This window comes from Acomys minous (genome assembly GCF_964271855.1).
Source record: "Acomys minous genome assembly, chromosome: 3".
Lineage (NCBI taxonomy): Eukaryota > Metazoa > Chordata > Mammalia > Rodentia > Muridae > Acomys > Acomys minous.
In genome coordinates this window covers 116,284,840-116,428,651 of record NC_140485.1, presented here as the reverse complement: position 1 = coordinate 116,428,651, position 143,812 = coordinate 116,284,840, and the positions used below count along the sequence as shown (strand labels likewise).

Sequence of the window (143,812 nt, the reverse complement as noted above, 5' to 3'; positions counted from 1 at the left end):
TGACTAAATAAATCAATAGATCTCTGTCTCGATTACTGGGGAACTAGACAAGTCATAGAAAATTCTTACAGAATTTAATAAAGTTTCTCAACACAAGCCTTTAACATTCTCCATTATGTAAATATCAAAGATGTTCTCTAAAATCAAGCATAAATCTACCCGTACAGTAAATAATCTCTCATTTACACATTTGTGTATGTATGTATTGCATATGTACAATTGTGTGTATGTGTGTGTGTGTGTGTGTGTGTGTGTGTGTGTGTGTGTGTGTGTGTACGTGCACGTGCACATCTCCTTGGACAGCTATATTGACTACACTTAAGTTGTAATATTTTTCTTCATTTAGTGCCTTGTACTTGCCAGGGAAATTTGTGCTTCCTCCACTAATGAAATACTAGTTTTGTTTGTTTGTTTTCCACAAATGTGGACACATACACACGTGCACACATGCTCATACACATGCACACACACACACACACACACACACACACACAAGTTAGTTGTACTGAACTTAATGTGAAATTTTAGATAAGAGTCTCATTTATTGGCAATTCAGGGAAAGGGGTTTAGCTTAATCCCCAGTTAATGAAACCCCTGCTAGTGAGTTTCCTTTGTCAACACAGCATTTAGTGCACAGACCCTCGAGCCTTCTAGATCATCGAAAGCCACCATGATTACGCTCAACTGGAATGTAAAACTTGGAAGGCAGGATTTTTGTAACATGTTATAAAAAGATTATGCTCCGAAATCACATGGGCTGGCTCTGTTTAAAACTACTTTCCAGCTTCTGTATTTTTACTATTAAGAGCAGCCAGGAACCATGCTTCAAACGTAACAAACCGCGTCTTGGGAATCAAACATAACTGGCCTGGTTCCTTAAAACATCAGGCCAGATTCCACTCACCTTTCAAAGACTGAACACACATGTATAAGACTTCAAAAATTACAACACATGTGTATTCAGAGAGGCACAATACACGGGCAAGCACTGGCCTTTAAGAAAGCTATCAGTATGCCATACATTATTTTTTCCAGTATTTACAAAAGGATAAGCCACAGTAACATTCATTAACTACCAAACGTATGCCACAACTTCTCTTCAGAGGTACAAGAAGCACTTTAGATTTGGTACAGTCCTTCAGTGTGCTGCCTCAGGTATGCACAAGGGAAGGCTGCTCTTGTCGGGTGGCCAGAGTAAAAGCCCCCAGTCATGCGGTGACAGTCACAAGGCAGAAACCGGCATTGTGGAATTCGTCACATTAATTAATAGTGTAAAACCTCTCCTCCCATCACTACTGCGTTACTTTAGAGGAGAACCGAAGAGCCAGTCCCTAATTCCCACACAGAATCACTTGAAAGCCATGAAGTACAGATTGCTGGTAAAGCTAAAGCAAAAATATAGCTATAAGGCTCAAAGTTTTTTTAAAAAAAACTATTAAACAGTATTTTTAAGGCTGGTCTTCCAGATAGTACCCCTTTTTTGTATTTCTGTAAATTTTAAATGACACTAGTGATGAATGGACTTGTTTATGATAAATAAGTGGTTGGTCTGCTGTAAACTCTAAGCTATAGCCCATCCTTGAATGTTTCTCTTACGTAAAAGTCCTAAGGCGTTAAACTGGCGTGTAGATAAGCCAGGTGCTTTTCAAAACTGTTTAGGCTTGATAACCATTTTTGTTCAAAGAAGCTTTCTTTCTTTCTTTCCTTCTTTCTTTCTTTCTTTCTTTCTTTCTTTCTTTCTTGTTTTGTTCTGTTCTGTTTTGTTTCTTGAGACAGGACTTTTCTGCGTAGCTCACTCAGTAGACCAGGCTGGTCCCACACTCAGAGATCTGCCTGCCTCTGCCTCCCAAATGCTGGGATTAAATGCATGTACCACCTTCGCCTAGCTTAATAAGGGGCTATAACTTCATGTCTCTGCATAATGTCATTGATATGGCTATTTCCAGTGAACTTCTTTAAACTTAGCTATGCATACATAAAATTTAAAATACAAAGAACAGACATCCCAGTTAGAGGCCTAACCCTCAAGTGTAAAACAACAATGTCTCTTCACAGAGACTGAGATACTCTCTCGTGAAGGGCTGAGGAATCCTCTCGTGCCCCTCTGCCCTTTCACAAATGAAGCCAAACATCTGCCTCTAGGACACCAGCCCTGGCTTCAGCACTCTGCCACTTGCTTTCTCTTTGCTTACCTGTGCTACATTTCACCATTTTCAACTTGTTTCTCTTCTTTTCTGTTCTTTGTTGTTATTTGTCCCTTTGTTCTTTTGTTTATTTTTGAAACAAAAATCTCATAACTAGGGCCATCTTGGATCTCGCTGCCTGTCAGCTGCCCTCAAACTTCTGCGTCAACCTCCCACATGCTGGGGTTATAGTCCTGAGCCACCACACCCAGCTAACTTTCCACATCTCTACTTTTAGTTGGTATGTAAGAGTTGTGGAACACTTGAGGTACGCAAAGTGGTGGTGATTCAGTGTGCGTGGACACTGTGTAGGGAGGATGGCGCACAATAGCAATGGGTTCTTTCCAGAGCCTCCCTCTGCATGACATAATGCCGTGATGAATAGGGGCCTTGGAAGATGACTCAGCAGTTGAGACAAGGAAACCAGAGTTTGGATCCCCTGGACCCAGGTAAATGGCAGGTAGGTGTGGCAGCTTGCCTGCAGTTTCAGCCTTGGAGACAAGAGGCAGGGGATCCCATGAGCAAGCCAGCTAGTGAGGTTTGTCATACCAGTCAATTCTGGGCTTGATTGAAAGATCTTGCCTCAAATAATAAAGTAGACAGGTCAAGAAATAGTCTCAAGGCTAGAGAAACGGCTCCATGATTAAGAGGGCTTGCTGTGCTGGGTGGTGGCGGCGCATGCCTTTACTCCCACACTCGAGGGGCAGAGGCAGGTGGATCTCTATAAGCTCAAGGCCAACCTGGTCTATAAAGCAAGTTGCAGGACAGCCAAAGCTACACAAATAACACAGACATATAACTCAAAAAAATTTAAAACACAAGAAAGTGTTAACATTAACCTCACACTTCCACATGCCTGTGCACACAGAGGCATCTACGTCATGCACCTTCACATACATGCGCTCCCACACATGTGCCAAGAAAAAGAAACAAAAATCTGACCTGGCTTACCACTGAACACCGAGAGATAGGACAGCTGCATAAGTTTATGTTCACGCCCCTGGATCTTACAGAAACATGGGTAACAGTGAAAGCGCTGGGTTTTCAAGAAAACTACCTGTCAGAACAGAAAAGAGCCTTGCCCTGTGTTCTGGGTAGGTGTCCCCTGAGGACAGAATCATCTACAGTGTGTCCGCGGCTTCACCCAGCCGGTTCAGAATGTTCTTCTCTTACGTGCAGCCGTCTCAGTGGCGGGGAGCCCTCCTAATGCTCGGAGGGAGTGAATGTGCTTTACAAGAGATTTTAGAATATGTAGTAACGCACTGACTTAAGGTCGTGCCGTGGGTGCTGCGACATTAAGAGCCCCTGAAGAGCTCTGAGCTTTTGTGGAAGCGAAGTCTCTATAAATAGTAATGAGGTCAATTCTCTCATATTTGGAAGGGCAGAAGTGAAAGTTTATAGAATGAGATGGAGCAAAGGGAGCCTAGGCCTGGATGTGGTGATTTCCAAGTGTTTACAACACTCCCGCTCCAGGGACGGAACAAAGGCAAACTCGAAGTCCCTTTAAAATCTGAGAGCCCAGCTCATTACTACCAGAGTGGGCATTCCCTCCATCCTTTACAGCCCCCGAAACCATGCCTTCAGTTTATAGGTGTGTTTGCAATATTTACAAAGAAAAAAATCCTCAAGTGAGCCAGGTAAAGCAACAAGGCAAACAGATAGCACAAGTACCATCTGGCACAAGCAGAACACTATAGAACAAAGAAGGGTGACCTGGGACAGTTTGTAATGCTGACTGGAGACCCAGAAGAGCATACAAATGAATAGTGTTCTGTTTGTCTGTTACCTACAAGTTGCACATTTCACCCTCTGATTTATAGACATATAAATTCATACAACTCATTACAGTAGTCATAAGATTGAAATGCAACTACTTTGGAAAAATCCCCCATAGCAAGTCTGAAAATGCTATCTCCTCACAATCTTCTACCTGTGACATATCAAACATCCTCAGTGTAGACGGCATCAAATGTAATTGTGGTGTCTTTGATAAAAGGAAAACTAAAGTCCTTATGGCAAGATCCAATTGCATAAAAGTGATGGGAGTGGATTTAGAGAAAGAGAGAGACATGACAACTGTCATATAGAATTGTACCTTTTTGTGCCTTCCTCTTGGAACAGAATTTAGAGTACCTGTGAGTGAGTTGACAAAATGGATTTCAGCCAGTAATCTGTACTGATTCACCTCAGCGTTAGGTAACGGTTAGGTGAGGTTAGCATAGACAATAAAGTTCCTTCTAAGCACTGAGAATCATCTAGCAAGAGACCCGTGTAACAAAATGAAAGCATCGATGTTACACTGAGCTTGGGGAAGCTCAGGGATTGGTAGGATTTCCTGCTCAGTGATTGGTGGGTTTCTGTGGGAAACTTAGGGATTGTGGGTGGCTTTTTGTCTCGACTTTTCACCTAAAATTAGCATAATCTGGGAAGAGTCCTATTGATGGAGATGACCTTTGTGACAGTTACAGAGGCTAGAACCGCTGGGGCCTGCGTGCTGGAGCTCCTCAGGCAGGGGCCTGGCCACTTTCCTGCCTTGAGAGTTTACAAAGGGAGTCCACAGAAGGGAAAGGCTTTCCCTGCTGCTTGAGTTGGTGTGAATAGCCAACAGGCAGTGGACCCGAGGATAAAGATAATCAGACATGCCATATTAAAATCCATTTCAAATCTGAGATGATTAAATTTATATGGAACTATATACAATCAGAGGGATAAATCTTGAAACTGATCCTGATCCATATCAAAGCCCTTATAAATTGTTAGTAAGAAACAGTAAAAAGCTGTTAAAATATTTCTTTTGTTGAACAAAATGAACTAGGAATCAAAGCAAGCAGCTAATTTCAGTGATAAGTTACTTAGAGTAATAAGTGAAAACATTTAGTTTTGTGTTCAGGGGCATATACATGTGGGGGTATATGCATATGGGGTATATGCATGTGGGGGTATGTGCATGTGGGGGTATATGCATGTGGGGGTATATGCATGTGGGGGTATATGCATTGGGGGTATGTGCATGTGGGGGTATGTGCATGTGGGGTATATGCATGTGGGGTATATGCATGTGGGGTTATATGCATGTGGGGGTATGTGCATGTGGGGTATATGCATGTGGGGGTATGTGCATGTGGGGGTATGTGCATGTGGGGTATGTGCATGTGGGGTATGTGCATGTGGGGGTATATGCATATGGGGTATATGCATGTGGGGGTATGTGCATGTGGGGGTATGTGCATGTGGGGGTATATGCATGTGGGGGTATGTGCATGTGGGGGTATGTGCATGTGGGGTATATGCATGTGGGGGTATATGCATATGGGGTATATGCATGTGGGGATATATGCATGTGGGGGTATGTGCATGTGGGGTATATGCATGTGGGGGTATATGCATATGGGGTATATGCATGTGGGGGTATGTGCATATGGGGTATATGCATGTGGGGGTATGTGCATATGGGGTATATGCATGTGGGGGTATATGCATATGGGGTATATGCATGTGGGGGTATGTGCATGTGGGGGTATGTGCATGTGGGGTATATGCATGTGGGGGTATATGCATGTGGGGTATATGCATGTGGGGGTATGTGCATGTGGGGGTATATGCATGTGGGGGTATATGCATGTGGGGGTATGTGCATGTGGGGGTATGTGCATGTGGGGTATATGCATGTGGGGTATATGCATGTGGGGTTATATGCATGTGGAGGGTATATGCATGGGGGTATATATGCAGTATATGCATATATGTGTGGGAATCCACAGAGGCCTGAGGTGTTGGATCCCTCTGAAGCTGGAGTTTTAAGTGGTTGTGAGCCATCTGACACGGTGCTGATAACCAGTCGCAGTACCCACTCTCAGCCACTGAACCATCTGTCCTGTCCAAATGTGTTTCTTCTTGATAATGAGACACAGAATATATGCACAGAAACTTAAGTGAAACATTTGAGATGGAAGGTGTACCTCAGTAATCAAATTCACACACTTTGAAGTTTTTATGAACAAGCTCTCTTCTGTTTTTCTGAAGGTCTAATCCGTTTCACTTGATCTATGAACAAGTGAAGCGCTGGGAGCTGGACAAAGCCATACCGTAGATTACATCCTTGTGACGAAATTATCATTACAGCGCAAGCTCAGCTATCCTCAGGCCTTCGCGGAGAGTTACACAAATTGTCACTTATTTCACACAAAAATCGAAGTACTAAGGAAAGCAAAGAGACGCTTAGCACACATCTTCCCATGCTAATGTTTTAATGTCCAATGACTGAAGTACTCGAACTAGGCTTTGCGTGGAGATGCTGGCCACTGATGGCTGCTAGGAGACGGCGAGCCAGTTTTCTGCCGACCCAGTCCCTGGTGGGCTGACAACTCGGCCTCCAGAGTATGATCCTAACCCCAGGGCACACTGGCAGCACTAAGTGCACTCCGTGGGTTTTTAAAAAGAGAATACAGAGTTGCAAGGGAAAGTGGTGGGGCTTACAGAAGTCATTATGGGGGAGGGAGATGGGCAAGGATTTAATCAAAACACATTGTGTTCAAGTGTGAATTCTCAGACAATGAAATTGTAAAACAAAAGACCCGAACCATAAAAGTCAGTTCTTTCACTGGTCTCTTACTTCCCCTGGGCTAACTAACTCCTTAAGGACTCAACCCCCTCCTGCATTCTCAGAGCCACACTTCTCAAAGGAGCAGCTGAGTGAACAGCAAAGCAAGGAACCCAAATTTGGAAAGAAAGTAGACTGAGATCTACTAGAAATTTGCAGTTTAAAAACTGTGTCTCTTGTGGGGATCAAGAGATGGCTCAGCGGTTAAAAGCACTGTCTGTTCTTCCAGAGGTCCTGAGTTCAATTCCCAGAAACCACATGGTGGCTCATAACCATCTGTAATGTGATCTGATGCCCTTTTCTGACCTGTAGGTGTATGTGCAGACAGAGCACTGTATACATAATAAATAAATAAATATTTTTAAAAATATAAAATAAAAACTGAGTCTCCATTCATTTTCCAAGAGCCCTTCCCCTGCGATGTTACTGGACTGTCAGCTAACACTACCAACTAAAGACTCAGACCTAAACATATCAAATGTCTTTGCTGTCTTCTCAAAAAAAAAAAAAAAAAAAAAACCTTCTCCTTTTAGTCCAGCATGGTGGGCACACCTGTAATCCCAGCACTTGGGAGGCAAAGGCAGGTGGGTCTCTGTGATATCGAGGCCACCCTGGTCTACAAAGATAGTCCAGGCAGCCAAGGCTACATGGAGAACCCCTGTCTCAAAAAATCAAAAATCAAAAATCAATAAATAAATAAATAAACTTCCCCTTTTGCTTGCAACAAAATATCCATTTAGTCTACTTGAACTGCTATAACAAAGTAACGGAGTTGAGTAGCTAATTACAACAAGCATTTATTCTCGACAGTTACACAAGCTAGGAAGTACAAGATCAAGCTAGATTCAATATTTGATAAGAACTTATTTCTTGTTTCATAGGCAACAATCGTTTGTCTGTATCTTTGTGCTGCAGAACAGACAATGGAGAAGGAGCTATTTTGTTTCCCTTTTATAGAGGTGTTGATTCTTATTTACAGGAGCTCTGACTTCGTGCTGTAATAATCTCCTAAATGTTTCACCTTCTACTACCATCCTGCCAAAAGTAGGAATGTCAACAAGTCAAACTGAGAGGGATACAAGTATTCAAACTTTACAAATATCTCTAGGCAATATGAGTATGTTTCCTTGCTAGACTGCATTTTTAAATAGGAAAATGCATTTTAGAGGGTTTTTTTAAAAGATTCATATATTTGTCTCCATGTGTTGGTGTATATGTGTTTGGTGCCACAGTATGCATGTGATCAGAGGACAATCTGTAGGAGTTGGTTTTCTCCTAATACCATGTGGGTCCCGCAGATCAGGCAGGCTTGGCAGCCTTTACCTCCTAAGGTATCTTGCCAGGCCAAGGCATCCATTTTAAAACTCACTAATACTAGATCTGGAACTTAGTCAAATAATTAACTCTCCTGAATCACTGGGCCTAGAGTTTCAGTTTCTCTGCGGTTGAATCTTCTGTGTTCAGAGGTAAATGTGTGCGACACCATCGTCGTAGCCAGGGAACACATGCGCAGAGGCTGCCTGGGTGTCACCTCTGGGTTTTACCTTAATAGCACTGTACAAGGCAAACAGTTCAGCTTAAAGCATTAAGACTACTTACTTGTAATTCTACCATAGATTTGTAGGAAAGCCCAAAAAACCTTGTTTTGACATTAACTGTGAGCTGAAATTTATTACAATTTCTATTTTAGCTACAACTATAGTTTTGGGGTTGAATGGCTCTTTTCATCGAATGGAAAGCCAGTGAGAGCACTTTCTAATTCGAGTGTTAAAACATACACCTGCAATTTTATCCAGAGGAATAAACCCAAGTCAACTGTAATCCACTGGGTGTTCTTGAATCTCTGTGTGCTTTGTATAACTGAAGAAATGCAGGTAATTTATTAATAATAACACGACATTTACCACATATCAAGTGCCTGCGTTGTGCCAGGTACTGGTCCACGTGCTTCACACACACACACGACTCATTCTTTCTTTCCTTCTTCAAATATTTGTTTTACTTAGCATACTGTGTGACGCTCAATATTCACACTTGACACTTATGGGGATATAGCAATGAACAAGACAGGACCTGCTCTCTGTAAGTCTCGCAGATTTAGCCTAATTGTCACAATCAGCCCGCGGTGGTTACAACCTTTCAATGGAGGAAAAGACCATTGAGAGACTAAGTTGCCTACGGTCAATACAACCCATGGGCGCTGACTTAGCCTTTCTGGCTCTTTCCATTTGACTATATATTGCCTGTCGTTAAACTACTGACCATGAGAAATAGGACATATTTATGGCCAGAAGAACACGCTGAGAAGTTGATAATCACTGATAATCCGCATCAGGACCTTCTCGCATGTATTAGTTCCTTGATTCATTTACTATAAATGTAGGTTACTTCCCGTAAGGAATGTTCCAGCTGAAACCGGTATTTCCTAAAACACTTGAACAACATTACCACTGGCTTATCACTGGAGCAGAATCTAGAACACACTGTGGTCAATATAAACAAGCTCCCAGATGTTCTAACCAGGGCAAATGCTACAATTTTATTAAATCACCACAAGCTGATTTTGTTTTTATTTAGACTTTTTATATATAGAAAATGCCTACCACATAACAAAAAAAAAACCAGCTTTAGGCACTGGGATGCACTCCTGGGAGAAAGCTATCCCCTGAAGGCATTCACAAACAAGGTCTATTCATACAGTAGCAAACGCATAAAGGAAAAAGCATGGATGAGGGCAGGGAATATAAAGGGCCAGGATTTGTTATATTAAGTAGGCAGTTCAGAAAAGGGACCTATGATTCTATCGGAATTCTTATGTCGGGACTAACTCCCCACTGTGATGGGGCCTGAAGGCATATGATTAGTGCTCTTATAACAGAGCTTATTTGTCCCTTCTGCCTCATGAGGACTCAGCAAGAAGATGCCAGCTACGAGAGAGAGAGATGTGCCAGATCTGCTGGCATCTCAATCTTGAGCTTCTCAGACTCCATAATGTTAAGAAATACACCGCTGTAGCCAACCCTGAAAAGGGACCTGCTCTTTCATTATAATAAATACGGCTCTGTACAAATGTAAGGGTTGTGCAGAATACATTTAAGAGTACAGAAATCTAACATATTGTATTTTCAGATACATACTAATTGAGTCTCTAAGTTAATAATTGGGATCGTTTATCAGAGGCATTCTTTGTAAGATATATATTTTAGTTGTAAAGAAGTAGAAGGATCTAGGGCTGGAGAGGTGGCTCAGTGGTCCACATGGCAGATCCCAACTGTCCTAACTCCAGTGTTGGGACATCCAGTGACCTCCTCTTGCCTGTGTTTGCACCACAGCACCACCAAGCACACATGTGGTGCACAGATGTAACTCTCACCAAAACATCCACACACAAAACAGAAAATAAATTAATTTAAAAAAAAAAAAGAAAAATTGGATGGATCTAAATTAAAGAAACCAACTATTTAAGTCCTGTGGACAGATAGACATATATAAATAATATAAATAATGAGTGTGAAATAGAAATAAAAGAACTCAACACAGGATATAGGATGGGATGGAGTTTCCCTGACAAGAGGAAGGCAAACTTGAATAACAGGAGCACCTACAAGGTTCTGTGTGACCACACAGATGCATCTAGAAGTACCATGAGCTTTAAGACTACTCAAATTACAACTTTGTGTATTTCTTTCAGAACGATAATTTGTCTACATATTTTCAACTATTTTTTATTTATGTCAGATAATGTAGTCTATAACCTTTCACCTCACAGCACAGTCTACCGGGAAACAGTATCAACATTAGCTGGTAGAGCATAAAAAAGAAATGCTAAATGTCTGGCTATACCACACATCTACAGGATGCTCCCAGCTGATATGTGAGAAAGGTTATGACTAGGTTCCAGTGGTTATTTGTTTAGTTCTTTATCATGCAACTTTAGGCAAATGCTTTCATCACTAAACCTAAATTACTCATCAAAGAAACTTCTTCACACCGTTTTATATATGTAATAGTAAGATCAATTAAAACGGACTCCATGAAGGCACTTTGAAATCATAGCTAGACATCTGCCCTAAAATGAGTGTTTGTGTTCAGTGAAAATTCAGGGCGCACAAGCCAGGTTCAGGGGAGCTACAAGCCGTGCCCTCACTGCTGTCTGTGTGAGAACAGCTCAGAGCAGCACCTCCTTTGATGACGCAGATGACCAAGTTTGTGGAGTGTCGTGGGTGTGAGTGGTCTTAGGAGACATTAATGCTAACTCAAAGGCTAGCATCCACTAACGCTGTGGTGCGAACGCACCTGCCTGCACTCTGTGTTCTTCTGAGGTTGACATAATGGAAAGTGAATAAGAGGAAGGATGGGAAGGGTGGTTTGGTTTCTTGGGGCTTAACTGCTAAGTAAAAGGTTACAGCCTCACTACATGCCCGGTAGCCATGTCCTACAGCAGGTCTCTAAGCTCGGTGAAAACGGTCACCTTGGAACTTCCTAATGCGGTGGACCTCCTTTAAACAAAGCTACTTCAAACCCTTTAAAAAAAAGTGTCACTTTAAAAACACTGCATGTCCATACACATGCAATTATAAAATAAAACAAAACTAAAAGTATATTAAAAGGCCACCAGGATGACTTCGTAGGTAAAGACACTTCTGTGTAAACCTGAAGATCCAAGTTGGATCCCCAGGGGCTACATAAAGTTAGGAGGAGAGGTCTCCAAAAAGTTACCTTCTAACCTCCATATGCTCACTGTGGCCCAAGCGCACACACACACACACACATACACACACACACACACACACACACACACACACACACACACACACACCATACAATAGCAACAATAATTAACAAATAAAGTTTTAAAACAGTTAGTATCTCTTTAAAATAAAATTGTGTTCCATGGTAGTCTGGAAATATTTAAGAGGAGCATGCTGAGGTCAGGCAAGGTTGACAGACGCTGACCACAACCCTCTCCTGAAGGGTCATGGAGGAAATTCTGCTCAACTTTGCCTAGTAAAGCAATCCAACAGTACTTGACTGCAGGGCACCTTCTTGCATTGCAGCTTATTAATATACTACAGTTGACATAGCAGACCTAAGATTATACTTTGAAAATTATAATCTGCATTACAAGATCTAATATAATCTTAATAAATGCAGCAGGGAACAGGATTGCGTGTATTTGTGGAAGAATTTCTTTGCCACAGAAACTATGTGTTCCCTGTTAAGTCACCCTCAACTCCTAGCACAAGACAAGATACCTAGTCTGCTCAAACAAAAAGAAAGTTTGCTGAACATTTTAAGTTGTCTTCAGGCTAACATACAAGTTAATGAATTCCACCACAGCGTTGCTACATACCTGTTATTTTACTTAGTGCTAATTAGCACTCATTTTTCGTGGATGCAGAAAACCAACGACTTTGGATGCAGCTGGGTTTGCATGACAGATATCTATATCCAACACATTTATTTGCACTTGTCATGTGCTACCATGAGCGATACATGGGGAAAAGGAGTCTAAAATACATTTAGAAATAGGAATACTATCAACTTGGGATTCTCTTCCATCATAGCTTCTCAGTACTGGAAAATGCCATATTATGATATATTTAAAGAACCAAAACTCATTTCCCCCGTAAAATCCAAACCCAGTGTTGTTTTCTATAAAATTGTGTAGAAGCTGAACTGTGAACCAAAGACTCTCCGGGGAACTGGACTCAGTATTCCAAGTTTATAGACCTTAGTTATCAAACTGCTGATACAGTAAAGAAATACACCCAGGGGCCTCAATTACTCTTAATCACATTGGTTGTTTGGCATCGTGTGCCTGGCCTCTGCACTACATCCTGCAGGAGGCTTTTAGAATCAGCAAAGCTACCAGAAAAACAGGAAGGAGGGGTCAGTGCGGAGGAGAAATGCAGTTTCTGAACCAAAAATGAAACAAGGACGTCGATGCTCACAACCGTTCCTCCTGGAGCCCTGGGTAAACATGCACAACTTTGAAGTGACCCACAAACATTGCTCTCCAAAAGGCGTTCTCCATCCCAGCCAGACTGTATTTCCCATAACGGGAAATGAAATCCCTTGAGTTCTGCTGAGTGAGTGACATATTCCACAGCCACAACATCAAGGCTCTAAATGTTCCCAGCAAGTTCATGTACTTATTGAATCTTCCCCCACCCCACCCTCACCCCCACCCCCACACTCTGCCCCCTGAAAACTTTGGACTTTAGAAGGATGGAGAAAATATTACCTAGAAGCAAAAGCCGAGGCTTTCTGGAGCTCAGGAAATGATTTAGCATAAACTGATCTATTAACAAAACATCCTTTAGTACAGCCCTAAAGGGAAAAAGCTGCATGCACAAAACTATTTTCTAAAATATTGCCCAAGGTCCTGACTTCTGATGAGATGGTAAAGAAACCATCACTCCATTTTAATGCCTTTCCAAAATTTTAATCTATATTATATCATTTTAAGGTTATTTTTCTGATGCTAGTGATAGATGAGCAGTATTTTAAACGTCAAGTTCAGATTCAGTCACTCCGTGGTGTGTTTACTACACAATTGACATGCCATACTTGGACACTTGCCAGCATGAGTATACAGATGCATGCACATGTGTACGTATTTCCATAAAGTTATTCAAGCAATAATAGTTGTCGCTGGCTTTAGATTTATGTACATACACTTATCATTATGTCATCCATACATTACAAATTCCAAAATGTCAAGGGGGAACGCTGCAAAGGAGACTCATTAAGACTTATTAAAACCATGTCAGATCAATAGCAGATGTGAGTTTCCTGAAACTTCAGTTTCGTGGGCTATAAAGTAAAGATACAGAATAGTAGCAGGGCATAGAGCACAGACACACGTATAGGTTAGTAAAAGGGCGTGTCTGCAGTACTCGGTTTAGTGAATAGTGACAGCTCCGCACTGGCCTTGCTGTAGCTGTTTCTGACATCACTGGTACTGGTGACCTGTCTCCTTGCTGTGATAAGATACCTGGCAAAACAACTTAAAGAAAGAAAGGCTTATTTTGGATCCTTGTTTAAAGAGGGCAAATGGTCTTATCATGGCTGAGAAGACGCGGTGGCCAGAGCGTGACGTGGCTGGACACACTGTGACGTCACTCAGAGAGCAGAGGGAGGACAGCAGTCGGGGGTCTACACAGCCTACACAATCCTTGGTAGCAAAGAGTGTGTGAGTTGGTGTTAACATATGAATTAGATTATCCTGTCCATTCAGCTTGCACATCTACACTAAAGTATCTAGAAAGATACAAATTATTAATCGTGACTCAGAAGCAGGAAAAAGATAAAACCAAAAGGAAATGCATGTTTTCTCTCATAACAAATTGCTGCTTTGTTCTACAATGTTCTTGGGAAAAAACTAATAAAAGTATAGACAGCATTCTTAACATAACATTTCTCCTTGTGTTTTGTAGTTGATCCTCTATAAATTCTGGCTTATGAAAAATGTTTCTATGCTTATTTTGGTAAAATAGAGCTCAAACAACTCTCTGAAGCATTTTGCATTCAATGTGTCTTCTTTTATGTATGTATTATACCAATATAGTATGTTCTTGAGGCATTTTTTTCTGTTAAATAACAATTTATTGTTAAAGAGCCTACATCTGTGTATAGCTGGCTCTTTACAAAAGATGACTGGTAAATCTGAACGGTGTTAGTGTTTTACCAAACAGACAGAGTTGCAATGAAAGGCTGACTCAGTGGCTGGCCATCATGAAGTATAAGGGCAGATGTCGTTTACTCGCTGTTCCAAGTCCCTTTGGACAGGAATGTTTTTGAGAGAGCAAATGTAATGGGAGTAGTAACGCTAATGGTTCCTAAGTATAGTGTCCATCACAGTCATCAGATACCCAGAGCATTTCCAAAAGCATGGTGCTGGAGTAGATCTGAAGCTAACCAGACACTGAGCATTTAGTTGAAAATAAGACAGTACTGTAGGGAAATGAATGGCAGGAGTCAACAAAAAGCTGAAGAAAGTGTGGGTGAGAGACTCAAATACAATGGGAAAAAAAAATCAGAAAACTGAAACACATGACACAACCCAGAAGAAAGGAAGGTAAAGCTAAAGGGATATGCAACTACAGAATGTATCAGAAATCTTCCGTTGTTCCTTAACTCAGTAGTTACCTTTGCTCTCTGCAACCCATTCCTGTCTGCGTACAGCCAAAATTTCCAAATCAACAGTACAGTCAACCTTGATTGCATCAAAGCTCCTGATAAAGTCTTTCTGAATAAATTTTCAGTTAACGACCACAGGATACAATATTTCTCTAAGCCCTATCCAGTATCTATCATACAGAAGGCACTAAATAGAGGACTGGTTAGTTTTATATCAACTTGACATTAGAGTCATTGAAGAGGAGGGAACCTCAGTTGAGGAAAAAATAACGCTTCATAAGATTGGGCTGTAGATGAGTCCACAGGGCATTTTCTTAGCCAACTCATCATGAGTGGTGCCATCCTAAAGAAGGTGGCTCTGGGGAGGCGGAGGGGAAGACAGTTTCACAGAAGTGCCCCAAAATCAATTTTGAAAATAGTCATAGCTATTGGTGGATGACCAGATAAGATGTATTGAGTGAGCACCTGATTTTTTAAATATATTTTATTAATTCATTTAAATGCTCAAATATATTTTAAGTTTTGTCTATTATTATTATTTAATATATTTTATTAAGTTACTCATATTACATCTCAATTGTTATCCCTTTTATTCTCCCATTCCTCCCTCCCTCCCACATCCCGTTACCCCCCTCCCCTATGACTGTGACTGAGGGGGACCTCCTCCCCCTGTATATGCTCATAGAGTATCAAGTCTCTTCTTGGTAGCCTGCTATCCTTCCTCTGAGTGCCACCGGGCCTCCCCATCCAGGGGACATGGTCAAATATGGGGCACCAGAGTTCGTGTGAAAGGCAGACCCCACTCTCCATTCAACTGTGAAGAACGTGGACAAATGGATTGAACTAGAAATGATCATAATGAGTGAGTTAACCCAGAAGCAGAAAGAGTCAAATGGTATATACTCACTTAAATCTGGACACTAGCCCAAGGGGCATGTCCCATGAAAGTCTTTACTTACCAGGAAAGTGGGACAGAGGGGGAGGACATCCTATTGGGACTCTAGGTGAGAGAAGCATAGGAGAATGGGGAAATAGAAGGATCCAGAGGGTCCTAGAAACCTACAAGAAGAACATTATGATGCATAGATCTGGGCCCAGGGGTCCCGCTCAAACTATGGCACCAGCCAAGGACAATACGGGCAGTAAACTTGGAGCACCTGTTTTTTTAAAGTGCTTGTGCTCCAGTATCTCTGGAGAACCATATACAGGATCGGTCGGCTTGGAAATGGGCTTTTGGCTGAGCCCGTTGGCACGGCGTGGGGCACAGGCCCTCTGCAGTATGCTCGAGGACGGCACCTTAGTCCCAGCGGGAGTCCTACGTTCTCAGCAAGGGAAAAACTCTCAATCTACAAGGCTATGGGGACCAGAATGTGAAGGACCCATCATGCAACCGTTCAGCAAAGGATGCTCATTTCGTGTCAAAGGGAGGTCACCAAGAGGCAGATGGCTTTTGCTTCCCTTTCTTGGCTTAAGACATCTAAATTCTGACAATTCCCACAGAATAAAAAGACCTGGTCAGACATAAATTTCTATACTAGAAATGGAAATTTCTGACATGAGCAGAAACGTGCAGAGTTGGGTTTCTATGTAATTTTACTCCGATTTTGGGAAAAAAATAAGAATTTTCTTCTCCAAACTCATAATTTTTGTGGTATCTGGTTGTCTCGATGTGACAGTCACTTGAAGGAATAAAAAATTTCAGAGGAAGGAAATTAAAACATCATTATAAAGCAATAAGAATTGCCTGCCGTGGTACAATTCTGAGAAGTTTAGAAAAATAGTTCACTAACTAGCATTTTGCCAGTTCATTTGCCAAAATGTTGACATGAGTGTTCCCCGAAAACTGTCTTAAGTTTCCAAAAATCTCAGTGAGGAAATGGCAAAAAGAATAAACAATCCATCCAACTGCGCCCAGCGAAGAGCAAGGTCTACATCCCATGCGCTCTCTGTTTATAGCTCGGAAGAATCGAAACTGCCGCGCTAGCATTCCTTCTTTCTTTTTAAGTATAAACGCACTGGGGGGAAAATTAACTAGAAATTGATGATCTTGCAGTGTTTCCCGGGCTGCCATACAGTGTGGGCAGTGAGTTCTAGACTCCAATTTATTGGTTTGTCAGAAAGTTTGGTTATTTTCATCAATTTAGCTTTACATTTAACATTCCTCTGCTTAATTGAAACCATGCGGACACGTTTGGTTAGCATCCACGTTCTTACAAAAGAAAAAAGGGGTACTTTGTTTCAATTCCTTCAGCATTTGCCAGTAATTTGTATTTTTCTTACAGTAACAATTAAGTATATAGTCCCCGCTTATTAGCCAGCGCTCCCTAATCCCGCTTATCAGTGGGTACAGCCGTGTCCTGACAAATAGCCAGCTGGTGAGGGAAAGACCATTACTCAGGGCTTTCTCTTAATAACAAAAGAAATGATTTTCTGGGAACTAATCCTAGGATTTTTAAAACGAGACCTGGGGAAATTATGAACATTTTAGAAACTTGCTTCGTGCTCCTTCTCTATTTCTTGCCCTCCGACATCTTCAGAATGGTGGAGAGCAGAGAGCAAAGCGGGGCCTAGCTCAGGCCTGTGCCCAGCCTCACTGAGTAATGCAAGCTGTGGATGGCTTTACGATATGAGTTTTGTGACAAGAAGGATGTGTTCCATACCAAATAAACCAAGGACAGCATAGTAGCTTGTCTAGCTAATGTGTATTTGAGGATGACTGTGAAAAAAAAATAACTGTGCCCTATGTCCTTTCCCTGTTTTAAAATGTTCCCCCAAAAAAATGGAAACAAAAAAGGATAAAAAGATGAATAAAAATGACCCCTGACCAACAGAGATGGTTAGGGCGTCATCACAGCACCTTCCCAGGTCTTGGAAGAAGCCACATCACACAATACATACAAAGTGGTTTCGTGCTGGAGATAAACCACTCATTCCCAGGCAAGCACGTGGTCCACACTCTGGCCAACTCTACAGCTACGGAAAGATGAACAAGGCAGGTAAAGCCTTACCTTCGTTTACTTATGGCTCAGCTACGCCCCTGCTTCTTTCTATTTCTTGGAAACCTGGTCAGCCATTACTGCCCCCCGCCAGGTCACAGGCTGCATGAGGACGCCACAGCTGCCATGGAGGAAGACGGGACCTTGGCCAGATCGAGGTAGGGTTAGGAGGTCATGGCAAGGTCCCGAACATAGAAAAGAATCAGAAAGGAACCAAGGGCAAGACCAACGATAACTGATGGGCTGACAAACAGTTGTCACAAGAAGACTCATTGGCAGCCTCCTGCCTCAGGCTTGGTTGCCCTATTTTCTTAAAATACCAGAGATCTACTATTGTGCTGCTCTTACAATACTTTAAGTGGCTGTTTTTGTGGGGAGGGGGTTGTTTGTTGTTTTTGTTTGCTTTTTCTTTGTTTTGTTGGGTTTTGGTTGTTTTGTTTTGTTTTGTTTTTTGTCCTAATGATAGAATGAAAAAGCATGGCTTACAGTTCCTTTAGAACTGAGCCCTTTCCCACTTCTGGCTGCCTGTCTTCCACACTAGCTAGCCACACTGAAACACACACACACACACACACACACACACTCACACACACACACTCACACACACACATACACACACACACTTACACACACACACACATACACACACACATACACACACATACACACACACACACACACACACACACACTCACACACACACACACACACACACACTTCCGTGGCTTTATCCATGCTGTTACATCCTAGGTAAAAATAAATAAATAACAGTCTTTTGCTCCATCCTGCTCACTTCACGTCCCTACTTAAAGGTGCTAGAATTGGAGCTCTTGGCTTAAAAGTTACTTCTTCAAGAACATCTCGCAGATCTCCTGAATCAGCTTGTCTGAAGTAGACCTAAGGTGATTTTGAAAACCATTTTCAGGCTGCTCTATATTAACTGAACTATAATCTCTGAGTCTAGAAGCCCAAGAAACAACATTTTTAGCAGGCATTCAATATATTCTGGGGCACAAATATTTCAGGACTGATTTAGACTCTGAGATGATATAAACAATATTTGATAGACCATACAGCACAGTTACTAACCAATCAAAGGGGACACACTGATCAATCTGATCAGTTAGAACAGATGACATGCCCAGTCAAAATGGACCCGGGCTGTCAATCTCTGCACTGTAACAACAGTCAGCTGCCCCACACTGTGCTCCATGGCACCTTGACCTTCCTCTGGGCTGTAATCCTTTGTCTGGTATTTACTAAGTACCTTTTGTCTCAAGTAGTGCTCTAAATTCATTTCTTACATCACCTAATTAGCTTGCAAGACAAGCCTAATTGGTAGCACTATTTTCGTTTTATAGATAGAAAAGTACGGGTGGTGGCAGCACACACCTTTCATCCCCGCAGTCAGGAGGCAGAGAGGTGGAAGTCAGTCTTTGAAGCCAGCCTGGTCTATGGAGTGAGTTTCAGGACAGCCAGGGCTACACAGAGAACCCTGTATGGAAAAACAAAAGTGAACAAACAAAAAAACTACCAGAGATGTTGAATCATTTGTTCAGGTCAAACACCAGTGTGTGACCAGAGTCTAGCGCCCTACACTCCTACAGTAGGCTTGAGGTGCCAGCTATCAGCCTGGCAGTTTGGCTTTCCCTCTTCTTCACTATGATCCCTAAGGTGTCAATGACACTTAGAGTTTGAGCGAAGTCCCACTAACTCAGTTTAGGGCCAAGAAGAGGGTAGGAGACTGGTTGCCCTCACTGTGTCCTAGGGATACAAAGGTCTAATGCGGAACTTAACTGTACAGAGCCGGGCTGTTATAAGAAGCGAGCTGTAGGTCACAGCACTGTACACACCTAAAAAGCCCCCATTATGGAATTTGCTTTTAGGTTCCAAGTACTTTTAGCCAACGTGATGAAAATGAAACTGACATGTGCGCTCTTGGCCAGTAAAGTCGTGCCAGAAAGGTTAGAAACAACAGCGTGGTAATGGGCTCCATATTCTGTGGAGTTAATCTCTTAGAAAAACATTTCCAGAATGCTAGTTATAGTGAAGTCAGTTATTGCCCACAGCCTTAGTGGAATGAGTTATGTAGCACACAGGCCCACCACACAAGAACAAGACACTGAACCTCTCTCTCCACGTTATCAGGTAGGTTTTTCCTCTCAGGATGGATCTTATAACAGCAATGGCCGTTCACAGTCGCGGGCCAATCCTGAACTTTTCATGGCAGCTGCAGCATAGTGCTTCCCCACGTATCTGTCTCCCACTCGCTGTCAGCCCCACATACATCTTTGCTACTCTGGGCTAAAGTGTATCTGTAGTAGATCAGCAGTCTCTTGCTGCCTCAGAGTCAAGTTAGCATAAGGTACATTGACATCAAGTTAACGTGAGAAGAGCACATGTATTCTTCCATATATAAATGGGTGTCCCCTTGAGAAAATGGACATCTATGAAAATAGCAAAAACATAGATGATTATATGCAAGATTAAACAAAGAGACGTAGTTGAAATAAAGTAACTATAATGTCTGAGATAATTTGGGGAAAATAAGAGGGTTTGGTTTGGTTTGGTTTGGTTTGGTTTGGTTTTTTGATATAAGGTGTCTTTTCATACCCCTAGCTGTCCTGTATACCAAGCTGTCCTGAGTTCACAGAGATCCATCTGCCTCTGCCTCCTAAGTGATGGGATCGAAGGAATGAGCCCCCATACTGAGCTGCTAATGGACTTTTTAAGGGGAAGTCAGTGTTCCCTTCTTGAATCTAATGGTTTTCAAATCCCTGTAGCTAAATGAATGCTTATGCCATAGCCTGGTGCCTAGACCTTTAGCCCTAGCACATAGGAAGAAGAGAAGGTAGGCAAATCTCTGCAAGATCAAGGCCAGCCTGGTCTACATACTGAGTTAAAGGGCAGTCAAGCCTATATAAGAATCTCTCTTGGGGCTGGAGAGATGGCTTAGCAGTTAAGAGCACTGGCTGCTCTTCTAGAGGTCCTGAGTTCAATTCTCAGCAACCACATAGTGACTCACACCCGTCTATAACGGGATCTGATGCCCTATTCTGACATGCAGCATATACACACACAGAACATTTATGCATAAATAATTAAAATGTTTCTAAAAATAAATCTCTTACTCGCTGTCTATGTCTCATATATGTTTATATGGAGAGGTGCCAATGGCACATTTCTATGACATATGGGTCCAACATATCTGCTTACTTTTACCTCCTTTCTATTGATTCTGTGCTTCAGGGAGCTAAGGATGTAACTCAGTGGTAAAGTCTTTGCTTTCCTGGCATGTGCCAGTTCAATTCAAAGCACTGAAAACAAAAAGCTACCCTCAACATAAAGTTTATACTTCTCCAATTGACTTTCAAGGTTATACATAAAGCTTGTCTTCTGCCATACCTACCTATCCAAATCCACTTCCCAATATTTCCCAACGTCAGCTGAAGCTCTTCATCACCTCCCCTGATACAGCCTCCTTGCACCAGGACACACACCTGCTTCCCCCCCAAAAGCCAAGCTATTGATGCCTTCTCCGTGTAGGCTCCATGGCACCTCATGTTCATGCAGTGTTCTCCTTCCTCTGAATTCCCTCCCTTAGTACTCCTCCTTGGAGTCAATCATGCGGGTATTGATTGTTCTCCACAATGATTTGTAGGTGAGTTGCGCACATTGAATACCTTGGTGCTGCTGAAAGGCCATTATACTTGATGGATGGAATATAAGCTGTAATGAGTCTAAAGTCTACCTCTTGGCACACCTCCTCAGTGCCTTTTAAAAAAATAAATAAAACATTTGTGAAAACCTGAAAATATGCGTTTCTTTTCATGGGAATCATCATCTTGGAATTCATCTCAAAGAAAAGTCTAGAAATAGCTGGGCATGGTGGTGCATGCCTTTAATCCCAGCACTCAAGGAGGTAGGGTCAGATGGATCTCTGTGGGTTCGAGGCCAGCTTTGGTCTACAAGGGGAGTCCAGGACAGCCAGGGCTACACAGAGAAACCGTGTCTCAAAAAACACAAAAGAGAGAGAGACAGAGACAGAGACAGAGACAGAGACAGAAAACTCTACAAACTGGTTCACAGAATAATGCTCTGGTCAGGACAGTCTCTGAGGTTCTAGGATGGCATTATGCTCGCTGGAGACAAAAGTCAGGTCCACCCAACAGTGCCTATGTGGCTAAGTGAGTTGTAAAGCATCATGGTCATACCCCATCACAATTGTTGCCCATTTCCCAAAGGGATGTTTGAAGCATCCCACTCTGACCCCATCACTGGCTATGCTTCTCTAACCACGCCTATTTATTTCTATTATGGTCCAAGCCTACATTTATCTTATCTCTTACAATTGCCTGCCTTCCAGAATGAAGAAGCGATGAAGGGCAGGGGAGCTGGGGAAGTAAAAGTTAGGATGTCCTCCTCCACTTCACCCCTGGCTAGCCTTGTCTGAAATACCATGACCAGGTAGTGTCCACTTTCACATCTCACCATTTGCTCCTTCCAAACTTTGGTACATCTGCCTTCTAAAACAACAGTTCAACTCCTTCATTGCCGGTGGGAATGCAACCACTTTGGAAATCTATCTGGTGTTTTCTCAAAAAAATGGGAATAGGGCTTCCTCAAGACCCAGCTATCCCACTCCTTGGAATATACCCAGAAAATGCTCGAACACACAACAGGGACATATGCTCAACCATGTTCATAGCTGCTTTATACACAATAGCCAGAACATGGAAACAGCCTAAGTGTCCCTCAGTAGAAGAATGGACTAAGAAACTATGGTACATTTACACTATGGAGTATTACTCAGCTATTAAAAACGAGGAATTCCCGAAATTTGTGGACAAATGGATTGACCTAGAAATTATCATAATGAGTGAGTTCACCCAGAAGCAAAAAGAGACAAACGGTATATACTCACTTATATCAAAACACTAGTCCAAGGGATACGTCCCATGAAAAACCTTACTTACCAAGAAAGTGGGTCAGAGGAGAGGACATCCTATTGAGACTTTAGGCGAGAGTAGCATGGAAGAATGGGGAGATAACAGGACCCACAGGGTCCTGGAAACCTACAAGAAGAACTTTATGACAGGCAGATCTGGGTCCTGGGGTCCTCCTCAAACTAAGGCACCAGCCAAGGAGAATATAGGCAATAAACTTCGAACCCCTACCAAGACCTAGCCAACAAGCATGATATTCTCCACCATTGAGTGGAGAGTGAGATCTGATTCTCACAAGAAATCTGGTGCCCCTTTTCTGACCACGTCCCCTGGCTGGGGAGGCCTGGTGGCACTCAGAGGAAGGATAGCAAGTTACCAAGAAGAGACTCAATATTCTAAGAGCATATATAGGGGGAAGAGGTCTCCCTCAATCACAGACATAGGGGAGGGGAGAAGGGGGGAAGTGGGAGGGAAGGAAGAATGGGAGGAAACAGGGGAAGGGCTAACAATCAAGATGTAATATGAACAAATTAATAAAAAATATTTAAAAAAAATAATAAAACAACAGTTCAGTACTAGAAACAAGCACTGGTGATCTTAGTGGAAAACTAGAAGTAGAAATAAACTAAGTGAGTTTATTAATCAGAAAAGCAAATATAAAAATGGATTGCCTTGCTTTGAGAGCTAAGAAGAGCAGACTGCAAATATACAAGATGGTAACTCAATAGGACGAGGACTCATAGATGTGCTGAGGGGGAAAGACGAGGGCTGAAGTTTGGACCCTAAGAACCCACACAAGGCCGGATGGTGCTGCTGGTACATGCCTTTAATCCCAATACTAGGGAGGTAGAATCAGGGGGATCTCTGAGTTCAAGGACAGCCTGGTCTACAGACTGAGTTCCAGGACAGCCAGGGATATACAGAGAAACCCAGTCTCAAAAAACAAAAACAAACAAACAAATAGCTTCCAGGTCAGTAAAAGACCCTGTCTCAACAACTAGAGATGGAAAGCCATAGAGGAAGATAGCCAATAGCAACCTCAGGCTTCCCATGCATACATGCATACAACTACACCAACAAATACATACATTCCACACAACACACATGCCAAATCATTATCATCATCATCATCATCATCATCTTCTTCTTCTTCTTCTTCTTCTTCTTCTTCTTCTTCTTCTTCTTCATCATCATCATCATCCAATAGGATGAAACAATAGGGAAAGTCATGTAAATAGTACAATAATCAAAAGGGAAGGTTCACTGTGATGGCTACAAATTTCTCAGTTTGATTCCAAACATTTATTTCCATCACAAGCTGATTCACTATTTCAGTTAATATCTCTTTCATAAATTGAATAAAAATTAACTAAAATTCAACCATTTGAATTCTCATAAAATTTCTACTATCGATCTGAATTTTTAAAATTCATTCAACTACCCAGTAAATGAATTTTTAAAAAACTAAAACAGGTCCAAAAGATAGCCAATAAAATCACAAACAAGTCAGGTGTGATGGTGTATCACTAAAATCTCACCACTGAGGAGACCGGAGGCTGGGGGCCAGAAGTTCAAGACCTACCCAAGATACAGAGTAAAACCTTGTTTTAACCTCATACTCCCTAAAGTGAGAGAGACTCACAAATGCCACTTCAGTTCTCTGGGGATTGCCCTCTCCTTCTCTTGGCATCCAGAGTAGGCACCTAACTAGATCCCTACACTTTCTTATTTGGTGTTCTCTTTCCAGAAGACAATTCTATTGCATAAACACATTTATTACGGAGATGACTTTTTAAAAGCAAATTATTATAATGAAAAGCATATATACATTTAAAGCATGTGCAACTCAAGTTTCACTGAACCCTGTGGTTGTTGACATTGATAAACCACTCAACTCTTGCTCTGTTAATTCACAACATCATTAGGCAAGGTCAGTGCACTGCAGTCTATATGTGCAATGGGACCCAGCTGAAGAGTCCTGTAATCTATAAATAATTAGACTCTTCCAAACAAATAGTTCATATTTATTAAAGACTTGATTCCCCAGCAGCTTTCCGACTCAATTTCTCACTTCAAGTGTGAAATCTGGGCAGTTTATCACTGTCAATAGGTTTTCCTGAGAGAGAAATCTTTATAGAAAATAATACCACACATTTCTGTTGGTAACTTGGCTCTGTTATCAAGATCTCAAATGAATTGGAATTTCTGACTTATTCACATTAAAGATAGATGTAGTTACAAAAATTATTGTCAATATCAAAATACAAGATTGAGAGAATAAGCTGAAATAAAGGTCAGGCCATATGCCTGGTATAGTGGAACATGCTTTTTACCCCAGCACTTGGGAGACAGAGGCAGGCAGATCTCTGTGACTTCAAGGTCAGCCTTGTCTACAAAGCAAGTCCAGGCCAGCCAAGGCTACACAGAGAAACCCTGTCTCAAAAAAAAAAAGTCAGGCCATATGAAGTATAAAATAAATGTTGGCTATAAACAATTCTGTATAATTTATTGCCACAGCTAGTGATGAGTATAGGCACCGATTCCTCTGAGGAAGGGTTGTTAGTGATAGAATGATTTTCCTGTGGGTTTTTTCTCTTAATCCTAGGGTGCTGAAAGCACAGCCTCTCACGGACAGTCTGACCTCTGGCCAGCATTATAAATCACCCTCCTAACCTCCTAAGATGAAGGTCTGCAATGAAGATCTGTAATCAACCCTGTAGCCTGCCCCAAACACATCTATTTCAGGAGAAGAAACAGAACCACTCCAGCATCCTTCTGCGTTCCAAGCTGTGCTTCTCCTTCCCTCGGAAAACTTTTATATATACAAAATGCTACTTGAAGATGGTGTTGTTAACTGCGAAACATAAATCTCCACCGATAGGGTTTTAAGCCTGCTAACGTGGGGAGCAAAACAATGAAAATACCGATAACAAAAGAGGCGACATTTGACACCTCAGAATTTAAAGCAGTGAAAATTCTGCTTTTACATTTTGCATTAACTCAAGAGCTTTGCCGGGTATCTTTAATTATACCTAGAATAGCCTTTACATCATCCCGCCAGCTGTTGCCAAACAAGCCGCTCACACATTTCATCTGCAGAAGATGCAAAGTGGAGCTGTGAAAAGCGAGAGTCCAGAAGAGCTCAAACAGGTGCCAGGAAAGTGACAGAAAAGAGCAGCTCAGCAGAAGAGTAAGGGAGTAACATATATGACATATAACATATGCAAGGATGGCAGGACGGTTCCCAGCTTAGAAAACCTTTTTACTCTACATTGGCAAGAATATGGCTAGATTACTACCACGATCTGACTGTCATACTTTTTTAAATATAACTATAAAATAGCACAGTATGTAATGGCAGACTATTTGGGTCAGCAAACATGACCTATAAAAAAAAAATGCAAAAACTAATTCTTGAAACAACTGGAGAAAGAAAAAGGAGACAGGAGGGTGTGATGCTGTATGTGGGAGACTGAGTGGGTGGGAGCAGTTTGTGCCGTTTCAGGAAGCACAAACACACAGTTTTGGTAACTTATGTTACTCTCTGTAGAGAAAACTGGAGTAACACAAAGAAGTAGAGGGGGTCAGGTGTTACCTTACTCTCCAGGCAGTGCTGTGTGATCCTGGGCCAGAGGACAATAGCCCAACACCATGATGTTGTAGAAACACCACAAATCAGTACACAACTGTCAAATTAACTTTTTGTTTTCAATTTTAAGAAACTATCAAAAAATATTTAAAAATTCAAATTTAGCATACAACAAAGATGCATATCCACCCTTTAGCAGTCACTACTACATGTATTTTGAGTTTCTGAGAGTTGAGTGTATATTAAGTATTATTATAAGTAAGATATTTAAAATAGAGTTAGATATATGCTACCAAACATGTTTATAATTGCTTGATAATAGTATTTCCTAGAATAAAACAAGAAAATTTAGAAAAACAAATAGTGGCGCCAGAATTGAATTTCACAAGGCTTAGCATTTTTCACATTTACATATGCCATTTTTACATGTATGAACTGGCACATAGACCAGGCATGGTAGTGCATGCCTTTAATCCCAACACCAAGAAAGCAGAGGCATGTATTTCTCTGAGTGCAAGGCTAGCCTGATTTCCATAACAAAGTGAAGGCCAGCCAGGGCTACCCAGTGAAATCCAGTCTCAAATCTGAACCAGGCATGGTGACCCACTCCTCTGATCCCAGAACCCAGGTGGCAGAGGCCTCATAGCTCTGTGAGTGGGGGAGCCAGCCTGGTCTACGCAGCGAGGTCCAGGACAAGCAGGGTTATATAGAAATGGTATGTGCTGTTTGCACCACACCAAAGAGATAACTTTGATTCCTTTGCCTCTCAGAACTCTCTGGGGTATAAATTAATCCACTTAGTTATCACTTATTTAAATATATAGTTATGTCCTCAGAGGAGAGCACATACATACACACACATGCATGCATACATACATGTACACACACATATGCATATGTATACATACACACATGTACACACACATACAACACAAACATAGAGAGGGAGGGGGAGGGGAGAATTGGTTCATGTGATTATAGATGATGAGAAATCAGATCACCTGTAAGCGAGGATCTCAGAACCAAAGATGAATGGTTTAAGTTCTAGTACAAGAAGGAAGGCGTGAAAAACTGACAAGATCTCAGCAGTTAGGAGCGCTGTATCTTCCTGCAGAGGACCCAAGTTCAATTCCCAATGCCCGCATAGTGGCTCACATTAACCCATAACTGCAGTCCTAGGAAACCCAACACTCTATTTCAGCCTCTGCAGATACCAGGCATGCACATGGTGCATAAACATACATTGTACATAAAATAAACACTAAAATATTAAAAAGAATAAAGGCATATGAAGAGCAATGAGCTCTATTAGTGACTCTTCTGTCATTTGTGATAAATGCCATGACAGAAGCAGCTAAGGAAAGAGATAGTGTCTTTGCCTTATGGCTCCAGAGGAAGGCGCCCACTGTGGCAGGAGGACAGCAGCAGGCAGCAGATGGCAACAGGGGCGGAGAGCTGACCGCATCTTTAAGGGGAAACGTGAAGCAGAGAAAGAGCAAACCAGAAGCAGGGTGAAGTGGCAAGATCTCAAGTCCCACCCCAGTGACACACTCATTCCAGAAAAGCCACACTTCCTAAATACCCCCAAACAGCGCCACCAACAGCGCCGCCAAATGGGGACTGAGTGCTCAAGTAGCTGAGGCTATGGGGACATTTGTCATTCAACCCCCCACAGATAGTAAAGGTTCACAGGAATAAAGGCATGAGAAGACCAATGGCCCGAATCAGAAGCCATCAGGCAGCAAGAACAGCTTTGCCATTTGGTCTCCTAGCACACTGGAAGAGATCCACACTGAGAGAGCAAGCTGTAACAACAAGTCCGATTCACGCATCAGTTTCACCCAGTAATCCCCCACAGATGCAGCCAGAACAATGCTTAATCAAGAATGTGGCACACCATACTCCAGTCAACCTGACACAATGGCATTGTTGCTTCTGTGCCTGCAACAACTGGTCTCCTCCATAAACAGTATTCATTTACAAGGTAACTGTTGTAAGCCGTTTTCAAATTCTAGTGTCCACCTGTAAAGATATGGTAACAGAATAACAGTTTCCTACCATGACCCTGACAATCATAAAGCTAATGGTCTTTTCAATTAAATGAAACACACTTAATGTTTTCTCACAGACACTGAGGAAGGGCATCAGAGAGGAAAAATGTCAGCTTTCCTGTTTCCTTTGGACACACCGCAGCTACTTATTCTCTGGCAGGCAGAAATCCTTAACTCTGTATGACAGCGGAGAGCCAATCTAAGTCGCAGCAAATTTAAGTCTCCAACAAAACTTGCTCACTTCCCTGAAAGCAAATCTTTATACAATGAAAAGTTCACAGGGTAATTTTGATGCCTCTTGCAAATGCAAGATAGAAATGGCTTCCTTTTTAATGCTGAGATCAAAATTAGAGTTAGAAAAATGTTTCAAATATGATATATTTTAAAAGTGCAGTCTCACAAAACCTATAACCACCAAATAAACAGAATGACTTTTTTGATGAGTAATTACACTTCAAAGAAAGCTAAATGCTATTATTCACTGGCAAAAGACAAGAAAATAGGTGCAAAATGCTGCAAGTGCTTTGTAGTTCACTGGGAAACTTCTAAGAAAAACATCTTATTGCCAAATGACACCCGGGCAAAGCTACCCACCAATCTTTCCTGTGAGAGGAAAACTGTGTAGCTACAGATAGCCTGGAGTGGTGTTCGGGGCAATTAATCCATGGTGATTATTTATAACATAGCACATGTGGGTGTGACAAAGAATATGAAAGGTCCCCAAGGCACACATCTGGGTCACCTGATGCCCTTCTAGTAATGAACAATGGATCCCTGAAGACTGAGATAGTCAAAGTTGGGGGTGGCAGAGGGGGGCAGAAGATGGAAAGGAAAGATTAAAAGGTTGACAGCATTTTTTTTTTCTTCTCTTGAAGCAATTTATTTTTCTTTGAGGTAGAAGTATTCTGCCTTGAGGCTGGTGTAAAACAACCATGCCAGGAAGCCACATTCATCACACTGAGGAAATGTACCACATAAGAGAGACAGCTTGATAAATACCTTTTCTGGGACCCAGGGTAGAATGTTCAGAAACAACGATAAGAATTTATTTATCTCTTGGACGCCTGGGATCTAGCTTAGCAAAGTTTTCTTCCAAACACCCCATCCATCCATTGTTCACGACATTAACTCTATTAATTACATAGTTGCCTCATCACATTCTAACAAGGCTGATAGAGTTGTTCATGGGCCTAGGACACACTCAAGTTATCAGTGATGGTGACTCTTGCCTTGCAGAGTCTATGGCCTTGACCCAGCCCCATAGATCAATGCCGAGCCAATGGAGATCACCAGAAAGGAGCAGGGTTAACCCTCTCTTGCTTGGGTTAGGTCTAGAGGATGATGGCTGGCCCTGGACTCTAGAATCAGACTGAGCTGGCTTTGAATATTACCTCCAGAGATGAAGTGGTGTGACCTTGCGTGAGTTAACCTCTGGAAACCTCAATTTCCTCACATGTAAGATGAAGCTAATTTTAAACCATGCCTCAAAGGACATTTGTGAAGTGAGTGAGGGACACCATATTGAAGTAACTGTATGTGCCACATAGTAACTGTTCCGGGGATATGAGTTATGAATCCTCTATTTCTTTTTCTTGTAACCAAGCATTCCAAAGTGACTTTCAGTAAACTGATTTGGCAAATTAATTTCCTTTCTACCCATTCCTTGTGTTTAACATTTGGAATGACACCTATAGTCATCTAAATCAGAGGTTCTCAACCTGTGGGTTGTGACGTCTTTGGAGTCTAATGACCCTTTCACAGGGGCTGCATATCCAGACTGCCTGCATATCAGATATTTACGTTACAATTCATAATAGTAGCAAATTTACAGTTATGAAGTAGTAGCAAAATTTTATGGTTGATGGTCACCATATGAACAAACTTTATTAAAGGGCCTTAGCACTAGGAAGATGGAGATTCACTGTTCTAAATGCTCCCAACAAAAGACTGTAGTTAGGACGGCTCATTGAGCCTTTTTTTTTAGTCGTGGGGGGTGGGGGATGTTGTTTTGTTTTTGAAACAGAGTCTCACTATGTAGATTAGGCTTGCCTTGAACTCACAGAGAACTGCCTGTCTCTGCTTTCTGGGTAGTGGGATTAAAGTTGAGTTCTATGCTTACCTAATAACTTTACTCACTAAACTGTTAATGATGACTAATTACCATCAAATTCTAATGGTTTAAAATGATATTTAGTAGTAATATAATAAATAGCATACAGTGTTATAAGATGACAGCAAGGCCAAAGGGCTACCTCTGTGAAACCCGAATCAAATGCTTTGAAAAGACAAAGCAGATGCCAAGTCAGGGGGAAATTAACACTCCTCTAAGAATTACTGCAATTAGGATGCCTCTTGGGCACTTTCATCTTTCCCTATTGTGAATAGAAAGTATAAAGGGCGTGTCACGGACCTTTGCTTATGACAAAAGATCCTGTAGAACTCACCAGCAGCAGCACTGGCCTCACATCCAAAGGTTGATCACGCACTAGCTGTGCTCACTTTGAGGTTTAAAAGAAGAAACATCGCAGATGCAAGTGTAACTCCCCTGTGGCCTTCAAGTGAACCATTGCTTGTCCCTTATGAATCAGACAAAGTGTCCTCTTGACATCAGCAATGCCCTTAAGACATCAGGCCCCTCCTTTAGAGGGCTGAAGACTTAAAGAGGAGACTGTTGACCAATGGAAACACTTTAGTTAAGGAGAATAAATCCAAGAGATCTGTTGAACATTATGGTGAAAGTGAACAATACACTCTACACTACAAAATCTCTGAGAGTTGAGCTTCAGTTGCTCTCACAACAACAAAATAGGCATAAAAGCTACATATTAATTAGCTTTAACTGTGTGTTCTTGCACAAAAAAATAAGTATATGAGATAATAATACATATATAAATTATCTTTTCTAGCCATTCTGCAATGTATACTTATATTAAAACAATACTATATGTAATCCAAAGCTTTTTTACCCATTAAAAAAATAAAAGGTGTGAAAGTTTTTTAATGAATATAAATAGGTCAGTGGGTGACACAGCTCAGTAGCAGAGGGCTCAAGAAGCACACATATAAAACACGTATAACTAGAAAAAAGGAAATGTTTTATCCAGCAGAGAACAGGTCTCCTTTTTTGTGATTTGTCTGCTACAATCTCTAGCCACAAACAAACGTATAGCAAGTAGGATCTCAAATGGAAATTTTGCTGTGGGATAGCAAAACTGAAAAAAAAAATGGAAAGCAAGAGTAAACTGGAAATTCTCACGAGCTGCTTGGGTGAGCAACACCTAACCATCACAGCCTCACAGAAGCTAAGATTGCTAGGACTTCTGCTGAGCAGTCTGGCCTGGAAGGTTGGGGCAGGGCCCACAAAGTGATTACAGAAGGGTGTAGGGGGAGTGGGCGGCATCGAGAAAGACCTCCTAACCAGACAGTGGGCTGCAAATGCGAGCCATATTTTCAGTGGCTGGAACCTGCTCTGTAGACAAGGCTGGCCTCGATCTTAGAGATTTTTCCATACAATATATTCTGACTAGTTTCCCCTCCCCCATCGCCTACCAGATCCTCCTCTCGTCCGCTCCCACCCAAATCCAAAAAGATACAGTCCTTAATAATACATTTTATTCTTAGGATCTATTCCCCAAAGAGATTATGACTTAATCAGGAACTTTGTCCTATTTTTTTAAGTTTGGGGATAGCTTTTTTAAGATCTATTTATTTAGCCAGTCGGTGGTGGCTCAGGCCTTTAATCCCAGCATTTGGGACACAGGTAGGCGGATCTCCATGAGATTGAGGGCAGCCTGGTCTACACAGTGAGTGCAAGGCAGCCAGGGCTCTCCTACACAGAGAAACCCTGTCTCAAAAAAAAAACAAAATAAATAAATAAAATAAAAGATTTATTTATTATTATGTATGCCGTGCTCTGCCTGCATGTACATCTAAAGGCCAGAAAAGGGCATCAGATCACATTTTACATGGTTGTAAGCCACCTCATGGTTGCTGGGAATTGAACTCAGGACCTTTGGAAGAACAGCCAGTGCTCTTCACCTCTGAGCCATCTTTCCTGACCCCTTCCCACTTTTTAAAAGTATAGTTACTCACTTTATTTTGTATGTGAGTATTTTGGCTGCATATATGTGTGTATACAATATGCATGTTTGGTGCCCATGAAGGTCAAAAGAGGTGGATGTGAGCCACCATATGGGTACTGGGAGCAGAAAATTGGCCTTCTGCGAGAGCCAGATCTCTTAACTCCTAAGCTATAAGCCTAATTTCTTGGCACTTTATTTTTAACCAATAAGTTCAAAATACTATTCTTTTAATATACAGTCAAAATACAAATTATGCATTGTTCTCCATCCTTTAATCTTTTGTATATTTGCAACAATTCTCATTTTGTGTTTGCCCAACCACAAATACTCAGCCATCATGCATCACACTGTGAAAAACAGAGTGAGAATGAAAAGAGTTGGCTACCTTGGTGGCATAGGCTGACTTAGTGAGGTAGGCTGTTTTGGTGAGGTAGGCTGTTTTGGTGAGGTAGGCTGTTTTGGTGAGGTAGGCTGTCTTGGTAATATCAGGTGTCTTGGTGATGTTGGATACCTGGCTATGAAACTATCTTTGAAATTTCACCACGGAGTTATATACTGGAGTTAAGAAAATGCAAGTAAATATTCAAAGGAAAAGCAATGAAAATGATTTTCAGGCAAACAAAAGGAAATAAAGTTTGAGAAGTCTTGCTAGACGAGGGTAAGAAGTTGTCTGCAGTGTTTTTCCATTTTAACTCTAAAGTGAACCCCCCAGAGTGTTCATGCTCACCTTTCAGAAACCACAGGCAGAAAGGTCTTTACCTAGAAAGTGACCTGCCCAGATTAAAAGCGCATAGTAGGAGCTCTTCCAAGCATTTCACTCTAGTGTTGCTCTTCTGCATTCATCACACTATCATGTTAGTGAAAACACATTCAGAGACTGAAATAAGTCTGAACAAATAGCACAACAAAGAATTCATGCACTCTTTCCTTTGGGAATTCCAACTATGCTTTTTCGGGTTGTTTTGGGGGATTGTTTTTGGGTTTTTTTTGGGGGGGGGTTGGTATTTTAGATGTCAACAGTAAAGTAGTGTAAGCAAGAATGCCACCCTCCCAACTGCTGTAAATCAAACAAAGCATCTGTGAAGGAACGGCTCTTCATGCCTCTCCAAACACTTGCACCAATGAGAAAGCAGTAAGAGTAGAAAGTCAAAGATTAATGGGATGTGCAAAGTATCATTTGCCATGCCTTCCTTATACAGTGTGTAAAGCTTCTATAAGAGCTCAGGGTTTTTTTTCATCTCAAACCTAATGTTGTACCTGCTTACATATGAATCTATCATATTTCCTAACTGTTCTCAACTTCTCTCCGCCCTGAAGATCACAGATGGCACAACATTAGCTTCTCCAGTGCTTACAGAGACACAGAGAAAAGTCTAGTCATTCTACTTACAACTTAATTCCTTGGGCTGCAGAGTTGGCTCAGCAGTTAGGAGCATGGGCTGCTCTTGCACAGGACCTGAGCTCAGTTCCTAGCACTGAGTCAATATATTCTTAAAATGTCTTAAAATATATGTATATATATGTGTGTGTGTGTGTGTGTGTGTGTGTGTGTGTGTGTGTGTGTGTACTTCCTTTAGGGTTAGATCCAAAAGTTATTTGGAATTCTTAACAAAGTAAACAGATACTCAATTTGTCTTTGACAGATTTAATAAATCCTGTTGTTAATTAATATGGCCAATCAAAACAGTGGTCAGTTAAATAAAATATTACTCCAGAAAAAAAGCGCCAGCTTATTTACATACTAATAGCTACTGCAAAGTTTTTCAGTAGATTTGTATTCACTCTTTCACCTCATCATTTCAACCTTCACTATGCAAAACCCTCTGTTAGATGGTGCACTAAGACAAGTTAATACAATGATTTGTTTTTATAATCAAATTCCATATTTTTTTGCTTACTTTGCAAAAGCAACTGCAAGATCAGTACACAAACATTAAAAAGTAACATGTCACACAAGGGTTGGTAGCACATTCCTTTAATCCCAGCACTCAGGAGGCAAAAGAAGGCAAACCTCTGAATTCGAGGCCAGCCTGGTCTAAAGAGCAAGTTACAGAACAACCAGGGCTACACAGAGAAACTATCCCCTGAAAGAAAAAAGCAAAAACAAAGACCAAAAATGAGTAAATAAATAAATTAAATAAATACATAAATAAACCAAAAATCAAAATAAAACAAAACCCACGGCACACCTCACGCTCATGCCTGAGTGCCCAGCCTACTCCGTTGCCGGTCAGTCCAGCTGTGCTCCTAGCTCTTCCGTCATTGTAGGATTGTTATATGAATCACTCCTCAAATCCTGCGGCCTCTCAGGTTTATTTTCTCTTCCTTTGGTTTATTTTGGGTTTCTCTGGCTGCACAAGTACCCTTTCATTTCTTCTCCGCAGAGGCTTTCCTCCGCAGAGGTACCTCTTTAACACAGGTGAACCAGTGGTTGCTGGGCCGCTGATCCATCTTACAAATAAACAGCAGGCAGGAACTGCAGGACACGCAAAATGAGCGGGACAGTGAGGGAGCTCGCAGAGCTGGAAGGCAGTGATGCCAAAGGAATGGAAACCGTGGGTTACTGTCGTTACCTTTCCAGTCTTTGAGAATCGCTGTCCGGGTTAATATTACAGAAAGGCCATCGTCGGTCTGTAAACTTCCCCCAAATGTATCCTAATTCATACTGTCATCTTCAAGGTCAGCGTGGATTAGTCATGGCTGTAGACCATCTGACATCCAGTCTACTTTATTCTCTGACTGTTTGCAGATGTCCAGGTTCAATAAGCTCACGTATTGTCTGGTAGATATTTTGCATTAAAACCCAAGTCTCAGATTTCTCCCTGTGCTTCTGTGCAAACTCTATAAACCATCTCCAGTCTCTCCTGGCATTAGGTCCTTCAGACAATACCCAATTAGAAAGGCCGGCATCTTGATACCAGCCTGAGCTCTAGCAGCAGACAGCATATACTAGAATTTGCTTATGAAAGAAACTGCAAAATATGCCTCTGGATTCCAAGGACAAAGCAGCCCCATGGTGGTGTTATTACAGGAGAGCCTGGGATTAATCACCCTGCTTCACCTTCTCCCAGCCCTGCCAGGACTTCTCATGGGTAGAACACACAGACACACACACACACACACACACACACACACACACACACACACACCATGATCAGGAGCACGCTTCATTCATCCTGTCGATCTCTCACACAAATCTGGAGAGTGGTGAGAAGAGGTTTGATGGCGCAAATAAGGAAATACAAGGCTCACCTGAGCCAAGGTTGTTGGGAGTCTGAGGGTAATAAAGGTAACAACAGTTTGCTGGTGCTTGTTCGTTGCCTCCCCCCTCTAAAAGCACCTCCTCCAGTCAGGTCGATTTTACCTGTTCATACCAGGCTCCACTCGCACAATGCTTTTTAAAGATGTGTTTATTTTCACTTTATGTATACAGGTGTTTTGGCCATGTGGCTATGCACCATATGAGCGCTGGTGCCCACTGAGATGGGAAGAGGACATCAGATCTCCTGGAACTGGACTTACAGAGAGTTGGAAGCCACGTGTGGGCGCTAGAAAACAAATTCTGTTAGAGCAGCAGCGAGTGCTCTTAACCACTGAGCCTGCACTGCTTTTTTTTTTTTTTAATGCAAGAGACTTAGCATGAAATTGTATAGGGTATTTAGTATACTCCAAAGAGAAACTTCAGCCTGGAGTCACCTGCTTGTTTTCCTGAAGACTGTTTTTTTCTAATTTATTGATTCCTGGACTGGAAAACATGTCATTGTCAGTGGTTAGAGCGAGCTTCTAGTCAGGGGGCATCCTCATTGTCATTCGCAGAAATGGCCTTTCTGCCATTCTGGGGTGGAGTTTGAGTGAGCATCATCTTGTTTCTTTTTGTTACTCACTTACTTGTGGGTGGGCAGGGATGTGTACGCGCTATGGTGCATGTGGCCGTCAGAGGACAACTTGCGCAAGCTGGTTCTCTCCCTCCAGCATGTGAGTCCCAGGCATCGAACTCAGGTCATCAGTGCTGGTGGGGGCACTGAGCGTTCCTGCCAGCCATCATTTTGCTTTTTAAATAGTTCTTTAAAACTACAAAAACAGAAAGGGAAGCATGCTCTATGCCAGGATGTGTGTAGTGTTCTGTACAATGCTGTGCAGAACACCAGAGCTCACGATGGTCGCGACCAGCGCTCTTAACAAGCGTGTCAGCTCCAGGGCCACAAGGCCATTGTCGAGAGCTGAAGCCAAGAGCAGGAATCTGAACAGGCACAAGCCCTCATGAGGCAGAGCAGTTTTCCATAATCTTTCTAAATAATCTTTAGACCAGCGTCTATGGACCCCTCAGGACTGGGACCCTAATAAAGTCCATGCCTATGAAAGCTATTTATGAACCTTTCCTGAGAAGGTTACACAAATACATTGTCTCAAGCTCTGTGTAAATAAAAGTTGTAACTTATTCCTTTGGGGATATCTGAGTTTTAACAGATCTGAAAACTATCTTTATGTGGGTTGTGTTTTGTCAAATAAAATGTAACCCAATGATATTATTTTAAGATATCATATATACATACATATCTGCTACAATAACGCTGCACCATCATGATAACCAGCACCATTTATGCCCCAGAGCTGTACCTCACACTTGGCGCCATCATCCCTGCTCAACTCCCACAGAACATTGTGAGGCAACTACCATTCCCATCTTAGGTGAAGACATCGGATACCCAGAGCTAAATGACTTAACCTGTTGTCTCACAATGACCTAGTGATAAAGACCAGGACTCATATCTAAGCTTCCTTTGACCATAAAGCCAATGTGTACCAAAAAGCTGCTAGACAGACAGACAGCCAAGAAGGAGACAGACATAGAACACATACTTTTAATGCAATTTCCTTCCCCTCTCCAGTTACTTTTCACAGGTATAGGTGTAGACAATGTATCGATCTGGAGCCAGGGTGAGCCCTACTAACACACCAAGCCTCTCCTATGCGGCAGTCTCACTGCAGCCCATGAAAACTGTTACCAGTGCGCCTGTCACAGTGAGTGCTGAGGAGAGCGGCCCTATGTAAAGGCAGCAGGAAGGCTGTAGGTTTTAAGATCGTGTATGCCCCACACTGTTTATGGAGCTCAGAATAAGCCTCTGCCTACATTATTAAACAGCCATGCTTTCATTCACTCAGGCTCACATTCCACTCATTATAAGCCACCACGTAGCAGACTACACTTCAAGCACCTTTAGGACTCTAGTGAACCCACAGAAGCTGTGTTTATGTACGTGACGCCTTCTGCTTTTGATGGAGAATGAGTTAGCATATCAATAAAGCGTTCTGCTTAGTACGCACAGTCAAATGTACGTCATTAAAAGTGTTGGTTTCTCAAAATAGGATTTTACAGAGCAATCATTGCCCAGATCAAATTATAGTAGACATGGGGAAATTAAAGTTCAAATGTTAATTGAAATGAGTAATATAAATACATCTTTTAAAGGTAAAATCTGGAGACATACCATTGACACAAGACTAACTACTAACTATCTAACTGACTAATTAAAAAAGTCTTCTACCACTAAGCTATATCCCCAGGTCTTATGTCAATGGTATGCTGCATTCAGAGCCAGTGAACAATCTTACTTCATGTTTCTTCCCTCATACATGAGAACACGGAACGGGGGCGGGGGTTAGGTGCTCCTGTGCTCCCTGCACACAGTAGCACCTGCAGAAGTAACTGTCAGTCAGCCCGACACACACCACACACACACACACCCCTCCCTTTGCAGAAGGGAATTGAAGCTTTTTTTAACTACTGAAGCAATACTGCCACCTTCTGTTCACTCCATAGAATATAATAAAGTTATTCTCAAAAGAATTAAAAGCTTTAAAAATGTATGCTCAGTATGACAATCTTGTGATGATTTTGTTTTAAATTTGGTGTTTTTAAGCTGTAGTTATTCTAGAGAAGTTTTAGAATCTTTATCTAAACTCAGGACAGAAATCAGACTCTATAGGTCTGTGTCTAGCTAGCATCCAGGGCTTGTGGTGATGCCGTGTCAGGTTCCTAACAGGCCTTGGTAACCCCACCCGTACATCCCAGTCCCCTGCAGCCTGCGTGGCTGTTTGCTTGAGCCAGCTTTATTCAGTTTCTGCAGCTTTTCTCAGCAGACACTCCCTCGTTTCTGCCATTTCAAAAGTCCTGTAGTCTTCATCGAACTTTGAGTCTACTTTCCTAGCATTGTGCATAGCGCCTGTCTGAGCTCCACACAATATAATACACTAGGACCCTGTTCCGCATTGCCTGGTCTTGTTATTTTGTCTTTCTGAATACCTGAAAAAATGACACTGTTTCAGCAGAGTGTGATAGCACACGCCTGTAATCCCAGCACTCTGCGAGGCAGAGGCAGGAGGATCTCTGTGAGTTCTGTGAATTTGAGGCCAGCCTGGTCTACAAAGTGAATCCAGGACAATCAAGGCTACTCTGTCTCAAGAAAAACAAACAAACAAACAACATCACTGTTTTTTTTCCTGAATATTGTTCTGATTGATAATACAACTATTTCTGCTTTCTAACATGCTGACCTATAACAGTAATCTCACAAAGCCCCACAACCAAAAGTAAAACCTGTGCCACCAAGCCTTGACCACCATGATTAACTGTGTCCTTTAAAACTGTGAGTCAAAATTAACCCCTTTCCTTCAGCTATTTCTGTCAGAGTGACTGTTTCACTATCACAGCGAAGGTAGCTAATACAAAATTAGAAAATAATAATAATAATAATAATAATAAATGGGTACCAAAAAGTAGGGACATGACTGTGAGAAATACAGACATTTGTTCATCTTTTGCATGTTTTCAGGAGAAATGAGGGTGATTTTGGAGGTGTGGGCTACAGAAATCCTTAATGGTACCACCACAAGCCCTAGAGTTTAATATCTGCTTGCTGGGTGGTGGTCCTGGTGTTTCCTGGGCATCCTCCTGCTTCTTGCTTTTGTAACAGGGATGTTTGCAGTGTGTACTACTGCATGTCTTGAGTGAGTGGTGCATGGTGATACAACTTCTCATCCAAGCACTCTGAAGGCAGGGGCAGGCAGATTTCTATAAGCTGGAAGCCAGCCTGGTCTACATAATGAGTTTCAGGCCAGCCTGGTCTACACAGTGAGACACTACCTCAAAACAAGATAAAAACTGCCTTGAACCTTAGAAAAGAAAGGGCTTCAGCGTCTTTCTGCTTTGAAGCCAGGTCCCCTGTAGCTCATGCTGTCATGGCAAAGACGAACTGCTAATCCTCCTGCCTCCACTTTCTGGGAATCCAAGCCAGGGCTGGGCTGGGCACTCTACAAATTGAGATACAGTCCCAACATCAGCAGGCTTTGAACATTGGAACAGTAAGATGTATAGAAGCTGAGACTGAAGAGACAGCTCAGCACTTACTACACACCGCTCTTGCAGAGGACCCAAGCTCAATTCCCAGCAGCCATATCAGATAGTTCACAACAGCCGATAAGTGTGTTTTCACTTTTAAATCTTAGAATCTGAAGATATATTTACCAAAGAGACCTGAAATCCTCAGAAAGCAGCTGCTCCTCCTTTCACATGTGACATGTGAGTGTTGGTGTCTGTGCAAGAATCTCACCCTCCCAGAATGCTCATCTGTTAAATAGTCAAGGGGCACTGTTCTTCTGTTAGGGCAAATATTAGCAATATGTTAATGACAATGTCACAGAAGCCAATGGACACCTAAGTGAATAATATACTTTAAAACATCGGGCCCACTGCCAATCACCTGCAACACTGCACACTTAGAGGTATTTATAACTGGACATGCCTTTAATGCCAGCTCTGGTAGGCAGAGACAAGTGATCTCTGAGTTTAAAGCCACCCTAGTCTATAGGATGAGTTCCAGGACAGTCAGGGTTACACAGAGACCCATGACTTGACAAACAGACAAAAGGGGTATTTGTAATGCCTCATGAAAAGTGAGGCTGTTTTAGTTCAATGACAAAGCAAGTAAGACTTTACCACAGTCTTTGGTCACAATGATAACAACCACTTTATATGTCTTCCTTTCTCAACCTGTGTCAGAGACACCTACCCATCCTCCTTTCTGTCGCTGTCAACCTTAATAATTTGCCATGGCGCTTTCATCAACTGGACATATATAGAGACATCACAGCAAGATGAAAGAACACCTCATAGGTGGCTCTGGTCCTTGTGTAAATTATTGGCAACTCCTAAAATTCCACCTCCTCAGCTGCTATGGATGAGTGAGGTCTTCTGTGACACTTGTGTGTGGTGTGTGACTGTATGTGCATGTATGTGTGTGTGAGAGTGTGTGGGTGTAAGATGATGCACGGAGGCTAGAGGTCACCCTTAGTGATCATCCTTGGGTGCTGCCATGTTGTTTCTTGAGACAGGGTCTCTCATTTGGCCTGAACTCACTAGACTGTAGAGAGCTCAGAGATGCACCTGCTTCTGCCTCCCTAATGCTAGAATTATAGGGAGACCCTTCATTGTCCTTTTATATTCATTCACAAAGATCAAATTCAAGCTCCTTGTGCTAGCACAGCAAGCGTTACCAACTGAGCATCTTCCCCCACTCCTCAGCCTGTCAGCGCCTCTGGTACTGCTCACTAATCATCCACCAACCCTGCCACTGCCTCTGGGAAAGACCTGACAGGCTTCCTTCAAATTGTTTTCATTTTCTTGGTTTTTATTTTGTTGTGTGTGTGTGTTTTGTTGTTGTTGTTGTTGTTTGGGGTTTTTGGTGTGTACGTGTGTGCGTGTGTGTGTGCACGCGCGCGCATGTGTTTGGATTTTCAAGATAGGGTGTAGTAAATATAAACATATTTTTGTTTTGATCCCAAATGTGGGATGGGGAACAGACTTGTGAGAGAGCAGGTGATGTTTATCCACTTGGAGGTCAAACCACCTCATGTGGGGGCTTGGTTTTTGCCAGCTAAAAAAATCCTATTACAGACTCTGAGAGGAGATATATATATATATATGAGCCCAAGACAGGAGGCAGGGCTTTTTGGGTGTTGGTATTGTTTGGCTGTTCATCACTCCATTTCATGAGGCCCCAAGAAAGAACTGCTCCAGGAAAGGCTTTGAGGCTCCAGGCTCCAGCTGCTGTTCAGGTTCCAGCAGCAACTTTGGTTGAATTGCTGGTCTGCTGAACTCCTGCCGACTAGGCCAGGGGAATGGCTCCCAGGAACTGAGTACAAAAAGGTCTACTTCTCCTGTTCCCCTAAACCTTTCTCTCCTATCTAGGGTAGGTGGGCTGGAAGGGAGGTGTAAGCATTTAAATAACCCCAAATAAAGTAGGTTTGGAAAAGTTGGAGCCTATAACAGGGTATCTCTGTGTAGCCTTGGCTTTCCTGTCCTCGCTTTGTAGACCAGGCTAGTCTTGACCTCACAGAGATCTGACTGCCTCTGCCTCCTGAGTGCTGGGATTATAGGCGTGTGCCACCATGCATGCTCAAAGTACTCTTTTCAGAACAAGTAGATTCCCCTCTCCTTTTTCTTTAAGGTCCTAAATTCCCCATAATTCATGTTTGCTCCGCTACCGATGCCCAGCGAAGCTCTCTGTGATGGTCCTGAATTCTGAGGCTTCCCCATGCTCACCCACTATTATAGGCTGGAATAATATGTATTGAGTACAAGCTCAGGAGAATATTACCCAGTGCTTCAAACTAATGGCCTGCAGGTTTGTGTCTACACTTCATCTTTGCAAAAATGTTCTCCCAAACTTGTACCTGCCTTTTGGGCAAATCAAATAAGTCGGTACAGTAAGGTATTCTTACACATCTGTAAAAAAGGCTACAGTAAAAGGTGGCAATACAGCCAGGTGCAGTGGTGCATGCTTGTAATCTCAGTACTCAGGAGGCAGAGGCAGGCAGATCTCGGTAAGTTCGAGACCAACCTGGTCTGCAAGGAGTCTAGGACAGCCAAGACTACACAGAGAAATGCTATCTAGAAAATCAAAATTGAAAAACAAGCAAACAAAAACAAAAAGGGCAACACCTTATGACAGTGAGGATGCAAATAAACTGGATTACGCTTATGTCCTTGGTCTGAACACTGAATGACATAAAACCGTTCACTAAGTTCTTTAAAAACTAAATACAGGGGAACAAATGGTTCAGCTGATTAATGGTCTTTGCAGCTAAACCTGCTGTGGTCAATCCCAGCACCACATGAGAGAAGCAGAAAACCAATTCCTTAAATTGTCCTCTGTCCACCATACAAGGCACATTATACAACTCCCCCCCCCTACACATTACCTCAATGTAATTTAAATTTTTAATAAGAAAAAATGAAAAAGAACAATGATGATCAGATGTGGTACCATTCACCTGCAATCTATATTCAAGAGGTTCAGACAAGATGATTGTTAGCTCAAGGCCAGCTTGGGAAACCAGAGTCTGTCCCAGAAACAAAACAAAAAATAAGTAAGCATAATTGTGAATATGAAATAAAACATTTTCTTAATGTCAAGTTCTAGCTGCAGTCAGTCTACAACAAGAAGTTTTAAGCAAGAGTAAGCATCTTTTCCAGGGAGAAATGGGAGTCACAGTTTGATCAGGCCGCATAATGACTTGCAGAAAATAACCTGACCAATAATGATAGTAGAGGCGGCAGCTGAGGAGGTGACTGCCTACAGGTCCCACTTATTTTTACTGGGTTTGCTTTATGTGACAATATTAAAGGTCATCACATATAATTTTTTAAAATTACTGTAAGAGTTAGCTTTAATTGCTTAAATTTTGAGTCATTTTGCTTAAAGCTAACTTTGTGAGGCAATCACAATAGATATGTCTACTTCTTCTACCAAATGCTTAGTCATAGAAAAAGCCAGAATTACAAAAGCCTCTTCCTTGGGAGCTGGAGAGATGGAGAGATGGCTCAGCAGTTAAGAGTGCTGGCTGCTCTTCCAGAAGTCCCGAGTTCAATTCCCAGCAACAACATGGTGGCTCACAACAATCTATACTCTCTCATGCCCTCCTCTGGTCTGCAGGTGTACATGTAGATAGAGCTCTCATACATAAACTAAATTTTTGTTTGTTTACACACATTTTGCTCTTTCTAATCTGGCAACAGTGATGTGAAATACCACAGGCCTTTCACTCAGTATTTCTCTAACAAGCCAACTAGGAATAATCAGAATCTTCATATCCATTTGCAATTTCGGTGAGAGGTGGTTGAACTGAAACAAAAATAAGACAAACACTGCATTTGTGTGCTATTCAGTTCACATCACTTGTGCAATACTGTGCTGTTGGCAGATGTCTCAGTAAATAGGCTTCAAAAAGAAGTTATTGTGGTATAAAAATAGTTTCCCTGAATACACCATTTTTTACTATAGCCCAGGTCTCAAAATGGCTTTTAAAATTATTTTTTCAGACTCCTAGAGCCATGTACACCATTCTGTGATGATAGGATATGTTTCACTGCCCTGCTCCCTAGAGTGGAGTTGGGAAGAAGAGAAACTGAGACAGCTTGGCACCACATTAGCCTGAAACAGGCTCAACCCGAGACTGAATTTTGTTGCCAGAAAGAACATAAGAAAGTAAAAGGTAAAAAAAAAAAAAAAAAAAAAAAACTGAGCAATTCAGCCTTAGAATAAAGGTCTTGAAGTAACAAGCCAAAAGTATTCATCTAATTCACAACCCCACAACACCTGAGTACCTACCACCTTAAGTATTGTTCTAGGTGCCAGACTGTCTAAGAATAACTGATGCAGCACTCAGGAGGCAGAGGCAGAGGCAGGAGGATCAGAGTTGTAGGCCAGCCTGGTCTACAAAATGAGTCCAGACAGCCAAGGCTACAGAGAGAAACTATGTCTTGAAAAACCAAAATAGGGCTGGTGAGACGTCTCAGTGGTTAAGAGCACTAACTGCTCTTCCAAAGGTCCTGAGGTCAATTCCCAGCAACCACATGGTGGCTCATAACCATCTGTAATGTTTGATATGGTGTCCTTTTCTGGCCTGCAGAGGTACAAGCAGGCAGAGCACTGTCTACATAATAAATAAATCTTAAAAAAAGAAAAAAAAAGAAAACCCAAAAATGCAGGGAGGTCCATGTGGAGATGATGAACTCCAAGCATACTCCTTGACCTTTCCTACAACAGTTCTCTGCAACATTTTGTAAGTTATGTAACATACAAAACAGGGACATTATACATTAAAGGAAAGATCCCAATGAAAACACATCCCACTATCACACGCAGGAGGATGCACAAGTTTCCGTTTTCTAGCTGTAGGACTGGGGGTGCAGTTTGCTAACAGCGTTCCTGCTTCATGTCTTAGCTTCTTCTCCTGTCGCTGTGATAAAATACTCAGACAAAAGCAACTCAGGAGAAAACGGTTTATTCTGGCTCAGAGTTCAAAGGCAGGAGAGTCAAGACGCAGCAGGAGCTTGAAACAGCTGGTCACATCTCATTTATAGCTGGAAAGTAGACAGCAAAGAAATGTGTACTTCACTCTGCTCCTTTTGTTTATACAAACCAGAACCCGAGGCAAAGAATGTCACCACTCACGGTGGGCAGGTCTTCCCACCTCAATAAATGCCATCAAGATAATACCGCATGGACAGGCAGAGACCCATCTCACAAAGCTATCTGGATTCCGCAGCAAAGGCTAGAATGCTCAGACTGTCAGCCCTGAGTAAACCCTCCATACTCCAGCTGCCTTAGGCTGGGGAACTGGTAGAAATGCTTGATTGTCAAGCATGAAAACCTGAGTTCAAGTCCTCAGTCTCCACTTAAAAGGCCTGTGTGAGTATGTGGGAGTGGCTGAACACCTGTGGTGAGTCAGACACGATGATCACTGAGGACTACAGCCCACGAGCCTGGTTCCAAGTTCAGCAGACCATGTCTCAAAATAGGCAGAAAACAGCAGGGTAGGATGCTCAGCATCCTCCTCTGGCCTCCTAGTGTACACACCTATATACACACACGCCACGTGCTCTCTTGCTCTCTCTCACACACACACAGAGAAAATATGAGGAACTACACACTGGCATGTGAGAATGTCCCTAAGTGACAAAACCAAACCAAACCCCCAAGTTTACAGGTAGTACCTACGTTCCATTTTCTTTTCATTTTAAAACCTTGCTGCAATTTAATTTTCTTAAGACTTGTATGACTGTTTCGCCTTCATGTGTCTATGTATCGCCTGCATGCCTGGTGCCTGCAGGTGCCTGCAGAAGTCAGAGGGGGTATCAGATCCCCTAGAACAGGAGCCAAGGGCAGTTGTGGGATGCAAGGTGGGCGCTGGCAGTCACAGATCCTCCACAGTTAGCAAGCGCTCTTAACAAACTTGAACCATCTCTTCCGCATTGTTGTATCTATTTTAAACGATACTGAGAGTCAATCAGAAAACTAATCACCCAATCACCCAACTAATATTTGCTGATGCCTTAAAGCATGAATATTTATCTTTAAAGGACAAACTCTCAAAGGATTTAGGAAGATTAACTGGCAGAGGGCTCTGGTGAGAGGCACTTTCCTGCTGTAGTATAAGGCAGATCGCTTTCCACCTTTGGATAACCTTAACCCAGGCACTAAAACTCAAGTGGTGAGCTGGGGGCTGGTGGTGCCCAACTTTAACTGCAGCACTCAGGAGGCTGAGGCAACCAGGGCTCAGTCCAAGTTTCAGAACATGTACCTCAGCTCATTTCCAAAAAACCAAGTGTTTATAAATTTTTATTTGTAGATTACATTTTCTAAATGCTTTCATTTAAAGTATTCACCTTGACAGTTTTCCCTCATCCTCCCACTGGGATTCCTGAAGCTCTCTTGCATTGGTAGGTCTTAGATCTGGTACCAGCCTTAGTCCGCCCTCTGCTGGCTGACCTCAATCTGAACTTGTTCTCCCATCCTGGGGAAAAACAAATGGGGGCTGGGGCACTGAACTGGCTCTGTAGGTGCAGGTGCTTACTGCCAGGTCTGAGTCTGGTAACTGGGTCCTGAGACTCAGTCTTCCAACTTGTTCTGCCACACACAGCTGAGTGGCTCTCCCTTCTTTAAACACTACCTTTTCATAAAGTAGAAGGATCCAGAGGGTCCTAGAAGCCTACAAGTAGAACATTATGATAGGCAGATTTGGGCCCAGGGGTCCCGCTCAAAGTAAGGCACCAGCCAAGGACAATACAGGCGGTAAACCTTAAACCCCTACCCAGATCTAGACAATGGACAGAACACTCCCCACAGTAGAGTGGAGAGTGGGATATGACTTTCTCACATACTCTGGTGCCTCACCTTTGACCATGTCCCCTGGACGGGGAAACCTGGTGGCACTCAGAGGAAGGACAGCTTGTTACCAAGAACAGACTTGATACCTTATGAACATTTACAGGAGGAGGTAATCCTCCTCAGGACCGGTCATAGGGGAGGGGAATAAGGGGGAAATGGGAGGGAGGGAAGAATGGGAGGATACAAGGGATGGGATAACCATTGAGATGTAACAAGAATAAATTAATAAAGTTAAAAAAAAATAAACACTACCTTTTCAGTATGTGAGCACAAATTTGTAATCCAGTAGGGGTCACTCAGGAAGACTGACCTCTCAAAGGTTCTCAAGAATTCAACAGCCACACTCTCATTCTTGCCATGCAAGCAAGCAAGCCTCAACCTCAAGTGCTTAACTATTACTCTCTATTACTGGGACTGCTATTCTTATTTGTAGCTAGCTGGTCACATGTTCTAAAGGTCTCTAACTGCCATGGATACACAAGGCCACCCATCACTTGCATAGTACTCATAGGACTCGAATAAAGCAAGGTTTCTTTGATTCATTACCTAAAACCAAGAGAACTGTTAACGGAGCAATTACAGACCACCAAGGCCACACTTTTAATCCCAGCACTTGGGAGGCAGAGGCAGGCTGAATGAGGCCAGGCAAGGGGAAGAGTCCTTTAGGGCCTGATTTCTACCCAGGCCTTTCCAAGCAACTAGTCTTATTGGATACTAGAAAAAGGCAATTCTAACTACTGGGGTTTAGGGATTAAACTGTTTTTGCAACTTTGTCAAGTTGTCTTGGTTCTCAAGCTCCCCAACTTTTCACCCCATTTAACCCTTTCTCTTCTATTAATAAACACTCCATCAACCTAAGGGCAGTATAAATTCTAGATACAGACCTCTGCAGTCTGCTCACACTGGAATTTACCTCTCAAACTGTCACGTAGAACTTTTGAAGCACTTCCGCTAAGAGTTCAGGCTGCCAAATTCCTAACCCTTCATTCTCCAGCGAGGCCCTGTTGGGTTTGTCCTCCACTCAAAAGCATGGTTGTCCAGCTCACCAACCCTAGTCAGTCATGTACCAAGTATAATCAAAGAGGGAGGTTCATCAGTTTTAAAGCAAGCCTCCAGTTATCTGAACAGGACCCTATGTTATAGCAAACAAACAAAACAAGAGAAAAATGAGCAAAAAATTTATTTATTCATTTCTTGCACTTGAAGTACTCCTCGATGACATCCTTGGCCTGAGATTCTTTGCCATAGTCCTTTAAAAAAAATTAGATGATGCAAATTACCTTTTAGTAGTAAATTCTTGTAACTAATCCAGTCTTAACTGCTTCCCATCACTGTCAATACTGTAGCCATTTTCAGGGACCTTAAAGACTGCAGCTGTCCTTAAGGCTCGTAACATGGCATCACTATTGCCAACCGTTTCTAATTTCTGCGTAAACACATTGAGATAAGCAGACTAATTGGCTGGCTTTTAAACTATGGCTCATCTATAAATACAGAATACGTTTTCTCATCAAAGGGCTCCCAAACATCTCAAAAGATGAAAACCAGACTTACCTTAACCACTACACAACTGCAACCAACCACTTTCCGTGGCTTCCCCTCTCGATCGATCTTACAGAGGCCTACCCATTCCCCCAGTTTCTTGTTGTCATCAACCTACACGAAAGCAGACACACTATTAGCAGGGATTAAAACTAAAAATTGAAATTCTAATTCTAAAGGTGGCTGTGTCAGAAGGTGACAGGCAGTTTCTTCACAGGAGTTCAGTAGAGGGAGCCTATTGTCATCATGTACAGCCCATGCAGGTCTGGAAGTGTCCAAGCTTCAGACACCACTACCAAAGGCAGAGGGGGCTCCGCTCACCTTAATCAGGTTGATCTGGTGCTCAGCACACAGCGCTTCCACCAGCTTGACGTACATGGGCTCATCGCAGTTGGATGCCAGCACACAAAGGTGGGCCTGGCGCCTGAAACGCAAAACTCAAAGTGAAATCCCAACTTCAAGTCTGTCTGGTGAAGGCATCTTCACTGGCTCTAGTAGTAACGTCAACTACTCAGGGCACACCTACCTGCTTAGAGCTGCTAAATACTGGAGCTTAGTCTCAATTGTCTTGTATAGCACTGGCCTGTCTCTAGTTATGGTACCCCCTCAGATGTCATTATCTTAGGGAAAGTTATAACCATGACCTTGTAATGGTACACATCAGAAGGTTCCAATTTAAATGTTCATGCAAGGCAGCATTGTACAGCAAGCATTGTACAAGACTCACAGCAGGATGCGTGTGATGCTCAGCTGGATTCAAGTCCCAGCTTACCCCCAAAGTCAAATGTTAAAACTGACTCTCCTCACACAGGCTACAATATGCATGCACAAACGTAAAGGACACAATGCAAACCAACTCTGTTCCCCAGATGAATATATTTGCTGTAACGCTGCTACATAAACACACCATAGTCTTAAGACTAGCTAATGAGGCTCTCCTTTCTACTCTTTAGCAAAACTACCAACTATCCCCACGAGGGCTACAGGTTTGTCAGACTATTTGTGTCACCCATGGACGGGGTGAAGGGGGATCCGACAATTGAAGTCATCACTCAAACACTGCAGCCTTACAAGAGAAAAAGCCAACTCCTGCTCATGCCCGCACCACACAACAACCCACGCATCTCAACTGGGCTAAAAGAGATCTGAGTTGGATACCTTTTCCTACGTTTCCCGTTGGACGGAGGCCACTCAGAAACTTTTGTGCTAAACAGCATGAACGCCACGCTTCCTTCCCTTGGCTGCAGTCTTTTGTGCCGGCTGCAAGAACCCACAGTATTGAGACTGAGACACGTACTTGTCTAAGGCTTTGGCAGCTTCGCGTATGCCACGTGCGAGGCCATCGTGGATGAGGGCGGTCTTCAGCACCTCTTGAAGAGCAGTGTTGACGTCCATTACACCTCCAGCAGCAATGCTGAAATGCAGACAGCATAGTGTTAGGATGCTCGCCGGGAGCTGACAACTCCGCAAAAGCCGGGACCCGCGCCGCCCGCGGGAGGCCCACGCCCCAACCAGGGCCCGGCAGCTCACCCTTCCTCGGCCATGGCGGTGGATTACGGGTGAGGGCGAATCTTGAACACACTGAAAAGACAAAAGCACCAGTAAGAATCCCCAGTTAGAATCCAAGCACTTCTCCCGCACTTGAGACCAAAGCACACGGGACAAGCAGCCCACGACGTCCACACTCGGCTTGCACTCGGCATGCACTCACCCCGAGCCTCCGCCTCCGCGCAACTCGGCGGCGGCAGGGGAAAAGGCCGCGTGTGGCCGCATGACGGTATTTAAGCGCTCCGCTGGGCTGCTCTGCGCATGTGCAGCTCCCCCCACTAGCGGGGTGGCTCTCGCGGTGCCGGCCCTTAGAAGTTTCCACTTCCGGCTTTAGGAGCGCCCGTGGTAAGCACGCACGCGGCCTTCCTCGGGGCTTGGTTTCCGCACGCGTAGCAGGCACTACAGCGGGCAGCCTCCACCCTAGGGGCGTGGCCTACGGAGGCCCCCACGAGCTCTTCTACGGACCGCGAGGAGGACCAAACTATCTTCCGAGTTTGTTAAACTGCAGCTTCCTCTGCCGCGTTAGAAAATTAGCTTTTTTAAACGAAGCTTTTCTAGCTCTTGTCTTGTAGTTTCCTGTTGGCGACACTGTTCGATTAGGCTGAGCGTCACGGGAGGACACTTGTCCCTTTGTTTTAAGCCGCTGTGAGCGTCTGTGAATGTTAGGTATTATTCTGTGCCCTGTTTCGCAAATCCCACTTTGCTTGCAACGTGCTTAAAGGAGAACTTTCAGCCGGGTCAGATCCTTGTTCTGACTGCAGCCGGTTCTAAATGAACATTTAGGTTTTGACCCCAGATTGTTCCCCGAGTCGCAGCTTGGCAGAAACTGGGATCCCCAAGGTACATGTTAAATTTTCTCTTGGTCCAGCACGGGAGCCCCATACTGTAGGGGGAATCCTGGCATGAAAACTCCCACATTTCACCCGGGACTTGGCCACTAGGAATGGAATTACAGAACCCGAAAGCCGGTGCCCTCTCACTCCGGCTAACACATTTCAGTTTTTGAAAGACTCACCCATTCAACTTCCGAAGCAAATGGCACAAGACAACTTCTCTCCCTGACGACATCCCCAAGCCTGTCAGAGCTTCCCGTGACCAAGCCCGTGGATACAGTGACCATGGTCACGCTGAAGAGCATCATGAGAATTTCAGAAAATTGATAAAATCACTTCTCAGCTTTCCTAATAAACGTTTGAGTTTCACCCGTAAAGCCTTAACGCTTGCTTCCTTACCTCTAGAACTCAAAAAAGTATTTGCTAGCAGGTGGTTAGTTTCTCCGGGCATATTTTCTGTAAGTATTGTGCTTTAAAAAAAAAAAAAAAAGATTAAATGGCAGTGCCTGCATATTTTCAAAGATAAAGCTAATATTTTAGCCAAAGAGTAAAATAGCAAAATGCAGTGGTGTTGGGGAGCGGGGGAGATAGATGCTTATAGAGGCTTAAGGCAGCGTTTGAGAGGGCCTTGAGCTATATAGTTCCCGGCACTAAGTACTGGAGTGAAGGCACTTTCGGAAAAGATTTTGAAACATTATATAGTCGGAAAAGAATGTGGTTAAGTAGATTTTAAGTAATTTCCTTAGTAGAAGGTTATTAAGGGTTAATGTGTCACGCCTTTAATCCCAGCACTTGAAGGACAGAGGCAGGTGGATTTCTGTGAGTTCCAGGTCAGTCAGTACTAAATAGTGAGACCACCTCTAAAACAAAAAAAGGAAAAACGTTAGTAATTAAGCATAATAAATTTCTCTGCCCAGGAAAAAAAAAAAAGTCTCACAGAAGAGACTAATTGGTAAAGAACACAGAAAGGGAGAGACTCCCCAGTGAGGAGTGTGTTTACACTAAGAAAACGTGGCCAAGTGCTTTCAGCTTAGTGCCTACATTTTAAGGCTTTTTTCCCAACACAGTAGCAACCAACTCAGACATGATTTCTCTCCAGACCTTTGATGTCAGCTCTTTGTCCTAATAGTCCACCCTAATAAATGCCTTTCTGTCAGTAGTAAGCGTCCCATTTTTAACGACTGGAGCCCCCACCCTTTAAATCTTGGTTATGTAATCATTTTAACACCTAAAAGGAAGCGATGAAGAGTTTTGGTTTAGATACAGATTCTCCTAGCTCACACTCTTTAAAATTAGCCTCTCACTTTTAGGTATTGGCAAAGGTGGCAGAAAGTTTATTAGAGAGGTTAGTGTCTCTTGCCCAGCGCGCTTTAGCGTTTACACGATCTATACAAACACGGGCTGGAAAGTGCACATGCAAAACAGTGGGGGCGTATCCGCGCGCTTGCAGACGGCTGCACCTGAAGTGTGAGCAGCCACCTGGCAGCCCCAAGATGGTGACCAAGGGCAAATTATGAGAACACACGTCCAAGACTGTGTTTCACATAGCCGGGAAAATCAACTTCAAAGCAGAAAACAAAATAAAGCCAGTTCCCACTGATCCTGAGAAGATGAGCATTGTAAAAGATGGGGAAAGAAACAGTGAACAAAGCTTTTGTAAGCGTACAAATGGCGAGACGTCAAATACTCCCAAAATACGAAGTGTTTGTATTAAAAAAAAAAAAAAAAGGCTGGGCATAGTAGCCGGGCTGTTATACAGAGAAACCTTGTCTCAATCAACCAAGATAAGGAAATGCATAAATAAAATAAAACTAATTTTTAAAAGTAAGTGAGGCTGGGGCTGTTATACTAGGTAACTAGTTAACACTAGTTAGGCTAGTGTGTGCCTAGCCCTGTTCAGGCACAACCAGCGTACACGCAGGTGCACACTCTACTATAAGAACAGAAATGCATAATGATAATAAAAATTTTATTAGCATTTCCTAAATACCACCTAATATACTAGCTGCTTATTTTTATTCCTTGTCATAGAGACCTGTGCTGTTTAGTCTTAGATGTTAAGGTACCACAACGTAGAATCAGCCAAGAAGAAAGCATCAGTTAGGAGAGGCAGGCACCACCCAGCATGGGTGTGCTTATTTCTCTCTGTTTTTGCCTACAAACAATACTACATGGTGCTTGAGTTCCTGCCTTCACTCCCTCCAGGGATGGACTGAAACCTGGAATCCTAAGCCAAATGAGTCCCTGTCTCCCCTAAGTCACTTCTGGTCAGGTTATATGCCACAGCATATAAGTTGACTAAGACCCTCTGCGATGGTATCAGTATTAGCTCTCTTTATTAAGTAAAGCGAGAGCATTATGGTGCGGGCCTGTAATTCTAATCCACCAAAAGTCGAGGCAGGAGAATCATGAGTTAGAGGCCAGCTTTAGCCACACAAAATCTGAGGCCAGCAGAGGTCCCCACGAGGTCAAGGTTCACTCTTCTCGTCACAATTTGACTGTAATATGGCTGTGCCCATCTCAGGCTGCTCAACGTTTGCATAGATGGGAAAACGTTGCACTTGGGCAGGAAAAGAGCAGCAGAAACCTGGGTTTCTGAATCATCTAAATACAGACGTGGTTTGCTAGGGCAAGCACAACAACAACAACAAAAAACATACACTTGAAGTCTGGAAACACAGGAGGGCATTACCTCATAGGCTGGCTAGCAACTAAGGCTGTGAGAGTCAGCTTCATGCGCCCTTCCTAGCTCCGGGACTTTGTTGGCCTGGTTTCTTGACTGTCTTCACACACAGCCTCTTCACGTGACACTCTTCCTGTGTGAGTATGTCTATCTTTGTGTCTGATGTTTTTTTCATTTTCTAAGAATCACAGTGAGATTGGGGAAGCCACCTTGTGAGGCTCCAGGTGACCTCATGTTAACTAATTATAAAGCACTATTCCAACTAAAGCTTGCGTCGGAAAGGCTGAGGGTTAGGACTTGGGATTTTCTTGGGTTTTATTTTTTTTGGTGTGTGTGTGTGTTTTGTTGTTGTTGTTATTTGGTTTTTGTTTGTTTCTTTGTTTTCGGTTTGGCCTCAGCAAGTGCTGCACATCTCTGCTGTCGCTGGTACTAGCCTTCCTCCTGTGTGTCCAGGTTGCAGAACATCTCTGTATTTGCAAATGGCAGCCTTTGCCTTTTAAATGCTAGAGGAAAAAGAAAACAAAAACAAAAACAAAAAAAACGTGGTCATGTTAGGAAATATGAAAAGTACTGGGCGTGGTGCCACACACTCTTAATCCCAGCACTGGGGAAAGCTGGAGGATATTAATGAATTCTAGGCCAGCCTAGTTGACATAGTGAGTTCCAGGATAGCCAGGACTATAGAGAGAGATCCTGGTTTGAAATAAGAGAAAGAAATCTGGGCGGTGGTGGTACACATCTTTAATCCCAGCACCTGGGAGACAGAGGCAGGTGGATTTCTGTGAGTTCGAGGCCAACCTGGTCTACAGAGGGAGTTCTGGAACAGTCAGAGCTGTTACACAGAGCAACCCTCTCTCGAAAAACGAAACCAAAAAAAAAAAAAAAAAAGAAAGAAAGAAAGAAAGGAAGGAAGCAAATAAGGAAGAAATGTAAATATCACTGTATTGGTTATAATTCTTTTCACATGAGATAATAGTCCATGACCAGCAGGGGAAAATAAATAAATGCATAAATAAAATATTAAAAAGCTACTGGGTGGCTTAGAAAAGTCTTTCTTACCAGTCAGTTCTGAGGGGCAGTAGCATAGGATCATATAGGAATCTTGGGAAGTAATCAAACATCTCAAAATGATTATCTAGATGGGAACTTAGCACTCTATCCTTCACAAATGCTTAGGTTATTAAAACATGGTTAATTTTTATTACTAGAAAGTTCTGTGAGCCTACTTCCCTTGCAGATGACAAATATAACCCTGAAAAGTGTTCAAACGAAACAAAACAATTGCCTCATGATGCCAAGGAGGATGCCCAGAAGCTGACAGAGCTCAGGGAGGGAACGAGGTGCAGGCTGAGAGGGAGGACCAGCTCTGGCCACTTTCATTTTGGTGCATTAATGTGTAGGCTTAATATGTTGTGTATGTAGCTGAGGGTCCAGGGGCTGAAGGAATGAGGAGCAATATTTGATGACTAGTACCTATAAGCATAGCAACTTTGATGAAGACTCAGGTTTACAGATTAAAGGAGTGCAAATTCCCTCAGAATGATAAACACACACACTCTGTCCCCCAAGGCACATAAAGAAGCCACTGAGACCCAAAGAGAAAGAGGAGGTGGGGGGGGAATCATTACATGTAAGACAGTGATAATAGCAGCCAGGTGCGGTGGCGCACGCCTTTAATCCCAGCACTTGGGAGGCAGAGGCAGGTAGATCTCTGTGAGTTCGAGGACAGCCTGGTCTACAAATAGAGACCAGAATGGCCAGGACTACAAGAGAAACCCTGCCTCAAAAAACAAAAAAGCAACAAATAGAGGGATAATACAAACACAAAATGCCATTAACTTAATTGAAGAAATGAAAGGGGCCAAATGACAGTACACCCACGTTTTGCAAGGGCCAAAAGAGACAACTTTCTCCTCCTCTTCCTCCTGTGTAGCCTTGGCTGTCCTGGACTCACTTTCTAGACCAGGCTGGCTGGCCTCGAACTCACAGAGATCCATCTGCCTCTGCCTCCCGAGTGCTGGGATTAAAGGTGTGCGCCACCACATCTGGCACATGTATTTCTATACTTAATAAAGACCCTTCAAAAATGAAGTCACCAAGAAAGAAACGAAACAAAAGAATTCACCACCATATTGTTCACACTTGAAATGTTGCAGGAAAAGTTCACGTTGGAGAGATGCCACGGGGCAGCTCAGCTGTTCCTGAAAGAAGAGCACTCAAGACGGAACTACGAGAGCACATGTGAAAAGTTGTTTTTCCTCTTAGCTAAGACAATGCGTGTGTGTTGGGGGTGTGCACTGAAGAGATGGCTCAGGGGTTAAGAGCATCGATTGCTCTTCGAAAGGGCCTAGGTTCAATTCGCAGCACCCACATGGCAGCCCACAAATGTCCATAGCTCCAAGATCTGACACCCTCACACAGACACACATTCAGGCAAAACACCAATGCACATAAAATAAAAATAAATTCTTTTTTAAAAAGGAAAATAAAATGTGGGGGACTGGAGTTGACTCAGTGGTTAAGAGCACTGACTACTCACCAAGGAGACCCACGTTCAATTCCCAGAACCCACATGGCGGCTCGCAGCTGTCTGTAACTCCAGTTCCAAGGGATCTGACAGCATCACACAGACACACATGCAGGAAAAACACCAATGTACATAAAATAAAAATGAATAACCTTTAAAAAAAAGATGATGTTTAAAACAAACATTATAATATTGCATGATGAACTTTATGTGTTGGTAAATATAATGCAACAGAAACAAAGTACTGAAGATGGAGGAAGAGGAGGTGGCCTCTGGGTAAAATGACTCAGACATTTACAAGGTTCATGATGAAGGCAATGTGGAAAATCACAGGGTTCTTCATGAAGCGCTGCCCTGTCATTGCCAAGTGGACCAGATGAGTTAAGATGGGGCACTGAGATAGTCAGGCAACCCCCACTTCTGCCAAATAATGTTTCCGAAATTAGGGAGCTCACTTAGCCAAGAGCCTGTCAACAGAAGCAGGAGGACCTGAGTTCAGTCACACACACAAGAAGCTGAGTGCCATGGAGCACGCTTGCAATCCCAGCGCTGGGGGCAGAGACAACAGAGAAATAGTGAAATGGTACACTTATGCTCTGTCGTCTCAGTACTGACTTTAAATAGGAATAGATTATCTGATTTAATTAAAAGTCAGAGATTATCAGAATGAACTTTAAATCAATTTTATTCTCTCTATGAGATAATTCACCTTCTTTAAACTTTTTTTTTATTACACTTGTTTGTTTATTTATTGTGTGTGTTTATGCATGCGGCCCCAGGTTCCCTGGCTTTTGAGTAGAGGTAAGAGGATAAGCCTGAGGGAGCCAGTTTTCTCCTTCCATGGGTCAGTCTGGCTTAGAAGCAAGCACCTTTGTCTATGGAGCCAGCTAACCAGCCCCAGCACACCCTAAACATAAAGAGGTACCCTAAAAGTAATACCATATAGTCAATAATTTTTTTTAAAGATTTATTTATTTAACGCATATGAGTGCTTTATACCCGGAGGCCAGAAGAGGGCACCAAATCTCTTTATAGACGGTTGTGCTCCACCCTGTAGTTGCTGGGAATTGAACTCAAGACCTCTGGAAGAGCAGGTGGTGCTCTTAACCTCTGAGCCATCTCTCCGGCCCATAATCAATAATTTTAAGAGGCTGTCACGACTGCTGTTGTTAGATAAATATACGTCAGGAGCATTGGTAATGTGGCACAGACAAAAGTAATGTCATAGAACAGCCAGAAGAATTATTCATACATATGTATGTAAAAGGAACTTTTATTCTCCTGGCCCAACTGTTGTCTGGGAGGCTAACCACATCCTTCTGCTAGCCTAGTTCTAGCCTGGAAGCTTCTAGCCCCACACAATCTACCCTAGGCATAAACTGTTTTCAGCCTCTGAGACTTACTGCTTAATGAGCCCACCCTTCCTTTTTCTTTCTGAGCTCTGGGCTGGCTGGTTCCACTCAGATGTTCTGGCTCAACTCCTCTCCTAGCTGATTTATTTAATCTGATTTATTTAGTTACTCTGCTTGGCCTCAAACTAACTCAGAAATCTGGCTAATCTTGTGGATTCTTCTCATTTTCTGGCCTGTTCTGTCTTCACCTGCCTCCTCTCTTTGAAAAACTGTCTCTCTCTTTTTTTTAAAGTATTTATTTATTTATTTATTTATTTATTTATACAGTGTTCTACCTGCATGTGAGCTTGCATGCCAGAAGAGGGCACCAGACACCATGTGGTTGCTGGGAATTAAACTCAGGACGTTTGGAAGGGCAGACAGGGCTCTTAACCACTGAGCCATCTCTCCAGCCCCCTTCCCCCCCCCAAAAAAAACTGCCTCTTAAGTAGCTCCCCTTTCCACTCTCTTCTGGTAAGAGTTGGGCATAATATTCTATTCTGTCAAGTCTTCTTTGATTCATCATACTTTCTGTTTTTTGTTTTGTTTTGTTTTCCTTTTTTTTGAGACAGGATTTCTCTGTGTAGCCTTGGCTGTCCTGGACTCAGCTGCACCACCACGCCTAGTTTGATCACTTTTTCTGCCACTCAATTAGACATCACTTTCAAACATGGTGCTTCCGTCTATAAACTAACTTTACCTTCTTTTGGGATTAAAGGCATGTACCACCACACCTGGACCTAAGCTTTTCTTTACCTAATAGTTGCTCTATACTAGGCTGGCCTTGAACTCAGATCTGCTTGCCTCTGTGTGCTGGGTTAAAGGCATGTTTGTATTGCAGCTGATGTGATCTCTTGCCACTCAAATCACAAAGACCTAGAAGGTTGAGTTGGGTGTGGTGGCGCACACCTTTAATTCCAGCACTGGGAGAGGCAGAGGTAGGCAGATCGCTGTGAATTTGAGGCCAGCCTGGTCTACAAAGTGAGTCCAGGATGCTACACAGAGAACCCTGTCTCAAAAAAGCCAAAACAAAAACAAAAAAGAAAAAAGACCTAGAAGGTCTTTGGATGTGATTGCTCTCTTGCCAGAACAGCCATGTTCCAAAGGAAGTAACATTTTCCTATATATATGCATATGTATATATGTACATGTATATGATGTATATATGTACATATATAAGATCTTGAAAATCTGATAGAATTAAATGGCATAATAAACAAACATAAAAAGAATGCTTCCTAACTAAGTTGAATTTATCCCAAGCGTGCGACATCATGTTAATGCTAGAAGATTGACCACTGTCATTTGCTGTATTAACAAAATAAAAGCACTTTTAAAAAATGCAGAGATACCATCTAATAAAACTCAATACCAATTCACCTTAACAAGTTCAGCACATTGGAAACAGAAGGGGAGTATGGTGACATGATGACCCTGACTCCCCAGCACTGAGATCGGACTGCTGCCCTGTAAGGCAGTGAGTTCTATTTGCTTTGTTTTCTTTCTTTTTTTTTCATTGTTTTTTATTATTTAATTACTTTATTCAAATTACAACTCAATTGTTATCTGCTTTGTTTTCTTTTCACTAGAACATTTGTAGCAATTCCTTATAGCCGCCACAAACAATTAACACAATAAAATCGAGATGAGCCATGACTTAGGGTGACTCAGCTGATGTTTTAGCCTTAAGGCCTGTGAAAGGGCTGAAGGGTTGGCGAGACCGCTCAGGAGGTGCAGGCCTTCACAGCGGGAGGGCGATGATCTACTGTCTAGGAGGAGCGACCCACACAGTGAAGGAAACAAGCGACTCCGCACAGCTGTGCTCTGACCCCCACATGCACACCGTGGCACATGCATGCCTGCCCTTCCAGTAAATAACTTCTTTTATAAGATGGTATGGAGGCAGTATTCACTCTATAGAAAACGAACTTAGAATTTGGATCATTTAGGGGCTAGTAATTTGCCCCCTCGAGCCGGAATTCCCATGGGGACAGCAGTGGCCGGCACAGTGTACAGGATTGGGACGCTGCCATGTTCTGCTTCTTACTGCTGTTTGGGGGTGGCATATTTCCATATTCCTGGCCTCTTATTCCAGAATGAATCAAAAGCCCACACAGAGGGCAAAGCACTGAGGAATTTTGTTTAAAGCAAAGTGATAGGACAATCAGGCCGTGAGTAAAGATATTACTTGGGGCTTCCTTTTATGGGGTTCAAGAAGAGGACTTTGGCTACTTAGTTTTAGAGTGAGGGTGGGTTCTCTGTTTTGATTGATAGATATAGACATAAAATAAAATTTCTACTTTATATATCCCTCCCCAGAATTCATCTATTTATTTATCTATTTAAAATGAGTGTTTTGCCAGTGCGTATGTCTGCGCACCAAGTGTGTGTGGTGTCTGTAGAGAGCTGTCAGATCCCTGGGACTGGAGTTCCAGCTGGTAGTGAGTAAACAGCCAGTGCTCTTAACCGCTACGCCATCTCTCCAGCCCAGTGCATACAGTTTAGTCAGGTACACCCAATTACGCATAGGCATAAAGCGGACAACAGGGGATTTCCCCCTGAAAGTTCCCTTGAGAACACGTTTGCCTTACTGTGCGTGTGTCCCGAAGCTGTTCATCCTGGATCAGCCCCCTCCATAAACTGAGTACAGTAGAATAGAATCTGTCTAAGTCTGATGGTTGGGAAGGCAGGAAGAAACTTACCTCATTATTGAGAGAGAGACCTAACTTGGGTCGTGGTGCTGGGCAGTAAGTACCCTTACCTTCACAGCCATCTTGCAGGCCCAGGGATACCTTTTCTCACACACACACACACACACACACACACACACACACACACACACATGCATATATATGTATATGTATATGTATATGTGTGTATGCATATATGTGTGTATATATACATGTGTATATATATATGCATGTGCATGTATATATGTATGTATGTATATATGTGTGTGTGTGTGTGTGTTAAGTATGTAACAATTGCTGATGGGAGAGGGAAATATCTGTCAACATAAGTGGAAAAATTAGCTAAAAGGTTGCTAGGATAAAGTTAAAAACTGTTCTAAGACAGTTCAGAAAAAGAAAGAAAGAAAAAAATAGATGACAGGCCTTGTTTGGGTGACCTAACACCTGTAACTAATACCAATCCAGAAAATGAGTTTTAAAAGAAAAAGAAAAAAACAAAAAGGCGGGGGGGGGGCAGGTATGGTGGCACATGCCTTTAATCCCAGCACTTGGGAGGCAGATGCAGGCAGATCGTTGTGAGTTCGAGACCAGGCTGGTCAACAAAGTGAGTCTAGGGCAGCCAGGGCTAAACAGAGAAACCCTGTCTTGAAACACAGCAGCAACAACAACAACAACAAACAAGAAAGAAAGAAAGAAAGAAAAGAAAGGAAGGAAAAAGAGTGACTGTAAAGGAAATAAGTGGAGGAAAATCTTCTGTGGGTTGAGGTTAGGGTGGAATAAGAACACAGTGAGATGGTGGTGGGGACTGGCGAGGTGGCACGGTGGGTAAGAGCACGTACTGTTCCTCCAAAGGACTCAGGGTCAGTTCCTGGCACCCGTGTGCGGTGGCTCATGACCACCTTTAACTCCACTTCCAAGGAACCCAAAAGCCTTCTTCAGAGCCTGCATTAGACATACAGACAGACAGACAGACAGACAGACAGACATACGTACATACATTTTAATTCTTGTAAAAAGGTTGGAATGGGATTGAACTTGAAGAGGTAGAGCCTAGAGGCTCCATAAATAGCTCCAAAGAATCCTGAACAGCCTTGCCAGCCTTTCAGCCCTCTCATAGGCCTTAAGGCTAAATAAAACATCACCTGAAGTCATGGCTCATCTCGATTTTATTGTGTTAGTTGTTTGTGGTGGCTATAAGGAATTGCTACAAATGTTTTAGTGAAAAGAAAACAAAGCAGATAACAATTGAGTTGTAATCTGAATAAAGTAACTAACTAATAAAAAAATGAAAAGGAAAAAAAAAAAAAAGAAAAGAGAACAAAGCAAATAGAACTCAGTGCCTTACAGGGCAGCAGTCCGATCTCAGTGCTGGTGAGTGCCAAACTTGTTAAGGTGAATTGGTATTGAGTTTTATTAGATGGTATCTCTGCATTTTTTTTTGAAAGTGCTTTCATTTTGTTAATACAGCAAACGACAGTGGTCAATCTTTTTTTTAAAGATTTATTTATTTTTTATTATGTATATAATGCTAAGGCTGGCGTTTGGCGTTTGGAGTGTTTCCCACGACCCCAGTCCCTTCTAGTCCATCTGGAATTTCTATATGATCTTCAAGATCCACAGTAAGTAAGCCTTTCCCCAGTGACCATGCAAGACTCACTCTGCCGAAGCAGAGCCCTTTCCCAATGATTCTATTGTAGAACCCGACGCTTTGCAGTAAAATATTAATCAGGTCTGCCAAGTCGGCTAGTATACTGGTCTAGTAGGTCCGCGCGCTACCACCAGTGGGCAGCTGTTAAGAGTTTCGCATTGAAATCAAATCGACTGCAGGAGTGTGACTCGATCCTTAACCTTGGCCCAGATTTCTGAACCTAAGCTTTTCCCAAATAATAAGGAAAGGACAAAATGAAAGCTAGGCTCAGGCTTGTGCTGGGATACTTTGAGTGGAGAGGAAGGGGGCACTTGAACCAGACCAACTAGGTGTCACAAGCCTTACAGCCCCAGTGTGGATATGGGAAAAACTCGAACCTTGTCATCCAAAGAACAAGTGAACAAACAGTTCGCAGGTCAGACACCTGCGCCCACGGAAGGAGTCCACAGCTAGGCTTCCTGGCGCTGCTTATCTCTCTTGCAAGTATTTTTCTGCATGGGAGCCTCGTTTTCTGACCTACGGTCTTTAAAGAGCACTAGGTCTGAACTTTTTCTCTTGACTCGGAACCCGGGGTGGCGGGGTGGCGGGGTGGCGGGATGGCGGGGGGTGGGGGGTGGCGAGCCGGGGGGGGGGGGGTAGACGAGCCGGGATCGGCGTGGGCGGGGACCCCAGCTCCGCCCCTGCCGGCCCTCCCTGCTCCCTTGGGTCAGGGTGGCAGGGTTCTGAGAGGCTTCCCGCAGCCGGCTCCGGTTGGTGTCTGGAGGGGAATGCTGGGTCCGGGCCCCACGGACCGCCCGCTGCCTTCGCTTCTCGTCCACGGTGGCTGAAGCCAGTGTCGCCGGCAGGACCCGGAGCAGCGGGTCATGGACTCGGCGGGCTCGACTGCTCACGCAGGGACAGGAGGTGACCGTGATCCGCGTGCTCGCGCTGCTAGGGCCTGTCTCTTTAACTAGGATAGGGTAGGCTTAGCTTGGGATTTTGTTTTTGTTGGGTTGTTTTGTTTTTGTTTTTGTTTTTTGTGAGACCTTCAAGCGGGGTGGGGCCTGACCTGACTGTGGGGTCCAGGCCAACATTTCTTTTCTTCAGTTTGAGGGACTGAACACGGGTTCTCCTCAACTCTCTGCTTTTTAAATACGGGGTTTCAGAATGCTTTCAAATTAACAGCACAACATCATCAGGCCTAAAATATTCTTGCTGGTGTTCCCCTTGCTTTTAACTTTCTCTCATTTCCCTTCTTCAACTCTGGCATATTTTATTTCAACTCCGGCATAAATGAATGAATGAATGAATGAATGAATGAATGAATAGATGAATAAATAAATAAATTTACTTATTTATTTCCGACTGCGATTTCCCCTCTGCCTCTCCTTTCTCCCCCCTCTCCTCCTCTGCAGTCCTCCCATCCACTCGTCCTCTGTCCTATATTTTTATTCTGTTCCTCTGTTTCTGGTCTTTTCTTCTGTTTCTGTTCTATCCATAGGTCCTGATATCAAGCAAACATTGGGCATATCAAGTTGCAGTACGACTGGGCACCTCCCCTCATATTAGGCATGGACAGAGGAAACCCAGAATGTCAACTCGGCACTTTTAAAAGGATTCTTAAGACTTCCCTATCATGAATAGATTTTTCCTCCTGGCCTATAATGGCTATCTCTGAAAAAGCAGCAGATCAAATGCATTTTCTTCTTCTTCTTCTTCTTCTTCTTCTTCTTCTTCTTCTTCTTCTTCTTCTTCTTCTTCTTCTCCTTCTTCTTCTTCTTCTTCTTCTTCTTCTTCTTCTTCATCCTCCTCTTCCTTCTCCTCCTTTCCCCTCCTCCTCCTTCCTCTTCCCCCTCCTCCTCCTCCTCCTCTTTCCCCATCAGATTATTTAATTTAAAAATGGCTGAGGAATCTGTCTGGACATTTGAAACTGAGTGATTATTTGGTCCTTTGACAGTTTAAACCTGGAAAACAGTACTAAATGAGTTGGTTTAAAAGACCACTAATTAGCCGGGCATGTTGGCTCACAAAGTCAGATCTCTGTGAGTTCGAGGCCAGCCTGGTCTAGAAAAGTGAGTCTAGGACAGCCAGGACTGTTACACAGAGAGACAAACAAACACCTCCCCCACTAATTAGTGTTGACAATGACTTGATTTACATATCAGTGAGACTAGACTTTCCAGAATGCTGTAAGTTCACCAATCAAATGGCTGGTAAAGAGCTAGGCCTGCCCGTTTTGGAAGGAGGAGCTTACATTACCTGTTTAAACATTTAAGCCCTGATAGAGTCTGTGTGGCACATGAAGCTTGAGAAAATGAGATGTTTTTCTCTAGAGCCCAAGGCCCTTGGCAAACCACCCTGGTGCCCATCACTGAAGGATTCCTAAGGAGCAGCCACCACGCAGGCCTGCCTCGTTGTAAGGCAAGGGACATCAGATGGCTTAGCGTTTTCTGTGTTGAAATTCTAGTACAAGACTCTATGTATGGAAACCGGTTTCAAGTTTGCAGTGGTACTCTGTTTGGTCATAACTGCTATATTCAGAATAGACTTTCAGCTCAACAAGTGTTCTCGGAGCTAACTAACTACACATGAAATGGCCACGTATGTGCTTTACCCAGAAGCCCAGTTACACCCCTGTAATAGCAGTATGTTTGCTTTCAAGATGACAGCCCTGGAGGGGGCACAGGAGAGACATCCAGTCGACTTTCAAGGGAACAGGCTTTCGTACTGGTGTCCGCGGCTTCCATGAACTTAGGCTGCATGATGACATATTCCATCCTTGGACCGTTTTTCCCTAAGGAGGTAAAACCTTTTTATACCTGTATAAACTCTATAGTTTTTAGAAAGCCTTTCTGCTATGTCATTTTAGAGGATATAAAATATAAGAATATGAGGGTTGCGGGGAGATGGCTCAGCAGTTAGGAGTGGGTCCTGCTTTTCCAGATAACCTGAGCTCAGTTCCCAGCATCCGCATCAGGCAGCTCATACCATCTTTAGCTCTGGCTCCAGAGGGATTTGGTGCTTTTGGCCTCCATGGACACCTGTGCTTATGTGTAAATATTTCCGCACAGACACAGGTGCATTAACACATAAGTAAAAATTTTTTAAATCTTAAAAAATAAGTAAAATATAAACACGTGCCTACAATATAGATTGCGTGTGTGTGTGTGTTTGTGTGTGTGTATGTGTGTGTGTGTTATATGGCAGTTGTATTATGCTGGGGTGGGGGGGAGGGGTGGAAGGTGCTATTAGCCCATTATAAAGAGCCTAGAGGTAGTCAGCATCAGCCATCTTCACTATACCTGGAGCTCACCAGTTCAGCTAGACTGGCTGCTGGCAAAGCCCTGGGATCCTTCTGTCTCCACCTCCCAGTGCTTGAATCACAGCCATGTACCAGTAAGCTCAGCTTTGTATGTGGGTGATGCGGATCCAAGTCAGGTGGTCCTGCTTACATAACGAGTACATTACCTACTGAGTCATCCTTCCCCAACCCCAATTCTCCTAAAATATATTTGACTTTCTAAAAGTATTATTTATTCTACCAGGTAGTTTGGAGTCTATAGCTGAAAATAGGGAGCTTCAATAAATGATCAAGATACCAATGTTGTGTTCTGCTGTTGGGTATATATATATATATTAGAATTAGGTACTTGTAGCCAAGCATGATGGTGCATACCTTTAACCAGCGCAAGAAGGAGGCAGAGGCAGGCAGGCTGATCCTAGATGTTTTGAGGCCAGCCTGGTCCATAAGTTAATTCCCGACAGCCCGGGCCATTAAGTGAGACTTTGTCTCCAAAGTGGGGGTGGGGTGGGATAGTTGTGACTTAGGTAATTCAGTCTGAACTTCTTATGTACCCCAGAAGTGATGTTTGCTCAAAGGAAGGATTGTAATTAATGTTGCTTGGCTCTCTCTAACCTTTGCCCTTTGCATGGGAATATGGCCGAGAGGGAACTAGTTTGGGCAAGTTCAAACAATATGTCCACATGTTTATTTTGTGAGTCTTGCCAAAGTCTTAGGTCTGCAGGGCACTGACAACTTCTCAGTTCTCAAACCACTTCAAGAGCATGTAGTCCTCTGTTCTGTGCATCACCAGAGAAGCCTCTGTGCTAAAGGAACACTGCTTCCTCCCTGTACCCAGCCAGCACTCACTGGTTCACAGCACACACTGCCACCCGTTTATCCATTGGTGCCTACAGTGCCAAAAGGAGAGAGAGTGCTGAGGATCCCAGTATGTTAATTTTTTGTTTGGTTTGGTTTGCGGTGTTTTTTTTTTTTTTTTTGAGACAGGGTTTCTCTATGTAGCCTTGGCTATCCTGAACTCATTTTGGAGACCAGGCTGGTCTTGAACTCAGAGATCCACCTGCCTTTGCTTCACACCTGGCTGACTTGGATACTCTTTAAGGAAAAGGTGGCCAGGAGTGATGATACAAAGGAGAGAGAAAGGAGGGAGGGGTGGGGGGAGGGGGAGGGAGGGAGAGAGACAGAGACAGAAAGACAGAAAGAGACAGTCTGTGTGGGGGGGGCGGGGTCAGGGGATATGGTTAACACCTGGGTAGATCAGAGCCAAGAAGGAAGGTGTGGCACAGACTGACACGGTCCAGGTTAAGGCTAAGTGAGGTGTGGCTATGAGAACTGGTAGTTTCTCTGGGAAATAACAGATAGGAGCTGCGCCCTTGCTGATGTGGCCAGGGCAGGAGCGGAGGGAGTGGCGTCCTCTTAGGGAGCAGGAGGCAGCACACATGCGCTGAGGTTTAAATGGAGGGCAGAGGGCAAAACCTTGATAGCAGCCTGGCATCTGAGGGGCCAGCTGCTGCTGGAGTGCGGGAGCCCCGGAATGCACCACCAGGATCTGATGGTGAGTGGGAGAGCATCAGAGTGGTCGGTCAGATTCGAGTTTTGTGGAAAAAATAATAATGGGAGCCTCTAACTCAGCCTTCCTGATGCTGGTGCGAGCGCTTACCACAGCTCCTCATGCTGTGCTGACTCCCAGCCATCACATTATTTTTGTCGTTACTTCTTAACTGTAATTTTGCTATTGCTACGAATCGTAATATAAATAAATATCTGATATGTGACCCGTGTCAAAAGGTTGTTCGATCCCCAAATGGGTTGTGAGCCACAAATTGAGTGTAAATGCTGCTTTTATTTGCCGGATGTAATTGTGAACTTCCTGCTGAATAAGTTCACCCTTCTAGTTCTTTGTGAACTCTGGCTGGCTGGTTCATCTCAGCTGTGCTGGTTCAAACTCCACTCCCAGCTGAGTGATATTCACTCTGACAGCTCTCAGCTTCTCACTGTGTTGCTCTGCTTGGCCTCAAACTAACTCTGGCAATCTGTCCTAATCTTCTGGCTCCTTCTTATTCTCTGGCTTCAACTGCCTCTGATGACCTGCACTGAACTCATAAACAAACTCACCTCCACCGCCCTGCATTCAACTGTCTGAACAGCACTGACTGGAACTCAGAGACCTGCATGCCTCTGACTCCTGACTGCTGGAATTAAAGGTGTGTACCACCATGCCTGGACCTATGCTTTTCTTTACCTGATACTTGCTCTATACCAGTCTGGCCTTGAACTCAAAAATTTGCTTGCCTCTGTCACCTGGACTAAAGGCATGTCTGTATTCAGCCAGATCACACAGACCTAGAAGACCTTTAGGTGTGATCTCTTGCCAGAGCAGCCATGTTGCTGAATTTAAATCCCTCTATAGTTGAGATCCACTGCTTAACGTGTCTTACTTAGGGTATCTACTGCTGTGATGAAACACCATGACCAAAAAGCAAGTTGGAGAGGAAAGAGTTTATTTGACTTACACTTCCACATTGCTGTTTATCACTGAAGGAAGTCAGGATAGGAACTCAACTAGTCCAGGAACCTGGAGGCAGGAGCTGATGCAGAGGCCACGGAGGGGTGCTGCTTACTGGATTGCTCATCTTGCTTTTTTTTTTTTTTTACACAAAACTCAGCACCACCTTCCCAGGTGTGGTCCCACCCACCAAGGGCTGGGCCCCTCCCCCACCAATCATTAAGAAAATGCCCTGAAGGGCTTTTGAACAGCCTGATCTTGTTCTCAACTGAGGTTTCCTGCTCTCCAGTGACTCTGGCTTGTGTCAAATTGACCTAAACTAGCTGGCACAAAAGGGAAAACCCACCTGAAATGCAGTGTCTCCTGCTATGCGTTCACAACAAAGGTCACTTCTGTGGCTTCAAACGGCATGAGGATGTCTCCTTTATCTCTAGGAAGCAAGTAGATCTTCAGCAGCAGACACTGTGGAGTCCCCTAATCCAGGACAACGGATACTCTGTCGCCTGGAGATATCTCAGCCCCAGGACACACACACACACACACACACACACACACACACACACACACACACACACCCTTCAAATGCTAGCTGCAAGACCCCAGAGTCACAATCTCTCTCCAGGTCAATCTGCAGCTTGTGGCTAACTGGCTACAAGTTGGGGTTCATACATACCCCTCCTTGGATTCAATTAGAACTCAGGGAACCACTTAAGGGTATGGATTTATTAAACAGAGCACACATGAGGTAACGGACTAGGTGGCCCGTCGTCCATCAGGAGCACCTATACTGTCAGCCGTGTAGAATCTGTGAACTCTGTGCCGCTGGAGTTCATGGACACCTCATTGTATAGCATAGTAGTCTGCAGATCGGAGGGTAGAAAAGCAGCCAGGCCTGACAGCTTGGGTTTTTGTTGTTCTCTGTGTAACGTTCCTACACCTGGGTCAGAGGCAGGGCCCTTCCAGAATGAGAAGGATCTTATAACCTGTCAGCCAAGTGAGAGTTATAAGCCAGGAACACACACTCTCTCCCTCCCTCCCTCCCTCCATCTCTCTCTCTCTCTCTGTCTCTCTCTCTCTCTCTCCCTCCCTCCCTCCCTCCCTCCATCTCTCTCTCTCTCTCTCTCTCTCTCTCTCTCTCTCTCTCTCTCTCTCTTCTCAACCCTCCCAACAGGCACACACACACACACACACACACACACACACACACACACACACACACGTGCACAGGCTGGTAAGATAGCTCCATGTAAGGTACTACTTTGCTCCCCTGGATCTATATGGTAGAAGGAGAGAACTGACTCTGCAAGTTGTCCTCCGACTTCATATGTGTGCCATGGTACATGCATGTCCCACACATGTATAAACATACACACAATAAGTAAATGTAGTAACAGTATCTTTAAAAAAAGCAGATCATGTGCCAGGCATGGTGTCACTCACCTTTAATCCCAGCACTCAGGGAGGCAGAGGCAGGCGGATTATTGTGAGTTCAAGGCCAGCCTGGTCTACAAAGTGAGCCCAAGACAGTCAAGGCTACACAGAGAAACCCTGTCTTGAAAGAAAAAAACAACAATAGCCGGGTGTGGTGGCGCACGCCTTTAATCCCAGCACTCGGGAGGCAGAGGCAGGCGGATCGCTGTGAGTTCGAGGCCAGCCTGGTCTACAAAGTGAGTCCAGGATGGCCAAGGCTACATAGAGAAACCCTGTCTCGAAAAACCAAAAAAAAAAAAAAAAAAAAAAAAAAAAAAAGCAAGAAAGAAAAGAAAAAAACAACAATAGTCAAGACTTACTTGTTTTATTTTGAACATGTATATGTGTGTACCTCATACATGCAATACCCTAAGAGGACAGAAGAACGTAGGTCCCCTGGAACTGAAGTCTGGGTGGCTGTAAGCCATGCAAGAGCAACAATTGCTCTCAAGTGCTGACCCATCTCCCCGGGGCCCAAGAATGCATGCTGAAGGTTTTCAGGATTCTCGATGTAAAACTGTTTGATGCTCTGGTGACACAATGAACGGAGCCCAGTCTCCTGACCGTAAGTAGTCACAGGTAATGCACAGCCTGACACAGAGAAGGTGTGGGAAAGGTGACCGCTGACTCCCAAGGGCTGCCGTGTGGGGCTTCACACTCCATTTCATATCCAGTTGGAGTTTCAGAGTTTATCCTTAAAGATCATTCCTTTCCCTCCTTCCTTCTTTCCTTCCTTCCTTCCTTCTTTCCTCCTTTCCTTCCTTCCTCCCTCCATCCATCCTTCTCTCCCTCCCTCCCTTCTTCCTTTTTATTTTTAAATACAGGGTCTCACTATATAGCTCCAGATGGTTTAGTGATTGCTCTGTAGGCAAAGCTGGTCTTAAACTAATAGAGACCCCACTGCCTCAGCCTCCCAAGTGCTGGGATTAAAAGGCTGTACATTTTAACCTTTAAGTGGATATAGTGACAACCCAATATGAGGATCTGAGGAAGGATAGACAAGGACAAATATTTGTATGGCTGTTGTAAAGACACTGGGGTGCTCCTGTCTTGAGAAGCAAACACTCCATTTCGGTGTACTATCCCTCCGTAAGTTTCTCTCTCTCCAGAAGTAAAGCCACACACCTATGGACACTTGATTTTTGACAAAGAAGCCAAATCTATACAATGGAAAAAATGATAGCTGGTCTAACTGGATGTCTACATGTAGAAAAATGCAAGTAGACCCATATTTATCACCATGTACAAAACTCAAGTCCAAGTGGATTAAAGACCTCAACATAAAACCAGGTACACTAAATCTGTTAGAAGAAAAAGTAAAGAGCTTTGAATTCATTGGCAGAGGAGACAACTTCCTGAACAGAACACCAACAGCCCAGGCTCTAAAGTCAACAAATAATAAGTGGGACCTCATGAAACTGAAAAGCTTCTGTAAGGCAAAGGACACTGTCAACAGAACAAAGTGACAGCCTACAGACTGGGAAAAGATCTGCATCAACTCTACATCTGACAAAGGGCTAATATCCAAAATATATAAAGAGCTCAAGAAATTAAACACTACCAAACCAAATAACTCAATTAAGAAATGGGGTTCAGAGCTAAACAGAGAATTCTCAACAGAGGAGTATTTAATGGCTGAGAAACATTTAAAGAAATGCTCAACATCCTTAGTCACCAGAGAAATGCAAATGAAAAGGACTCTGAGATTATATCTTACACCCATCAGAATGGCCAAGATCAAAAACTCAAGTGACAGCACGTGCTGGCGAGGGTGTGTAGAAAGTAGAACAGTCCTTCATTGCTAGTGGGAGTGCAAACTTGTACAACCACTTTGGAAATCAATCTAGTGTTTTCTCAGAAAATTGGGAATAGTGCTACCGTAACACCCAGCTATTCCACTCCTTGGCACATACCCGAAAGATGCTCCACCACACAACAAGGACATTTGCTCAGCTATGTTCATAGCAGCTTTATTCATAATAGCCTAAATCTGGAAACAACCCAGATGTCCCTCAGTAGAAGAATGGATAAAGAAATGTTGGTACATTTATACTATGGAATACTACTCAGATATTAGAAACAAGGAAACCATGAAATTTGCAGACAAATGGATGAAACTAGAAATGATCATCCTGAGTGAGATAACCCAGACCAAGAAAGACACATATGGTATATACTCACTTATTAGCCCAACAGGGATGTCATCTGATAGTTTTCACTCAGTGGGGGATCGGGACAGATGCAAGGACTCCCTATTGGACTCCAGGTGAGAGTGGTATGGAAGAATGGGGGAGATAGAAGGACCCAGAGGGCCCAGGAACCCCACAAGGAGACCATAAAGGCTGGCAGATCTGGACCTAGCGTGGCCTGCACAAACTACTGTAGCAACCAAGGACAATGCATGCAGCAAACCTAGACCCCCTATTCAGATCTAGCTAATGGACAGCTCATTCTCCAGTGTTGTGAGGAGAGCAGGGACTGCCTCTGACGTGAACTCTGGTGCCCCCTATTTGACCATTTCCCCTTGGTGCGGAAGCCTGGTGGCACTCAGAGGAAGGGGAAGCAGGCTATCAGGATGAGACCTGATAGGTTGTGATCATATGGTGGGGGAGGAGGAGGTCTCCTTTTGTCACAAGTCTAGAGAAGGGGAATAGGGTGAAAGAGGGAGGGGGAGGGGAAACGGGAAGATACAAGTGAGGGGATAACACTCGTGATGTAATCTGGAAAATGTATTTAAGAAATGAAATTGGAAAAAAAGTTTCTCTCTTGCTCCCTAAGCCCCACACCCTCTCTCTCTCCAACATCTTTGCTCATATCTATTTAAAGTATAATAAACTCCATCTGTAACTCTTAATAAGTTCCAACGTTGCTTCATATTGATTTGCCTTGAAATTCTTTCTTTGCATCCAAGTGAAAAGCACTGGCTTGAGGCTGAGGGCGCATCCCAGTCGGTAGAGTTTGTCTAGCATAAAGCCCCATCTTTGATTATCACGTAAACAGGTGGGATGGCACATGCCTGCACATCACTCAGGATGTAGAGGCAGAGGAATCAGGAGGAATTCAAAGCCAGCCTCAGCTACATAACAGGTCTTAGGCCAGCCTGGGCTACATGAGACCCTGTCTTAAAAAGCCATAAAACAATAATAAAATAAAAAAGAATCCCAGCTTGGGCTGAATAGGGGCCTCTGAAAAGGACCCCAGGCTGCTAAAAGTGGTAGCATAGAGCTGTCTCTGGCCACCGCCTCACTGGGCTCACAGGTCAGCCATACTTGCACAGTTTGAAAGGGGTTTTAGGGGCTCAAGGCATGGCTCAGTGGTTAAGAACACACACTGCTGTTGCTGCACGGGACCTGAGTTCAGTTCCCAGCACCCACATGGTGACTTACAACTGCTTGTAAATCCAGACCCAGGGAATCAAAGCCTCCATAGACTGCTACACACTTGCGGTGCACATACAGACACACTCAGGCACACACACAAAGAAGACTCACAATAAGTGTTACTTCATCTACAGCAGAGTTCCAAGGTTCCCAGTGGAACAAGCTATGACTACTAATAATCCCACCATATGGAGGGTAAACGACCGCTTGGCTTTCAGAAGGATGTGGACCATGGGGAGTGCACTTCCCCCTGCACTGCTCAGAGGAAGGGAAGTCTTTTCAAAGTTGGATGGCAGAAGCCGCAGAGCCGACTGGCTGGGCCTTCATATGATCCTCTTGCCAGTTCCTGGCATTTCCTCTCTTTGAAGGGTTTTTGCTTTTGTTGATTTTTCCTTTAGAACTGGCAACTGGCACGTGCTGAGTGTTTTTGGTGGAGTGCAATTCTGTAACTAGAGGTGATGCTGCAGTCTGTCTACATCAGCGGTCTCCTCCACCCTGTGGCTGAGAGGCAGGGTCCCGATTTCCTCATCTGAAGTATTTGATGTGTGCGTGTGTGCGTGTGTGTGTGTGTGTGTGTGTGTGTGTGTGTGTGTGTGCATGTGCGTGTGTGTATGTGTGTGTGTCTTTCTTTCCTGGTTTGTTCGTTTGGTTGGGTTTTTTTGAGACAGGATTTCTCTGTGTAGCCTTGGCTGTCATGGAATTTGCTTTGTAGACCAGGCCGGCCTTGATCACAGAGACCTGCCTGCCTCTGGCTTCTGAGTGCTCGGATCAAAGGCGTGCACCACCTCCCCCCGCCCCCTCCCCGCCAGGGAATTCTTTATAGGCACATTAAATGAATCACTTTCACATTGGAGTCTAGATTTTACCATCTACATTCTTATCTTTCCTTATAAGGTGATGCTCTGACTATCTTCCTGTCTTCCCACCCAATACTGTTTTGTCTTCCAATTTTTATTCCTGTTTCTGTTTCTCCTAAGGCAGAAAAGAAGGGGGCCAGCAACACCATGATTGGGATGATATTTGGATGCTATGCTTTATTTGAATTGCTGGCATCTTTGGTGTTTGGGAAATATGTAAGTATCAGTACTCATATACATATGCATACATACATATTAGTTTTCAAATATCAAAGATCGTGTGGTGAGTTACTATAACTTACTAATGTACAATTTCTATAGATACAGAAGTAACCCAGTTGGAGCCCAGTATTTGATTAGTTTGTCTCTTCCATGCTTGCAAACACTGTATTTTACAGTTCTTTTAAATAATTATTTTAATATGATATTAACTATGCATGCTTCCCTGCAATTTTACATAGTGCTTTTGTTTATATAAATGTAGACTTGTTGAAGCAACCCATTTATCGTTCTTCTTTGACTTTTATTGTAGCTTGTTCACATTGGAGCCAAATTTATGTTTATAGCAGGAATGTTTATCTCAGGAGGAGTTACCATTCTTTTCGGGTAAGTAACTTTCTAATAGGTACGGGAACAAGGACAGATTTCATAGTCTGCCTGCCAACAATGCTAATGGCTTTAGAAGTTGTCCTGGATTTTTGTTGTTATATGTGTGTGATGGAGGGGGCTGTGCGCATGGAGGACGGAGGACAGCACTGTGGCATCACTTCTTTCTCTCCACCTTTACATGGATTGCAGGTCTTGAACTCGGGTTGCCAAGCACCTCACCCACTGGGCCATCTCATTGATCCATTAGGGGCTCTTTAACCCAACCAGTTACTGGATTGTCAGATGCTTGACATGCAAGTAATGGTGGCGGGAGGCGGGTGGGAAGCAAATAGAAACATTGTTGACCTTAAGGACAGAGTCTTCCAAGGTCTCCTACTGAACGGCTGAAGCGGACTCCGTGCTGAACACCTGTGACTCCAGCGCTTGGGAGACAGTGGAGGAGGACCTCGTGTTCTGGGCCAGCCTGGGCTGTATTGGAAGAGCCTGTCTCGAAACAACAATAGAGAAACAGAACTGTGCCTCCTGAATTCATCCCCAGGGACTCCTGTGACCACTCATAATGGGAACTTAATAGTCTTCTGAGCCGAGGAAACTTTTTGATTATACAGAAAGAGACTCTATTTCTTACAGAATCGCCCCAAAGGCCACCTGGCTGGAGGTGCTGAAACAGCATCATCAGAAATCTTTCTTAGCTTCTTTTCTCTCCTCTGCTTGTGGAATATTCCTAGAGGGGCTCCCTAACACCTTCTTTTGTTTTGTTATTGTTGTTGAGATAAGGCGTCACTATCTAGCCTTGAGTGGTCTGGAACTATGTAGACCTGGCTGGCCTCTACTGCCAAATGCTGAGATTAAAGGTGTGGCCTTGCTCTTTCATGTAACTACCCCCCCCCCCCCGCCCCCAATGACAAGTATGCCACCATTTATACAGCATTCACATTGTCCTGGCTGTCAAAAGCATTCAGGGAGCAGCTTAAGTGCTGTAAGCATAGCTCTGCAAAAGTACTTGCCTACCATGGGTGAGGCCTTGGATTCAACACAGCACCATAAAGAATAAGTAAATTAAAGTTAGAGATGCATTTGGTAAGGTGAGCATTGGTTATAGCAGACAATATGGTTTATGTCGGGGACTTCAGCATCCTCTGATTTTGGTACCCAAGTAGGTCCTGCCATCGTGTCTCCTATGGGTCCAGGAGCCACGGTATCACAAAGAAGCCTTGTTAGATTATAATCTCAGAGGCCAGCTATACCAACACAAGGGACAACTAAGTTTGCATGATGTGTCACAGAAATCCTCTACCGAAAGTGTGACTGACCAACTCTTTTCTCCCCCGAGGGTTTTTCTGTGTAGCCTTGGCTTTCCTGGAACTCACTCTGTAGTCCAGCCTGGCCTGAAACTCACAGAGAACTCTATCTGCCTCTGTTTCCCAAGTGCTGGAATTAAAAGAGAATGCCACCACTACCCAGCTGACAAAGCAACTCTTTAGAAGATTCCTTCAGAGATTTTTATCTAGTAACTTTGGAAAGTATGGTTCTCTTCAAGGAGTAGAATGGGTTTAAAAAAAAACCTTAAAGCCATTTTGACATTTGGTAATTGTCATTTCCTTTTTCAGTGTCTTGGATCAGCTTCCAGAAGGACCCATATTTATTACCATGTGCTTTCTGGTGAGAATAGTAGATGCCATAGGCTTTGGCGCAGCCATAACGGCATCGTCTTCCATCCTCGCAAAGGCTTTCCCAAATAATGTGGCTACAGTCATGGTATGTAATGTGAACTTCTTATTTTCCTTCTTACATAGCCAAAAACATTTGTTTGATCTGTTCTTACATGCTTCCCCCCTACTCTCTTGTGTCCCCCCTTCCCCCAACACCACCGCTGTTTAAAATGTGATATCTAGTTTCTACCTCAAGTGAAAAACTAGAAAAAGCATAGCCTTGCCAAGTGTAGTGACACACACCTGGAAGTGAAGGCTGGAGCATCCAAAGTCTGAGGCCAGCACGGTTGACCCAGCGAGTTACTGTCTAAGAAACAAAAGCAAAGAAACAAATGAAGATCATCGGTGACAACTCTGCCACAGGAGGGGAGGGTTTAAAAAGAAGGGCAAATCTGGAATGGTGGTGCGCGCCTTCAATCCCAGCACTGAGGAGGCACACAGACAGAGGGATGGATCTCTGTGAGTTCGAGGCCATCCTGGTCTACAGAGCGAGTCCAAGACAGCCAGGGCTACACAAAGAAACCTTGTCTCAACAGAACGAACAAAAGGAAAAAAAAAACCTATTTATTTGTTTTCTTTTTTATGTGTATGAGTGTTGTGCCTGCGTGTATGCATCTACACTGCATGTATGCCCAGGCGCCACAGAGGTCAGAAGCGGGGATGAGATTCCCTGGAACTCGAGTTACAATTGTCATGAGCCTCCTGGAACAATTGTCATGAGCCTCCTGGAACAATTGTCATGAGCCTCCAAATGGGTACCGGGAAAGGAGCCCAGGCCCTCTGCCGGAGCATGTGATCTTAACTGCTGAGCTGTCTCGCTAACCTCCCTCCCTGCTTTCTTTTCTTCTGCTTTTGTTTTTTAAAAACCTTCCGGGTAGCGTTTTGCTGTCTCCCTGTGCCCCTGTGAGTAGGTCCTGGCAGAGCTGCCTGTAGCTTTCCTCCACTCTAGCCCTTATCCCTCCGGACACGCTTCGCTTGTGAGAGTCTTTGCTCTCCTTTCCTCAGACTCCTGGAAGAGGTCTCCTGTCGGCTTGACGTGCTCAGAGCACTTGTGTCTTGTCTGAGGAGCGCTGTCTAATTTAGGCTTTTCTGAGCACTGCATGTGTCAGTTTGGCCACGGGCCAACTTCTTCCATATCAGACTTATTGACCTCTCAAAGAGCTGGTGTCCTGCAGAAACTCTGGGAAGTACTGTCCAAGAAAGTCCTGTGACAATGGCAGCCACCCACTGACATTTGAGATTGGCAGGGGAAACTAGACCTGCCCTCCCAGTCTTGCACATAAAGTTGCAGCCACGTGGCCTGGAGAGATGGCTCAGTGGTTAAGAGCACTGCCTGCTCTTCCAAAGGTCCTGAGTTCAATTCCCAGCAACCACATGGTGGGTCACAAACCATCTATAATGTAACCTGATGCCCTCTTCTGGCCTACAAGCAGACAACACTGTATACATAATAAATAAATCTTAAAAAAAAAAAAAGTTGCAGCCAGAGCCAATACATTCCACACACTAGTTAATCATCCGTTTTACTCCTTGGCTCTTGTCTGGAAGATTGTAAGCCATGGGTGTATTTAAAGCCCCTGAAAACTAGATTGATTTAGAATGGTACAGTTTCCTTACAGTGAGCTTCTTTTCCATAGGGTGTCCTTGTTTATTTCAGCTTTAGTTAATTTTGTGCAGACCAAAATTCAAAAGTTATAAAATGGAATACAGGATGTAGCAGATGTTTGACACACACCATTACTGTTCTGACTTCGCATTGCACATCTGCCGTCCAGTCATTCAGTGCCCTAGCTGCTCCAAGAGGGCAGCTGGTATTTCAGGATTCTTCCCAAGATTCCATGGTTATGCATGCACACAAGTACATATGCACATATGCACATAAGTACACATGCACATATGCACATAAGTACATAGGCACGTGTGTACATATGCACACACGTACATATGAACACACATACATATGCATACGTATATACATGTGCGCATGTACACATGCATGCCATACATATGCATGTGTGTACATACACACGCACATACAGATGCACACATGTACAATGCATGCACATACATGTGCACACGTACACATATGTGCACATGCACATACACATATGGAGTAGCAGAATGATTCTTTCCCCTTCTTTTTTTGGTTTTTTGAGACAGGGTTTCTCTGTGTAGCCTTGGCTATAGTTTTCTCACTTTGTAGACCACACTGACCTCTACCTGCCTCTGCGTCCCAGAGTCCTGGGATCACAGGTGTGCGCCACCATGCCCAGCTTCCCCTCCTTTTCTTTACACATGTAATGACATGCTCTTCACACTGTTTCACACCTTGCTGGTTATACTGACAAATTCACATGGGAGGTCTCCTATATCTAGTAATAAAATATCCTTAACTCTTTCTCTCCTGGCTGTGTGCACTTCCACTGTATAGATATCACCATGTTAACTAAAATGTTAGTATTTAAGCCATTTGCATCTTTATGTGCCTTTGTCTAGAACAGGGGCTCAGGGGCTCAGGCTGTCCAGCACTCTTAGACATTGGGTGTGAACTCCTGGCTTTGCTGCCTGCATCTCTTTCCCCTGGGCGCTGTGATCACAGGTGTCCTCCGCCACACCTCACTTGACATTGCAAACGATGCTACCACATCAGTGTGTAAACAATCAGTCAGGGTATAAACAAACATCTTTGTGAAATAGCATTTTTTTCCAAGTAATGCTCTCATAATTCTGTTTCTATTTATTTTTTTTGAAATTTTCATACATCAGTACTATAGTTGTATACTTTCTGTTTCTTTTTAATTACTGTGTGTGTGTGTGTGTGTGTGTGTGTGTGTGTGTGTGTGTGTAAATACAATCTCAGCCGAGTTCATCTAGTGTTGCTTACATGCACATGTGTTCAGCACTGACCACTTGGATTGGATAACCATCTGGGGTCTCCCCCTGAAGAAGACCGATTCTCCCTTTCTCTGGAGCCACTGGCTGCCTGTAGCTCTTCATCTGGGGATACAATGTTGTCCAATTTCTCCCATCCGTGTGGCATGTCAGACGGTGTAGCTGCTCTGGTTTAGGCAGCTGTTGTTGAGATTTCACGCATGCAGCTTTCCTGTCTGTGTAGAGGACACTCTCTGGCAGCAGACGTCGTGACTCCTCCCTCTTCTGCCCCCTATTTTTTTGTGTTCCCCGAGACTTGGGCACACAGATTGTGGTGCGTATGTATTAACTGGCGCTGGACACCCAGTGCCCAGTTGTGGCCACACATTCTGCTCTGTTGTACACGTCTGCAATGGTCTTGGTCAGCTGCAAAAAGACGCTCCATTGATGCAGGGCAGGAGCAACAACTATCTGTGGGTATAAGGATACATATTTCAGATGTGGTTGCAAATTATACTGGTCTAGGAAAATGGCATTTACTAGGGTCAATGCTGGTGTCCATGACCTCACTGGCCATAGGTAGGTTAGCTAGGTTTGCAATACCGGGCATTTTTAGGTAGGATCTTACCATGTCACCCTGCCTGGCCTGGAACTCTTAGAGGTCTGCCTGCCTCTACATCCCAAGTGCTGACATTAAAGGCATGTGTCAGTGTGCTGACACTCGTAATTCTTCGGCTGAAATGCATTAACTAGATTCCTTTTTGTTTTTCACTTTTAGGGAAGTCTTGAAGTTTTCTCTGGACTGGGGCTGGTGGCAGGCCCCCCACTAGGAGGTGTGCTGTACCAGTCCTTTGGCTATGAGGTGCCTTTTATTCTCCTGGGGTGCATGGTCCTGCTGCTGATACCACTCAACCTTTGTATTTTGCCAAGTTACGGTGAGCTCAAATGTAACACTTATTTTGAAATCTTTACTTCCCTTCTGTGTCTTTTTAAAGGATATGTTTATGATTTCTTAGCTTCTGTTTTGTGTAATCAATAATGCCTCTTTACAGTATCCTCCAAAACTGGTTTTCTTTCCTAAGACGTGGGTAGTCAGTTCATGGTACTTTTTGCTTACAAAGGACCAGGAATATAGCTCAGGTAGCAGAGTGCTTGCCTAGCATGGAGCCCTAGGTTTAATCGCCAGTGCCACACAAGCAGAACATGGAAAAATGCTCTCCTGTAAGGCAGCCTCAGCCACAGAGTGAGTTTGAGGTCAGCCTGGGATGTGTGAGGCCCTACCTTTAAAAAAAAATAAAAATCTTAAAACCCATATACCAATTTCCCCCAGGTTTTAGGAGAAACAAATATTTAATTTCTGTTCACAAGCCATTATCATGGGCTGAACTAAATTTTCACAGAGGTTGCTGTCATAAAAAACCAGGGGAGAAGCTGGGCGGTGGTGGCACACGCCTTTAATCCCAGCACTTGGGAGGCAGAGGCAAGCCGATCACTGGGAATTCGAGGCCAGCCTGGTCTACAAAGTGAGTCCAGCCCAGCCAAGGCTACATAGAGAAATCCTGTCTCGAAAAACAAACAAACAAACAAAAACAAACAAACAAACAAAAAAAGCCAGGGGAGGTCCCACAAAAGTTCTAGGCTAGCTTTTGTTTTGTTTTTGGTTGTATTTTAATGAAGTCCCACTGTGTAGCCCTTGCTGCCCTGGGACTCACTCTGTCGGCCAGGCTGGTCTTGAACTCACAGAGAACCTCCTGCCTCTGCCAGTCCCAACTCTAGGCCAACTGTATGGACACAGTGAGTTCCAGGCCAGCCTGGCCACCTAGTGAGGTGCTTGTCTCTCACTCTGTTTGTTTGAGACACATTCAATAGAGGAAGGCAAGGCCGAGTCTTCCTTCCCAGTGGGCCTTTCACCTGTCAATGCAGTAGTAACAGTTACAAGGATACAGGCCCAAAGCTTTCATGCCCATATGAATCAACCGTCTCTGTGACAAGTGCCTGTATGTTGCTGATAAGAGCTAACCAGTGGGAGGAGCACAGAACACCTTGCCCCCTTAGGTACTTACTTATGGCCCATTTGTTGTTCCTTTTTGTCCAAACGAAATTTACCAATCAGGTTATGTTCATTGTAAGTATTGTTTCTTAGTAGGATAATCAACGTTGCACCCTTACCAGGTTACTATATAACAAAGCTGCAGAGCTCAGCAGGAGAGCTGGGCAGCTGAGAACAGAGCCAGAGAGGCAATACCACAGTAAGCCACAAGGTGGTGCTCATGTTCTCTGCAAGTGTAAAGAATCAGTTAGCTTGTTTGGGTTTTGTTTTTGTTTCCCTTAGTTTAGCATCCTGGGCTGAGGTGCGAGTGTGATGGCTATTTGACTGAGAATTAGGGACAGTCAGCAACAGGCCTGGAGGGATGGGTCAGTGGCGAAGAGCCCTTGCGGAGGGCCTGGGTTTGATTCCCAGCATCTGTGGTTCGCATCTGACATCCTCTTCTGACGTCCTTGGGCATCAGTCGTGCCTGTAGTGTGCATGCATACAGGCAGGCAAAACACTCACACATAATAATTAAGTCTAATAAAAAAAAAGAAATAGCTGGTCATACTCTCATGCAGCAGAAGAAAAAAACTGTTAACTCTATTATACTAGGAAACGGGAAAAGACACCTAAAACAGACGAATGAAAACTGGAATTAAAAAAAAAAATCCCTTGGGTTAATATTCAGGCTATAATTCAGATTTGAATGTTTATATTTAAGAGTATTCTTTTTTTTTTTTTTTTTTTTTTTTTTTTTTTTTTTGAGATAGGCCTTGGCTGTCCTGGACTAGCTTTGTAGACCAGGCTGGCCTCGAACTCCCAACGATCCACCTGCCTCTGCCTCTGAAGTGCTGGGATTAAAGGCATGCGCCACCATGCCTGGCTAGAGTATTCTTAAAGTTGTTGAAAATTTTAGTGCAGATAACTAGGAAAGTGGCCACATTTTCTTTTCTCTTCCATTGGCAGGATTCAGTGTCCTTCCACGCCCGCAGCCAGTGATGCTTAGCACTGTGTGTTAGTTAGGAGCCCTTCAGTCTCCACATCAGCTCTCCAGGTGCTCTCTGGTGCTCTACTCCAGCAGCCACGGGCACTGCAGTCCTCCCATTAAAATCCTGAACCTGAACCTGAAGAGGTCTGCTTTACATCGCGGTGACAGGAAGATCTATACGCTATGCTGTAGACCCACCTCCTCTGTGGGCCACATGCTACCAGGCAGGCTTACCTGTGCTCCGGAACAGAGTGAGCACCAAGTCCCACTTACGCTATGTTTTTATTCACTCACATATACCTATGATAAGGCTTACTTTAAAATTAGGCTCAACCTGGCGTGGTGGCGCACGACTTTAATCCCAGCACTCAGGAGGCAGAGGCAGGCAGATCGCTGTGAGTTCGAGGCCAGCCTGGTCTACAAAGTGAGTCCAGGACAGCCAAGGCTACACAGAGAAACCCTGTCTCAAAAAACAAAACAAAACAAAATAAAATTAGGCACAGTTAGGAGGCTGAAGTGATGGTTAAGAGCATTGGCTGCTCTTGCAGAGGACCAGGGTTCAAGTCCCGGTACCCACGTGATGATTCACAACCATCTGTAACTCAGCTCCCAGGATGGAGCATCCTCAATCTGGCCTCCACAGCAGCAGGAACACAGGGCCCAGACATGCACACAGGCAAAACACTACTACACATAAAATAAACAAAAGTTATAAAAAGAGATTAGTGATAATAATGAAAGTATAGAACAAGTAGAACTTATAGTAGAAAGTATAAAACAAATAGAATTACTATAATTAAAATTATTTAAAATTTAGAGCTTTCTTGTTTCTGGAATTTACTATTGTTATTATTATTATTATGTTTTTTTAAAGACATGGTTTCTCTGTATTGCCCTGGCCACACAGAATGAGGCTGGCCTTGAACTCAGTGATTTGCCTGCCTCTGCCTCCTCGAGTGCTAAGATTAAAGGTGTGCGCTGCCACCACCTGGCTGTATTTACTATTTTACATAGCATTGTTGTGAACCTGGAGATGAAGTCCCAGAAAGCAAAACTACTACTTGAAAACTGCTAAGAGAAGTAGGTTTTAAATGTTCTCATTACAGAAAATGACAAGTAATGCAATTGTTATATACTTGGATGCACAGACACAGACACACACACACACACACATACACACACACCAGTGTCATTCACTACTGATAAATATAATTTTTACTTGTAGATAATTTTTTTTCCTGAGAAAGGGTCTTGTTATATAGCTAGCCCCTGGAACTCACTATGGAGACCAGGCTGGCCCTCTCGTCTCTGCTTCAGCATGACAGGATTGCAGGCAAACTCGAAATATAATCTTTCACATCCATGAGACAAGCCCTGTATCCTGAAAGCCACTTGAGCAATTATTGAGTGTAAGTGCCACATGGTGTGGAGTCTCCGAACTCTCCCATACCCTCTGCTCACCAGCGTGTTCTAGCTCTGTCTCCTTTTCTAAGTGGTTTTCCCAAATCTCTTCTTTGTAGGATAAGGGTTCAAGTGGTACCATATGTGTGGCTTTTTTCATGGACTACCCCTCGCCCCGTCTCTGATACCTTTCATGGCAGGTGTTGGTAACCAGGGAGTTCTCTCTCCTTGAGGAGAGTAGCAATGCCAGGATTTGGAGGAAGTGGGGCGACACACACCCAAGTACCCTTGGAGCAGCCTATAGACTTTGCTACATTCTACTCAAGAGTTTCCACTTACACCAATAAAGTGTTGCTTCTTATAGGTGCTTTTATACATTCTCTTATGTTAAAGTTGAAACTATGTTTTAAAGTTTGCTTATTTTATTTTATATGGATGAGTATTTTTACTCTGTGTATGTCCAGATGCCATTTACATGTCTGGTGCCCTCAGAGGTCAGAAAGAGGGCATCATATCCCATGAACCTGGAGTTAGAGATGGATGTGAGCCGCCATGTCGGTGCAGGGAACTGAACCTGTTCTTAACTGCTGAGCTATATGTTCTAACAGATAATGCTTTTTGCATGCACAAGAAATGTAACCAGACTGAAACTAAAATCTTTCATAATTAAAATTATTTTATTTTAATGTTCTATTATTTGTTGTTTTTAAATTTTTGTTGTTGTTTTGTTTTTCAACAAAGGTGTTCCTGTTTGTTTGATTGGTTGGTTGGTTTTTGGTTTTTTGAGACAGAATTTTTCTTTGTAGCCTTGGCTGTCCTGGATTCATTTTGTAGACCAGGCTGGCCTCGAACTCACAAAGATTCTCCTGCCTTTGCCTCCTTAGTGCTGGTATTAAAGGCATGCGCCTCAACACAGGTTTTGGTTTGGTTTGGTTTTTTTGTGTGTAGCCCTGGCTGTCCTGCAACTCTCTCTGTAGGCCAGGCTGGCCTCAAACTCAGAGATCCAGCACCCTCTCCCTCCTGAGTGCTGGGATTGAAGGCATGCACACCTGTGCCTTGTTATTATTATCATTATTAATTGTGTGTTGGTGTGTTGTGTGTGAGTGCAGGTGCACACAGAGATCAGAGGCATCAGGTCACCTGGAGCTGGAACTGCAGGTGATTGTGAGCCACTGGATGTGGGTACTGGAAATGGAACTCTGGTCCCCTTAAAGAAAACTAAGGTCTCTTAGTTGCTAAGCCATCTCTCCAGCCCATCTTTTGTAATTTTTCTTTCTCTTTATTTATTTATTTTGGTTTTTCGAGACAGGGTTTCTCTGTGTAGCCTTGGCTGTCCCGGAACTCACTCTGTAGACCAGGCTGGCCTCGAACTCACGGAGATCCACCTACCTCTGCCTCCCAAGTGCCATGATTAAAGGTGTGTGCCAGCACAGCCCCGCTTCTTTTGTGATTTTCAATTCAAATTCAATATATAAAATCTACCAGGGTTAACTGCCTGCTGGCAGTACTGTGTAGTGCCACAAGATGGCACTTTTCCCTCTCTAAATTTATTTGCTTATGTACAATGTGAAGAGACTAAATTAGTAATTTGAAAACATAGACGAATGACATCTGTTAATCTTCTTTCTTGTAATTTGTCTTTTGAATACCTTTAATATTTTTCTTAAAAGAAAAAAGTTAAGGTTTGACCATTTTGTGACAGTTGAAAGAAGGCACTACAGGCAGTGCTAGTTAGAGAGGCAGGGGCAGCATGTCACAGGCAAAGTTCATTGACGAGCCTCTAGTGGTGTCTGTGCTCAACATGCCTCATTCTCTGTAGCAGTATTGCTAATGTACCAAGATTAGACTGAGAGTCTGACCATGAATAAAATTTACATGCATATTTAAAAAAATAAAAAATAAAAATAAATGAAATATGTAGTGCAGTTTGAGAGTGGAGCTCCTGGCTGTGCTTTCAAAAAACAGGCTGATAGTCTTGGGTTTATCTCTGTATTCTGACATTTCCCTGAGAATATTACCTAAGGCAGTACAAGTCTGCATACTCTTTTAATTTCTGGACATTGTGTACTATTGTGATGAATGCTTTGGGCAAGATGGGGGCTAACCCTGAGGTTGTCTCTGCCCAGGATCACATTAATCAACTCTTCTTTCTTTTCTTTTCTTTCTTTTTTTTTTTTTGTTCCTTGTTATTTTCTTTTGTTTGTTTTTCGAGACAGGGTTTTGAATAAAATCCATTGTTGGAGAATTTAGAAGCTAATGTAGATGATAGTATTTAATTCCGGGCCACTCCAAAGTACCTGAGAGACAATCTTAACCAGCTTTGACCCTAAAGTAAAAGATAAAGCTAAGAGACGCTAATTGCTGTGATGTGTTTCTGGTTTTTTTTTTGTTTGTTTGTTTGTTTTTTTTTAACACCAAGAGTCTGATCCAAGCCAACAGTCCTTCTGGAAACTCGTCACCTTGCCCAAGGTGGGCCTCACAGCCTTCGTCATCATCTCACTCAGCTCCTGCTTTGGTTTCCTTGATCCAAACCTGTCTCTCTTTGTCATGGAGAAGGTAAGCGGCCTGACTGTGTGCGCACACGTGCAGCCACGGTTGCAGCCTGGCCACGTATCCGAGGCCATGGTTTTGTGCCCTTGAGCTCATCCTTAGGGAAAGACCTATAGCTGTGAGAAAGCAGTAGGCAGGGAGCTGCGCTGTGGGCATCACCGTCCTCCCTCAGTGCTGTTCCTTTGAGCCAGGCAGGCGATTCTGTGATCCAGGGTCTGACCCACTAAGAAAGATAGACTCTTCCCTTAGTGTCTGATACGCAAGACCACAAGGCCTGGCTCATATTGTTCCAGGTGCGTGCGGGCGATCTTCTATTGCTTTTAAAATTATCTGTATCGCCTGTATTATCTGTAGGCCCAGCTAGTAATCAATTAAGACACAGACACTTGTCATATTTTAAAATAGCCTTAGTTAACCTGGGGCAGGGTACGTATCAGTCCTTGAAACTACTTCCCATAGTGGGGCAGGCGTGGGATCCGGGCCTCAGTCCCATGCTATCTGTTTTCAATAACTTCTATCAAGCTACCTCCCATCTATAATCCAAAATACTTTTTAATGTTTTTTTTTTAATCTGGGCCAGACTTTCCGTCCACGCCAGCCATGTGCTTCTTCTCCATCTAACCCATGGCAGCCTTCCTCTCTTCCCTTCGAGTCTCTCTCCTTTTTTTTCTCATGGCAGTCTTTCCTTTTCCCAGAATTCCTCTCTCTCTTAGCCCCACCTATCTCTTCCCCGCCCAGGTGGGATGGCTTTTTATTAAACAAAAGGAGGGTCACACAGACAGCAAGCAGTAATTAGCATCAAAACACATCAGACCATCCCCCAATAATCTTCTATGCTGCTTAACTAGGATACTTTCCTTGCCTTGTGGTTGGTAACGAGGCATCAGGAACGGGCACTAGGTCTTTTGGAAGGTGTGCTTCTGTCCCAGTTGTTCTCTCTCTATTTGCTTTTTAGCTATTTGATACAATCACATGACTATAGTCTGTCTATGCTACAGAGTAGGAGACAGGGTCCAAGAGCCCCGTTGCTGAAACCTAAGTGTTGAATTCATATTAGCTATTTTGCTTTTCACTGTGACACACCCCCTGCTGTGCAGACCCTGCCTCCCACCAACCCAACCCCGGGGCCACTATCCTAAAGCATCATTTAATAAGTTCTGGGTATGGTTTTTACGTATACATAAAATCTGTGAAACACTCTAGATGAGAGAGTGTAACAATTTGTAGAAATCAAATTATGTGTTTAATGTCGAATGCTACAAAATAAAACTTCTAGGATTTCTAATAAGCAGTTGGAGTTTTGTTTTTGTTTGTTTGTTTGTTTGTTTTTTCTTTCTTTCCTCCTTAGAAAAAAGTATTTACCCATGTACAAAGTAATAACAAGAGGAATGTGATGAAAGTTTATCTTGGTTGTTAGCTTGCTTAGATAAAAAAGTGCCTAAGGCATTAGTAAAGTTCATCTCTGGTAAGTCTTGAGCTTATTTCCAGACAGTGCTGACTAACTAGGGAATGCTGTAAGTGCAGGTAGCACCACCCAGAGGCTAGGGCTGGGGTGAGAAAAGGAAGGAAGGAGAAGGCCAGCTCACACACACACACACACACACACACACACACACACACACACACACACACGCATTGGCTCTCTGCTTCCTGGCTGCTGTCCTGTAAGCTCTGTGCCACCCTCCCACTATGACACTCTGAAACCATGAGCCAAGATAATCTACAGCCCCCAAGCCCCCTTTACACTGTTCTCTAGTCACAGCTATAAACAGTACAAATGCTGAGTGTAACGGACAGACTGTGTTACTAGAGCTCAGGCAGAGGAAGGGAAGGGATGAGTTCATCTTAAAGAGAGATTTAGCATTCAACTCTAATGTGGGATCTCTTTTCCAGTTCAGTTTGTCAGCTGGATACGTGGGACTGGTCTTCCTGGGGCTGTCGCTGTCCTACACCATTTCTTCGCCGCTGTTTGGCCTGCTCAGTGATAAGATGCCTGTATGTACACTGATTTACAATTGAGTTGCTCTTGTGTGTTTAGATCCATAGCTATTTCTCCCGAGTTCTAAAGGTCCGTCGCTTAAAGCTGACACTTTCAGCTGGCCACATGGAGAGAACACGGTGTCTCCCAGCCTCAGTTGTGTCTCTTAGCAGACTCAAGTTCAGTATTTCACGTGAAAAAGAGTCTGATGCTAAAGCATCTCAAAACTATTTGACTATGAAATCAAATATTTTTTGTGTTTTGTTGTTGTTGTTGGTGGTGGTGGTAGTGGTGGTGGGTTTTTGTTTTGTTTTGTTTTGTTTTTTCCTGAGACAGGTTTCTCTTGTAGTCCTGCCTATCATGGACTCATATCGTAGACCAGGCTAGCCTTGAACTCACAGAGATCTGCCTGTCTCTGACTCCCGAGTGCGGGGGTGAAAGGCGTGTGCCATCACCGCTGGCTATAGCCCAGGCTGATCTGGAACTCAGCACCCTTGCTTCAATCTTCCCAGAGCCAGGATCACAGTCTGTTGTTGATAGGACAAGCCAGGCTTATATTATGCCTTCTAAAAGCTTCCCTAATGACCCAAACAAAACAAAACCAAACCCCCTGATCCTAATAACAAGGGCAGAGACTTAGACTCTTAAAATTTTATTGGACTTGATGAAACAGAAACCAATAAAGGGAGATTCTGATTTAGAGAGTGGGTGTGAGGGAATGACCCTTAAAGGTGCATTCCCCATCCAGTCACCATCTTGAAGTGAATCCTTTCTGCTGTCCTTCAGTAAGACCCGACCCACTCAGTTATGCAGAAGTAGCATCATTAAGCAGACCTCCTGTGCTTGGTGCTTAGATTTTGCATTTTCCTTTCCTTAGCTTTCTTGATATATATATATATATGGGGACTGCCTAGTAACCCAAGTAACAAAAATGATAATGTCTTCTCTTTTTAAAAGAGTTTACCTTCATGCTTGTTTGTATGTATGCATATGTGACTGTTTACACGTATGTCACTTGTATATGGGTGACCTCAGAGACCACAAGAGTTCATTGGCTCACCTGGACCTGGATTTCTTGCTCTTCTGAGCCACCCAACATAGGTTCTGAGAACAAACTTGGGTCCTTTAGGAGAGGACTAATATGGCTTTAGTAGTCTACATATTAATATTTTGATAATGACTTTGACCAGGCAGTGGTAGTACAGGCATTCAGGAGGTGGATGATCTGTGAGTTTGAGGCCAGCCTGGTCCACAGAGGAGTTCCAGGACAGCCAGGGCTACATAGGGAAACCCTGATTCGAAAAATCTCTCACTGCCCCCACATCACACACAAAAACCCCAAACAAACAAACAAATAATCAAAACAGTGAGTTTGATTTAGAACTATATTGAAATAACTCTTAACCACTGAGCCCTCTCTCCAGGCCCCTAAAAGGTCGCAACATCTCTAACAGCATTTGGAACTAAATGTGAAGGCAGAATCTTAAGCCAGATATGGTGGCCAATATCAGTTACTCCAGCTCCTGGAAGGCAAGAGGGTAAGAGATCATTAGTTCGAGGCCAGCCAGGCCTATATAGCAAGACCTTGCTTAAAAAAGAAAGATATGGGCCGGGTGTGGTGGTACACGCCTTTAATCCCAGCACTCGGGAGGCAGAGGCAGGCGGATCGATGTGAGTTTGAGGCCAGCCTGGTCTACAAAGCGAGTCCAGGACAGCCAAGGCTACACAGACAAACCCTGTCTCATAAAACAAAACAGAACAAAACAAAGCAACAACAACAAAAAAAGTTCTAGCCTGGATCAAGGAGTTTATAAGATATAATTTTATGAGATACCATCCTGGGCTGTTTAGACTTCTATAACAAAGGATCAAAGAGCCGGAGCACAAATAATCAGGGGAAACTTACTTCTCATGGTTCTGTAAGATCCGGGCTCCTGCTTGTGTTGGGAGCCAGTGTGCTCCACCGTAACCCCACGTGAGGAGTGGGCAGTGCTGCTCTCAGAACCTTGCTTATAAAAGTGTGGATCTCCAGCATGAGCGTTCCTCCTTCAAGACCACACCGCCTCAGCTGGGCATGGTGGCACACGCCTTTGATCCCAGCACTCGGGAGGCAGAGGCAGGTGGATCGCTGTGAGTTTGAGGCCAGCCTGGTCTGCAAAGTGAGTGAGTCTTGGAGAGGAAGGGCTACACAGAGAAACTCTGTCTCAAAAACAACAACAACAACAACAACGACAACAAAAACCACACTGCCTCTCCAGAGCCGACCGCTGCGTACATCAGATCAGGCACTAGAACAGCGTATACCCATCCATTCACTCTACAGTAGGTCCTTCTTTTTGTTTTCTTCTTTTTCTGAGAAGGGTATGTGGCACCATGCCTGGCTACAGTAAGCACTCTTAAATAATGTGCTCTGCAACGGGTACTGTGACATGCTGCAAGCCCGTGGTGCACAGAGATTCTGTGATATGCTCCCTTCTTGCAGGACTTCTGTGTACTTGGATTTTTGAATGTCATTGATATATATATATATATATATATATATATATATATATATATATATGTATGTATATCTCATTTGATTACAAAAGGTCTTTTGGTTTAAGCTTTTAAACTCTTTCTCTTTACCAGAATCTACGGAAATGGTTTCTGGTTTTTGGAAACTTACTCACAGCTGCGTGCTACGTGCTCTTAGGACCTATGCCCATTCTTCACATTAAAAGGTAATTTTCTTGCCTTCCATGTTTTTAGAGAAATAGTAATTCTTTAACTTTCTAAGTGGCTTAGTAATGTAAACATTGCTATTTAAACAGTGACTTGACTTACGACTGTATTGAACTTTTTGCTCGACCGACAGTGCCTTACCGGCAGTGATTTAGGCAAATCTTAGCCCAGGAAATCTTTATCAAGTGAGAAAAATGCTGATTCTTGTTTATAAAGTGTTAGTTTGCTTTGCTCTGTCAGCTGAGGTTGGCCTTGAACTCATGGTCCTCCTGACTCGGCCTCTCAAGTGGCAGCATTATTGGCCTGTACCATCTTACCCAAGCCTTCTCTTGGGTTTCAGTTGCATGGTTGTTTGTTCGGAGTTATTTTCGGAGTTATTTTCAAAGTAGCATTTATCCTGCCCTCCTTGGTTTTAAGTTTGTGTCTCCTAAAATAACAATGCTTTGTTTCCTCCACTACTCCCCTCAGTCGGCTCTGGCTCCTGGTGCTGGTGCTGCTTGTGAACGGCATCTCTGCAGGAATGAGCATCATCCCGACGTTTCCCGAGATGCTCAGCTGTGCGTAGTAAGTCAGTCCCAGGGGATGTTTGCCCAAGAGTAAATCTTCATGATTTCATAGCATATAAACATTGTGATACAAACCATGTAACGAAATCATACTGATTATAACATAGTGACAACATGCTATAAGGTAGAAGAGGTTTCGGGGAGATGCTAGGCTTGCTGCATGTCTCTGGTGGTGGTGGTGGTGGTGGTGGTGTGTGTGTGTGTGTGTGTGTGTGTGTGAGAGTATATGTGAGTACGTGTGTGAGAGTAAGTGCATGTGAGTGTGTGCCAGTGTGTGTTGAGTTGTGTGTGTGTAAGAGAGAGAGAGTATGAGAGAGCGTGTATGAGTGCATGTGTGTGTCTGTGTTATTCATCTTAAAAGTCCAGAGCCAAATGGAGAGGGAGGCCTCAGTGTTTGCCCTGTTGCGTGGAGGAGAACCATACAAGCATGTAGGGTTATCAGGCATCTGTACCTTGGCCACTGTTTCTTTGTGCAGTGGGCACGTTCATGAACACTGAGGTCTGTGACTGTGCTGGGGTTTCTCAGTGATGCTCAGAGGACAAAGAGCTGGTTCCGCATTTGTTCTTCTAGAGAACACTTTGTTCTCCTCCTCCCATTTTAAGAGTTTCTCAATTATGTACTTAATTAGAACTTAACACAAATGGGCTGTGATTCTTACTCGTCTACAGATGTAATAAAATTAAGTCATTTTACTAAGATCCTCCCTTCAGATTTCATTTGCATATTTTGTCCATTTTGTTTTTAGTTTTTTTTAGAAATGGAAGGTTCTCGTTTTCAGTCTCTTCAGATTATACCTGGTCTAGCTGACGGGCTCTGTCAAATAATCCTTCCACACACGTTCTCCTTTTCACGATGGTTTTGTCCTTGTTTGTCTTTGCAGTGAAAATGGGTTTGAAGAGGGAATAGGCACGCTGGGACTCGTGTCTGGTCTTGTTGGTGCCATGTGGTCCATTGGGTAAGTGAATCCGTCCGTCGGCACCTGAGAGATGGGAGGAGCACACTGTGGCTGGAAAACTGAAGCTCACCCAGGGCCAAGCCAGAGTCCCTGGGACTCCAAGTTTAGCAAGTCAGCTGACTTCTACCCAAGCCAAGAGACCCTCATGAGCCTCGCTTTGAGTAATCCTTAAAAGTTCCTCTGACAGCAGTGTATCTCAGACTTTTTAAATGTATTTCTTTATTGGTTCACTCGCTTGCTTGGTTATTTATTTGCTTTCTGCTAGCGCTGGCAGCACCCTCCAGGGTAGCAGTATGGCACACAGAAAGTCACTAGCTATGTACCGAGCTGACTCAGATATTAAGACGAGAAAGAAGAGCAGGGCTGTGAGGGAGGGGGCTGAGCAGGCCGAGTGCTTGCCGCACAGGCCTGAAGACCTGAGTTCAGTCCTGGGGACCCACGTAAAAATGGAAAGAAAAAGGGAACCAATTCCACAAGGCTGTCCTCTGACCTTCTTATGGCTGCCGTGTCATGTACCCCCCCACCCCCAAAATAACAAGGTTCTTTAAAGATGTGCTGTTGTTTTCATTGTTATGTAGGTCAGCAAGCCACTCTGCTTTTACAAATGACTAGAAGTCGCTGTTCTTGTCCCCTTCTCCTTCCCTTCCGCTCTCAGCGCCGGTTCTGCAGGTCTAAGCGGGCACCTTGTGTACTGTGGGGCAAGTGCTCTACCATGAGCCACACCCAGCCCTCTTACTTACAGCCAGGAATCACCCCGTCTGTTTAGCCTTCATTGTTCTAGTTCAAGGAAGATGAGTGACCGGGGTGTCATGTATCTTTACAGAGTAGTTTTTGCACTCTTAGATAGTCACCCATTCTTCTTCCCACCGTCAGTGCTTTCCTGGGACCAATACTGGGCGGATTTCTGTGTGAGAAAATTGGTTTCGAGTGGGCAGCAGCTATCCAAGGCCTATGGACTCTGATAAGTGTGAGTGATCATGGATTTGTGTCGGGGGGGTGGGGGGTGGGGGGTGGGGGGTGGGGGGGGTGGGAGGGTGGGGGGCGGTTCTTCCACGTCCTTATAATCTGGAGACACTTGCGTCAGAGAACTTACTTTGACTGCATGTTTCATTGTGTTTAAGGGACTTGTGATGGGCTTATTTTACCTCTGGGAGCACTCCAAGACCAGAAGAAGGTATGGTTAACTTCTGGACATTTTTTTTTTTTCCTCTTAAATGAGGGAGTGGAAAAGAACTATTATTTTCCATCCCTGCTTGCTGTTAGGTCTCTGGGCATCCTAAGCTTCATTGCTTGACAGGTCCAAGGAGGTGTTTCAGTGGAGGTGTGGGTATTTAGTCTTTAGGATTTTATTTGTTTGTTTTGGGGTGCCGGTTGAGTCAGTGTTTCTCTGTGTAGCCTTGACTGTCCTGGACTCACTTTGTAGACCAGGCTGGCCTTGAACTCACAGAGATGCACCTGTCTCTTCCTCCTGAGGGCTGGAATTAAATGCATGTGCGACCACCTGTTATATTTAGTTTTCTTAAGAAAATAAATATTGTTTTTTTTTTCTCCTCACTGTAGATCTAAAGCACAAAACATCATTGGCACAGAGGAGGAACAAGCTGTTCTCTTACCTAATGATTCCTAGCTTTGCAAGGCCTGGGGCAGGAGCAACTTCTGGCTGGAGGAGCTTCCTTTGTGTCACCCAGAGCTTCCTGCACTCGCATCCTGGACTCCTCAGGCTGGTTTTAGATAACACTGGCCCTGGCTCCTGAGCTTAGTGTACTTCCAGAAAGCTGGCTCAGCTCACCAAGGCAGGCCTTCCAGACATCTATGAGAGAGGGAAAGTCAACAGAAGCTCGCGTTTCTAAATGACCAACCTTGCCCCTCAGGATGTTTTTCTTGACTGACTTTGGCTTTCTTGTTCTTGGGTTCACTTTTCATTATGAGTTCACAAGACCTATGAATGTACCTCCCAAAATTGATAGGTTGAAAAAAAAATGAAGCTGTTTAATACACATTGAGCTTATAAAATAGAGAGAATAATTTTATGAAATCGGGTTAAAAAAAAAAAAAGAAATCAGGTTTGAAAGATAGGTTTTTTTCTGCACTGAATTTTGTACTCATTGAAAAGGCAAAATTCTTGCCTGCCATGTAAAAACTCCAGAGCATTTCCTGCCTCTCAGTTTTTCTATAAAAGTTTGCGTGGAAGGTCCAAGAAAAGCAATACATGTACTCCCATCATGTGACATTTTCAGTTATGATGTGGGCATATATATAAAATTTGGCATAACATTGTTCATTTCTAATCTTAGTATGTCTTTGTTTTAGTCCCATGGTTTGTGTTTGTGTCCTGTGTTTACTACGTCTCCCACTGTTGGAAAAAGTGTCCATCACTAGGCAGGGCAGCAGCCTCCCTCCAGCCATGCCTGTGTACTGCATGTTGGAGAAATCCTCCAGCTTCGTGTAACCATCCTTGCTGCTACTTGAAATTAGAATGTCAACTTTGTACCATCTTATTCCTTTTCATATTGTAGTAGCTACATTTCCTTTCTAATAGAACAAATGATTTTTGTCTATTTGTTCATTGTATTCATTCAAAGCACTTTTTAAACAAGGTCTCAAGTAACTTAGGGTGGCCTGGAACTCATGGTGAAGCTGAGGACAACCTCTTGAACTCCTGAAACTCCTGCCTCTAACTTCCCAAGTTCTGGAATTAACATGTGTGCACCACCACACAGGGTATTGAACCCAGGACTTTGTGCATGCCAGGGGAGCACTCTCCCAAAAATATCTTCAGATATCTTTCTAAGGATCAAACCTGCCTAGATAGGTACCAGTGACGTGATCAATCCTTTATGCAACATATACAGTAGAAAGGGAAAACAATATACAAAGTGTATTGCAGAATTTGTAACTTGTAGTAATGTTCAATGAAAAAAAAAAAGTCACGGTCTAATAGAGCGACTGCTCCGTACTGATGACGCACGCTAGGGGATGAATTTGCAAAAGCTCTCTCCGTGGAAGTGAGATGTCTGAGCAGAGATTGAAGTGAAAATGTGTCTCAGTAGCATCTGTCGTTGTTAATGGTAACAAGAACTGGGGGGATTCAGCGGCATCTTTGGCCACCTGCCAAAGAGAAGAGATGGCAGAGGCACCACCCACCTACTCACTGCCCCCAACCCTGCCCCCCTCACCAATAAGGCAAAAGAAGACGGGGGTGGGGGGGAAACCCTGATAAAGACCAAGAGGGTTTATCCAGGGCCATGATGGATCAGCCCTGCTCTGATGTCCACCTGGGCTCAAAGGTCCTGCTCTCTCTGGGCAGTGGGGAAAGAGGATCATTTGTTTGCAAATGAATGTTCTCCCTTAGTTGCATTTAATAAAAAATGGTTAGTTGTGTAAGCACATGCTGACACAGGGCATTTGTCTTCCTCGTGTACTAGACCTCTCCCTCTTAGGTCTAGGGGCAAAGGAGGGTTTGGGAACGGAGAAATTAATGAATTCATGAGATATGGACATGGATGTCAGGTGTGACAGTGAATGCCAGAGCTGCTTCCACAGTTTTTAGTCCTTGCCCTGCTTTCTGATGAGAAAATAGTGTCTCCTCACAGCCACTGTTTTTATCACTGCTGCTACTTTTCTTTTTTTAACCTGTTTGCTGTTGTTTGAAACAGAGTCTCTATTCTGTAGCTCTCGCTGTCCCCGAGGAACCCACTTATGTAGACCAGCCTGGCCTCAGATTCACAGAGATCCACCACCCTTTGCCTCAGGAGCCTTCGGATTGAAGGTGGTCACAACTATGCTCTTTCTTCACCATCTCACTAAGCAGCACAGCCATCCATCATGCCAAGTGACCAGTCCTAGGAGTATGTCTTGAATCTACTCCCCTCCCCAACGGCAGCAAACTGTCAGTCTCACTTCTGGGACTCAATCCCAAGGGCCACCACCATGGTCCAAAACATTATTTCCCCTCAGAGTTTTTCCTTCCATCTCCATCCTTGCTCGCCAGCATCCTTACCTGCTATACACGCAGACTCAAAGAACTTGACAAAAGGGGTATCATCCTAGTGTAAGACTGAGACTTCTAGAGAGATCTCTAGTCTATTCCCAGAGTCCCCACTAAGAGACGGAGTCCTTTGTCCATGCAAATGCATAGGAATAGGAATTTATTGAGCCATCGAGATGGGGTCTGTTCCCCTCTTTCAAGCTGCAGGCCCCGAGAAGCAGAGGCACAGGCCTTTTATAGGTTTTAGACAAAGAAATGAGTTTTACAGTATGTGATTGGTTGACATTTGGGCAGAAAAGCTGCAAGTAGGGAGTTACAAGTCTTGGCATTTGGTGGTTGGATAATGGGTGAAGGGGCAAGTTAACCTATGGAAAAGATTGGTTGAAGCAGTCACAGGGGGCGTTTAGGAACTTTTTTTAGTTGGGGAGGAGTAGTGGAAATTTTAAACAGAGCTGGTTGTCCTTGAGTCCAGCTGGACCCTGAGCACAGACTGAGACCCTGAGTCAAGTTGGACTCTTGAAGATTTTTCCTGTCCCTGCCACACACATACAGTGATCTGATAGCTGTCTGTTCTTGGGTCAGGTTGGACCCTCTAGAAATTTACATGCTTTGGCCTTAATGGGGGCCTTTAAGGGAGGACTGAGTAGGCCAACTTTTACATTTTTCCAGACTTTGGCCTTAATGGGGGTCCTTAAGGGGGCTGGTCCCTTCACTAGGAGCCACCACCACCAAGCTGGCTGTCTCATCCCACCCAACTCCTGCACATCAGTCTCCAGTCAGTAGACCATGCTTTCTTCTTCCACTTTGCCATGACTGTCGCCGGTGGATGAAGGCAGGGCAGCTCCTGAAAGGCTACGGTCTCTGGTCCAATTTACACCCTCATTTTACACCTTAAAAAACACACAGTGGGGTGGGCAAGCCAGAGAGATGTTACAGAAGTGAGTGAGTAGGCCGCAGGTTATTAAGGGCCATGACCCACCGACTCAGCTATTTTGTTTCAGGCAGCAAGTGGGGTCGTGCATGGCAGAAAGGCTGTCCAAGCAGAGCTTGCAGTGAGTGAATAAGTCAACCGATCAGCATCTAATATTTGGTCTTGTCTGCATTATTACACTGTAGAGCAAGGCAGCACTGCTAAGAAGAAAGGACTCAGGAGGAAGGAAAATCTACCCACATTTTTACTACATAGCTGTAGGAATTTACCTAAGTGTCCCTCGGTTTATTTGGGACACTGAGAACTCTCAAAGCTGCCCTGTTCCAAGTTTAAGGCAGAAAAATGTACAACCTTGGCTTTTACTCTCTGAGTTTTTGTGTGGTTAATGCACAGCATATAACAAATAGAAGAAATAGCTCATTTTGTGGCTCATTTTATCCTTAAGCTCCAAGTAATCCTTTTGCCTCAGGATCTGGAGTCCTAGGATTTCCACGTTATGACACCTGGCCCAGCTTTGAACTGCTTTTTCCTTAATGGTTTTTAATGGTTTTTAAATCTTTAAAAATATTATTTGCTTTTATTTTATGTGCATTAGTGGTTTGCCTACATGTGTGTCTGTGTGAGGGTGTCAGATCCTCTGTTTAAGGATCTGCTGCTGCCCCCCTAAGTTGTGTTCTTGAGAGTAGGCAGGACGTGAACCATTCACTGCAGAGATTGCTGGGGTTTACTCCCTGACATCAGAATATCTATGGTGGGAAAGAGAAGCTGAGTGTTCTGCTATGGGATGCTCACATCTGAAGAGGATGCTCACACCTGGAGAGGATGCTCACACCTGGAGAGGATGCTCACACCTGGAGAGGATGCTCATACCTGGAGATGGTGCTCATACCTGGAGATGGTACTCACACCTGGAGATGGTGCTCATACCTGGAGATAGTGCTCACATCTGGAGATGGTGCTCACACCTAGAGCGGATGCTAATACATGGACACTGCCAGTTAGTTGGGAACTCCCCAGACAGTTTCTCCTAGATGTTCTGAGCACCTTATTTGATGATGTCATCTCTATCTGGTCTTTTACTTGGGAGCCTCACCTTTGGGAACACTCTACTATGCCCAGGACTGTCTCTTTCAATCCAGGTGTTTGTAAGCACCTGCTTTGATGATGTTTGGCTATCTGTTACTTCACTCTGTTTATGTTCTATTTTTTTTTTTTTACCTTTGTTTGCAATGCTTAGTAAATGCACTCATTTAAAACCCAGAGCAAGGCTATTGTAGATCATTGTCTGGGTCATTCAGATCACATGGCAAACAAAAGCTGGATCGCTTGTGCTAGGATTGTATCTTATTAGGAAGATACTATTGTGTTTTCCAGAAAAGGAAATTAGAATTTAAATCATTTCATACATGTTATCAAAGGAAACAATGTTTAAACTTGAGACCTTCTTGTTTGCTTTGGATTATGTATTATCACCTTGGAAATTATCATATTAAAAATGATTTTAGGACTGGAGACCTAATTCAGCAGTTGAGTGCTTGCTGGCTCTTGCAGAGGACTCTGGTTGGTTCCCAGCACCCACAAGGCAGTCCTTGTAACGCCAGTTCTAAGGGATCTAGTACTCTTTTCTGGCTTCTGCAGGCACGAGATACACACATATGTGCAAATACAGAACCAAAATGCTCACACACATAAAATTGTGAAATAAATGATTTTGAGGCAAATTAATTATGCAGATCCAAAGTTTTTCTTTTTGTTGTTGTTTTTTTTTTTTTTTAGCTTTATTTATTTTATATGGATGGCTTTTTAAAAAATCTGCATGTATGTCTGTGTACCACACTCATGCAGAGGCCAAAGAAGATGTTGGGTCCCCTTGAATTGGAGTTACAAATAGTTGGGTAGGTGCTGTGAATTGAACTTGGGTCCTCTGGGAGAGCAGCCAGTGCTCTTAACCACGTCTAACTCTCCATCTCCACAAAGCCAAAGGTTTAACCTATAATGCAGCCTTGAATGGGTGAAGAGAGGACCGGAGTCCTCGGTACCCACAGAACCTGTCTTGGTAGGAGCTCACGAGGAAGTCAAGGCTGGGCGGGAACTTAACTTCAAGGAAATGAGAGGAAAGCTGTCACACAGGCAAGCTCTGAAGAACGCGAGGTCTACCCATCGCCGCTCTGCGTCCTCTCAGCCCCTCGTCAGCAGCGCCCCGAGTCCCACTCTCTGACAGTCACATTGATGCCACCCACGCACTTGCAGAAATCTCTGAGGCATTTTTTTTTCCCGGAGTTGGGCTGAGTATGGATTTCGTGAAGCCACTTGATCCGTGGGAGAAGGGACCAAAACACGCTCCAGTTTCCCAGACCACGTTAAAGGTTCAGAGCCCCCAAATCCATCTCTCTGTTCCTCTGAATCTCAACAGTGTTTGAAGAAGCTGAGTGGAGACAGCCAAAGAGGGAACTGAGAATAGAAAATGGTCCACAGCTGCCCACGGGTTGCTTAAGACATTATCTCAGGCGACGCAGACGGTAGGGTGCAGTTACAGATTGGTTCACAGAGTAAATATTTGTCTTAACTCGAAGTCCTTACAGATCCGGCTGGACTCTTGTCCCAACGGTTCACTGCAGTTCTGTCTCCCAGCTGTAAAAGGAACTTTTGTTCTCCTGGCTCAATTGTTGTCTGGGAGGCTTACTGCCTCCTTCTGCTAACCTAGGCCCAGTCCTGAAAGCTTCTAGCCTCTGTGTAATCTAACCTTGGCCTAGAATATTTTCAGCCTCTGAGGCTTACTGCTTAATAAACTCCCCTGTCTTGTTCTGTCTGAGCTGTGGACTGGCTGGATCAACTCAGCTGTTCTGGCTCAAACTCCTCTCCCAGCTGACTTATTTAATCTGGCTTCTCTCTGGGCCCAGAATTGCTCTGTTTGGCCTCAAACTAACTCAGCAATCTGCTCTACTCTTCTGGCTTCTTTTCATTTTCTGGATCATTCCATCTTCACCTGAGTTCTGTCTCTCTCTTTCTTTCTCCAACCCATCTCTCTATTATTGTCCTTGTAAAACTGCTACCTCCCTGAAAAACTGCCTCTTAAGTAGCTTCCCTTTCCTTTCCTCGTGATAGTTGGTCATACCCTATTTTGTCAAATCTTCTCTATTTTTTTTTTACCTTTTGTGCCACTCAATTAGACATCACTTTCAAATATGGGTGCTTCCTTCTAAAACTAACTTTACCTTTGTTTGGGATTAAAGGCATGTACCACCGTGCCTGGACCTAAGCTTTTCTTTACCTGAAACTTGCTCTATACCAGGCTGGCCTTGAACTCAGATCTGTTTGCCTCTGTCTCCTAGATTAAAGGCGTGTTTATATTCCAGCTGGATTACACAGACCTAGATTTTTGGATGTGATCTCTTGCCAGAGCAGCCATGTTCTGAATTAACATTCCTCTACACCCATCTCTGGCTTCTTGTCTTTGACTGGGAGTGAGGAGAGTAGGAACAGCACTTTCACATTGTTGGAATTGGGATCTTGCCTTGCCTACGCCAGTTTGTTTTCAGAAAAAAGAAATAAGACACACACACACACACACACACACACACACACAAACATGCACACACACACAGAAACCCCAGACAGACAGACATACAGAGAGACACAGAGAGAGAGAGAGATTGGAGAGGGAGAGAGAGAGAGAGAGAGAGAGAGAGAGAGAGAGAGAGAGAGAGATATTTTGGAGAAAGAGAGAGACATTGGAGAGGTAGAGCTTGGAGAGAGAGAGAGAGTTTGGCAGCTACAGACAAGTCTTTGTAGCGTCCCTCCAGAGGAAACGGCACAGCCTGTATGAGCTGCAAGTGTTGGTTTTATAAGTTAATTCAAAGTGACATCATTTTTACTGAATATCATCAAGGATTCGGCAAACTAACAAGACTGATTAAAAGACCACAAACTAGTTACCTTTGAAAATACATCACTTAGCTAGTAAGCAAAGAACTGTCATATTAGTAAGGTTATCCCCTAGACAGTTCTCCTGTGTCTAAACCATAGACCAGATAATTTGGATTACAAATACATAATTAAAACAGAAGGCTTTGGGCATCTGTGGGAAAGATGTCTAGGGAAGCAAGGCGGCCTGAAATGATGTGCTTCTCTCAGGCCTGGCAATGCAGGGCGTGTAGGATCATGGCTTACTTTCTGGGAGTCAAACAGTAGCTAATCCTTTATAGATTTGTTTCCTTATTTACTTATTCGTTTATTTATTTTAGTTCTTTCTCCAGAAGCCTACAGATCATGGCCCTTTAGGCAGCATATTATTTCTAAAGTGGCAGATTATAATAGTTTAGATGACAAATATTTTATTTCAGTCCCCCTTCCTTCTTAGGAATCTCTCCAGTCCCAGCGAATGATTAACACCTCCCTCTGCAAACACTTACAGTTTCCTTAGAGGGCTACGGGTGACAGGAATTCCAGAACATTTATTGTGTGTTGGGTATCGTCTCCATATCTCACTGGTTTTATAATAAGAGGGCAACTGTCACTAAATGTAACCACGGATGTTGGAAAATCTTACTGAACAAATTGCTGGCAATCACATTTAGTAATTAGTTATGTAACTTTTGAAAAATCCCTTGGTCTCTGAATTAAGACCTTCCTTACAGATTGGTCTAGGAGCAAGGATGGTAACGATCTTGAAGTGACTTTTAAAACAGGGAGAGAGATCATTTAGGATATTCGATTATTTTCTTCTTTCACTTATAAGGCATCTCTCTTCCCAGCTTTTCAGTTTCTTTCTTAGACATATGAAAGTGTTTGTTTGACTTTTTGTCTACCACCGTTTCCCTCTATTTGTGTCCAATTACTTTAGACACAATGATTCCATGCAAAGAACTCTCTGTATCCTCAACAGATTTGCTCACTTGTGACTTTCACAGTTGGAGTGTCACCTTCTAACTGTATAGCTAGTTTTCTTCTACATTAATCTTGACCAGTAGCCAGTGGTGGGCTGCAAACTTTAACAGCTTGCAACCTACGAGGAACAGGAAGAAGCCTGGAGTCTCATGAGGTTAATATCCCCATATGATCAGTTTCATGCACACTGTTGCTATGCCTTGGATAAGTGTTCTCCAAAGGGTTGTTGTTAAGCACATGGTCCCCTGTTAGTTTCTGTAGGCAGGTCATGGGACCTCTAACAGATGGGGACCATTGGGAGTGACAAAGTTCACTAGGCCTGTGGCTTTGTAGGAATCTGACTGATGTCGGATGGGTTAACAGTCATCTCTCAGGGTTTCTAGAAATGTAACAGTCTGTTTGTGTGAGCCTATGCTGCCCCACCCCCTGCTCCAGCATAGGGCTAGCTATAATCCAACTACTGGCACCCGCACCCCTAGACTCCACACTCCTTTATGTCTCAGGTTCACACTGTCCCTGCTGTACAGCCTCAACAAGAGACTCCAAACTTCTTCCAGAATGTGACCAGTCACATTATTCTTCTATCCCTGTTTCTTTATCTGTTTTCTTCTTTAATATACTTATATATGTATATTTATACATATCTATCTTTAAAAAATCTTATGGTCTCACGACTTAAGAAAAGATTTGCTTTTTTGCTCTATAAATTATCTGTCTGTGTCTGTGGGAACGTGTGCCTCATGTGTGCAGGTGCCCGTAGATGCCAGAAGAGGACATCTGAAACTTGGATTATAAGCAGCTGTGAGCCACCAGACATAAGTACTGGAATGAAACTTGGGTCCTTTACAAGAGAAGCAAGAGTTCTTAACTACCGAGACATCTCTCCAGCCCTACACCTTCCCTGCCTTTTTCTTTTCTTGACCAGCATGGTCTTGAACTTACCCAGATCTGTGTGCTTCTGCTCTAGGGCTAGGATTGGAGGCGTGAACCACCGGGCTTGGCATCCATTCTACATTTCTCAAGGGACAAGTATAGCACTTACTTCTCTAGTTCCTAATTTCCTTGCACATAATTGGACCAATGAGATAGTGCTGCCGCCAGTTCTCACTTTTCATTAATGGTTTCATTCATGGGTTTAACTGCTCACACTGAAGCTCAGGCTTTCTCAAACTCTTGAGTCTTTGCTGCACATAAAGTGGCTGAGTTCTGCAAGTCCCACCATCCCCACCTCTGTCAGCAGAAACAATAGTCAGCCACTGTATCTAGGCTGCCAGCTGAATCATTAGTATTTCTTTGCAATATGACTTTGCCTTTAATCCCAGTACTTGGGAGGCAGAGGCAGGTGGACATCTGTGAGTTTGAGGCTAGCCTGGTCTACAAAGAGAATTCCAGGACAGCCAGGTCCATTACACAGAGAAACCTTGTCTCAAATAGATAAATAAAGCTAACTGTAAGGCTCTCATTTTTTCTCTCTCTCTCTTTAGGTGCTAGAGAGCAGTCGTTTGCTAAACAAAAATGGATCAGTTGGTCAGGAGGTGATACACAAGATGCACTTTCAAACTCATGTGTGACCAACAACTCAGAAACAACTTACCTGCTGATATACATATTATTGGTGAATTTTTTAAATACCGCAATGATACAGAACATCTATAATTTTTGCATTATGTGTTTTCCTAAATTCATATCAGGCTCCTATGTTGGAAGAGCTTTCTACTAGCATAAATGAATAAAGTCTATTCTATTTTTTTCTGATAAAAGATTACTTTTTACATTGTTGTGCTTTTTTTTTTTTTAAACCTTAGTTTTTGGGGCTGCTCTGGAATATTTCAGGTATCATGAAAAGAGCCCCTGTGTTTGAGCAAGAAAAACAAAACAAGCAAAACAGCAGGCTTCCCAGTTTTTTTTGTGAGCTGTCACCTTTGCTGGGATGGGCAGCATCATGTCTACCCCTTGTGAGTTAACCCTTCACCTATATTCTGTAGTGGATGTAACATGTTTTTGTTTCGATGTGAAACAGACTTGTGTGAGTGTGTACAATTTGTCCACTTGAAACAGACTTGTGAGAGGACACATGGTATTTGGTATTTGTCCACTAGAAGAGGAACTGCCTCTTGGGGGGGGCATGATTTTTTTGCTGGCTGATAAACATCTTAGTATGGACTCTGAGAGGATATAATATGAACCCCAAACCAGAGGCAGGGCTTTTGGTTATGCCATCACTTCCTATTACTTGGCTTTTCTTTTTTCTTTTTTCTTTCTTTTCTTTTTTTTTTTTTTTTTGTTTGTTTTTTGAGACAGGGTCTCTCTGGGTAGCCTCGGCTGTCCTGGACTTTCTTTGTAGACTAGGCTGGCCTCAAACTCACAGCAATCCGCCTGCCTCTGCCTCCCGAGTGCTGGGATTAAAGGCGTGCGCCACCATGCCCAGCTCTCACTTGGCTGTTCCTCACTCCACTTCAAGACGCTCCTAGAAAGAAACAATCCATCCAGAGAATGCTTTGAGGTTCTGGATGCCAGGTGCTGTGGTTGCAGTCACCTTTGCTGAACTGCTGGTTTGCTGTTTAACAGGTCTTCTGGAATCCTGACAACGAAGAGTGGACTCGCTCCAAGGAACTGAGTCTAAGAAGGTCTACTTCTGGTCCCATCAAGCTCCTTTCTCTCATATCTAGGGTAGGTGGGTTTGGAAGGAAGGCATAGGCACTAAAGAACCCCAAATAAGGTAGGTTTGAAAAAGTTCAAAGCCTATAATATTCCTGCAAGTATCCCCAGTGAAACTCATGGTTCACCAAGTTGGACTTTGATGGTATCCATACTTTGGCCTGTGTGAGCTCCCCTACATGGGTTGGGTGGACGTGTGTTCTGTCTGCCCAAGAACAGTTTTATCTCAGAATACAGCATGTTTTTAAGTATTTGATATGTATGTAAGTGAATAATGAAAACTGTTGGGAGTCTCATGATCTTTTTATTTATTCATTTTAGATATATTTGTTTCATGTGTGTTTTGCCTGCATGTATATCTGTGTTCGGTGCCTCCAAGGGTCAGAAGTGGGAACTGGAGTTACAGACAGCTGTAAACCACTGCATGAGGGAATCGAACCCAGGTCCTCTGCAAGAGGAACAAGTGTTCTTTTTTTTTAAATTATTAATTTATTCATATTACATCTCAGTTGTTAGCCCATCCCTTGTATCCTCCCATTCCTCCCATTTCCCCCCTACTCCCCTCCCCTATGTCTGTGTCCTGAGCCATCTCTTTAGCCTCTTATTTACTTCTAATAGATATTCATTATATAATTCCTTAGACTTTACTATTAGACTTTTCATTTTAAAAAAACGTCAGCAAATAGAGAAAAATATGGTCAGGCAAATTCTAGGCCCTGTTAGGAAGTGTATTTCCTCTCTGGGGGACGTTTGACTAAAGGACAATGTTATTCCAACAGAGAGCCAACTTCAGGCAAGAGTACAACAGACTACAGAGGACAGAGGGAACCTTCCGTCAGACCTCTCAGATTACACTTTCTTTTGCTTCCTCTTGCTTTGAAGCCAGATCTCTTGCTGTAGCCCAACCTGGCCTTAAACACAAGATCTTCCTGCCTACGCCTCCCAAATGTTTCGCATACACGTGTGAGACATGCCACCTGGCTGGATCATGCTTTTTTGGATTATACCAGTTGTTTGCCTACCCACTTGTCTTTCAGTGAGTGAGTTTTAGCTAGTTTATCCTGCCCATCCTGAACTTTGCCTGGAGTGGACCCCGCCCCCTGTCTTGCCACCTGTAACTCTTGGGGGTGAGGGTGTTAACAAAGACCTTTCCTGATATTTGATCCTAACAGGTTTATCCTACTTGTTCTGGGACTGAAGTTTACACAATAAAGAACAGTGAGAGGGCTTGGATCTGATATAAAAGGTCTGTAAAATTCTAGGGTGTGTGTGTGTGTGTGTGTGTGTGTGTGTGTGTGTGTTGTTTTGCATCTGAAACTGCCAGGTGAGGAGAGTTTGGAGTCGGGGTGATATTAAAATCTGTGCTGGAGAAGAGGAGCCCTGGACTGTGGCGGGGTGGGGGGGGGGGTTGAGCATTGCCACCCTGGATCTCAGCTAGTTCTGGGGCACAGAGATTACAAGGACACCAGGGATGTTCAGTTGACGGAAGTGACCAGATTGCGCTGGTAGAGGAAGGACCGGATTAAAACACTGGGTGCTTGCCTCCACTTCTGCAACCTCTTAACCTCTCCCAGCGGCACCAGAACTGCTTGTCTCTATCCCTGGCAACACGGAGGCAAATCTAAATGCTCTCCTCCCCAATTCAACAGAGGATAAGGGTAGAGTTACCAACCTCAGGAACCCCATCACCAGGGCTGATCTCTCACAGGCAAGTTTAGCTCAGGGTCTTGGTTTGGTGAACTTAGTCATCTCCGTGCATTAGAAACAGCCTCTATGTCCTCTTCTGAGGACTTCCCAGGTTTGTACCAAGATAGAATAAATCCAGTCAGAACGTTAGGATTGGTCTTTTGGACTGAGGAAGCTACAGCCACACCAGAGGGATCAGGGAGACGGCATCAGGAAGGAACAAGACTCTGGGTGGACCATCTTCCTCTTAAGAGCAAGACTGCATCTGCTGGATCTAAACTGAAGCCTTAGCTCTCCATGCTAGGCCAAGGGTGCGGGATTAAGCAAAGCACAGGGAGAAATTGATATGCGTTCTCTTTTCCCTCTCTTCACACTCCAGCCCCAGAATGTTGGCCCTTGCTCTCCTAGGCTTTCTCTGTGTCTCAGCTTCTGCCAATGATGGTAAGTGAGGTGCCTGGTATCGGGATCCTGGGAGGACGCCTCTTGCACTGGCTTCCAGATACTGGCCTGGAAGAATAGAGATGGTGGGGAGCAACTGGGTTCCTGGGATAGATAGCTCTGCCCCCCGCAGCTCCTTATTTTCTCTCCCAGTTCAGGCCAAGTCCTCCTCTTACAACGGAGAATATGGAAGTGCTAACGGACAGCGCTTCTCTCATTCTCCCAACCAGTTGGAAGGCCCCATCACTGCCATCCGTATTCGAGCCGACGCAGGCTACATCACAGGGTAAGGTTCCTCAAGTTCCTGTGGTTTGCGGGGTCTCTCAGGAATTCTACTAAATTGACTTCTCGTTTACTTTGGCTCACAACTCTTTAAATCAACAAGTCACAGGTAATGAATGGTAAAAATGTTGGAGGACCTAGATTCTGGATCTGTGGTTCTCTCTCTCTCTCTCTCTCTCTCTCTCTCTCTCTCTCTCTCTCTCTCTCCCTGTCTCTTTCTCTCTCTCTCTCTCTCTCTCTCTCTCTCTCTCTCTCTCTGTGTGTGTGTTTTAAACTCCCACCTCCTCCAATATGCATTATGTTGGAAAGTCATGCAATCGGAAACTTTCAGGGGCCTCAACTTGAACAGGTTGGTTTAAGTCCCTTCTCAGTGCTTCTGTTTGGTGGCCTCCCTCTTTGCCTGGGCCTCTCTTGAGATGGTTCCTATTGTTGGCTGAAGTTCTCCGCATGACCTTCTAGGAGTCACCCAGCATTCAGATAGAGGGGGCGTAGTGTCTTCTCTGTTCCGTCTTTGAGAATCCCAGCATATAGGCCAACAGGCCCTGAATTGTGATAACCCTGTTCAGGGCTTCCCTTCTCCCCTCTGCCCCCAGCCTCCAGGTACGCTATGGCAAGTCGTGGAGTGACTATGTAGGTGGCATATATGGAGACCTGGAAGAGATCTTTTTGTACCCTGGTGAATCTGTGATTCAGGTGACTGGTAAATATGACATTTATCTGAGGAAGTTGGTCTTCGTGACAAATCAAGGCCGCCACTGGTCTTTTGGAGAAGACACAGGCACAAGTTTCAATGCTTCTCCCTTGCACCCCAACACTGTACTTCGTTTCATCAGTGGCAGCGCTAGTGACTACATCTATGCCATTGGTCTGCACTGGGGTGTCGACCCTAGTAGTCACAACAGCTGCTGAGCCCTCAGCTTCTTGTTCGCAAGGGCTACTGTGTGGGAACGCCCCTGTCACCAGCCCTTTCGAAAACAGCTTAATAAATGCGCATGACCAAACACAGCGTCTCATTTATCTCCTAACTCCAGCAGAAATGCGTAGCTCTTATTTCTGACTTCCTCCGGATGTTAATCTGGGAAAAGTGGGAGGGTGAAGAATAGTGCTGGAACTCCGGCTGGCTTTTATCATCTTGATCGGAGGTGATAAAATGATGGCTTCAGCTATATTCAAGGCCAGCTCTCGGAGAGAGTGCTTCTGCGCAGGAGCTCAGCAATGGCAGGGAAGCAGTTGTGTAACCCTTTCCCAAACCCAGATGTCTCGCCCTCTGGCTCTCCTTCCTGCTTCTGGGCCAGAGGAATGCCACCTCATGACCTTAAGCCATTTGCCATACAAGGTGGGCCTGGACCACGATGCTTAACTCTTTCCTAGAGCCCTCCTAACTCCTGATGTTTAGCCTAATTTTGTGCCTATGGATGCTGTTTCCTCGGTTAGCTGAGAACTGGGGCATCTTGATGACCCTCCACATTCTATTGTGAAACTATACTAAATAAATAACTATACACTAAATACAATGCTACACTTAAAAAAGAAAAGGCCATTCACAGTGGGGCATGGTGGTTCATACTTGAGAGAACTTGAGAGGCTCAGATAAAAGGATTTCCACAAGTTCAGAGCCAACCTCAGCAATAATGGATTCCAGACTATTCTGTATTATGGAGCAAGACTGTCTCAAAACACTAACTCACCTAAGAAAGGCCAAACTAGAGAGCTTTTCATTGTGGGTTGTCAGGGCTTTGTGTGTGTGTGTGTGTGTGTGTGTGTGTGTGTGTGTGTGTGTGTGTGTGTGTGTGCCTGTGTAGTAAGGCATATGTATGTGTGAAAGTCAAGGACACCCGTGGTAATCAGTTGTCTCCTTCTACAGTGTAGGCCCTAGGGATTGAATTCAGACCTTCAAGCTTGGCAGTGGGTGCTGCTGGAGGTTGGTCTGATGTACTTTGATGCTAACTACTGCTTGCTGTCTCTGTACCCCAAGATTGTTATGTAACCTTGCCTATAAAACTTACTCTTGTTTGAAAAATAAAAAGCCATTACACCTAGTCAGGGCAAATGAGATAGGCATGACTAAGGTTCCTGGGCTTTGGGAGATGGAGAGAATCTTAGGAAGGAGGAGAGACCAGAGAAGAAGAGAAGGAAGGAGGCTGCGCCAACATGGATTAGGTAGAGAAGCACATGGCCGGCGTGGATGGAGATTTGGCACAGATGATGATAATTAGTAAGTATTTGGGATTGTGGATGGGAGGAGCTTGATAGAAATTATTAGAAGCAGACAGTATGGGATTGGGACAGGGTATGGGATACCTGCCCCAATGGGGAGGTAGTTTAGGAGACTAATGTCTGCCCTGCCCCAGGTGAACCAAGACTATTTTAAAATACAACAGATGTCTGTGTCTTGATTGCTTGCTAACGGATTAGAAAATACCACTGTAATAATAATTATGGGCCTGATAATAAACATTGTGCCCTACTGTTAAATTAATCACAACAGGGTGCCTTTACCCACTGAGCAGTCTCATTGTCTCTAATCACAACTGTTTAATTCCAGAATACTTTATTAACCCAAAGGAACCTTGTGCCCACTAGCAGCCCATCTGTTGTCCCACCCTTAAGCCCCTAGGAGCCAGGGACTTCAGCTGCAGGGATTTGCATATTCTGGACTGTGCCTGTGTGTGCAGCGAGGCACTGATGTGGCCTTTTGTGTCTGGCTTCATTCCCTCAGTGTGTTTCCCCTGTTCTTCCTTGCTGTGAATACATAAGTACTTCATTCTTTTTAAAAATAATTTTAAATTAAAATACAATTATAACACGGTCCCTGTCCCACTCTTCCATGTAACCCCTCCCATACTCGGCTTCATCTCTCTGAAATTGATTGCCTCTTTTTGATTATTATTGTTATTTGTACATATTTATAACGTTCTTGTGGACTGTGTACAGTTTACCCTTGTTCCTTCAAGTGCTGATTTCTCCACTTAACTATCTGGTTTCAACCCAGACATTGCATTGTATTGTTTCTCTAAGAATCTAAGTATCTCCTGTCTCAAGTTTATGTAAACATGTCACCATTTGTTCTCTGCATTGTCAATGAAAGCCAAGTAGCCAATGCTGAGCAATATAGAGAATAGGGTGAGACATCCTGGTCCAGTGATGAGAGGAGAAAGAACAAGAAGGACAGAAGGGTTCACAGGGAGAGCACTGGGAAGCCCAAGGGGGAATGAGCCAGACCTAGGATATGAGTAAAAAGCAAGTATAATGTGGGACATCTGAATAGGAGGAAACTATATTACCTTGGATGTTTAGGATGGAGTAATTATTGCACAGCATTGTGCTATAGGCTAATTTAATTAAATATATTCTAGTCTTTCTGTGTGTTATTTGGGTATAAAGCTGGTTAAGGAGTAACCACAGATTATATTAAAATTATAAACCAATATTAAATATTAACAATCATTCAATAATCTATAAATGCATAAGTATAAATTGCATAAATATATTCTCGAAGATTCTTGAAGATGAGGAAGACAAAAATGAATTAACTTTTAAACCTATTTTGTTCTCTTCTCTTCCCCAGCAGGTTCATCTGTTTGTATTTACCTAGTTTCAAAATATAACATGGGTCTGCAAAATTAGCACTATTGCAAAATGTAAAGAAAATATCATATTTTCCCACTATGTACCATTGGTTGTCCTAGAAGAAAACAACAGAATTTATCTCTTAGGATTATTAGTTTTGAAATTCAGACTGGCCTAAAGCTCACATATAGCAATCCTCCTGCCTCAGCCTTCAAAATGCTGGGACTATAGGTGTGAGTCACTATTTTTAAATTGTATGAGGCAAGTTTCTTTTTAAACTATTATTTTTTAAACAGCTTATTTATTATTTGATAGTTTCATACATATTTATAATAGTGTGGGTTCTTTTGTTTTTGTTTTTTAAGATGTATTTATTTATTGTGTATACAGTGCTATGCGTGCATGTACACATGCAGGACAGAAGAGGGCATCAGACTCGACTGTAGATGGTTGTGAGCCACCATGTGGTTGCTGGGAATTGAACTCAGGACCTCTGGAAGAGCAGTCAGTGCTCTTAACCTCTGAGCCATCTTTCCAGCCCTATAATAGTGTTTTTTAATTAAAGTAAAAAATCACCATTAATCCCAGCACTCAGGAGGCAGAGGCAGGTGGATCTCTGTGAGTTCGAGGCCAGCTTAGTCTACAATGTGAGTCCAGGACAGCCAAGGGCTACACAGAGAGACCCTGTCTTGAAAAAGGAAAATAAATAAATAAATAAATAAATAAATAAATAAATTAAATAAAAATAAAACCACCAAATTTCTCTCTCTCATCTGCTTCCAACCCTTTTTGGAAACTTTCCCATTACACTGCTTCCTACATTCATGTCTTTTTGTCTTTTTAACCTACTGGGTCTACTTGGGCTTATCTGTATGCACACAGGTGCAGGGATACTTACTGGATCATGGGCAGCTTAGCAGATGCTATAACTCCAAAAAAGGTTGTTCTTTCTCCTTTAGCATCCATTAACTGCCAATGATGCTCCTCAGCTAGAGTGAATTTCAGGTGCCCTTTTCCCGTGCACGCTGGAGGTTCAGCTGGCTTGAGATTGTGCAGGCAGCTTCATCTGCTGTGAGTTTGTGAGTGAAATGGTCATCGGATTATACCAAAAAGCACTGTGTCATGGCACTCTGCTCCATCTTCCCACTCTAGCATTCTTTCTGGCCCCTCTTCTATCACGTTTCCAAATCTGTTAGTCAGTGTGTGTGTGTGTGTGTGTGTGTGTGTGTGTGTAAGACGGTGGGGGGGGGGAGGAGAGAGAGAGAGAGAGAGAGAGAGAGAGAGAGAGAGAGAGAGAGAGAGAGAGAGAGGGTTTAGCTCTGGACACTCAACAGTCACTTATTCTCATCATCCTCTTCTGGTCTCCATGCTCACTGCCATATGCCTGGTACACAGACACCCTTTCACATAATAAATAAATCACAATATTTTAAAGAAATAAAGCGATTTATTAGATTGGAGATATGTGGGAACAAAGATGTTTATGACTTTATTTTGGGGTCTAGAGATGTAGATTACTTGCCTATAATTCATGATGCCCCGGGTTGGATCCCCAATATTACATACAATGATGTGGTGGCACACACCTGTAATCCTACAATGTGGGAAGTGGGTCAGGAGTTTAAAGTCATTCTTGGCTACATAGAGGGTTTGAGGCCAGCTTGGGCTACAAGTGTGTGTGTGTACTAATTTGGCTATGGGGTACAATGCAATGGTGCAATGGTTAAATACTTCTTTATTTCTTCTGAGTTTATCTGGGGATTACCAGCCACATCAAAGGGGCACCACCACAGTTTCATGGATCACCTTTATTAGCAAGTCTAGAACAGAGTTTGATCAGTTTCCTTAGCAGCTCTAGAAGGGAGCACCATTCCACAAACTAAGATGGTTGCTCTGAGAATGAGAAGGCTGGAAGCTGATCTCTGAGTGTCATGAGAGAAACTGAGAGACACGAGACCTGTTTCCTCCTCCAGGATCTAGAGGCCATTAATGGTTACTGGAGGAGAAAGAATAATTTTATTTTTCCCCAGTGTAGCTACATGTAATGTGCCCATGATCCTGTAAAACAACAAAACCAAACAATAAAAAACAATGAAATTCACTGGGTCATGTAGAAAAAAAGACGCTGGTAAGATGATTCAATGGGTGAAAGAGTCCGAGCCAAGCTTGGCAACCTGAGCTTGGTCCCCAGGATCCAATGTAGGGAGAGGGCAGAACAGACCCACAAAGTTGTCCTCTGACCCTCACATGAGCACTATGGCATACACACACACACTATAAGGAAGCGATCTCACGGTGAATACGAGAAAGGAAGGCTTGGAGAGTGCCAGCAAAGATTGTGTCTCAAGGTTTCTTTTCCCCTTTTAAACTTCCCTTACGCAGGGCCGTGGTTGCGCATGCCTTTAATCCCAGCACTCGGGAGGCAGAGGCAGGTGGATCTCTGTGAGTTCAAGGCCAGCCTGGTCTACAAAGAGAGTCCAGGACAGCCAAGGCTAACACAGAGAGACGCTGTCTCGAAAAACCAAACCAAACCAAAACAATAAATTTCCCTTACACTCATGTAATGCCCAAGTCCTGAAACCCCCAAAGGCCATCAGGATTCAGTTGGTTGCAAATCACACAGGGTCTTTTTTATTAGTCAAGTTCAGAGCCTGGACCATCAGCCCCCTGGTAAGGAGGGAAGATGGCAGCCCCTAGTGCTAGGGGGAAAGGGTTTTTAAAGGAAAAACTGCTGCGGGGGTGGGTAGGGGGGAGAGGGAGCAGGTGTGTGTTTTGAGGAGGGGATTTCGAAGCCTTGCTGTTATATGATAGGTCAGAGGGGTACAGAAAAGTTCTCAGGCCCTGAACACAAAATGGCTTTGCTTTGGTCTCTATACTCACACATTCACACACTTACAGAGAGACTTACACACACAGACACACACACATACACTATACACAGACACACTTACAGAGAGACTTTCATACACACACACACACACACACACACACACACACACACACACACACACACGTTTTGAGGGTGTTGGGAGTCAGACCTAATGCAGGGCCTCCTGCAGTCTAAGCAGGTTCCCTCCCATTGAGCTATGTCTTTAGCTCTTCATTTACATATTTAAAAGAACAGTTACATTTATTTTAGTACAAAACTCCAAAGATTACATTCCCCAAACCTTACAATCCAAACTGCCCTTGCCGTTTACCTCAAGTGACCTCCTGTGGGCAGTCCTGATTCCTAAAACAGGAAGTACCTGTTTAGGTAACAAAATATTTATTTTGAGTTTCCGATTGATTTCAACATGGTAGAAAGTGGAATACTTCCTGGAGTGACAGTTGGGGGGAAAAACAGGGGAATTCCCATGCCTTTACCTTTGATTTTATTCAGGTGAGCAAAGACGAGTTCAAATGTCAACAGAAAGTTTAAATGTAGTTTTTTCGTTATCTTATCGGGAAGCGATCCCTAGATACTCTTCCTAAAGTGAATTTATGGATGCCTTTTCAGGGCTTAGAGACAGGGAGGCCCAGAGAGAAGACACACTCAGCAGGAAGGGTTATCAGAGTCAAGGGGATCGGAAACAGAATCAAACAAAAGGGTAAAAAAGACACACATTCCCAAAATCTGTATATTTCCCTAAATCAAATGAACATCTGAAAAATACTTTAAAGAAATAAGCAATAACAATAATTCTGTAATAAAAATAAAAATAAAATTAAAAGATGTAAAAAGAAAAATCTTTCTACCTTAAATCAACTCATATGCAAATGAAGGGATTCCATTGAAAACCAGGCCACAAGCATGGGGTCAGCAAAGCAGAGAGCTTATGTTAAGCAAGCTGTGGAAATGAATTCAGGCCTTTCTCCACTACACCTGGCTGAAGTTGCCGTTTTCAGCTGTAGAAGATACAGCAGGACAATTACAATCCGTTTGAACACCAGGAAGAATGTTCTAAATACGTATAGCATTCAAACGCCGCTGTGTGGTGGACAGTAAAGTGTTCGGATTGTAGACAACAACAAATCTAGCTTCCTTCTGCGCATAGCTATTCCGTTTTTCCTACCTGAATCTCTTTGAGAAGACAAGATGAGCACTGGCAAACAGACGCATCAGGATGTGACTTAAGCCAAAGTTCACTACAACATCAAGTACTGGGAGATAGGGAACAACGCAGAAAGATGTTGTGGGAGTTCAGAGGGGGCTGTCACGATGACTCAGAGGATGAAGGCATTTGAGAACCTGGCAACCTGAGTTCAATCCCCAGACCCTACTAAAGGTGAACGGGAAACCAGCTGCATGAAGGCGTCCTCTGACTTCCACATGCACGTTATGGCATGTACGCCATAGGTGTATAATTGAACATATACATCCATTAAAACGAAAAGCTTAAAAAAAATATATTTCTTTTTTTGAGCCGGGCAGTGGTGGTGCACGCCCTTAATACCAGCACTCGGAAGGCAGAGGTAGGCGGATCGCTGTGAGTTCGAGGCCAGCCTGGTCTACAAAGCAAGTCCAGGACAGCCAAGGCCACACAGAGAACCCCTGTCTCGAAAACCAAACAACAACAACAACAACAACAACAACAACAACAACAACAACAAAACCTCTTTTTTAAAAAAGGAATTCAGAAACACCACTTATCAGTAGGGTGGGTTTAGAAGAACCACACCAGGAAAAGGAATGTAGACAAATCAGGCCCGGGACATTCCAGGGTGAATGAGCTTAGACCCATCCATGTAGTGTGATGTGTGCTGTGCTCCCTGGATGGAGGATGCTGTGATATCGTTGAAGAGAGCCTATGTTAAGCAAGCTGTAGAAATGAATTCAGGGCATTTTTATATGTAAATTGAAAAAGACGTTTTCTAAATTTCTTTTTTTTTTGTTGTTGTTTCAACTTAGGGTTTTTCTGTGCATTCCTGGCTGTTCTAGACTCACTCTGTAGACCAGGCTGGCCTTGAACTCACAGAGAGCTGCCTGCCTCTGCCTCTAGTGCTGGGATTAAAGGTGTGAGCCACCACACCAAGCTCAAATTTCATTTTTCAAAAAAGATTTATTTATTTAGTGTATATGAGTGCCCTATCTGCATGTACACCTGCATGCCAGAAGAAGGCATCAAATCCCTTTGTAGATGGCTATGAGCCACCATGTGGTTGCTGGGACTTGAACTCAGGACCTCTGGAAGAGCAGACAGTGCTCTTAACTGCTGAGCCATCTCTCCAACCCACATTCTCCAAATTTCAATCATGTTATCTTATGATTTTTCTCATGTTAATTATGCGCCATTCATTACTTATTAATGAAAGTTCTATGTGAGAGTACTGTGTGTGTGTGTGTGTGTGTGTGTGTGTGTGTGTGTGTGATAGGTATGGGTGGCTACTGGGTACACCAGGCTAGCAGGCCCAAAGCTTCTGGGGCGTCTTCTGCTTCCACTTTATGTCTTGTTACGTGGGTTCTGGACACCCAAACTCAGTCCCTTGTGGTAACATTCATGGGACTTTACCCACCGAGTCCTCTCCTGCAGTCCTTATTTTCCTAACATAACAGGTAGCCACTTAGATTGCCCTTTCCTAAACTCCTCTGTTCGGTCAAGACTTCTGAGGTTTTGTTTTTGTTGTTTTTTTAAAATAAACATGACAATTATTTTGTAACCTAATTAATAACTATTTACCTGAATATCTTGAAATATCACCTTGTTTATTATCCACGGATCATGGAGTGGGCTGAAGATTTTCTGTAGAATCTTAACAGTCAAGGCTATTGTATGCGAGGTGTGGCCTCGTGGTGACGATGAAAGTAGAGTTCTCATAAATGGGGCTGACGGCCTTTGTAACTGAGACCCCAGAGAGCTGCCTGATCTCTTCCATCCCGCAGGTCCTCAGCAAGGCCACGGTGGGCTATAAAATCGGTGAGTGGAATCTCACAAGATCTCCTGCCACACTGATCTCAGTCATCCCATCCTCCAGCACGATGAGAGACAAATTTCTATTGGTTATAAACTCCTTAGTATTTTATTACAGCGGCCTGAATAGAATATAGTAGCACCTCGGTGGTGCTGGTGCTTGAAATCACGGAGAAAGTCGCAGACTGTTTTGAAGTCTGAGCGGCGGAATAGGAGGCTGTGGTTTTTTTTGGGGGGGGGGGATTTCTCAGTGATGTGTGTAGAATGAACAACAGTCTCCAGAGTGAGAAATAAGAGATGGACAGCTAAGATGGCATAATGAGTTTCTTACTCTGGCATGCCGAGGGTAAGAAAGAGTGCACTGCTCCCTTCTAAATGACAAGGATCAGAGATAGTTGTGGAAGAGGGAGTGGAAAGAGTGTAAAAGCCAGAAATAGTGAACATCTACAGTAAATAGTGTTTGCTGGTCCTGAAAGGGTCATGGTGCACAGGAACTCAGAGCCTGGAGACTGTACGCACAAGACCTACCTACTCTAGAACAAGCTGCCGAGAATCTAGCATGGATGGGAGAGAAGCATCAGACCTGCAGTGAAGGTGGCGACTGAGGGTTGCTGAGGAAAGAAGGGTACGTTTCAGTTTTTGTTTTGTTTTTTTTTCAGGGATGTAACACCTGAGAGGCTACATCCATGCTCTTGTGTGCCCAGGCAGCACTAAGGGCACTTAGTGAGGAGAGAGAAAGATAGACAGACAGACAGACAGACAGAGGGAGGGAGAGAGGGAGGGAGAGGTGGGCGTTAGAGGTGGAATTGGAGGCTTGATAATGGGGCTTGGATTTGTAGGTTTGACTTAACACACATTGTAGACATGTATGAAATTCTCAAATGATTACAAAAAAGCAAGGGCCAAAGAAATGGCTTCATAGTAAAGAGCACTTGTTCCTTCAAAGGACCCGGGTTTGTTTCTCAATATCCTCATGGTAGCTCATAACCATCTGAAACTTCAGTTCCAGGGGGACCTAATACCTTCTTCTGACCTTCTTGGGCTCCAGGCATGGGCATGGCACACATACACTCATACAAACATAGAGTTGCACATGGTACCCAAAACACCCACACAAATAAAATAAATAACAAAACGGAAACCAAACCTTGGAGCTTTTCTTATGCTATTCTGCCCCTGCTGCAGCCTTAAGTATAAATCCAATATTAACCCTACTAATGGAAATATTGGTGTACTAATAAAATAATTTTCATTTAAAAATACACCAAATAAGAGTTTGACCAGTATGTTTTGTATGGACTCGCCTGATTGATTCAGTAATACCCCTTTTTTGTAAACATTTCTGGTGCTTTGCGTCTGATTGTTAACTATGTTGTTCCCTGGGGTCTGCTAGCTGTCTTTTATCATTCCACAAATATTGCTATGTAACCTTGTCTCCCTGTTTGGCTAAATAAAAGGCCTCTTCCTGGGTAGGGCAGAAGGAAGTGGTGGGGGTGCGGACAGGAAGGGCAATACCTTTAAAGTAACAGCAACACCTTTTAGAGATGAGTCGCCAACAGTCGCTGCCAGCCCATGCTCACGCAATTGTGTACTTTCGGCTGCCAGTTTTGCACAACCTCTTTCCTCAACGCTGCGTTGCATAATATATTCACAGGGAAATAAATGTAGCTGGCTGCCAGCAGGACTTCAGAAGAGTCTTCTGTTTTTCAAAGATCACAACATTTTAACCATGGCATCATTATATTTTCCTCAGTGGGTCGCGAGCTTTGTCCTCTTTGCCCAGGCTGTGGGCGCCCTGGACACGTTTGTGGCTGCTGTGTATGAGCATGCTGTCATATTGCCAAACAAAACAGAAACCCCCGTTTCCACCGAAGAGGCTTGGCTCCTGATGAAAAAGAACATAGATGTTCTGGAGAAAGCAATCAAGCTGGCAGCCAAGCAGGTATCATCCTTTTCTATTTTTTTCATGTCTGGGAAAGCATTCAGATTTGCAGCTAGACAAGAGTGTGTGTATTTAGAGATGATGAGAGCTTTTTTTCCCCCCATACTTGTTTTGAGCAGGGTGCACACGTCATCGTGACCCCAGAAGATGGAATCTACGGTTGGATCTTCACCAGGGAGACCATTTACCCCTATCTGGAGGATATCCCGGACCCTGGAGTGAACTGGGTTCCCTGTAGAGACCCTAAGAGGTAAGGTCGTGCTGAGGAGTTTATGATGAGACAGACCCCCAAAGTCACCAAGCTTGACTCGTCATTTTTCTGATGACCAGGCAGTCAGTGGCATTAGAGTAATGCTTCATCGTGTTTACTGCTCAACAGGTCTTCATCGGGTGAATGATTTTAGATAAGAATACTCAATTCAGGCAGAGGCAGGCAGATCGTTGTGAGTTCGAGGCCAGCCTCGTCTACAAAGTGAGTCCAGGAAAGCCAAGGCTGCACAGAGAAACCCTGTCTCAAAAAAGCCAAAAACAAACAAAAGAGAATATGCAATTCATTACTTACTGCAGTTCTCTTTAAAACCTAGCATGTAAAACACACTGTTTTCAATAAGTGTGTACAGGCGAGTTTCAGCCAGGCGAGAACATTGTGCCTGGAACCAGTGCTCTCGGGTATGACTCAGTGGGTTCTCCCAGGAGCACCTGCCTCTTCCATAAGAATAGTGAAGCCAGGAGTGGTGGCGCACGGCTTTCATTCCGGCACTCTCGGAGGCAGGGGCAGGTGGATCGTTGTGAGTTCGAGGCCAGCCTGGTCTACAATGCTAGTCCAGGACAGCCAGGGCTACACAGAGAAATCCTGTCTTAGAAAAAAAAAAAGAAAGAAAGAAAGAAAGAAAGAAAGAAAAGAAAAGAAAGTATAGTGAAAAGATTAATGAGCCTGCGTTTCTAAACCCATGCTGTCACCTTGACTTCATAGCAGCTAAAAGTGCATAGAAGTTGCATGGGACTTGAAACAGGAAATGCACCATACGACCTCCCAGCTGAGTGGTATGAGGTACATAGCACAAATGCTCGTGCCTCTGTTCCTTTCTTTATCTGTAATACAAGGGCAATGACATCACATCTCTATTTCCCTTATGCAAGAGACATGGTGTTGCACATAAGCTTTTATTTTTCTTTTGTGTGCATGCATATACATGTGCATGAGTCATCTCTCCGTGTGCATGTGTGAGCATGCACAGTGTATATTTGGAGGTCAGAGGACAACCATGGGTGTAAGTGTGCAGGTACCATCTGCCACTGTTTGAAATAGAGACTCTCACTGGCCTGGAACCTTGCCACATAAGGCAGACTAATAGACCCGCAAGCATCTGGGGTCCGGCTCTGTCTCCCATCTCTTCGTGCTAAAAACTACAGGTGCATGTTGCCAAGCCTGGCGTTTATGTGGGTTCTGAGATCTGAACTCAGGTCCTCACATTTAGAAGGTGGAACTTTACTGACGGAGCCATTTCCCCAGTCTTCTGGAGAATTTTAAAGTCTTTTATGCTGATTTTTGAACTAGAGCATTATAGGAAATGGCAAATAATATAGCGCCACTTTGGTATTTTGGAAGTTACTGTCATGTCATCAACTTGAGGCAGCATTTGTTGAATTAGGTTTGGCTACGCTCCAGTACAGGAGAGACTCAGCTGCCTCGCCAAGGAAAATTCCATCTATGTTGTGGCAAATATGGGGGACAAGAAGCCATGCAATGCTACTGATCCTCAGTGTCCTCCAGATGGTCGTTATCAATACAACACCAACGTGGTGTTTGACTCTGAGGGTAGGCTAACAGCCCGCTACCATAAGGTAGGAATTGCTCATACCTTCACTAAACTTGGTTTATTTAATTTGTGATGTGTATGCATGTTTGTTTGTTAGATACTGGACATGTAACTGTTGCATAAACATCTTATAATTATTACCGTTTCTAGTCAAAAAGGTAATTTTATTCTCAGTGTGAATTAATTATAAAATAGAACATAGCAAAATGTTAGAACAGATGTGATAATAGCCTCACAAATATTGAAGACCTTTTGTGAAAGAAGGAGAGATGCTGTCTCATCTTTTGAGTTAATATCAGAGGATTTAGGGTTACATAATTTGTTATTGTTTAACACTAAGATACTATTTATTTCAACATGACTTTTTGATTGCAATGAAACAAAAACCCCAATAGAAACTGGTTCTTTAAAAAGAGGGGGTGTGGAGGGGCTGGAGAGATGGCTCAGAGGTTAAGAGCACTGTCTGCTCTCCCAGAGGTCCTGCGTTCAGTTTCCAGCAACCACATGGTGGCTCATAACCATCTATAATGAGATCTGGTGCCTTCTTCTGGCAGGCAGGTACATATGGAGGCAGAACATTGTATATAATAAATACATAAATAAACAAGTCTTTTAAAAGGGGGGGGGGGTTATATCTATGTTTGTGTAGCTGAAAAGGATACTTAGCACAGAAAAGGTAGGTCCCATTCCAGGAAGGGTCCAGGAAGCCCATCTTCAGAGATATTACCCACCCCTCTAGGTCTCACCAGCAGCTTTTGCTCAGGGTAGTTGTCCTTTTAGAAGGCACGTGGCTACAGCAGCACAACACCAAGTCCTTATCTTTATGAATGAAGTCCACAGGAAGACACATTTCTGTTACTCAGAAGCTCCAAAATGGCCTCACCGCTCCTTTATTCCAGCAAGGTCACATACCTTTCCTGAAGGAGCCATTCACTGCTCTGTGTAGGATGCAATACCACAGAGGAGGTGAGTGGAGGTGCAGGAGAGGCTCAGGGATCCCGGAACACAGTGGGGTAGCTTGATGCCAGACTGCAACACATCAGACCGAGTGAAGCCCCAGCTATGCAAATACACTTCCTCCAGCCTGGGTTAAGCAACCAGGACCCAGGAGAGACCAAAGCAATGCCAGACACACTCAGCTGCCCGACAAGAGTAACGATGCCATGACAAACACTGAGGACAAAGAGCTGAGAAATTTCCAACATCTTAGCATCTCTGTCATAGTTGGGGTTTCATTGCCATGAAGAGACACCATGACCACAGCAACTCTTAAAAAGGAAAGCATTTAACTGGGGCTGCCTTACAGCTCAGAGGTCTATTATCGTCATGGTGATGTGCAGGCAGACATGGTGCTGGGGGAGCCAAGAGTTCTACATCTGGATCCGCCCGCAGAAGGAAGAGACAGGAAGACACTGGGCCTGGCTTGAGCATCTGAAACCTCAAAGCTGACCCTCAGTGACACACTTCCTCCAACAAGGCCACACCTCCTAATAGTTCCGTATCCTATGGGCCTATGGGGGCCACTTTCTTTTTTTATTTATTTTATTATATTCAAAAAATTTAAAACTTATTCCATTGTTTTTTTTTTTCTACCTTTTTTCATGTTTTGTTTTGTTCAGGTTTTCCGAGACAGGATTTCTCTGTGTAGCCTTGGCTGTTCTGGACTCACTTTGTAGACCAGTTTGTAGATCACAGTGATCTGCCTGCCTCTGCTTCCCAAGTGCTGGAATTAAAGGTGTGTGCTACCATGCCCAGCTTTTTTCTTTTTAAAAAAAAAAAAATTTATTCACTTTACATCCTGATCACAGCCTCCGCTCCTCTGCTCCCAGTCCCCTCCTCACAAATCTCTCCCTCCACCCTCCCCTCCTCTTCTCACAGAGAAAGGGGCAGGTCCTGTGGATGCCATTTTCATTCAAACCACCACAGTTTCTGTCATCAATACAAAGTGTGCGCCATGGAATCAACTGTCAGGCTGAAAAAAAATAAGATAACTACCTGGTGGTGGTGGCACACGCCTTTAATCCCAGCACTTGCGAGGCAAAGGAAGGTGGATCGCTGTGAGTTCGAGGCCAGCCTGGTCTACAAAGCAAGTCTAGGACAGCCAAGGCTACACAGAGAGACCCTGTCTCGAAAAACAAAACAAAGCCAAAAGAGATAACTAACAGCTTAGTAATTAGCAAGACTTAATTCTACAGTAGAAGTTATTTTTAAGTCCACTTCATTTAATTTATATAAATCCCAGAGTGGACATAGTGAAGTTTATTTTACTAACACATGTTAGGGCTTACACAGCGGAAACAGTTTTAAAATGATAAGACTCCAAAGTTCATCCTGTCTGTGAGTTAGAGAGATGGCTGGCTGGGCAGTCAGGAGCACACACTGCTCTTGCAGAGGGTGTGAGTTTAACTCCCAGCACCCACATTGGGCCACCCATAACTGCTTAAAACTCCAGCTCCAGAAGACGCCTCTTCTCCATTGGTATCCACATGTAAAAGTACACACTTACACACAGAGACATATCATTAACAATAACGTTTCTTTTTTTCATCCTACAGTTTTAGAGATATTTATATCTTAGACATCGTTTACTTTCACTTGCTCGTTGATGCTTAACAATAATGTTTTGAAGCTGGGCATGGTGGTGCAAGCCTTTAATTCCAGCACTCGGGAGGCAGAGGCAGGAGGATCGCTGTGAGTTTGAGACCAGCCTGGTCTACACAGCGAGTCCAGGACAGCCAAGGCTACACAGAGAAACCCTGTCTTGAACCACACCCCTCCAACAAAAAAATAATGTTTTGATTCATGCCACAGTGTCAGACTTCATGGATAGTTGGTACAACAGCCATGATGCCTGCAATTTTTTTTTTTGGTTGTTTTGAGTCAGGGTCTCTCTGTGTAGCCTTGGCTGTCCTGGACTCGCTTTGTAGACCAGGCTGGCCTCGAACTCACAGCGATCCGCCTGCCTCTGCCTCTGCAACTCTTCATGTAACCATACGGGCATCAATCTATGTGGAAGAAAACATTCATGGGTATTGAACATATCTCTCAGCAAACTTGTGTGCTAACTTCCTGTTTGCCCTCTCTTTGACAGTACAATCTATTCGAACCAGAGATTCAGTTTGATTTCCCCAGAGATTCAGAGCTGGTGGCTTTTGACACTCCCTTTGGGAAGCTTGGCATCTTCACGTGCTTTGACATCTTTTCCTATGACCCAGCTGTGATGGTTGTGAAGAACTCTCAGGTCGACAGTGTTCTCTACCCTGTGGCGTGGTACAATACTCTACCTCTGCTTTCAGCCGCCCCGTTTCATTCAGCCTGGGCCAGAGCCATGGGAGTGAATCTGCTTGCTGCAAATACCCACAACACCAGAATGCACATGACAGGTAGCTCTGTCGGCCGCCAGGTGGCAGTGACAGTCTGGGGAAAGAACTCTATCGATTTTTCAAGCCAAACTTTTCTTTAACAACTCTCTGTGACTAACTCTGCTCTCATGAAATTAATAATACTATGGGTGTCTGCTTAATTTTTGATTTAATTGATTTATTTACACGTTTGTCTTCTGGGGACAGGCAACCAGTTGTTTTGTTTTTGAGACTGGATCTTGTTATACAGCCCAGGCAGGCCTAGAATTTATGATCCTTTGGCCTCAGCCTTCTGAGTGCTGGGACTAGAAACATTGCTATGCTTGCCTAGCACCACAGCCTCTGCTTAAGGAGCTTTGTTATGGTGAGGATAGGAGGCAAATATTATCTCTTGGCTTCATGAGGGAAAATTGAGGTTATGAAGAAATCAAGTCATTAAAAAAAGAAAGAAGAGGAAGAGTCAACACAGGATCTAAGGAATGTTCTAGCCAACATCTGTCATCTATTAATAGTGTTGAAATCAATCTTGTGATGCCAGAATTATTAAGATCAATCAGTTTTAGATTTTTTTGTTTGCTTGCTTGTTTGTTTTTCCAGACAGGGTTTCACAGACAGCCCTGGCTGTCCTAGAACTCTCTTTGTAGAAGAGGATGGCCTCGAACTCACAGAGATCCACCTGCCTCTGCCTCCCAAGTGCTGGGATTAAAGGCATGTGCCACCATGCCCTGCTAGAGTTTACTCTTCATAGTATCCCCATTAAGGGTAATGGTTGTTTTTCTCTTGGACTGGTTCTCACTACTGCAAATGAATTTTAAACCCAAATAGATTAGTTAGGTCACCGTCTGGTGACCTAATTCTTATTCTTATGTTTGAACTTATTCTTCATGTTTGGGAGGATTTTGATTTTCTTATCAAATCGGCTTAAAAGGAGGAATTAAAACAAAAACAAAAAACAAAAACCAGAAAAACCTAAACATAGCTGGGTGTAGTGGCACACATCTGTAATCCCAGCACTTGGGGGGCAGAGTCCGGTGGATTGCTGTGAGTTCCAGGCCAGCCTGATCTACAAAGAGAGCCCAGAACAGCCAAGATAACACAGAGACACTCTGTCTGAAAAACTAAAAGAAAAAAAACAAAACAAAACAAAACCCAACAACAACAACAACAACAACAACAAATCCTTCAAATGATGATTTCTGTACCTTATGCAGAAAGTATAGTCAAATTGAATTTACAATAACATCTTTTTAAAAGTCATTGTGCCTTATGACATTATGTTTAATTTCCCATAGGAATGTTCTCTTTTGACACCATCAAAAGTTGGAAGTAACATTCGCGTTTCTTTCTGTTGGCCCCAGGGAGTGGAATCTACAGCCCGGAAGCAGTCAGAGTGTACCACTACGACATGGAGACAGACAGCGGCCAGCTGCTACTATCGGAGTTGAGATCTCGGCCCCGCCAGCATGCCTCCCCTGCGGAGGTTGACTGGAGTGCTTACGCCAGAAGTGTTAAGCCATTCTCATCAGAGCAGGCAGACTTCCCGGGGATGATTTATTTTGATGAGTTCAGCTTCACCAAGCTTACGGGAAGCAATGGGAATTACACAGTTTGCCAAAAGGACCTGTGCTGCCACCTGACTTACAGGATGTCTGAGCATCGACTGGATGAGGTGTATGTCCTGGGTGCCTTTGACGGACTGCACACAGTGGAAGGCAAATACTACTTACAGGTAGAACTCGTGGATACCTGCCTGCTACATTTTCTTCCGAGTCACTGCTCTTTATTGCTGTGATAAAGACCAGGACTAAAAGTAACCTAGAAAGGAAAAGGTTTATTTGTCTCACTGTTGAGATCACAGTCCATCACTGAGAGAAGTCAGGGCAGGAACTGAAGACAGGATTGAAAACAGAGACCACCGTGGAGTGTTGGTTATTGGCTTGTTCCAGGGCTTGCTTAACCTCTCTTCTTCTTCTTCTTCTTCTTCTTCTTCTTCTTCTTCTTCTTCTTCTTCTTCTTCTTTTTCTTTTCCTTTTCTCTATGTAGCCTTGGCTATCCTGGACTCCCTTTGTAGACCAAGTTGGCCTAGAGCTCACAGTGATCCACCTGCCTCTGCCTCCCAAGTGCTGGGATTAAAGGCGTGTGCCACCATGCCCGGTTTAGCCTCTCTTCTTATACAACTCAAGGCCACTTGCCAGGGTGGCAGCACCCATAGTGCACTGGGCCCTCCCACATAAATAATCGTTAATCAAGAAAACACCCCCATAGAATTGCCTACAGACAATCTGATGGATGCGTTTCCTCAGTTGAGGTTCCTCCTTTGAGATGATCCTAGCTCTGTGTGGTTGACAAACAAAATATAAACAAACACAGGTATCATAGCTTTTCCTTAAAAACTGAATTAAATTCAGTTAATTGGTATAATGTTGCATTTATCATGGATTTATTTGCAGCCCCAGAATATTTCATTTGTTTCATTTTAGCCAGGCCATTTTTCCCCCTTGTCTACAAAGTAAAAGCATATTTTCAAGACAAGGTTTCTCTGTGTAGTCTTGGCTGTCTTGGACTCACTTTGTAGACCAGGCTGGCCTGGAACTCACAGAGATCTACCTGCCTCTGCCTTCCAAGTCCTGGGATTAAAGGCATGCGCCAACTCCCAGCAGTCCTCTTCTTACTTTAGAGAAGTGTTTTTGCAAACTTGTCATCCGAGGGCTAAATTAATTTGTGACTCACTGTAGCACATGGAAGCATGACTGAGTTAAAAGCAAAGAGATTTAACCAAAGCAAATAGTTTATAAAACAATCCAAGTTAGAATTACCAGTAGTGCACACCTTTAATCCCAGCACTCAGGAGGCAGAGGCAGAGGCAGGTGGATCTCTGAGTTTGAGGCCAGCCTGGTCCTCCAAGTGAGATCCAGAATAGCTGGGGCTACACAAGAGAAACCCTGTCTTGGAAAAAAGAAAAAAGAAAGTAAGAAAAGAAAAGAAAAGAAAATAATAATCTTGGTCCGTTAAATTTGACTTAAGATTTTTTTGTTTTGTTTGTTTTTCAAGACAGGGTTACTCTGTGTAGTCCTGGCTGTCCTGGACTTCCTTTGTAGACCAGACTGGCCTCAAACTCAGAGATCTGCCTGCCTCTGCCTCCCGAGTGCTGGGATTAACGGCCTGTGCCACCACGCCTGGCTTTGACTTAAGATTTAACAAGATGTGACTGCTAAAATGGAAACTATTCCTTGAAATTGAGTTATGACTGCTTTTTCTTTTCTCTCCTTTTCACAGATATGCACACTGCTGAAGTGTCAAACAACCAACCTGAAAACTTGTGGGGAACCAGTGGGGTCAGCTTTTACCAAGTTTGAAGAATTTTCTCTCAGTGGCACCTTTGGGACTAGCTATGTTTTCCCACAGATCGTGTTAAGTGGGAGTCAGCTTGCCCCAGAAAGATATTATGAGGTAAGAGGCCATTAGGAAGAAACATTTCTTTTGAATAGATGAAGTAGACCAGGATAATCAAGATCTTTGAGATAAAGGGCTGGGAGGTGGTATCTTGGTCCCTTTAATTCAGCATTTGGGAGACAGAGGCAGGTAGATCTCTCTGAGTTCAAGGACAGCCTGGTCTACAGAGGGAGTTCCAGAACAGCCAGCCCTATACATGGAAATCTTGTCTTGAAAGAGAGAAACAGAGACAGAGACACACACACACACAGATATATAGAGAGAGACAGAGAAAGAGAGAGAGAGACAGAGACACACACACACAGAGAGGGAGAGACAGAGAGAGAGAGAGAGAGAGAGAGAGAGAGAGAGAGAGAGATACAGAGAGACAGAAAAGAAAAGAAAGAAGGGGCAATGCGGAAAGCTTACCCTTTGCCGTTTATGAAAAATGATGAGCCACAGGCACACTAGGTGAGACAGAACAAGCTGTCTGAACTTATGCTGCGACTGACAAATTGAGGCATATTGTTCTACAAAATGTGAAGTCTTGGGGAATTAAAATGAGAATATTTGCTAGTAACCCTTTGTATAATGTAGAAGATGCAAGTTAAAGTTAAGCACAGTTCACTAAATACTGCAGCTAGCAGGGCCTAGCCTCTTAACTACTTAGGAGACCGAGTTAGGACGGTCAGGAGTTCAAGTCCTGCTTAGGCTACAAACTGAGTACAAGGCCAGTCTAAACTGACACTTTTGTGATAATTAGTCTCAAAATAAAAATAAACAAATTTAATCTCAGTAATCAAGAGGCAGAGGCAGGTGGATCTCTGTGAGTTTGAGGCCAAGCTGGTCTATACAGCTTGTTTCAGGACAGTCAGGACTAAATAGACTCAGTCTCAAAAAAAAAAAAACAAAAAACAAAAAACAAAAAAAAACAAAAACAAAAACCCAAATAAATAAATATAATATATACATACATATATATTTACATGTGTGTACACACATACACAAATTGGCTGAAGGGATGATTCAGCAGTTAAGAGCAGTGGGTGCCTGGGAGCCAGGCCCAGAACGCACATACATTGCAACTGTTCCTGTAAATCCTATACTAGGGGTTCTGCTGCCCTCTTCTGGCTTCCTCAGACACTGCGTGCACATGGCGTAAATACAAACACGCAGACACAAGGTGGGGTTGCTCACGCAGATCTGTAACTCCAATTCTAGGGGATCTGTGTCCAACTCCCAGTTCTGACTTCTGCTTGCAACAAGCATGTACGTGAACAGACACATACGTGTGGGTCAAACATTCATTGACATAAGATCAATATGTAAATCTAAAGAGTGAAACTAATTGCAAAGAGTTAGGACTGGAGAGCGTGAGTAGAGAGACTGTGCTAGGGCGCACAAGACCCTGGGTTCAGTGCTCAGTATGGTGGGAAACCCTGTACACGGAGCTTACCCATGGGGAGTGATGAGAGGTTGCTATAGCGCTGCAAATAGTTGGGTAGTGGTTCATGATTTTAAAGAACATGCTTAGTACATTCTTTCACAAGCCTTAAAAGGGATGATTTGCTACACTTCACCCCATCCCTCTATAATTAGACCAAAGGCATTAAGCCGAGTCTTCTGCCATCAAATCGTGTGCGCTTTACACCACCCAACGCTGCTTTAGGAGAGATGTTTCTAGAAGGAGATGTTGCTGGAAACCGAGCTCTGCTTCGGAGTTCATTCTTTGCTGTCTTTTGTCAGGTCACAAGAGATGGACGTCTCAGGAGCCGAGGCGGAGCCTCTTTGCCTGTCTTAGTGATGGCCCTGTACGGAAGAGTGTTTGAGAAGGACCCTCCACGCTTGGGGCAGGGACCTGGGAAGTTACAATGAGCCTCTTCACTGGGGACTGTCAGGATTAGCCTAGCACAGAGAGGGGGCCATACATGAGAGAGAGCGAGAGCGGGCATCTGCAGTGTTCAATTAGAAGATGCAACGTAAGCTGTTGAAAGGGAAAACTCAACGAAGAAATAAAACAATAAAATTAAAACGCAATTGGTCTGCTATGACCTGGACATGATTTGTACCCTCAAAATGCACGATCAAATTCAATTTCTATTGGGAAGTACTAAGAAAATAGGACATGTAATAGGTCCCCCGAACCTAGTAGGCTCCTAGACCTTAACACAACTGATTTTGTGGTGGAAGTGCCATTCAAGCTGTAAAACTCAGCACATAGACAGCACCACCTGCAAAACTAAAAGATAGACTTAATCCATCAAAGTCCTTATAGTTCTGGGAACGTTTCAAAATATATTAACCTTACTTTTTAGCTTCTGCAGAATGTGTGTGTGTGTGTGTGTGTGTGTGTGTGTGTGTGTGTGTGTGTGTGTGTGTATGTTTGAAAGTTTACCCTGAGAAAGGCTCTGGACTATACTGGGATCGCAAACACCCAGTGTAGTCCCCAGCTGGCTAATAAAGACTTACTACTGGCTTGAACCCATGCTCAAGCAGTCTTCTCTGTGGATAACCCCCCACCCCCTGTACCCCGCCTCCCAACAGGACACTTAATTCAACCACAGTTTTTGGAAGTGAGCCTTTAAGAAATGATGAGGATTACCTAATAATCAGGGTGTGGACCTAAAGTTGAATAATGTGGCTTTACGGCAGTGTGTGTGGTGGTGGTGATGGGAGGGAAGGGCGGGGCAAAGCTTATCACACAGCACCACTCTTTCCCCCATGTGATGTCTCACAGCACTTTGGGACTCTATTAATAAATGAGAATTACCAGATGTGTGCGTTACAGAGTTTGTGACCCCTGCAGGGGAAAAATAATAGACTCAATTCAATTATAATTAAAAGAGTATTGATTAGCCACCGATTCAATTATAATTAAAAGGTGATTGATTAGCCACTAGCAGGACAAATTTGAGATTGCTGTGAAGGAGGAGGATGAGGAAGGACTTTTTAAAGGGTAAAACCACATAGGAGACGGTCAATATCTATGCAAGCAAGGAAAAGAAAAAAAAAGTTCTGTTCTGCCAAGCAAAGTGGTCAAGGCAACTCAAACCAATATTGGGTACCTTTGTAAGGAAGTTACAGATGCAGAAAGGCAGTGAGTCATACCATAGCAAGTAGGTGGTTGCAGCTGTATATTCTTTGGGTGGAGGTCACTGAGGCAGGGTTACTAGGAACCCACAAAGGACTGCTGGGTATCAACATGGGTACCTAGGATAAAATGAAGCTTACTGTAAGGCAAAGTCAAACCATTTTTTTTGTAATGTATGCAATATACAGTATTGTGTTGTTAGCAAAAGAGAATAGGCCACCATAGGGTACGCATATACTTGGGACTGGCCTAGATTTGTTAACTGGAGCTGTGTCGAGCTTTCACACATGTGTTCAGGTGTATGTAAACACGGGATGTGGAAGGCGTATTTAAGTAAGAGGAGGAAGACTCTTTTGCAGGAACTGCTTGCCCTGTTGTATACAAATGATGACTCCATCAGGTGTGGGTTGATTTCATGTGTTAGCTTGATTAGGCGGGATACTCAGCTGGCTAATTGAACACTCCTTAGTGGGAGTGGGAACATTTCTGAAAGACAGTAGTATTAAAATTGGTGGGCTAACCCTGGGTGAGGAAAGGCCCACGCGGGCAGACACAGAGGAGAAGGACCAGACCCTGGCCAAAGGCTACAAGCTTCAGGAAGCTGAAAATGCCCGAGAGTTCACCTTTGGTGGCTGAGACTAGATATCATCAGCAGAAAAATAACACTGGGGTCTGGTCGCTCTGTACTTGAGGCAGACGAGTCAAATTCTGAGCTGTCAGTTACTTACTGCTTTAAAGCCCAAGGATGCTGACGGTCCAAGTGTGTGCATCACACAGCTCTGTCCTTCCACCTGGCTGGTTAACACTCAGAAGGGCTCAAAAAATATAAAAGCAGATCATGGCAACACTACAGTTGCTTCCCCTTTTCCCAGCACCCTTGGGAGACGCCCTTCAAGAATACTGGGCACTGGGGCTCTGGCCTGGAGGGCGAGATAATCCCCCATGCCATAGGATACAAAAACCTAATGTGGCCAGCAGAGGGCCCTAATATACATGGAAATACAATAAGATGCTAGCAGGCATCAGACCGGTGGTGGTGGTTCTCAACCTGTGGGTCCTGCCCTCTTCTCATAGTTACATTAGTCTTAACAGTAGTAAAGTTACAGTTATGAGTAACTGTAGTGAGATACCAGAAGAACTAAAATTGGATTTCAGGATAACTGGGACAAAGGTTAAGAAATAGGCCTCCAGGAGATAATCTGGCCAGCTGCAAAGAGCAGCCTCCACTGGAGATCGCGTTGCCTAGTGACTGACCCAAAGGGTCCCACCGGAGATAGAGTTGATAAGAGAGCCAGTTCTATGGCCACATTCCTTCCTGCCCACCAGAGATAGCGTTACCTCACAAGTGACCCATCCCGTCGGGGAGAACAAAAGAAGTTAAGCCATGGGTGGTCTTGGCTCTTAAAGGACATTGAGAGCATAAAAGGATCAGAGATCACAGCTGTGGGGTGCTCCTGAGACCTAGCATTTGGGGGATCGGGTGCTACCCAGCTCGGAGCTGAATTAAAGATTCCTGATGTATTTTACAGCGGTTTCGTGTGTTTTCTGGTTCTTTTTTTGGGGGGGGGGGAGGGGGGAATCAATCAATCTGGGTGCAACATTAGCAATGGAAATAATTTTATGGCTGGGGGTCACCACAGCGTGAGGAGCTGTATTAAAGGGTCACAGCGTTAGGATAGGTTGAGGACCACTGCATTAGCCATTCGCCCAATACAGACCCTGCTGCGGCATAAACCGAAGGAAGAACAAGAGTCTGCACAGCCCCTGTGCAGGTGACTGACATCCTCCAGCTTTCAAGGTGCCAGAAAGAAGCTGGTTCATCAAGCCATCTTTTCTTCTTCTTGGTGTACTTCTTCTCTACTCTCTATGTGGCTACCAGGATTTTTAGTGTATTGCAGTTTTTAAAATGTTTTATGTTGTTTTTGTTATTTCCTTTCATATTGTCATCAAGTTATGCTTATTTATTTTCCCATTATTGGGCAGCATTTTTTCTTTGCCTTAGTTTAAGCTATTGTTTTTTCTGTCTCCTATCCTTATATTGAATAGTATCGTTGACCTACAACTTTCAACAGACTGCCTGCCTGCTGCCTCCTTACTTACAAGGCTGAAATATCACAACAGCATAGGTTCATCCACAATGAACTCTTAAAGCCAGAAAAGCATGGAATGGTGCATCTCAAGCTCTCAGAGATCTCTCAACCAATATCCAGCAAAGTTATTTTAATATTGATGAAGAAAGGACTTTCATGATGAGCAAAAACTAAGGCAGCTTATGATCATCAAGTCAGAACTGCAGATGCTACTCAAAGGAACACCGATCCCATGGGAAGGACAGAGAGCCTCACTTCATGAGAGCATGGGAAAGAGTAAATGTAAGAAGAATAGTACACAAAGAAAAAAGAAACCTAGGGGGAAAAAATCTACTATGGCCAAGTGTGATGGTACACACCTTTAAGGCAGAGGCAGGTGGATCTCTGAGTTTCAGAACAGCTAGGACACAGAGCATCCCTGTCTTTAAAAACTTTCTTCTTCTTCTTCTTCTTAATCCAGAGATCCACAACTGGCCAGTATGTAGAAGTGAAGGGACTAAGCTCTCAACTCTAAATGGGACATCTGCCTACAGCACTCACCACTAAGACTCGGGGAGCATCACAGAATAGAAGGAGGAAAGATCTGCAGCAACACAGTACTTGGAGGATAGTGCAGGGCCATCGCACACTTGAACACACAGCACCCGCCTCTATATATTTGTGAAAGACCTACATAACTGTGTCTATGACCTGTGCAAGATCAGATCAACCAAAGTCCCGCCACTGAAGTGGGGAGGGCTTATGAAGCCCAACCCTTGCTGGGAAACTGATGGCTACTGGCAGAGCAGAAGTCAGTTCTTCACAGGGTGTGACCCTGAAGATGCTACCCACGCTCCAGGCGATGGTCCTACTCCCATGTGGACACTAAGTCTTCCAGAGGTTCAATTCCCAGCAGCCACATGGCGGCTCAGAACCATCTGTAATACAATCTGGTGCCCTCTTCAGATGTGCAGGAAGACAGCGTACTTCTATACAGAAGAAAGGAAGGAAGGAAGGAAGGAAGGAAGGAAGGAAGGAAGTCACATAATCACCTCTCAATCAAAAAGGAAAGGTCTTTGACAGAGTTCAATATCAATTAATAAAAAAATCATAAAGAAACTAGGAATAGAAAGAACCTAGTCTGAGGCTGTATATGACAAACACATATCAAACATTATACTAAGTGGGATTAAAACTGAGAGGATTTCTTATAAAATCTGGAACAAAATGAGTGTTCACTCTCTCAACCACTTTTAAATAAAGTACTTGTTTTATCTGGATCAATAGTACCAGAGAAGGAAATAAACAGGATACAAATAGCTAAGGAAGAAATTAAATTGTGCTTATTGCAGATGGAGTGGTCCTCTACTTAAATGAGCATAAGAACTCCACCAGAAAATGTATAGGTCTGGTAAACACTTCCAGCAAAGCAGTAGGATACAAAAGCAATATACAAAAATAAGAATTTGGGCTGGAGAGATGGCTCAGAGGTTAAGAGCAATGGGTGTTCTTCGAAAGGTCCTGAGTTCAATTCCCAGCAACCATATGGTGTCTCACAACCATCTATACTGAGATCTGGTGCCTCCTTCTGGCATGCAGGCACATGTGTAAACAGACTACTGTATAAATAATAAACAAATAAATCTTTAAAAAAAAATAAGGATTTGGGGCTGGAGAGATGGCTTGGTGGGTAAAGTGGCTCACTGTGCCAGTATGAGGACCTGAGTGCACATCACTGCCACCCATGTAAAAGCCACACGCGGCAGCGTATGCCTGTAGCCTTAGTGCTTTGGGGGTGGGGGTGGGAAGGGTGGAGATGCAGAGACCCCAGAGGTTCACTAGCTAGCTTCGTTGAATTGGTATATGAATGAATAAAAATATTCTCAAAGAGACTTCAGCAAAAGCTAGCACAGGAAATTATCCCAATAACGGAAAAATGCGACCACACAGAGTGATAAGACTTCTACGTAGCAAAAGCATCTAGAGTGAATAAAACAACTTACACAAAAGGAAACAAAAATATTTGCATTTGACAGGGAATAAATATAAAGGATAGATAAAGAATTATAAAAATTAAACACCAGCCCCACCTACCCCAAAATTATCCGATCAATAAGCTGGTTAAGGAATGGAATAGACAGTTCCCCAAAGAAGAAACACAATCACCAATACACACTTGAAAATGTATTGAATATCTTTAGCTCCCAACGAAGTACAAATGAAAACTGTTCTAAAGGGTAGAAATGGTGTGGTACACGATTCTAATCTTTCTGAGAAAACAAAGGTGGCAGGGTTGTTGGGGAAGGCAGTCTAGATAAGTCAAGACCCAGCTCCATCAGTTGTGGGTATTTGCTTATGCACCCTAAGTCAGCGTACCGCAGAGATTCGTCTTCATAAGTGTTCTATTTATGACATCCAGGAAATGGAACCAGCCCTGGAATCATCAACAAATGAACAAATGAAGAAAATGTGGTCCATATATACAGTGGAGTCTTATGTAGCCATAAAGAAAAAAAATGAAATCATGATATTTGCAGGGAAATAGATGGATTTGGAAATGAAATCTTAAACAAAATTGGGGAATCTCTGAAATACAAATACCACATTTTCTTTCATATGTACTAAACTAAAAACAAACAAACAAACAAAAAAACAAAAACAAAAACAAAACAACAAAAAAAACCCTCTGTATGTTTATATAGTCACAAAACTGTAAAGGAGATCATTATAGGGGAAAGAGATCCTAAGGAAGGTAGGGATTATGAACTCTGAAGACATGTTAAAAAAAAAAAAAGAAGGCAGAAGAGGGGACCAAGTGGGGAAAGCAAGTAAACCAAATTAAAGTAGGTAAGAGGGAAAGGATTGAGAACAAGGTACAACGCCACACGCCAGTATGTTAATCTAACAAAGTATCATTCCAATTTTAGTATATGTGCTGAGAGAGAGAGAGAGAGAGAGAGAGAGAGAGAGAGAGAGAGAGAAGAACAAAAGAAGAAAAAGCAACAAAATCAATGGGCTGACAATTTGGTAGTCAAGTTCTGGCACTGGTAGTAGAGGCAAGAGGATAAAGAATTCAAGGGCATCCTTGGGTACACAGAGTAAGTTTGAGGCTGGCCTGGGCTACATGAGGTTTTGTCTCAAATACAACAACAAGAAAGAATTGGTAGGTGGAGTTAAGCAAAGGATTCTCCCCACTGTAGGAAGATGCTGCATTTGGGGTTGTGAAACGCACCCCACCCCAACTTATGTTTCTAACTTAGTTCTTAGCAGGTGGCAATGTTTTTGGGTGGTTGTGGCACCATTAGGAGGCGGGGCAGGACTAACCGGGTTAACAGGAATAGGTAATTGGGAATGGGGAAGCCTTAGGGGTTATAGCCCCACCCTGCTTCTAGCCTGAGCAATCTCTGCTTTCTTGTCTGATAAAATGTGAACAGGTGGCTTCACAGTCCTGCCTCCTGACAGACCACCTTGTCTTCTCAGCTGTGACAGACTGTAGCCTCTAACCAGTGAGCACAAGGAAATCTGGTCACAGTAACAATAAATCACCTCATTAGTAGCCAGCACACAGCCTCTGGAAGGCCGGAATGGAACAAAAGTCAGAGGGGTTGAAAACAAATTTTTTCTGCCTGTGTGAGCTGGGACGTGGATTGTCCGGCTGTCTGGTGCTCAGGTTTTCATTCCTGAATTGAGATCAACACCATAAGCATTCTAGCTGTTGGGCCTTCAAACTGTGTCCTTGGCCTTCATCATCTCCAACTTTTGGATAGCAGATCATGATCCCAGAGTAGCCATAATTTTGTGAGCCACTCCTTTTATAATTCTCTCCCCCGCCACCCCATACTTCCTTTGGATTTATTACTGTCTTAGGGTGACCATTGCTGTGAAGAGACAACATGATCAAAGCAACTCTTATAAAGGAAAATACTGAATTGGCGCTGGCTTATTATTGTGTTGGGCATGGCAGCATGCAGGTAGACACGGTTCTACAGAAGGACCTGAGAGTTCTACATCTTGATCAGGAGGCAGGGAGAGTGAGCCACTGGGCCTGGCTTGAGCTTCTGAAACCTCAAAGCCCATCCTCTGTGACACACTTGGTGACACTTGCAGCAATGTTACTACTCCCTCTGAGTCTGTCGGCGCCATTTTCATTCAAACTACCACGTCCCACTTCCTGGCCCCTATAGGCTTGCAGCCATATCACAACGCAAAATGCATTATGTAGACTAAATGTGTGTTTAGTCCACTTCAAAAGTTCCCATATTCTATAACCGTCTCAACCCTGTTTAAAAGTCCAAAGTCTCTTCAGTGACTCATGGAAACCTTTTAATTTTAGCCCCCATACATTCACAATAAAAAAGCAGATCGTATACTCCCAACACACAACAGCACAGGATGTACATGAGCGTTCTGAAATGGAGGAGAAGGAACATAGTGAGGAAACACTGGACCAAAGCAAGACTGAAAACCAGCTGGGCAGATTCCAGACTCTGCATCTCCACGTCTGATGACAAAATGCTCTTCAGGCCTCCAACTCATTTCGGTTTGGTTGACTGCAGCACACTTTTTTCTTGTGGGTGGTTCCACTCCCTGTTAGCAGCTCTCCTTGGCAGGTATCCCAAGAGTCTGGCATCTCTAACCTCTTGGTGGGAGGAGGTGTTCCAAGGCAACCCAGTTTCCATTTTCGCAGCTTCACACAATGGCCTCCCTAGGACTCGGTGACAGCCTCACTGACTTTCCTTAGTCTTGTATGCTTGACTCTAAACTCAGAACCACATGGCTGAAACTGCCAAGCTCTGGGGCTTGCTGGGGCTGGAACACGGCCCCCTTGTTCAAATACATTTTCACCAGCTTTCTCTTTTCAATGGCTTCCTTCATTGCCTAACCTTGGATATCCTGCAATCAGCTCTGCAGACCAAGCTAGGTTTAAGTCAGAGATCTGCCAACCTCTGCCTTCTGAGTGCTAGGAGTAAAGGTGTGTACCACCACACCTGGCCTTGAAGTGTTTCTCTAATTCTTTTTCACTTTTCTTTAATTCCTCTTCATAAACTGGCAGTTTAGCTGGGTGTGGTCTTACTCTGAGGTCATCACTCCCTTTATTGCTTTTAGTATCAGGCTGTTCTTTAATCTGTGTTCACTTCCCAGAGCTTATTTTTGACTCCCACTGTACATTTTGTACTTTTTCTTGCTCAGCTCAACTTTTTTTTTTTACTGTAGATCTGCACGAGACTGAACACCAATAGCCACACAATTTAGGTGATACTAGGTCACCTTGAAGGAACCAGCCCCCCCTTAAGGACTCCCATTAAGGCCAAAGTCTGGGAAAATGTAAAAGTTCGCCTACTCAGACCTCCCTTAAAGACCCCCATTAAGGCCAAAGCATGTAAATTTCTAGAAGGTCCAGCTTGAACCAAGGACAGACAGATATCAGATCACTGTATGTGTGTGGCAGGGACAGGAAAAACTTTCAAGAGTCCAACTTGATTCAAGGTCTCAGCCTGTGCTCAGGGTCCAGCTGGACTCAAGGACAACCAGCTGTGTTTCAAATTTCCACTACCCCTCTCCAACTAAAAAATGTTCCTAAACGCCCCCTGTGACTGCTTCAACCAATCTTTTCCATAGATTAACTTGCCCCTCCACCCATTATCCAACCACCAAATGCCAAGACTTGTAACTCCCTGCTTGCAGCTTTTCTGCCCAAATGCCAACCAATCACATACTGTAAAACTCATTTCTTTGTCTAAACCCTATAAAAGGCCTGTGCCTCTGCTTCTCGGGGTCTGCAGCTTGAAAGAGGGGGACAGACCCCATCGCGATGGCTCAATAAATCCCTATTCCTATGGATTTGCATGGACAACGGACTCCGTCTCTTAGTGGGGACTCCGGGAATAGACTAGAGATCTCTCTAGAAGTCTCAGTCTTACAGCCTCTAAATGTCTTCTGCTAAAGCTGTTAATCCAAAATTCTTCAATTTAGCCTCAGGCAGATTTTTTTTTTAACAAGGGCGTAAAACAGCCATGTTCTTCACCAAAACATCACAAGAATGGTCTCTAAGCCACATACTAATAATTTTCTCCTTTGAAGCCTCTTGATCCAGGCCCCAAAAGTTCAAATCACCCTCAGCACTACTGTCTTCTATTATGTCTCATTAAATTCTGTTTAAAGCATTCAGCTGCTTTTCTTATCCAAATTCCCAAATCTCACATTCCTCCAAACAAAAATGTGGTCTGGCTTGTCACAATACCAACTGGTACCAACTGGTGTGAACAGACACCATTACCGTGGTGACTCTTCCTTTCTTTCTTTTTTTCCGAGAGAGGGTCCCTCTCTGTAGCCTTGGATGTCCTGGACTACACTTTGTAGACCAGGCTGGCCTCGAACTCACAGAGATCTGACTGCCACTGCCTCCTGAGTGCCGGGATTAAAGGCGTGTGTCACTGCACCTGGTCATGGTAGCTCTTATAATGGAAAACATTTCATTGGGGCTGCCTTACAGTTTCAGAGGTTTAGTCCACTATCATCATGGTGGGAAGCATGGCAGTGCTCAGGAAGACATGGTGCTGGAGAGGGAACTGAGAGTTCTACATCTGGATCCATAGGCAGCAGGAAAAGAAAGTGAGCCACTGGGCCTGGCTTAAGCTTCTAAATAAAACATCAAAACCTGACCCCAGTGACACACTTTCTCTAGTAAGGCCACACCTCCTCTAAAAAGGTCACACTCCCAATAATGTCACTCTTTGTGAGTCTATGGGGGCCATTTTCACTTAAACCATCACAATTACCCTTCCTTCCTTCCTTCCTTCTTTGCTACTTTCACTCTCATGAATCCTAATATACATCGTCTGTAAATAGACTGGGTGAGTTTAGCATATACAAAGAGTCACTGACAATTGAAGAACAGGACATGTTTGGGGTAACTAAGGATGCTTTGTGGTTATGCAAATAGCTCCAGTGTCTTGTTATTATGGTCTGTAAATCCGATCCTTGAAATGAAAACAATAAAGAAACAAACTATCTCCTTCAGAGCCCTTTCATTTCCTCCTTAGTGTGTGTTTACTCAATCCTGGTGCAGCCGCCTCTAGTACTGAAGGATTCACTGTGGCCTGCTTGCCCAGAGCTTCCCTAGGGCCGCCTCACCTTTCCCCTAGTAACCTTAAGCCCATTTTCCTTGGTCCCTGGAGTCCTTTTTTAGGTTGGTTATTGATTAACTTTTGGAAGAGTTATGGCTTTTTTTTCTCAGTTGAGAACAGGTGAAGCCTCTCTGGGTTGTGCAAAGACAGTTGAGGTCCACTGAGTTCAGAGACACCTCTTATCACCAGAAACAGTGACGCAGCATTGCAGGTCTTTCTTGGGCGTTTATTTTCACCCACTCTAAGTACCGGGAAGTCAGCAACAATCTGGGAGATAGAAAATGCCTTTTGGTCTCTCTGGTCCCATCATTCTTAAATTCTTTCTGCAGGAGCTACGTGACTCTCAGCTCGAAAGGTGGCAGAAGACCAAGGCCATGCGAATCATGGTCGAATTCTTTTCTTGTGGACTCATGTGAATCCCTTCTAGACTTCTTTGGCTCCTGGACAGTTGTCTGAAGGCTATCACGGTGACCTCAGCTTCCTCAATATTCTATTCTTTGTTGCATACACAATTCTGTAGGCAGATTCCCACCAGTGTTTTATTAAAGAGGGATTCAAACCCAGACCTTAGGATCATTTCTCAGTTCTTTGTTGTTTAGTGTGGTGGTTTGAATACAAATGGTCTGCAGAAGTCCATAGAGAGTGGCACTGTTAGGGGGTGTGGCCTTGTTGGAGTAAGTGGATCACTAGAGGGTGGCCTTCAAGGTTTCAAAAGCCCAAGCCAGGCCCAGTGTCACTCTCTTCCTGCTGCCTGTGGATCCTGATGTAGAACTCTCAGCATCATGTTGCCCACACACCACCATGCTTCCCACCATGAGGCTAATGGACTGAAACTCTGCACCGTAAGCCAGCCCCAGTTAAATGTTTTCTTTTTATAAGAGTTGCTGTGGTCATGCTGTGGTCTCTTCACAGCAATAGAATACTAAGACAGTTGGTTATTTTAGAAACAGTCTCACTATATAGCCCTCGATGGCTTGGAACTCACTACATAGACCAGACTGACCTTGAACTCACAGAAACCAGGCTACCTCTGCCTCCCAAACAGTGGGATTAAAGGTATGCACCACCATGCTTTGCCTCAGTTCCCAAGTGTTGCTCATCTTGAAACCACCCTGTTCTTTACTTTATGCACTGCCACCCCATCCTAGCCCCAACACACACCCTGTACAGTCTTTTCACTTTATTTACCATGACTTAAAAATGATGGGCTTTGGCAGTCTAGCTCTCCTCACCTCCTCCCATACCCTCAGCCCAGCTACTCATTCTTCATATAACCCTGCTCTCTCTCTCTCTCTCTCTCTCTCTCTCTCTCTCTCTCTCTCTCTCTCTCTCTCCCTCCCTCCCTCTCTCCCTCCCTTCCTCCCTCTCTGCTCTCCCCTGTTTCTCTCATTATGTTCTCTCTATTCTCTGTCTCATGCTATTCTTCCCTTTCTCCCAGATAGCCCCATCCATGTTCAGGCCTCTGGCCATATTCAAGCTGTTTCTTTCTCTCCTTGCTCTGGACACTTCCAGATGCCCTGGCTATTGCCTTCCTCACATCTACAATAAAGCCTTCCCCTCTGTGGTGGTTTGACTAGGTATGGCCCCCATAGGTTCACATGTTTGAATGTATGGTCCTTGGGGAATGGCACTATTAGGAGGTGTGGGCTTGTTGGAGAAAGTGTGTCACTGTGGGGGCAGGCTTTGAGGTCTCCTATGCTCAAGCTAGTGTGGCACACAGTCTCCTTCTGCTGCCTGCAGATCAAGATATAGAACTCTCAGTTCCATCACCATGTCTGCCTGGATGCTGTCATGTTTCTTGATAATGGACTACACCTCTAAAAGTGTAAGCCAACCCCCATTAAATGTTTTCCTTTATAAGAGTTGTGATGGTCGTGGTGTCTCTTCACAGCAATAAAACCTAATAAAAAATACCCTTGACCATACCATGAAGCAGTCAGGTCCTAGGGTTATACACAAATAATGACCTTTGAAAAATTCTGTCCAGACAATTGTGCCTCTCATCCAGACTCTGTGAAGAGCAAAACCATTCATGGTATCATGTAAAATTTCTGATATTGCAGAGTACAACTTACTAGTTAGAAGATTATTTTCCCATTATGAGAGCTAATTCAATCTGTCAAATAAAAAGTACGGGGCATTATTATTTCGGACTCACATTCTTCTCTCCAGGCTCCAACAAAATAAGACTAAAATCTTCCACACCCAGGAGTCAAGCCACCAAGCTGAACTCCCTCTGGTACTCACAGGCACTCACAGTACATGGCTTATCATATCCTCTGAGAAATCAGCATTATTGAGGTGATATCACCATTAGGTATCAAACCCAGGACAAGCAGCTGAGGTGTCCGTTACCATCCCAAAATGTACGCTGGTCACCAGGTTCTCCCTGCATCCCTCAGTTCCTCCCTGTTACAGGGTATGGCTGGCATACCTCACCCCTACTCTAATTTCTCCAGCCCAGGGTCTGGGCTGCCCTTCTCCCAGCTGCCCTTCCGTATATAATTCATCCTTCTGGATTACCTGGTCCTTTTCATCTAGTGTCTTGGTCAATCTCTTGGCTTAGGCTGCCCTTCTCCCAGCTGCCCTTCCGTATATAATTCATCCTTCTGGATTACCTGGTCCTTTTCATCTAGTGTCTTGGTCAATCTCTTGGCTTAGGCTGCCCTTCTAGGTCTGTGGCTCCTCCCCCCTCTCCCCTCCTCCCTCTCCTCACATGGCTCAGGGTTATGTCCACTCTGGACTCTCCCAGATGTCCCTGCCCTGTAGATCAACGCTCTCTCTTTTATCTACAATAAACCTTCCCCTCCACTGTACTAGGAGCAGCCATGTCCTTTCTTATGCGGTTTTTTATTCAACCACTGAGACTCAGCAGGCCAGTTTCTCTCAGCTCAGCAGTGACCAGTCCATGGTATTCATCTGTTCATCTGGAACAATCCGGTGTTAGTCAAGCCCCTTTCCTCCATACTTCTGTGTGCCTGCCCACACCTTATGAGGAAAGTGACTCAGGGATGATCAACCTTCTGGCCTGTCCCAGCTCTCCTCAGCCTCTCTCTGTTTAGATAAACAGTGTTGGCTATCCATACTCTTGAATATGTTCCTTTCCTCTGAGTGCCTTTCTCTCTTAACCCTCATCCTTAAATCAATGTCAAAACATTTTTATTAAATCCGGACCTGGTGGCTCATGCCTTTCATTCCAGGAGGAAGTGGCTGGCAGATCTCTGAGTTCGAGGCCAGCCTGGTCTAGAGAGGGAGTTCCAGGACAGCCAACTACACCAAGAAACCCTGTCTTGAAATCAAACAAACAAACAATAAACAAACAAGCAAGCTAGCTAGCAAACAAACAAAAACCCATTTGATTAGTATCCCAGTCCCAACCCCAAAAAGTTTTTGCTCAGATCGTAAGAAGCTACTTTTGTTTTGTAGGATAAAGCATTGACTCATGCAGAGCTGAAAACAAAATCTGCAAAGATCTGTAAGCCAAACTGTTGTTTTGTCCTGTGATAAGAACATATAGAGGTTAGTGGCAACACTGAAAATTACGAAGGCACCCAGGAACGTAGCTCAATGGCAGGAACACTTACAGAGCATGTGCGAGGCGGGGTTTGGTCCTTGGCACCATTACAACAGGCAGAAATTCAACCTTACAGATATATGGGCCACGTTAGTGTTAACCAGGGAATTGCTTTGAAGTTATGGTCTCCCGTCTTATCAGGGACACAGAGGCTGACCTCTAATCTTTCATCACAAGTGTGTACATACCTGTAGACATTGCTCATCAAGTTCAGAGTGTGAGTGGCAGTGTTGACTCCACTCAGCTCTTGTTCTCCACCCCCCCTCCCCCTAGTTTATAGCTTTGTCTGCTTATGTGGTCAGGAGTAGTTTCTGAGATCCTTTTGGGACCTGCTGTCTGGGTTAATGTTATCACTGCTTTCTCAGCAAAGACCAGAGGAGAATATATCTTTCTTTTCTTTATCTCTCTCTCTTTTACTCTCTCTCCTTTTCTTTCTTTCTTTCTTCATTTTTAAAAAATGTATTTATTATGTATACAGGGTTCTGCATGCCAGAAGAGGGCACCAGATCTCATTATAGATGGTTGTGAGTCACCATGTGATTTCTGGGAATTGAACTCAGGACCTTTGGAAGAGCAGCCAGTGCTCTTAATCTCTGAGCCAGGTCTCAAGCCCCCTTCCTTTTTTTCAAATGGAGTTTTACCATGTGGTTTAGGTTGTTCTTAAACGTGTGAACTCCCGCCTATGCCTACCAAGTGAAGGAGAGATAAACCTGTTTTTTAGGATTCCAAGTGTGGGATCGGAATGGTCTCGTGAGAGAACAAGTGAGGTTAATTCACTAGAAGAGCAGCCACCTCATGCAGGAGCTTAATTGTTGCCAGCTGAAAAGATCCCGTGAACAGACTCTGGGAGGAGATATATAAATGAGCCCAGAACTGGAGGCGGGGCTTTTTGGAGACTTGGGATAGTTTTGGTTGTTCATCACTGCACTTCAAGATACTCCTAGAGAAAACCACTCGAGGGAAGGCTTTGGGGTTCCAGCTCCTGCTGAGGTTCTGGGTGCTGGTTACCCCAGGTTCCAGCAGAAGAAATCCTACGGCTCACGCCGGGAGAATCGTTCCTTGGAACTGATATTTTTAAGGTTTTGTTATTGTGTCCATTAATCCTCATTTCCTATTGTTTTGGTTAGTCCAGTTATAAGGAACGTATGCTCGGTCACTAAGTTGTTAATAAAATATATTGGTTAAGAAAATTGAGTCTACAACCAAGTGCCTGAATGATTGGTGTGGGCCACCACTCCTAGGCCATTGTGGTCTTGTCTCTTTTCTAGGGAGGATTATTTTCTCCTCAAGAAGTAATGTGTTCGACCCTTGCAGGTCAGTCTGGTTCTACTAACATTTCTCTGCATTTAGAGCCTTTTTTTCCCCCATTTACTAGAGATATTGTCCCTAGAGTAGTTTCTGTGAGCAGCTGGGCCGTGTGTAGCAGTAGCTTAGCAGGCTATGCAAGAACAGATCGTAGAGGAGCTCACAGACACGGAGGAACTTGAAGGCCCAGTAGGGTT

General features: G+C 43.7%; 4 protein-coding genes across 9 annotated transcripts; 3 read left to right on the top strand and 1 right to left on the bottom strand.

Annotated features, from left to right (window-relative positions):
• Positions 1–47,980: 47,980 nt before the first annotated feature.
• Positions 47,981–50,208, bottom strand: RPS12 (ribosomal protein S12). Of its 2 annotated transcripts, XM_084776811.1 has the most exons (6): positions 50,077–50,208; positions 49,896–49,946; positions 49,663–49,779; positions 48,687–48,789; positions 48,378–48,479; positions 47,981–48,073 (listed from the first exon to the last, which is right to left on the bottom strand). In XM_084776811.1, exons 2-6 carry the CDS (start codon positions 49,907–49,909, stop codon positions 48,011–48,013), a joined length of 399 nt encoding a protein of 132 aa, XP_084632937.1. In that variant the 5' UTR covers positions 49,910–49,946; positions 50,077–50,208; the 3' UTR covers positions 47,981–48,010. The 2 variants fall into 2 exon arrangements, with proteins under 2 accessions (XP_084632937.1, XP_084632938.1); XM_084776812.1 differs by lacking the exons at positions 49,663–49,779; positions 49,896–49,946; positions 50,077–50,208 and adding an exon at positions 49,524–49,658.
• Positions 50,209–61,854: 11,646 nt separating this feature from the next.
• On the top strand, positions 61,855–94,123 carry SLC18B1 (solute carrier family 18 member B1). 4 transcript variants are annotated; one of them, XM_084777561.1, is made up of 14 exons: positions 61,855–62,138; positions 64,327–64,466; positions 73,299–73,394; positions 73,711–73,784; positions 75,398–75,545; positions 79,149–79,305; positions 85,211–85,347; positions 87,235–87,336; positions 89,948–90,039; positions 90,509–90,604; positions 91,488–91,562; positions 92,436–92,529; positions 92,684–92,736; positions 93,123–94,123. In XM_084777561.1, exons 2-14 carry the CDS (start codon positions 64,410–64,412, stop codon positions 93,187–93,189), a joined length of 1,248 nt encoding a protein of 415 aa, XP_084633687.1. In that variant the 5' UTR covers positions 61,855–62,138; positions 64,327–64,409; the 3' UTR covers positions 93,190–94,123. The 4 variants fall into 4 exon arrangements, with proteins under 4 accessions (XP_084633687.1, XP_084633689.1, XP_084633688.1 ...); XM_084777563.1 differs by having other exon boundaries at positions 61,855–62,224; positions 73,303–73,394; XM_084777562.1 differs by having other exon boundaries at positions 61,855–62,224.
• Positions 94,124–105,195: 11,072 nt separating this feature from the next.
• Positions 105,196–107,420, top strand: LOC311594072 (zymogen granule membrane protein 16-like). 2 transcript variants are annotated; one of them, XM_084775467.1, is made up of 4 exons: positions 105,196–105,272; positions 106,092–106,153; positions 106,304–106,436; positions 107,026–107,420. In XM_084775467.1, exons 2-4 carry the CDS (start codon positions 106,099–106,101, stop codon positions 107,339–107,341), a joined length of 504 nt encoding a protein of 167 aa, XP_084631593.1. In that variant the 5' UTR covers positions 105,196–105,272; positions 106,092–106,098; the 3' UTR covers positions 107,342–107,420. The 2 variants fall into 2 exon arrangements, with proteins under 2 accessions (XP_084631593.1, XP_084631594.1); XM_084775468.1 differs by lacking the exon at positions 105,196–105,272 and adding an exon at positions 105,335–105,350.
• Positions 107,421–117,457: 10,037 nt separating this feature from the next.
• Positions 117,458–129,071, top strand: LOC311593704 (vascular non-inflammatory molecule 3). Its single transcript, XM_084775144.1, has 7 exons — positions 117,458–117,835; positions 117,955–118,085; positions 119,488–119,680; positions 122,747–123,038; positions 124,376–124,746; positions 126,294–126,467; positions 128,196–129,071. The coding sequence occupies exons 1-7, from the start codon at positions 117,623–117,625 to the stop codon at positions 128,322–128,324; spliced, it is 1,503 nt and encodes a 500-aa protein (XP_084631270.1). The 5' UTR covers positions 117,458–117,622; the 3' UTR covers positions 128,325–129,071.
• Positions 129,072–143,812: the final 14,741 nt, after the last annotated feature.

Excerpts from the sequence above, each read along its gene's own strand:
- RPS12 (XM_084776811.1), bottom strand. Across the intron at positions 48,480-48,686 it reads ACCAGATCAACCTGATTAAG|GTTGATGACAACAAGAAACT; the intron begins GTGAGCGGAGCC and ends GCTTTCGTGTAG. Across the intron at positions 48,074-48,377 it reads GCAGTTGTGTAGTGGTTAAG|GACTATGGCAAAGAATCTCA; the intron begins GTAAGTCTGGTT and ends TTTTTTTTAAAG.
- SLC18B1 (XM_084777560.1), top strand. The coding sequence starts at position 62,549 with ATGGACTCGGCGGGCTCGACTGCTCACGCAGGGACAGGAG. Across the intron at positions 62,589-64,326 it reads TGCTCACGCAGGGACAGGAG|ATGACAGCCCTGGAGGGGGC; the intron begins GTGACCGTGATC and ends TTTGCTTTCAAG. Across the intron at positions 75,546-79,148 it reads ATAATGTGGCTACAGTCATG|GGAAGTCTTGAAGTTTTCTC; the intron begins GTATGTAATGTG and ends TTTCACTTTTAG.
- LOC311594072 (XM_084775467.1), top strand. The coding sequence starts at position 106,099 with ATGTTGGCCCTTGCTCTCCTAGGCTTTCTCTGTGTCTCAGCTTCTGCC. Across the intron at positions 106,154-106,303 it reads CTCAGCTTCTGCCAATGATG|TTCAGGCCAAGTCCTCCTCT; the intron begins GTAAGTGAGGTG and ends TTTCTCTCCCAG. Across the intron at positions 106,437-107,025 it reads GACGCAGGCTACATCACAGG|CCTCCAGGTACGCTATGGCA; the intron begins GTAAGGTTCCTC and ends CTCTGCCCCCAG.
- LOC311593704 (XM_084775144.1), top strand. The coding sequence starts at position 117,623 with ATGGCATCATTATATTTTCCTCAGTGGGTCGCGAGCTTTGTCCTCTTT. Across the intron at positions 119,681-122,746 it reads TAACAGCCCGCTACCATAAG|TACAATCTATTCGAACCAGA; the intron begins GTAGGAATTGCT and ends TCTCTTTGACAG. Across the intron at positions 123,039-124,375 it reads CACCAGAATGCACATGACAG|GGAGTGGAATCTACAGCCCG; the intron begins GTAGCTCTGTCG and ends TGTTGGCCCCAG.